Source organism: Nothobranchius furzeri, chromosome 12 (genome assembly GCF_043380555.1).
Source record: "Nothobranchius furzeri strain GRZ-AD chromosome 12, NfurGRZ-RIMD1, whole genome shotgun sequence".
In the NCBI taxonomy this organism is placed as follows: domain Eukaryota; kingdom Metazoa; phylum Chordata; class Actinopteri; order Cyprinodontiformes; family Nothobranchiidae; genus Nothobranchius; species Nothobranchius furzeri.
In genome coordinates, this window is record NC_091752.1 from 62,260,236 (window position 1) to 62,376,462 (window position 116,227).

The 116,227-nt window shown below is 44.3% G+C and overlaps 2 protein-coding genes across 7 annotated transcripts; both read right to left on the minus strand.

Annotated features, from left to right (window-relative positions):
- Positions 1-19,724: 19,724 nt before the first annotated feature.
- LOC107376417 (echinoderm microtubule-associated protein-like 4) lies at positions 19,725-92,240 on the minus strand. 5 transcript variants are annotated; one of them, XM_070542797.1, is made up of 24 exons: positions 91,986-92,240; positions 78,799-78,984; positions 78,583-78,703; positions 69,325-69,507; positions 68,307-68,447; positions 66,873-66,898; positions 62,822-62,857; positions 56,489-56,612; positions 52,750-52,899; positions 52,602-52,671; positions 50,170-50,280; positions 50,003-50,098; positions 49,795-49,929; positions 47,060-47,195; positions 42,217-42,365; positions 41,934-42,059; positions 36,957-37,088; positions 36,817-36,884; positions 30,050-30,138; positions 29,870-29,967; positions 24,431-24,518; positions 24,236-24,334; positions 23,999-24,129; positions 19,725-20,378 (listed from the first exon to the last, which is right to left on the minus strand). In XM_070542797.1, exons 1-24 carry the CDS (start codon positions 92,008-92,010, stop codon positions 19,929-19,931), a joined length of 2,970 nt encoding a protein of 989 aa, XP_070398898.1. In that variant the 5' UTR covers positions 92,011-92,240; the 3' UTR covers positions 19,725-19,928. The 5 variants fall into 5 exon arrangements, with proteins under 5 accessions (XP_070398898.1, XP_070398897.1, XP_070398901.1 ...); XM_070542796.1 differs by having other exon boundaries at positions 47,060-47,198; XM_070542800.1 differs by lacking the exon at positions 69,325-69,507 and having other exon boundaries at positions 47,060-47,198.
- A 1,046-nt stretch (positions 92,241-93,286) lies between these two features.
- tspan14 (tetraspanin 14) lies at positions 93,287-109,712 on the minus strand. 2 transcript variants are annotated; one of them, XM_015975836.3, is made up of 9 exons: positions 109,577-109,712; positions 102,698-102,778; positions 97,405-97,455; positions 97,163-97,309; positions 96,832-97,002; positions 96,633-96,758; positions 96,505-96,558; positions 96,275-96,385; positions 93,287-93,983 (listed from the first exon to the last, which is right to left on the minus strand). In XM_015975836.3, the coding sequence occupies exons 2-9, from the start codon at positions 102,776-102,778 to the stop codon at positions 93,918-93,920; spliced, it is 807 nt and encodes a 268-aa protein (XP_015831322.3). In that variant the 5' UTR covers positions 109,577-109,712; the 3' UTR covers positions 93,287-93,917. The 2 variants fall into 2 exon arrangements, with proteins under 2 accessions (XP_015831322.3, XP_015831321.3); XM_015975835.3 differs by having other exon boundaries at positions 96,275-96,388.
- Between the last annotated feature and the right edge of the window lie 6,515 nt (positions 109,713-116,227).

Below are 116,227 nucleotides of genomic sequence, written 5' to 3' on the forward strand. Positions count from 1 at the left end.
GTGTTTTGTGGATTTGGAGAAGGCTTATGACCGTGTCCTCAGGGGCACCCTGTGGGGGACGCTCCAGGAGTATGGGGTGGGTGGCTTTCTGTTAAGGGCCATTCAGTCCCTTTACCAGAGGAGCGTGAGTTTGGTCCGCATAGCCAGTAGTAAGTCGGACCTATTCCCGGTGAGGGTTGGACTCCGCCAGAGCTGCCCTTTGTCACCGGTTCTGCTCATTACCTTTATGGACAGAATTTCTAGGCGGAGCTGTGGCATGGAGTGTGAAGAGGGAGCTGAGCCAGAAAGCCAGGCTCTCGATTTACCAGTCAATCTACTTCCCAATCCTCACCTATGGTCATGAGCTTTGGGTAATGACCGAAGGAACGAGATCGCGGATACAAGTGGCCGAAATGAGTTTCCTCCGTAAGGTGGCCGGGCTCAGCCTTAGAGATAGGGTGAGGAGCTCGGGCATTCAGGAGAGACTCGGAGTAGAACCGCTGCTCCTCTGGATCGAAAGGAGTCAGTTGAGGTTGGTTTGGGCATCTAGTCAGGATGCCTCCTGGATGCCTCCCTGGGGAGGTGTTTCGGGCATGTCCTGCCAGCAGGAGGCCCCCGGGTCGACCCAGGACATGTTGGAGAGGTTACATCTCCAATCTGGTCTGGGAACGCCTTGGGGTCCTGCCAGAGGAGCTGGTGGAGGTAGCCGGGGAGAGGACGGTCTGGAGCTCCCTAGTTGGGATGCTGCCCCCGTGACCCGGACCCGGATAGGCGGAGGAAGACGACGACGAGTTTCAGGGTCATCTTCAGCCACATCACTCCCATCAATGCCATCATTAGCGTTACCTGAGAAGTAATCTTTTCTTGTATGGAACGGGTGCCATTTTGCAATGCATTTGTGGATGCTAGCCTGTTTTCTAGCTGTACAGTGACAGTGCCATGTATTTTTTACTGTGTCAAGCATAACCATCATTCTGCCAAAGTGATTACTGTATGACAGGTGCTGCTCATAGACTGAAACTAATTTTCTCCTTGCTGAACTTCGAACTTTAACTTCAATACTGAGAGGAATACCTTTTTCTGTTGCCGCTTGTTGTTTCTGCAAACATGCAATTTTTTTGTTCTCACCAAACCATTTGCTGCCTACCATTTCTGTAAGGACATCCTCCTCGAGCTGGACATTAGAAGGGAGGAATGGTGGACAATACCTCAAAGACTGTATATGAGCACAGTCATAAGAAGTAAACCCGCTCCTTTGCATTACTTCAGTGTTGCGGTTACAGGCCAGCTAAAGGTTAAAGGACAGCTAATTTGGTGGTTTGTGCCTGAGGTTTGTTTTTTAATGTGGATTGGTGCACTATTGCTGTTGAATGATTTTGCAACAGCATATATGCCCAAGTTAATGTCCAACGATTTGCATGGTAGGTGTCAATCTACTCGGATGTACTCCTTAACAATGGGATGCTGGTGACTCATGTGCTATCGTAAGTATTTAGTGTTCATGTCAACATTACAAATTGCGCACTTAACTCTATTCACATTAGAAGATGTGCTGGTCCTGGCCACTGGCTGCTGGCTCTGTGGCAGTTTAGGCAGGGGTGAATGGGTCTGTGCCACTGGCTGCTGGCTCTGGGGCAGTTTAGGCAGGGGTGGCGGGGTCTGTGCCACTGGCTGCTGGCTCTGGGGTAGATTAGAAAGGAGTGCCTGGGTCTGTGACACTGGCTGTGACTGGCTCTGGGGCAGATTAGACAGGAGTAGGTGCAGCTGGCTCTTGGTATGGCAGTTATTAAGATGAATTGTGGTTGCCTTCTTTCTTGAAAAAACATGTGGGCAGAAACTGCTGTGGTAGTGAGTACCACCTCTGCAACCCCAGTTACATGTGTAAATGAAAAAGTCAGAAAGAAAGAAAGAAATTTACACATTAATTATAATACTTGCAGTAAAGAATATTTCAAACATTTAATGTGTAAAAACAATCTCTATAGCAGGGGTATTCAATTCTGGGCCTGGAGGTCCGGTATCCAGCACATTTTAGTTTAAACTCTGTTTCAACACACCTGATTTTAATCAGTAGGTGATTAACAGGCTTTTGCAGAGCCTGATGAGCTGCTGCACAAGCGAATCAAGTGTGTTAGATCAGAGAAACCACTAAAACGTGCTGGATACTGGACCTCCAGGCCCAGAATTGAATAGTTTTAGTGAAGAAACGTGACACAGCACTACTGGAAAGCAGTATGTCAATATTTTTTTTTACTTACATTAAAACACTGATAAGTAATTCTTTAAAAAGAAAACGTAATTAAAAAGGCAAAATGGCAACAAAAAAAAAAAAGATCTAGGGAAATGTACACAGAGATGGGAACAGATCCTTACACACTACATACCGTATTTTCCGGACTATAATTCACACTTTTTTTCATAGTCTGGCTGGTCCTGCGACTTATATACCAAAGTGACATATACCAAATTATGTATATATCGCGCTGCCGCGGGCCGGCTCCAGACCAGGGATGAGCTCTCCTGTCCCGCTGGAAGGGTTTCAAACACACCTGCTGCAGCCTGTGGCGGGGTGCTGCGGGCCGGCTCTGGCTCAGGAATGAGCTCTCCCCACCCACTGGGAGGGTTTGAAACACTGCCATCCTCTGCTGGAGACCGTGGCGCGCTGCTGCGTACCCCTGATGCAACAGCTGGTTGTTTATTCTGTTATTGTTACCGGTACTTGTCTTACAATGTGAAATGCTTGGTCTCCGATTTTGTAAGAAAAACAATAAAATTTCACCCCAAAATGTGACTTATAGTCCAGTGCGACTTATATACCGTAAATCCTCTAATACAGGCCCGGGCCTGTATTTGACTCAAGCTCATCAAGCTCCAGGCCTTTATTGGAAGGAGGGCCAGTATTAGAGGCAGGCCTATATTTCTATTTGAGCAAAATGAACTAATGGTTCGCTGGAGTTTTTGACAATTAATATTGCACCCACATTTTCAAAGTTAAACACATTTTTTTTAACAACGGTAGTTTCTGCTTCAGCCATCTCCCCCCTCCCCCTGCGCAGCGGCCGCAAACTCACTGATGCGCCTGCAGCCTCTCGGAGTTCCTGCTGCTCTAAACATTAAAATAATTATTTCATTTTCTGTTCTTCACTTCTGATTACCTTCAATGGTGTCTGTTTGTTGCAACCAGCAGGTACAAAAACTAACTTGTTTTTATTTGACTATTTTTCTGTCCTGTCTGTTTATTATCTTCCTGTATCTCCTCTCAATCCTAAAGAGAAACTGCTACCTGGCTTCATATATATTCACCTTATGAGTTACCTTTGAACTGCAGTCCTAAAAGATCTACCGACCGCAAAAACAGCGGAGTGCTCGCTGCTTGCCGGCCGCATCAGTGATCGGTGCGTCACCGGATGACAAGTTGATGCGCCCCGCTCCACAGCGAAACGCATCAGGCGCAAATAAAAGACAGAAAACATCAAAGGAAATGAACCGACATGAACGATCGCGTGTCAGTACCGACGCTCTGACACAGCGCGTTGCCCCCTCGAGCGCAGGAGCTTGTCACCTGCTGATAGCAGGCTGCTGTCTTTTCCGAGGGCTGCATTTTGTCGGTCATTATCACGTGACAGCGACTAGTCGACGACGACAGGCATAAAAAGTCACTATAGTGAAGTCGACTAGTTCATACAACCCCTATTGCTCCCCAGTGTTCTGCAGCGCACGTTCTCTTTGAACTTGATATCAAATTTTCGCCTCCTCTTCGTCTCCACACGGTTAAAGTTACCCTCGCGGTCTTTCACTGGCAAATCAAAAGTGAGACGATGACACAACCGCCCCCGTACTTGCTTGTTACCACATTCCACCCAGCCACAATAAGAGACCGGCCATTATTTACCTCCGCCGACTCCAGCACCGGCCAAAATTGGAGACCCGGCCTTTAATTGAATACCGGCCTGTATTAGAGGATTTACGGTATGTTTTTTCTTCTTCATTATACATTTTATGGCTGATGAGACTTATACTCCGGAGCGACCTATACTCCAGAAAATACGGTACTGTACTTACTGAGAAAGACTCATTCAACTAAATCAATTTGTATATTATGTTAAAACTAATAAAGTACAAAAAAAATGTATTACTACATATATTATCAATTTAACGTATATATATTTTTTGCTTGGTTATGACCATACCTCCGTGATGTACCGCTGTGTTTTTGTGGCTCTGGATATGCACCTCCACCCTTATGTCATCTCCTTTACAATTTGGACAAAATGGACAGTGGAGTAGAGTACACTTGGGGTTGTTGCATTGTACTGCCTGTGGCTTTTGGCCACTGCACAATATCGACAAATGACGCTAAAAACAAAAGAGAACCATATATTATCATCATGCCACTTTATTTGTTTTGGCTAATCATGTTTGATAATCAAATAGACATAACGGAACTGTTTTAGCATACTTCTACTTCTTAAAACAAATGGGTGCTTTTTAATGAAGAAACAACAATGTTCCATTACATTACAAAGTTTAGTAGTACTTAACGCTAGTGATAGCATGGCTAAATGTAGCAGCTAACTGCCTGGCCTGTGACTTTCATCAACCTTTCAGTCTTTATTTTAACAAAATGATGACTAAGTAAATAACGCAAGCATTGCGTTTGTTCTATCGGGACTTACATATTAGCATATAGACATAATGTAGTTGTATAAAAACGACAAATACTGACGGACATATCGTGTAGACTATTTGGTTTTGACAGAACTGTAGCTGTGGAAATTACGTATTGTTACGTATTTTTGATGCCCATTCTGATTGGTTGGTAAAATGCTACAGTAACCCCCACTAAGGCGTTTCTGTCGCCCAAACAGAAACACCCCACAGCTGGCTGGACCCTGCTCAGATCTGTGGCCCCCACACTCTTCATTGGACGCTCCTATAGAGAAACCTTACATATACAAGCACGTGTACGCACACAGGTGCTCTCATAAGTATGGACTTGGGCATTTTCAACACATGTCTTAAGGCTGTGGTTGGCACTAAATGCACTGTGAGTTATTATCGTGTGATTGTTTAGTAAAACAATGTTGATTTTATATTTCCTCATCAGGTTGACGCAGCGATGCGATAGCTTGCTCTAGCTGTATTGTTGTGTGTCCCCAACCCCCCCCCCCCCCCCCTTTTTGGTCCATTTTCTCTTTCTGCAGCTCTAGAAGCAGACTCTTGTTCATTATTGATTGTTTATTTTTGTGCACCCCCCCCCCCCCCCCCCACCCCCACCCCCACCCCACCCCTCCTTTTGTCTCTTCCTTTCTCTTTCACCTCTGTCTCCGTGTCGGGTCGGAATTATAAAGCATTCAAAAAACAATAACAATAAAGTTTTTAGTATCAGGCGTGACATTAAAGCAGAAGCTTTGATGCTCCACCTGAGAGTAAATCTGTAATTTCCCTCTGGGATTAATAGAGTATCTTTGATTTGATTTGATAAGGCTTGTCACCAGCATTCAGACATCAATTCTGTTTGCTTCACAGCCAGATAGGACACGGGGGAAAAAAATAAAATAAAACAAAAAAAAAAAAAGGTGTGCTGTGATGTCAGTCAAAAAGGCCAACACATGTTGTGTTAGTCTTTCAGAAACATTGAAAACTGTGTGGCTCTGATTCTTCAGCTGTTGCAAAAAGACTTAATCCCATTCAGAATGGACCAGAATCTAGCGCAAGCGTTCCCTTTACTCAGCCATCTTACATTGTTGTACAGCAGGAGTTCGTTTGCATTTGCTTCCACTTCTCTCGGAAAATCTCTCAGCAGACGGTGCTGATGGGATGATGATGCTCTGAGGTAAATGATGAATTTTATTGTTGTACTCATGACTTCATGAAACACAAGGGTGGGTTTGTAGAACACACCCATCAGATGTTTACGCAATCAATGCTGCTAAAATTTGATGATCTTGTTACATCAATAGTCCAATAGAGCTCTGGACGTCACGTGACTCTCAGAGAGTAGACGCCATGTTGGCAGGCAACAAATATAAACAAAATGAACGAGATCGGCTTGGATTTTACTCCGTCAGAATTTACTTCACACTTGAAAACCGAAGAAATCGTTTTATATAGTCAGAAATTAAATTGACTGAACATCTCCTGCCCTAACCATGCCCCTGGGATACATTTTAAAAATGCCAGAAGCTGTCAGAGCGGACCTGGCCAGGGAACGCCTTGGGATTTCCCCAGAGGAGCTGGCCCAAGTGGCTGGGGAGAGGGAAGTCTGGGCCTCTCGACTTAAGCCTGATTCATGCTTCTGTGTCAGCTCCGCAAGTGACACACACGCATGGATTGATGGAAGCATTTTGCTCTCATACTTTTCCGTCTCCTGGGGAGTGTTGCAAAGCAATTCCCCGGCAGAACAACAGAGGGCGTAGCGCTGTTCTGTGGTATCCTGTCATGTATCCGGTCCAAGATAGTGTGATTATATTGTGTTTTTTTGCTATATAAGAGACTTTTCAACACAGAAAAATTTGTCTCTCATCCTCCTCCACCTCTTCATGCGCTCGCCATCTCTAAACCCACGTTTCTTGTCATTTCCGTCCACAAATAAAAAGCTTGCTGTGCATCTTTTCACTCCTCCAGTCACGGGGAATTAAACGTTCATGTTTTTGAGAGTTTTTCATGAGGTATTCTTCAAGCTGCTCCGTGTCTGCCGCTCGTTATCCTCGGCTAATTTTATATTTTTGAGGGTGCAATGGCGGCGGTGTAGACGTCGACAGCGGTGCCCTGACCAATCACAAGCTTGCGTTCTCCGTCTCGATGGACGGATGTTTAGAAAAGAGAGCTTGACTCCGTCTGTCCTTGCGGAGCTCTCCAGCAGGCCCGCAAGGATGGATAATGGCGTTGCGTGTCTCCGCACTGACGCAGACGGAGAAGCATGAATCCGGCATTAGGCTACTGCCCCTGCGACCCGACTCCGGATAAGCGGATGAAAATGGATGGATGGACAAATAACATAGATTTGCATGTAAGTAGTTTAAATAGAGTGCTGTGCTGTTTGAATGTATAAATTGAACTCCAAGAGAAATCACTAGTCTGATTTTTTTTCCATGAATAAAATAAATATGTCAGGCAGGAGCGTCTCAGGATCTGTCTGAGATCTGTCTCGGTGTGACAGATAATAGCAATCCAAAGTGCTTTTTATGTTTGATCTGACAATTGATCAACCATTGATTAAAAATTAAATACAGCTTAGCCGGTTAATTGCTGTGATCATAAGACACATAAACGGCAGCACGCAAAACTCACGAGGCAATGTTTTACATGATGTTTATTTGTTGCTATGGGTAATAAGACAGAAAAAGCCATGCCAAAATAAGATTAGGAAGCCCACTAAGAACCGTAATAAAAACATTTAAAATAAATACCATATACAGTTGAGGAAACATTGGTTTAAGTACCTGATATGAAGTGGTCGCTGCATACGCGAAAACCTTTACTCTCGGGATCCCACAGCTTCATTTTAGCCCGGTCACTAGCGCGTTTCATTGCGGTGATCCAACATTTGCGGCGTCTGTTCTGCATCCTGGGGCACAACAAGAATCTACCATATTTCCTGTTTGACTGAGTTTTCTGACAATAACAAATAGCCCAGCTGTGGCCTTCTGCCTGCCAAGATGGCGCAGCTTCGATTTGAACTGTTACATGCCAGGAGAAGTGACGTCAACTCCCCGAGCTCTATACAAAGCATTCAATAAATTATTACCATCTAACGTACGTTTCTTTTTAATTCCTGAACGTGTTCATAACTTCAGAGGTTTTGGATATTTTTCATTGCTAAGAGTTTAAACTACTCGTAAATATTTCTGTGTGTCGGTATGCAGCAGGGGTGGATTTAGGACTGAAGAAGATCCGGGGCTTAACACACGCGCGCGCACATACACACACACACGTAACACGCACTAGTCTTTTCATAAAACATTTGGGGCTTGAGCCCAAGTAGCCGGGCCTAACGCCGCCCCTGGTATGCAGAGTGAAGCTCTGGAACAAACTGGACTTACAACACAAGCAATGTCAAACTATTAATCGATTTAAACTGTTATGTAAACATAAGGTCTGGACAAAGTATAGAGATGAGAATCCCTAATTTAATTTATTCTGTCGTTTTACTCTGTCTTATAAATGTTCCTTGTTGATATTTTTCCTTTACCATTGTTGGTGTAATTTGTTGTTAAACTGTAAAAACTTTACAGTTGCCTGTGGTAACGCCATCACTCTTTTATATAGGAAAAGAATGATTGAATAATCAACAGTGAAGCTTGAGTTTACTCACTGAATAGGGATCTGGGGTGGGATTATATAAATTTTCTTTTTCCCACTCCTTTTCAGGCAGAATTGCATGGCCATTTATGTATATTCCTTTGCACTAAATTACTTATATTATTTAACTAATTGTTACCTTGTTTAATTTACTGTGCCATTGCCTGAAATAAATAAAATTGAATGAATGAATGAATGAATGAATGAATGAATGAATGAATGAATGAATGAATGAATGGAATAGAATATGATTTAATTTAAGACCATACGACATTAAAGATCCATACCTAGTATGGATCCCATCTTATGGACCCTGGGTTATTTAAATCAGAAGATTTGTTCTTTTTATTACAGGGAAATTAAACACTTTGCATGAACTGAGAGACAAGAGAAGAGAGACTTTCAAACGTTTAAGAAAATGTATTACTAAAATTATTTTAAACAATTTAACAAGACTAACTCTCTAATGATGGATGTTTGTTGGAATGAAGTGTGAGGTGGAGTGTGTGTGTGTGTGATGTCAGTTCAGAACCTCCGTTTCCGGAGAAGCGAGTCTGAGTGGGATATGATGTTTTGCTCCTAACTGATCAAGTTTGAACTGTGGTCATAAACACATGAGACGCCATTTGTGTCGCATCCACATACGCTTCAGTGAGACCTCCGTACAGATCCGGATGCCAGGTCCACGACCTTCCTCTGGTACTGGAGCCGATGAAACAGCGTCGACAGTACGACAAACCAGTCTTTAGATAGTCTCCAGGTAAAAGTGACAGGTGTTTCACAGCATCAAAAAGGGGACCCTCCTTGGGTCAGCGAGTTCAGATTTTATCGGTGGCACAGGAGTTAAGTGCTCGCACCGTAATCGGAAGGTTGCTGGTTCGAGTCCCGCTCAGTCTGTCGCTGTCGTTGTGTCCTTGGGCAAGACACTTAACCCACGTTGCCTGCTGGTGGTGGTCGGAGGGACTGGTGGCACCAGTGCTCGGCAGCCTCGCCTCTGTCAGTGCGCCCCAGGGCAGCTGTGGCTACATTGTAGCTCATCACCACCAGTGTGTGAATGTGTGTGTGAATGGGTGAATGACTGATTGTGTTGTAAAGCGCCTTGGGGGGTTCCAGGACTCTAGAAGGCGCTATATCAAATACAGGCCATTTACCATTTATTCTGAAGGCACCGTTGTTGGTTGATAACAACGGCAGGTTTCCCAGCTTGGTAGTTCTTAGCTTAAAAAGAAGAGTATGGATGGCCTTTCCATACTCCACTTAGCATGCGGTGAACTTCAGGGGATCTTGAGATCTTGTTGAATACTGAACTGGAAAATGGCGTTGGAAGTGTTTTATTAATCTGGATGTTTATGATTCTGGACGAATCAAAGCTGACAGATTAAATAAACACCACAGAGACTCTGCCACGCTTCAGACGGGGAAGATTCTGATTGGATCAGCAACAGCAATGTGTCATGTGATTATTTACCTTAGTGTATCAGTGTGTCTAGTGGCTAGAATAAGTCATTCACTTATTAAAACATATTAATCATAATAATGTGATTTCACAGATCGGTCACATGGTATTATTGACTAACAGTTGTTTTGATTAGCTTTATTGAAGATAGAGTTATTTGGTTTTTAATAAAAGAAAAGAAAGGAGTCTTCATCTTCTGTCTTCATTGCTGGAATGTAAACAGTTTAGAAGCGAATGCATGACCTTGAGGCTGTTTCATGCACTCTGGCACTGTGTCAAAAGGGAACAGTTGTTAGAGGATAATAACCCTGAGAAATGGCTCCTTCATCGTGATACAAATGAATGAATGAAACGAAACTCTTCCTTCAGAGTAGCACACAGAACAGTCTGATGGATGATGCAGTGATATGCAATAAGGTCTGAGTTGTCCTCTTTCATCCGTGTCACAGCCCCCTTCTCTCTTCCAACCATGGATAGGGCACCATCTGTAGTGACTGAGATCACCTTTTTGGGATCTACTCCCCTCTTTATCAGCATGTCCTTAACCCTCTAGAGGCAGGCGTTGCAGGTTTGCAACATTAAATCCGTCCTACCTGGTTACTCCGCATACGTATTTCATGAGCATTTTTAACTCAGAAGTACCCCTGAAGGACTTAGTTGTTCGTCCGTTTATCAAAATTTATTTTGAGCCTGAGAGGGTTAATAGCCTCATATATGTCCTCTTCTCTTGTTTGTGTCTCCAGTGACCCAGCAAGTCTTCACTCTCTTTTCTTTGAGAAAAAATCTCACATGTACCACTAGTTCTGCATCATCTGTGGACTCATCATTGGCTAATGATACGCATTCTGCACTCTGCACCAACACTTCAGATTTTCTGATTGTTGTTGTAGCTGACATTGGGATTAGTTTCATTTTTTCACATAGTTCATCATTTTGTTTACCTTCGAGCAGCGTCTTTGCAGCAGCAGTCAAACACTTCTTCACGGCCGTCACGTCACTGAATGTTTTTTTATGCTGTCCTAAAATCCAAGCGATGCGCAGAGAACCCTCGTAGGCACGCGGCTGTGCAGTGAAAGAGTGCATGATGAGTCGGGTGAATCTGTCATACTGACTTTTTAGCTAATCTATTTTCCGTGTTCTCACTTCAGACTTCGGTGGATACGTTGCTTCAAAAAACGTGTGTTTCGTTTCATAGTGATGTGTAATATTCTCGCTTTCGGACTAACTGTTTCACAGCATATTAGACACAAAGTTTTGCTGGTTGGAAGAAGGAACTCATACTGGTTCATCCACTCACTTTTAAAAGTTCTGTTTTCTGAATCCTCTTTTCTCACATTCAAGCATGCCATGTCCACTCTTCTGTATTTATCATTCACTGAAAGCTAAAGGCTTGGGTTGAATTGCTTTCTACCTAAAAATAGGCCATAAAGGGCAGGTGATTACCGTGATAACAGGTGGATCTGCGCCCACAGTTTTACTGCATACAGCGCTGATTTGTTTGTGGGATTTATTTTTTTTCCCTGGGACTTTGCCTACCGGTCTGGACAGAACCATCCTTTGGTCCGGATCCGGACCTATCCGCCATTTGGTGATATATGGTCTAAGAGATCCATCCTTCTTACCCACAAAGAAAAATCCTGCTCTAGCAGGGGATGATGAAGGGCGGATTATGCCAGCTTTTATTGTTCCATAGCCAGGTTCTCTGGACCAGACAGTGAATACAACCTTCCCCTAGGGGGAAAGGCACCAGGCAGCAGATCAATGGCACAATCATAGGGCCTATGAGGAGGGAGCTGAGCAGGCACGGTGCTTGTTGAACACCTCTTTGAGATCATGTTAGTCAGGGGGGACCCTAGAGAGGTTGGGGAATGTTTGCTCGATACCTGGAATAGACTGACCTGGAGTCTCTCTGCCACAAGCAGACAGGATGCATGACATTGGACGGACAGTTCAGAACTTCAGCTGTGTTCCAGTCTATGTGAGGGTTGTGTTTACGTAGCCATGAAGCCTCCTTACATTTCAACATTTAAAATCTAACTCCCAACCGGAAAAAACGGGGAAATTCCCCCACAGACTAAACTAACGGGGCTTGTCTTACAAAACTTAGAGCTGCTCTTGTCCTCGGAATGGATTAAATTATGATGTCTTCGTCTTCGTCTTCCTCCGCTTATCCGGGTCCGGGTCGCGGGGGCAGCATCCCAATTAGGGAGCTCCAGGCCGTCCTCTCCCCGGCCTTGTCCACCAGCTCCTCCGGCAGGACCCCAAGGCGTTCCCGGACCAGATTGGAGATGTAACCTCTCCAACGTGTCCTGGGTCGACCCGGGGGCCTTCTGCCAGTAGGACATGCCCGAAACACCTCCCCGGGGAGGCGTCCAGGAGGCATCCTGACCAGATGCCCAAACCACCTCAACTGGCTCCTTTCGATCCGGAGGAGCAGCGGTTCTACTCCGAGTCCCTCCCGAATGTCCGAGCTCCTCACCCTATCTCTAAGGCTGAGCCCGGCCACCCTACGGAGGAAACTCATTTCGGCCGCTGGTATCCGCGATCTCGTTCTTTCGGTCATTACCCAAAGCTCATGACCATAGGTGAGGATTGGGACGTAGATCGACCGGTAAATCGAGAGCCTGGCTTTCTGGCTCAGCTCCCTCTTCCCCACGACAGATCGGCTCGGCGTCTGCAGTGATGCGGACGCCGAACCAATCCGCCTGTCGATCTCCCGATCCCTCCTACCCTCACTCGTGAACAAGACCCCGAGATACTTAAACTCCTCCACTTGAGGTAGGACCTCTCCCCCGACCCGGAGGTGGCAAGCCACCCTTTTCCGGTCGAGAACCATGGTCTCAGATTTGGAGGTGCTGATCCTCATCCCAGCCGCTTCACATTCGGCCGCGAACCTACCCAGCAAGAGCTGAAGGTCAGAGCTGGATGAAGCTAGGAGGACCACATCATCCGCAAAAAGCAGAGACGAGATTCTCCTGCCACCAAACTCGACACACTCCACACCACGGCTGCGCCTAGAAATTCTGTCCATAAAAGTGATGAACAGAACCGGTGACAAAGGGCAGCCCTGGCGGAGTCCAACCCTCACTGGGAACAGGTCCGACTTACTACCGGCTATGCGGACCAAACTCACGCTCCTCTGGTAAAGGGACTGAATGGCCCTTAACAGAAAGCCACCCACCCCATACTCCTGGAGCGTCCCCCACAGGGTGCCCCTGGGGACACGGTCATAAGCCTTCTCCAAATCCACAAAGCACATGTGGATTGGTTGGGCAAACTCCCATGCCCCCTCCATCACCCTTGCAAGGGTATAGAGCTGGTCCACAGTTCCACGGCCAGGACGAAAACCACATTGCTCCTCCTCTATCTGAGATTCAACTATCGATCGGACCCTCCTCTCCAGTACCTTGGCGTAGACCTTTCCAGGGAGGCTGAGGAGTGTGATCCCCCTATAGTTGGAACACACCCTCAGGTCACCCTTCTTAAAGATGGGGACCACCACCCCGGTCTGCCACTCCCTAGGAACTGCCCCCGATGACCACGCAATGTTGTAGAGACGTGTCAACCATGACAGCCCTACAACATCCATAGCCTTGAGATACCCAGGACGAACCTCATCCGCCCCCGGGGCTCCGCCGCTGTGTAGTTGTTTGACTACCTCAGCAACTTCTGCCCCCGAGATCGGACAGTCCATCCCCAGGCCTCCCAGCTCTGGTTCCTCCTCGGAATGCGCATTGGTGGGATTGAGGAGCTCCTCAAAGTATTCCTTCCACCGTCCGACTATAGCCTCAGTTGACGTCAGCAGCTCCCCATCCCCACTGTAAACAGTGTGAGCGAGTTGCTGCCTTCCTCTCCTGAGGCGCCGGACAGTTTGCCAGAACCTCTTTGGAGCCGATCGATAGTCTTTCTCCATGGGCTCACCAAACTCCTCCCACGCCCGAGATTTTGCCTCGGCAACTGCCACTGCTGCACCCCGCTTGGCTATCCGGTACCTGTCTGCTGCCTCCGGAGACCCACAGACCAGCCACGCCCTGTAGGCCTCCTTCTTCAGCCTGACGGCTCCCCGAACCTCTGGTGTCCACCAGCGGGTACGGGGTTGCCACCACGACTGGCACCGGCCACTTTACGACCACAGCTAGCAACAGCCGCCTCGACAATCGCAGAGTGGAACAAGGCCCACTCGGACTCAATGTCCCCCACTGCTCTCGGGACGTGGTCAAAGCTCTGCCGGAGGTGGGAGTTGAAGACCGTCTTGACAGGTTCTTCTGCCAGGCGTTCCCAGCAGACCCTCACTATGCGTTTGGGTCTGCCAGGTCTACGCGGCATGTTCCCTTGCCATCTGATCCAACTCACCACCAGGTGGTGATCAGTTGACAGCTCCGCCCCTCTCTTCACTCGGGTGTCCAAAACATACGGCCGCAGGTCAGATGATACGACTACAAAATCTATCATCGACCTGTGACCTAGGCTGCCCTGGTACCAAGTGTACCGGTGGGCATCCTTATGTTCGAACATGGTGTTCGTTATGGCCAAACTGCGGCTTGCACAGAAGTCCAATAACAAAACACCGCTCGAGTTCAGATTAGGTGGGCCGTTCCTCCCAATCACACCCCTCCACTTCAAGCTGTCATTGCCCACGTGAGCATTGAAGTCCCCCAGCAGGACAATGGAGTCCCCTGATGGAGCACTATCTAGCACTCGTCCCAGGGACTCCAAAAAGGGTGGGTACTCTGAACTGATATTTGGCCCATAAGCACAAACAACAGTCAGGACCCGTTCCCCGACCCGAAGGCGCAAGGAAGCTACCCTCTTGTCCCCCGGGGTAAACTCCAACACACAGGCAGAGAGTCTCGGGGCTAACAAAAAGCCAACCCCAGCCCTCCGCCTCTCACCCAGAGCAACTCCAGCAAAGTAGAGTGTCCAACCCCTCTCAAGGTCTCGGGTTCCAGAGCCAATGCAATGTGTCGAGGTGAGTCCGACTATATCTAGCCGGTACCGCTCAACCTCTGCCACAAGCTCCGGCTCCTTCCCCGCCAGCGAGGTGACGTTCCATGTCCCAAAAACTAGTTTTCTTGTCCGGGGATTGGACCGCCAAGGCTCCCGCCTTGGTCTGCCACCCGATTCGCATTGCACCGGACCCTTCATGTTCCTCCTGCGGGTGGTGGGTCCACAGTTGGACGAGCCCATGTATCCGGTTCGGGCTGGGCCCGGCCGGGCCCCATGGGCGAAAGCCCGGCCAACAGGCGCTCGCTCACGGGCCCCAATCCCAGGCCTGGCTCCAGGGTGGGACCCCGGTAACCCTCCGGGCCGGGTACTCCGACTCTTCGTTTTAACCGCCATGAAAGATCCTTCGAACCGTTCTTTGTCTCATTATGATGTACTTCTATGAAATAAATGCTTTTAATATTATTAATGTTACTTTGGGTGCTTTTTGGGGCTGATCAGTGACATCACTCACTGCCAAAGCAGTTGTGATCTGCTGACGTCTGTGCAAGTTCTGAAAGGGCTGGATTTGAATGGAGACACAACAGCTGAGAGGACTGGCACGTCCTATCTCTTGGTCAAGTTCCCCATCCCAGGAACTCCCCTAACTAATGTAAACATGCCTATAGTTAATTTTTTTTTTCGGTCAGACATGTTGCTACAGTGTGTGCTGTCAGATCACATTGCAGGGACGAAATTTTGATTTCAGAAGTGGGGGGGACACAGCAGGCTTGTGCAGATTTTGGGTGGGGGGTGTTATGTAAAGACCCCTTGACACGTCACGTGCCCATCTCAATAATTTTTCCATCCTCAATATATATATATATATATATATATATATATATATATATATATATATATATATATATATATATATCAAAGTTAAAAAATGTACAACTCTATTATTATTTTTATCTATTATCATTATTGAAGTGCAGTTTTGGCTGTTGACAATGGATAGGCCATTGTATTTATTGTTTTGGGTCTTTTTTTATTGTTTTTGGTGCAACATTTTCTAACAGGGAGTGAGATTCCTTTTTTATTTAATTTTTGTTTGTTATTTTTATTCATTTAGAAGTTCTGGTTCTGGACATTTCAATGTTAAATGAAGGTTTATTTGTTGCATTTTAAAGGGTGTACTTGCATTATTATGATATATTAACATTATATTAGTGGTTATTTTGGTCTAGATAATGTTGACAATGATTGATATCGTTTATCATCAACAATTTGTTGGACAAAATATCGTCCAGCAAAATGTGTTACTTTCCCAGGCCTAGTCAAAAGTATAAAAATTATTTATACATAAACGGTCCCTCCTGAGATCTGGCCGTTTGTTCATTTGCTGTGTTAGAGGACATGCTGAACTAATGTTTTACACATGATCATCACCCTAACATTTGAGTGTATAAAAACATATTAAATATGTTTTTTTCCCTTAAAAGTGTTTAAACAGTTGTTGCATTTCAACACACAAAAAATAAATGGAAAAAATAAGATAAATCTAATGAAAAGTGTACATCTTTGACATTAAGCTTAAAAAAATCTGTTGATGATGATGATACTGTTCATTTTTCAGAGCTTTTTAATGTGAACATATACATTGCAATAGATAAGTTTACAATAAAGTTAAATGATAAAAGTTTTGAAGTTACACTTCTACTACTACTACTAGTAGTAATAATAATTATGATGATAATAGTAATAATAAAAAAAATAATTATAATAATACGAATAAATTGTGTCCGAGGAGTCAGTTATGTGGAGGAGATGCGTTTGTAAAAGTTAGTTTTGAGTATGTTTGTGAAGGAGGAGGTGAGTCTGAGCTTAATGCAGGGGTGTCACATGTTCCAACTTACGTTTTGACTTTGAAAGAAGTCTCTTATATCCACTTTTCGTTTTCTTGACATGCTGCCTCCTGGCTGTGCCTAACTACCAAAGACTCACAAATGAACACTTATTCAAATGTTATGTAATGGAAGCTGAGCTGAGCTCTGATATTACACAGCGTCTAGTTGACGATGTGACTCAGTACCGGTGTTCCCTAGCGGCTCCAAACTAGCAAAACAACGTGAGCATGTTCTGACTGTTTACAATTTGGAGTGACAGCAGCAACAGCCAATAATACGTTAGCAAGTATCAGCAGAGCCAATAGATTAGCTTTTGGGCGGGTCTAATAGGAAACCGGTTTCCGTTTCGGTCCTAGTGCTCAACTATATCCATTTAATGTAGCGTAATATTGTTTTTGGACGGAAAAAAGTGCAGGGGACCAAAACTGCCTTTTGAAAAAGTGGGGGTCCCACCCGTCCCCCCCCCCAAAATTACGTCCCAGGGTCATACAGTGTTAGCCTCACGTCTGGTGCCTTCGGATTAAAAAAAAAAACTTGTTTTATAGTGTGCCAGTGCTGTATGCTACATTGTACATATTCATCTTGAATTGGCTTTTTCAAAACAAACTGGAAAAAGTCGGTTGCTTCGTAATAATGTGAGCCTTGTGTCATCTCACACAGCTGTTTCTATCTAATGAATAAAATCTAACAAACATCAGAGCAGAAGTTTGCTTTTCATCCATCATGTTTCTGTAGCTCTTCAGCAGTGGTCCACCAGGGGGAGACAAATACTGAGCAGATGTTAGAAACGCACTCTCCAGCAGCCCCTTCATTAACCACCTTTTCAGTACCTAGACCTCTTTTGCCTCTACATCATCCTCAACTCTTCTCATCATGGATCCTACAAGGTGTTGTAAGCTCCTCAGAGGTTCTGAGGCCTCATTTATAAAACTTTGTTTTGTACAAAACAGGTTCTGAAAATTGCGTGAGTCGTTTTCTATGGAAACGTCATGGGAAATGGGGTAACTTTAAGCTAACTTTGACTCTGGAGTAAAGAGTATTTTGGAGAGGAAACTGGCAGCTCAGTGGTTGAGATGGTGAAATTAAGCACTTCCAGACTTGTAGACCATCACAAACGCACCCATCTCTCACAGCATCCTCCATGGATCTCTCTGCTTTGTAAGCAGATCGAAAGGTTCCAGGCCAGCGGGTTGATGAGACTCCTCACGCTTCTCAAATCTATTCATAATAGTGAGAGCTACTGGGCTGAAGTCATTCAAGCTGTTTCAGCAGAGGAACAAGGATGGGACTGAGCAGTCTGGGTTCAGGTTCCAGCCAGTTGATCTGCAGTCTTTCAGCACACGTCTAGCCAGAGTCTAGTTCAGCAGCCTTCCTCAGCTTCACCACGCCGATGACCCGCTTTCCTTCATCCTCTTCATCATGAGGGAATTACTGTTCTACAGAAGCCGAGTCTTCTAAAAATGTATCAGCAATAATAATTATAGCAGGATGCTGCAGCCACAGCTCAAAGAATAAGCAGATTTTCAAGTTATTACATTTATTTGCATTCTTTGTTTCAGTTTTCAGTACAGTCTGTCGTTGGGACAGGAATGCATGAATGAAAACAGGATTGGCTCAAAACAGTCACATAAAAATCATCATGAGTACCAGTGTCATTAACACCGATAAACACATTAGTTCAGAAACTCCAAAGCTCCACGTCCAGCCCTAACCCCGCCCACTACTCCTGTAGCGCCACCCAGACCGGACGAAGGGCCGGACGAGTCCCTGAACTCTGCACAAGCCCTTTGGAGAAACAAGCGTAGAAAAGATTAAGGAAGATTAAGTATTAAAAAGGCAACCTGAAAGCCCCACCCACACACAAACCCCACACCTGGAGTGACATTATCATAATCAAGACATTCAAAAAGCTTCTGAATTGAAATGGTCCAGAAGAGACAAATACATCGACAAGTCATTCATTCATTCACTGAGAGCAGCCAATCAGAGCAGGAGACCTGACGTTTCCTGACATCCGATTGGGCAAGAGATGTAATGCGACGGTAACAGTCTTTTTGAGCTGCTGCTCAATAATGTTGAACAGAAATATACAGACAGAATCAATCTGCAGAATATACATACAACTGCAGCACAGATCCTCAGTCAGACGCCTCCGCAGTATCAATAAGGTCAGTCACAGCTTTTATTCTGGAGGTCAACCTGCAGCTCATATGCTTTTTACTTCACAAGTGTTTGATGCTTTAATCTGACTGGCTTCAGAGAGAAACTCACCTGCTTCAGTTGAGAGCTTCCCCAGAAACAAACCAAACTGAACGACCAGACCTCTGACTGAATTAAGCAAATTCATGGAAGTCAGATTTGTTCTGATCAAAGATTAGAACAATTACCATGCTTTATTTAGTTCTGATTTTTATTAGTTTCTATTTACAATATTGTTTAACTGAAACATGGCCACTTCCTCCTCCGGCCATAAAGTTGATTAGTTTATCACTTCAAAATAAAAGCACCAGTAATTGACTTCCTTCACACAAGGGCAAAAAGAGTGGAAAAGTGTGAATTAAAAAAAGTTTTAGTTGACTATTTTTCTTTTACCCCAAAAATAAATTTTAAAGGTAAATAATTATTTTTTAAGGATTTGTGATTTTAGATGAAAAAGTCTTGGAGTTTCCTCTGATCCAGGCACTTCCTGTTGAACTCTTCTCTAATTGGTGGAGAAGCCCTGCCTCACCCGTCATCCCTTATTTCGGTAAAGAAAACCATTTCCTGCTTGGGGCGTGTCTGGTTCTCTCCTGGCAGGAACAAAGTGGGAGATATGCTGAGGGTGAGAGAGGTACTCGCCTCTCCTAAAGTTACTGCAAATCAAGTTGGCTTCAGATCTTTCAAACTCAGGCACAATTTTACCCTTCAAATCTGATTAGCTTGAAGAGATATTGGTCGTTATCTTGAGCTGATTACAATATTTTTAGTCAAACTTTCTCTTTACATGAAGCCATTTGAGGAGAGCTCACGTTCACAGGGGTCCAGTGGTGTACAGACAACCAGTAACATTTCTGCTCCACTGAAAAAACTAAGCAGGAGGATCCGGAGAGTAATTTTCTGGTTTCAGAGTCAACTGAATAAAAGCTGGACATCTGATAGAAACATTTGTTTCTGTTGTATAGTCATCACTTCATCACATTTCTGAACTGATTCAATCTAAAACCAAGTCTGACGCTGTGATCAGGTGTTTTTGTGTCCAACACAAAGCAGGACCCAACTGCTGTCCTCACTTTGTCTACTGTCCCATTACTGATGAAAACAGAACTAGGTCCCCACAAAGACAGCTGGCCAAGAATACACACACACACAGACATGTTCTAGGAGGGTGGGGTCAGGGGGGGCAATCCCTCATCACTGGGTGTGGCTGTGTCGTCACTTGGTTCTAGGCTGTCCTTCAGACTCACTGTGCTGTCTGAGGGGGGCGGAGTTGACTCAGAGCAGGGCGGGGTCAGCTCAGTGGTGGGCGTGACTAACTGTGTGGGGGGTGAAGTTTCAGTGAATGGTTCTTGGGTCCCATTGGCAGTCAGGGGGGGGCTTGGTTCCTGTAAAGGTGTAGCTGTTGCGGGAGGGGTGATGCTGTGATCGGCCCTGCGAGGAGCAGGATTAGAGATGATGCCATCAGCGAGGGACGGAGAAGATTTTCCTATCAAGCGCCACTGCATGATGCTGGTGTCTTTCCCCCCCGTGGAGATCAGGTGGCTGTCGTTGTACAGGAAACTGACGTTGGTCACATGACTGCTGTGGGCACTGTATTTATGGCTGGGGGCCTGTAGACACAGATTAATAAATGGTTAGGACAAAGACAAGGCTCACTCTCTAGATCCCTATCGAGAAGATATCGTCTACGGCCAGAGACGTCCGTCCTTTCAGCAGACAAAAAGGACAAATTAATATTTCTTTCAGTTGCATTTGAGAAAGACAATTTAGGATGCAGTTCATTAAAAATACAACATTTTAACTGCTTTGCTTCTTATAGTAAAGTTTTATATTAAACGTGACTGCGCCACCTTATCTACATCACTATCTACATCACTTTACTGCTCTGGTACTCAACATGAGTTCATGTGTAGTACTTTTTACGATGAATCACTTATTATTTTAATGTTTGTTGATTTTACACTGCTGTGTTCAGCGCTTTGGGCTGCTTTGATTGGTAGCAGGAAGGCACTCCATAAGCAAATAAATGAAACGAATAATTTCAGCTCCAGCGTACTTAATTGCCTGTGATGTATCGTGTGATGTGACCGACATCGAACAGGTAGCGCTGTTATGCAAGTATGTGAACTGTGATGGGCCACAAGAAGAAATGATCAAATCATACCACTGAAAGGCTAAACATGGGGGAATGACATCTGTGAGGCTGTGCTGAAGTGTTTGAATGACAAAGGATTGAACACCAACCACCTGATTTAGTAGCTAAAGATGGGGCACCAAATATGAGAGGGTTGCAAAAGGGGTTTGTGACTTTACTAGAGAAAGCGTTGGATTGAAATCTGCTTGCATTTTACTGCATCTTGCACCAAGAAGAAGCTTGTGCACGAACATTTCTAGGTGACGAACCTTGTCATCATGATCGTAAACAAGATAATTGCAAAAGCATTTAAAAAGAAAAGAAGAAAAAAAGATGGTCTTTCATATTTTAACCAGTCAGGTCCATGAATTGCTAGATGAAGTTGACAGCAAATATCTGATCTCCTGCTACATAAAGTCTGCTTGCTGTCCAGGGGTGAGGTTGTGTGATGATTTGTTGCTTGTTTGGAGCATTCCTGAAAAGTAAAAACCTGGGCTACCCACAACTGGAAGACACTGCGTGGCTGGAAAAACATTAGGCATCCTAATGTTTTAATTCATGTGTAACCAGTGTGTTTGGGAGACAAACCCCTCCTCTGTAACCAGGTTACGGATACGGAAGCCCAGAAAGGTCAAAATTCCTCAAACGTACTTTTTCCTACTGGCTGATAAAAATGTATTGAATAGAACAGAATAGATTATTAATCCCACAGTGGGGACATCCACTAATTACAGCAGCACACACACTTAGAGAAACAAATTACAGGTAAAACTGATTCCAGCCATGTTTGCTTTCATAACTTCAAAAACTTAATGCTGATGACCCGCATGAACATAATCCTGTTAATGGATGCAACTACATCATGAAGTTAGCTTAAAATGATAGATTTGTTTTCTTGGCAAAACACAATAAAAGGTAATCTTAATATTAATAACCGACAGAACCTAGATGGAATTTAAATAATTTTACATTAATTATAACTAAAAGTTCCTTGGAGACATTTGTGACATGTAGCTGTAACTCTTTACTGCTGATGGACAGATGATGTGAGTCCTTGTAACCCTGACCTGACGAAGTATTAATAAGTGAGCATGATGAGGGAGAGAGCAGCAGGGAAGCAGTCAGAGGGAAGAAAAAAGTAAAGAGAGAATCTGGCTGGGACCCAAAATGAACAGAAATCACTTCCGCCCATGGCTGTACCACAACAATCAAGGTGGGAATCAAGCATTACAATTTATTTCAAGTTAAATATATTTCTGTATTTTTTATTTAATTTTAATTAAATAATAAGCTGTTTAACACACTCCTGCAGGAATGTTCACCAGGCGAATATTTCTGTTAAAAATGCTATATTTACTAAATAGTTGATTTCTCTGTAATTCAATACATCAAAAGTGAAATTAGTGACTTTCTGAAAATAAAACTAAATAAACATTTATTTATTTATTTATTTTTACTAATTTGGAAACATTCATATAATGAAATAAAACGTACTTCGTGTGAATGATTGACATTTATTTAGAATGGATCAGAAACATAACTTTGCAGCTAACCTGCTCAGGCCCTGACCCTGTGCCCTGCCCTAAGCAGCAATGTCAGTTTTTCTGTGTTGAGCTGTTTAGTCATAAATAAACAAATACTTCCAAAGACTACAGAATTCCTTTTAATGAACATTTAATGTTCTTTAACTGGCAGTTAATACAAAGTAAATGCTGTGTTATGATTATTTTTTCCAAAAAATGCTAAACAAATTTTCACATCAAATGAAAAAAGCTGAGGGTATTTTCAAGAAAATACACACTAAATGTGATTAAAACAACATTTTGATTACTTTGAACTGAAGTAAAAAAATAATGTAAAAACAGGAATAACATTTCTTCCTGCTTTCCTGATTCATTTAATAATGTTTCTATTTTTTTTTTTTATTTATTTTTTTTTTTTTTTGCTCGTGAAAGTAAAGTTTTGCTTCACGGGCAAATTTACGTTTCATAATCATGGTTTATTACTAAATGGGACAATCAGCTGAAACTGTTGAGGGAACTAAATCACAGGAGATGTCCAGAATTTGGAAACCAGTGTTTATCATGTGTTCATAAACAAACTGCATTTAATCTGCATTAACAAGCTGTTACGAAAATGGCTATTTCGTTGCTAATTTGCAGGAAATATCTAGAAGAAAGTTCTACAGGAAGTAGCTAAGGGTCCTCAGAAATGTAGCTAGGTTCATCACTAGGCGTTAGGACAGGGTATCTGCAGGTTTAAGGGAGCCGAATTTAAGACTTTTTGACCTTTTTAAGGCCATTTTGACCAAATTTAAGCTATTTTCAAAAATAACTAAGCTATAATTTCCAGCTATTGCCTGGAACCGGTTCTAACCACGTCGCGAACGTGGGATTAGCTATCCAGGTACCATCACACTTGCACTTCCCCATGGCGCAAGCTCCCACTAGCTTAATCAGCTAATGTGCTCATCTAAAAATAGCCCCCTTTCACAACCAACTGAACGTGTATGGTTCCGCTTACGCCAATGTCATACACAGAAAAATGCTGAACACTAACTACAAATTCACAAAATTTTTATAGAAATAAAAGAATTTTGTTTATTGGGTCTTTGGTAATTTAAGACCTTTGGAAACTGGATTTAAGGATTGTCATTTTTAAGGATTTTTAAGGCCTTAAATTTGGAAAAGCAAATTTAAGACTTTTTAAGGACCCGCAGATACCCTGTAGGAACAGCGGCAAAGTCGCCGAGTTGGCACTACCTCACTCTCTGCTGCTAAAGCCACGGATAGCAAATGCTACGGGCTATGCCTGAGCGTGAACGCGCCTGAAGCAGCCTGCTCGACCCGAGCAACTCTCTTTTTCTGTGATTTTACAGAAAAACAGGCAATCACAGTAAAAATGCCAGGGCTCATTCTACAGCACCAGGGCATTGCAGGAGAATGTATGAAGAAGAAATTTATTATTTCTATACATGTTTTGGCTGTCAAACTTCCATAATGCCCCTTTAAGTCACGAGTGGAAATTAAATTTCTTCTCTCTGAGAAGATTCGGTCCCTGCTCAAATTTCTCGGACCAATCAGGGCTCTGAGTCACCTTGGGTTTGGAGCAGGGGTAGGCGAACAGGTGAACTTTACAGAAGTCATCTGCCAGCGCAATCACCCTCCTGTTGTGGGATCTCTCCAGAGCATTGATGTCGGTGCCGTCTGAACCCTCGGGCCAAACTCCTAAACAGAGTGTGAACTGGGTCAGAACTTTCACTCACCCTTACCGTCTCAGAGACTGAGTTTTAAAATGAACTTCTCAATGTAACTCATTTTCACATGCACTGACCAAAAACATGGTATCCCAGGACGCAGGTGTAAGTCACCCAGTCGATGTCCTTACACTCAGAGCGGTTTCGGATCAAATCACAATTACTTTCGATGTCCCCTAAAACATAAATGGTTACATTACAGCATTACAATGAAAACATAACAGGTGACCTTTGACTCTGTGTCTGAAGGACTGGAGGGTTAGAGTACTCACAGTACAGGATCTCATAATCTCCAGAGTTGGACATGATGTAGTGGTTGTCTGGTGACCAGTCCAGGTGAGTGATGTAGCTAGAATGACCCTGTGGACAACAGGACCAACATCATCATCATCATGATAATCATGAAGATAACTGGATCTGTAGGGTCTGGACCAGCTAGAGGTCTCTTTTTCTTCCCACTGTCAGGTAAAAATTTTGGATGCACCAAAATGAAAATTCTTGGCTGAAAATCGAAACACCGAAGGAAATTATGATGTTAATATAGGTGTAATATATAGGTTTGGGCGACGGTGGCACAGAAGTTAAGTGCTCGCCCCGTAATCGAAAGGTTGCAGGTTCGAGCCCCGCTCAGTCTGTCGTTGTGTCCTTGGGCAAGACACTTAACCCACGTTGCCTGCTGGTGGTGGTCGGAGGGCCCGGTGGCGCCAGTGCTCGGCAGTCTCGCCTCTGTCAGAGCACCCCAGGGCAGCTGTGGCTACATCGTAGCTCATCTCCACCAGCGTGTGAATGGGTGTGTGAATGGGTGAATGACTGATTGTGTTGTAAAGCACCTTGGGGGGTTCCAGGACTCTAGAAGGCGCTATATCAAATACAGGCCATTTACCATTTATAATTAAAACCATAGCATTAGCAGGACTGTAAAGTTAATTTTTAAGCGTCAAAGTTGCAATATACCGTTTAACGAGCCACAGCTGCAAAAATAACCCCCCATGAAGTTATTAGTTTACACCAGAAGATAGTGGAGATGTGTAACTTCAACCTCAGCAACACCTTTTGGTGTTTCTATTGAAATTTTCGAAGGAGAGCGGAGCTCACAGAGGGTGAATATACTAATATACATTAGAGGAGAAACTTACAATGCTTGCAGGTCTGTTCATTGTTGACAAAGCTGTGTCTGGTAATGTCTGACTGGTTCTGAAGAGGAATATTCACCCTCTGATGAAGGTATTCACTCGCCCAGTGAGGAAGAACGAGACGCTGCAGCAGCAAAAGAGTGTCTGTGCATCATCAGCGTAAACACTCTTCACACACATGATTCAGAGCTTATTTCGCTTATTTCACCGTGTTCAGGACATGGTGGGTGTAGAGAGGATGGTAAAAACACCGCTATAGTCACAGACAAAGTGGAAAAAGCCGAGCAGATGCGGTAGATGTGAAAGTAAGAAGCACGTTGCATAATTGATAGGAATATTCCAGCGATTGTAATAAAACAGAATTAGTAAAAGTGGAAAACGTCACTTTTGAAATCAGTAAGGAGAAGCAAAGAGCAAGATGAATGAAATGAACACAGGGTTCACCTGACGGCCTGTTTTGCTCGTGTCGTTTCAGTGATTTTGGCGTTTCGGCACTTTTGGTTCGTTTTCAGCCAAAGATTTTTGGTGCATCTCTTGTAAAAACCTCTGATTTATTTGAAGGTAACTGTTCATTATTAACTAATGTGAGTGAAATCACAGCTGGTTTCAATCTCGTCTAATTTTTTATGTTCTAAAAGCTTCCACTAAAGCTAGGCCTAACCCAAGGTTCTTCTCATTACCCCTGTATACTACCCGCCACAAAACTCGATGTGACATGAAACGTTCTCGTACAGGTGGAATGTAACTGCTGCTGCAAAGTCTTACGTTTACAGTAGGCCAGGGCTACTTCATTCAGAGACTCGAGGGCCGGCATGGAGCACATTTTGGTTTTAACCCTGCTTCAACACTTCTGATTTCAATTAGTAGGTAATTAACAGGCTTCTGCAGAGCCTGGCGAGCTGCTGCACACTTGATTCAACCAATGAATCAAGTGTGTTGGAGCAGAGAAACTACTAAAAGGTTATTATGCATGTTCCCTGAAGGAGAGGAACGAGGTACAATGAAAGTACTATTGGACATCTCACCCTCGTAATCATGCCTGTAAGGCAGGGGTGGGGAACCCTGGTCCATCGAGGGCCGCTATCCAACATATTTTAGTTTTAACCCTGCTTCAACACACCTGGGGGATAGTTAGGTTATGCATATAACCCCTGTTTCCTGAAGTCTCAGGGCGGACACTCTACCACTAGGCCACTGAGCTGGTTCTTCAAGAAGGAGAGAAGAGGACAGTGTGAGTTTGCGAGTGACGCAAACAGATCCACAACTGCCCTGCCAGACCTTGTCCAGATCTGGGACACCACAAGTGGGTGAAGGCTCCATTACCTTGCCAGGGGTTTGTCCCTGGAGAGCAGGTCTACCCCGTGGGTCGTGCAGAGAAAGGGAGAGTGTTCTAGCACATGCTGGCCTCTCAGATAATGAATGAAAAGTCTCAGGGCCAGAAACATGGCTGACAGCTCTAGGTAGTTTATACAGAACCCCAGTGGATTTGGGGACCATTTGTCCTTCAATGCCACAACCCTGCACAGAGCCTCCCAGCCTTTCAGGGAAGTGTCTGTGGTCACGGCCACACGTTTGGACACCCTCCCAATTGGAGAACCCCGGTGGAGCAACCCGGTTCTCTCCATGAGGGAAGAGCCACTATGCAGGCCCTGGGCATGGTCAACTTTCGGTGAAGATGACAAAAGGGACAGAGACGGTGAGAGCGTGCCCAATGCTGGAAGTGCTGCACCCCACCTGTAAGTGGTTGTACCAACCCTTGTTTGTTTCCTCGAGGGGGACCGCTAGAACAGCTCCTTTACTTAACAGTCTTCATTTTCTCCTCAACATGACCACTGCATCTGCATTCACAATAGTGTGCACAACTGCAGTGAACACAGGTGGTTTGATCTGGAATTGTAACCAGCGGTAACCCACGGTGACCATGTGCTCAACCCAAGGGGACACAGTGCATGCGTGCCAGAGAAAGATTCGCAATAAGCTGGCTGAACAACACTGTCGCAATGGTGCCGTTGCCCTCCAGCGGATCGGGAGGGCTCAATACCGTGCTTGACACACATTCTGAGCTGCATGTCCGCAAACAGCGGAAAGTCGCTATTTTCCTGACAATGAGTGAAAACAGCCTCCCCTGCTTTGTTTAAAGTTGTCTGCAGACAGGAATTGTGTTGAAGCCATTGGTCGCCAGCAAAGCGGGCTGACACAGCCTCACGGGACCAATTGGAAATGCAGCGTTCAGACACGTCAAATTGACATTCTTTTGAGTGCAAATAGCAGTTTTATTGAAACATTGTGCAAAACCGTAGAACCAGTGCAACTTTCACCCACCTGGGGCAGACGACAAAGTCCCTTAGGACTGATGGGGTTGAATGGCAAAGGAACATGGCCATTTCACCCGCTGAAGGGCGGGGCCACCGCTCGGTGCCACATGTACAGTATTTGCCTTTACAGGCGTGATTTTATGTGTCTTCAGCCAGGCCACACAAGGGTGTGATGTCCCATGGTACCTTTATTGTATTGAGTGAACCGACTGAAAGGGAACGTGCTGCATACTGGCCCTCAAGGCCCGAAGTTTAATAGCCCTGCAGTAGACTATGTGAATTAGAGGTAACAGAGTGTGGAACGGTTTCCATACGACTTCCACACAGACTGTAGTTTGTGTTCTGAACATCATTAGAAATTTAACACAATTCGTTAAAAGATATACCTGTAAAATTAAGGTGAACTATTATAAACCGCAAACCAATATCCCTGTCAAAGGCTGGCAAAAATAATGGAATACAGCTTTTGTTTTGAAATCACTGAAACTAATCTAATTTCTTGTCTGGTTCATGTGATTTCTTTAACTTGATGACAAGTCAGCATGCGATGTCTGGAAAACATATACGCCATGCAGAAACTTTCCAGAGCTCCACATCAGCATCCACACCGGTGCGAACGCTCTGATAGCCATACAGAAACCAGACTGCATCCGTTCCACATTCTGCTAGCATTAAAATTATTTGGTGATAATCATCTTTGCACGACCCTAGAGACTTGATAACCTTTTCTTTCCATTTACAGTGGGCATACTGAAGAATCAATCTGACTGGGGTGGTATAGAGACAGCTGAAACCCACACGTCAGTCCAAATAGATGAAAAAGATGAGTTTTACATCATCAGGGTTCTTACAGGTTTCATCAAGTTAAATTCCAAGACTTTTTAAGACCACTTAAATAAAAACCTAATACCTATTTCACAGTCTTACCGGCAAAACATAAATAAATCCTTGAACTTGTATTCATTAATCTATTTATCTTTCTGTTTTATTATATTTTGCTAAAACACTTGGTAGAGAACAGCAGCAGAGCGGCTAGAGCTTTCACAGAAAGGGTAGCTAGCTAACGTAAAACACACGTTTAACAGCGTCAGTAGGGCTGGGTACCAGGAGGTATTTCTTGATACTACTACTTTGAGGATGGTGGTACCTTAAAGAAACTTTTGTTGAAATCTATATTTTTAATTTTAAGAGAAATAACAAACTACTTAAAGGTTTTGTTCTTATATTATTTTATTATATTTATTTTTATTAAACTTTATTAAAACATTTTTCTAAGCAAACACAGAGCAACAGCACAGTGCAAACAGTAAAGGCACTAGGGCTGCAACAAACGATTATTTGGATAATCGATGAATCGGATGGGGGAAAGTTGTGCGACACAACGAATCGATGACGAAATTCGTTGCCAACACTTTTAATAATCGATTTTTTATCGATTCGTTGTTGCAGCCCTAAAAGGCACAAAATGTAAATAATGTATAAAATTGCTCCATTAAAGCTTGACTTCATGTCAGTAACAGCAGTAATAACCAGCTGAACAGCATTTATAAAGCTGCTAAACAGCAGCTAAGTGGGTTTTACGTCCTGTTTCTGCTTTTATCAGCATTCGTCCTTTTTTGCAGTCAAAAACGTTCCATGTTTCTAGACGATGCCCTGCACAACGATGTGCTTTGTTAAATTGCTGCTATTCCTGAGTTTTGCTGCACTATTCTTCTCACTGGTCTTGCATTTAGCTGCTGCTAACTTTTGCAAAATTCACCCAAACATTTCAGTTTCAGTTTTTTTAGCATTTTCATCATTCCCAATTTAAGGGTTCTGGCACCCAGCCCTAGGCGTCCGTCAAGCTTTCCCATCGTCTACTGAGATCTTCCATGTTTCTCCTCTGCTGAAGGGCTGTATGTTCTGTGTTATGTTTACCGTTTAGTATTACTGCTATAGCGCGGGAGAATCACGTCACGTGTTCGGAGTACTTTGACCGGAGGCTGCGCTGCGTTCTCCATTATTGATTCCGCCACTCTTTATTCCTACTATGTTATTTAATAAAAATGATTGTGGTTGACAAATAAAAGTTTAGAGGACAAATACAGTACAGAGAATTTACATACCACATATTTTAAGACCCAGCAGTGAAAAGTCAAGACTTTTTAAAGGTATTATTTCCAAATTCCTAAATTCAATGCTTTTAAGACCTTTTAAGGTCCCGCGGGAACCCTGATATTATGTTCCCTTAGCTAACGCATACCTCCTGTGGGGTGTAACTCACCGTGCACTTCCCCCTCCGGCTGTACTTCCGTCCTCGCTCGGAGACGTTGTAGAGGTAAATGAAGTTATCGTGAGACCCAACTGCCAGCATGCTGCCATCTGCACAGGCACACAGAGAGAGGAGAGCTTGGACTGTAGTCAGCCACTTTCAGCTTCTAAACATTAAGATGACTCCACCCACCAACTGAAAAGCGCATGACCGACAGCTGCTCGTTTCCATCGGTGTGGATTCCCACCAGGTCTGTGGTTTCAGCATCCAGAACAAACCACCTGCAGACCAGAGAGGCATTAGTCGGTGGGTGGGTTTATGGTCCACCTGGACTACCACAAGAACCCTGCTGATCTCTGCTGTAGGAACAGATCCTATTGGTTGAACCAACCCTAACGGGGTCTGAGCAGCTCATCCAGAGTTCACCCGAGATTCCATCTACAAAAAATCGACCGGTTTGTTCTAATAAATGTAACTCTAATGTATTCAGACTCAAGAAGGCAGCAAGGACTTAAGTCCTCATTCTCAGAGAGTAGTTCAGACGAGGAGGCGCTGAATTCTTTGTGTTCAAAAATCTAACCTGAACACAAGATTTTTCAAATGATTATAATTGGCAGAAAAAGCTCAGACTTAACCTCATCAGAACACAAGGATGGTCTTTTAAATTCATCCTGAGAATGCGATTTTCAGACATAATGACAGTAGCTTAGTTTTAATTTTAACATCAACAGTTATTGTTGCATAGACAACAACATCCTGATGACGGGGTATTCAGTTCCGGTCCTCCAGCATGTTTTAGTGCAGTCGTTCTTGACCAGTGGACTGCGAGCACCACCTTGTGGGCTGCCAAATTATTTATATTTTGCACAGAGATTTCAATACATAATTTGACCACATGGGTGCAGTAATGCGCTACTCAGTTGTTTAACAAGTTTAAACAACCAAAAGAAGACATTCATATCTTGTGTGTTGGACATCAGCCAGCCGCTCTCGACTGTTGGCATGTTAACAACGGAGAAGTTTTTTTTTTCCCCCCGTGTCCTGTCTGGCTGTGAAGCAAACAGCATTGATGTCTGAATGCTGGTGACAAGTAGGGTTGTCACGGTGTGAAAATTTAACCTCACGGTTATTGTGACCAACATTACCACGGTTTTCGGTTTTATCGCGGTATTTTTTTTAAACGTGCTACATTTTCACACAATTAAATAAACCCTGTATGTCAGGAAAATATTGTCCTCGGTTTGTGTCCTTCCAGTGAGCTTTGCAGATTTGGGAAAATGTCATAAATTTATAATTATTCTTGGAGAGAGACCAACTCTTATCTGCCCCTGGGAGCCCCGTAATACATAGCGTCATTTCAACATGGCGGTGTCCGCGACACGGTTTACATGCAGGTAGCGGCGCTGCGGCTGCTTTATATAGCGACTTGTTGCATTCTCCCTCAACCCAAATCCTCGGATCACGCATTTGAGCTAAAACGCTAACGTTAGCTTGCCTTGCGTTGACTGTAGAGTTGTGGGTGATGGTCAAGCAGATGTGTCATGAGATTTGACGCATTGCTGCCTTTCACAGACACTTTTTCTGCACGTGCTGCAAACAGGATAGCCGTCTTCTATCGACTGTCCCTCGGCATTCTTCAAATATCCAAAAGATGCCCGTACTTCCCACTTTGTCTTCTTTGAGGGATAAAAAAATGTCCTGAGCGCTGCCGTCTCCTCCTTTGGCCATTATTTCAGCTTTAGCTTCAAGAAAGTTGTGGTTGTAAACAACAAAGCGCGCATGTGCCACCAGCAACTTAAGCAGATGATACGGTGGCTGGTAAGGGTCACCGCGCCACGGTAATCCACCGAGATAATATAGTTTTTTAAAAAACAAGACGGTTATCATCATTGTCAACTTTTTTATCGGGGTTTACCGCTACACCGGTTACCGTGACAACCATAGGATTTACTCTCAGGTGGAGCATCAAAGCGTCTGCTTCTAATGTCACGCCTGATACTTCAAACTTTATTGTTATTATTTTTGAATGCTTTTTAATTCTGACCAGACACGGTGACAGAGGTGAAAGAGAAAGGAAGAGACAAAAGGTGGGGGGAGGGGGTGTTCCACAAAAATAAACAATAATGAACAAGAGTCTGCTTCTAGACCTGCAGAAAGAGAGAAGGGAAAAAAATAAAACAAAAAAACAAAAATAAAGGGACAAAACAATACAACAAGATCAAGCTATCACAGCGTCAACTTGATGAAGAAATATATAATCAACATTGTTTAACTGAACAGTCACACGATAATAAATCAGTGCATTAAGTGCCAACCACAACCTTGAGACATGTGTTGAATGTGCCCAAGCCCATATTTATGAGAGCACCATGTGAGCACCTGTGTGTGTACACACGCTTGTTTATGTAAGGTTTCTCTATAGGAGCGTCCAATAGAGAGTGTGAGGGGCCACAGATTTGCCCCCTAAAGATGTGCAGGAGACGGAGGGAGCTCCAAGTCCCAGAGATCCAGGAGCTGCCCCAGAGCACAGGAACCCCAGGGAGACTGCGACCAGAGAAGCCCCCGCCCCCCTTGAGAGGCGCAGAGGATCGCCCCGGGGGGCCACAACCCGTAGCCGGCAGAGTCCCGGGAGATATTGGCGGCAAGCCCACAGGCCCGCCCGCAGCCTCCCACCCCCTAGCCGGCCGAGCCCAGGACCCAGCGACCCGGGACCCAGGGGCGTCCACTCTCGCCGGGGACCCAGCAGAGCCCAGGGACCCAGACCCCACCAGGCAGCCACCGGGATTGGACAGGCAGATGCCAAAAATCTTAAACTCCCTGATACGGGAGCCACAACCCAGGCACCGCACTCCACACCAGGTGTGGCAGGGAGAGGGGAGACGAAGATCTATATCATCAAAAGAAGTCCCAGGAGAGGGGAGGAGTCCAAGGCCCCACCTGACATATACAGTCATACACAAACACAGTCACACACTCACTCCCTCATGCTCACACATGCACATACAACCAAAGACTTACAAAAATGCATGCCGGACACCCACTCATGCTCCCCATACACACCCTTTTGTAAGTCGCTTTGGATAAAAGCGTCTCCTAAATGAATAAACATAAACATAAACACCCTATTCACTCTGGTCCCGGTACTGTTGCACATTGGGTACAACCATTACCGGTTCCCAGACTTCGACCCTTTCTGCTTGGGTGCTGATGAGCAGGCTCCCCCGCCCAACTCTGAGCACAGTAACCCACCACCCCAGACCCCAACCGGATGGCCGGATCTCCCTCCTAGCCTCCAGCCCCAGGAAGCCAAGCGACAACAGAGGTGTGCTAAGACCCCTAGTCTCCCTCCGCCTGCTTCAATATGGTGTTAGTGAGTGATGATGAGGTGTATTCCATGGCTGTGGTGAGCGGGCAGTGCGGGCATCGTCTGGCCTATGCCAGCTGATGCCACCACACCACCCCACTTGCACCCACAGTGTCTCAGTGCAGTTTAAAATTGAAAGAGGGCACCGGCACTTGGGATGAGGCTGAGAAATCCCCCTGCCAAATGCCGTTGAATGTGCTCACTCCCAAGGCCCCAAGTGTGTGTTTGCATGGAATGTCGCTGGAGGAAGTGTTCAAGGTGTAAATAAAATTGGGGGGCAGGCTGCCACAGGAATGCGGAAATGGGGTCCATACCTGCACTCCCTGACTTGTCCACACCCCAAGGTCCTATGTGCATGATTGTGTGATGATGTGAGGGAGCAGGAGCAGAGAAATGTGTGGGGATGGGGAGGAATGGTGGGTTGGACTAAGCCCTCCAGGGAGCCAGCTCCCCCACTGGCCCCAATAGGCACCTCTGTTGTCAAAATGCCACCCAGAGCATGGAGACCCCAGCCTATCCTGCCAGGTCCCAAAGAAGCAGCATCACAGAGCCTCACAGGGTCCAAGGGCACCAACCCAGCCCCACCCCAGCAGAATATCTACACCCATCCCTGCATTTGCAATACTTCTAGATTATAAAAGACATAGGACATCCAGGTAAGGTTGGGTCCTCCCCCTCCTAGACTCCCCCCTCCCCTGTGATGAGACAGCAGAGGAGCCAAGGTCTACCTGAGGCCCCTGAACCTGAGTCAGGCACTGCTGCATGTTCCTGCTTTCTCCCCGGCAGCATACATGTCAGGACCTGACCCCCAAGGCCCTGCCCAGATCTCCCCACGGGGCCAGCCACCCCCACACCCCGAGCCCCCAGGCCCCCACCCAGACCCGCCCAGGGGCAATGCAGCTGCGGGCAGTGACCCATGGCCACCGCCAAGACCTCCAAGGGGCCCCACTCACAACCACCAGTAGCCCACCCCCTGAGGCAACCCAAGCACCTCCAGAGGGGGGCAACGGCCCCCCAGTCCCAGACACCCCCAGTGAACCCACCTCCAGGGAACGTCCGGATACTCTATACTCCGACCCTCCACCCCCTCACCCACATCATCCCACAGGACAATATCAATGGTCCCCCGCCATCGCTATGTGATGGAACCAATCAAAGGAGCCCAGAGAGATTGGTTTGAAGTGGAAGCAGAGGCTAAATCAAGTGTAATACGTTCTAACAAAAGATTTCTATATTGGTTGATGCAAAGAGTATCTCTATTTTTCCAATTCAAGAGGATAGTTTTCTTAGCAATGCATATGGCAGTCAGAACCACGTGAGCCAAAGATGTTTCAATCGGGACATCGTCCAGGTTTCCCAGTAAACAAAGAGAGGGGGTGGTTGGGATATGACATTTCAGACACTTTGACAGGTCTTCACACACTCTACCCCAAAATTCCTGGACAGGTGGACAGGACCACAGTGCGTGAATGTAATTGTCAGGAATATTGTTTGTTCAGTGTGTAACAAAAAAAAACAAAAAAAACTGAGAAGTTTTTGAAAAGAAAGAGGCGACAGTGGTGGCAGTTCTCCACAAAAGGCTAAATGTGTGCACAGGTACAACCCTGACTTCATTAAATACAAATTTATAAATGGAGGGAGCGAGGCAGAGCCAAGAGCCCAGAGTGTGGACTAAAACTGTTGAATGAAGCACTGAAGCCATCCATTCTAAAACGGCACCTTGGAACCAAATAACCGGCGTTGGTTGGTAAACCACTAAAATTTCATTAATGCATGAATGCACCTCACTCAATTCAACCACACACTGTTAAAAATATTCTAAATATGAGTGACAAAGCTACTTTATCATATATTTGTAATATTTATACATTTCCTATCAGTGTATTTTCGAACAACTGATGATTTTTGGCAGATAAACTGATAAGGTTTTTTACCGATATCCAATAGGGATGTCCTGGTACAATTTTTTCCCTTCCAATACGATACCGATATTGCAGCCTTCAGTACTGACTGATACCGATATCGATCTGATACAATATCAGCACAAATCTTACATACTTGTACCACCTATTTCATAGTAATGAAAGGCTTGATCGAGTGATATCCCTCAATTGGAGAAGAGCCAATAAAAGTAAGTATGAAAAAAATGACATTTCTTTCTTAATCATTGGTTGCAAACATGTGAACCTTAACAGACTGCTTATATCGGAGATTTTTGATGCCGTCCGATATAATCCAATACTGTGTTTTTGGGCCGATATCGAATTACTTCTGATATCGGAACGAGACATCTCTAATATCCAATATTGTCTAACTCTTCATTTCCAATACTAATATAAACTGATACCAAAATATGTGGGGTACACAAAGGAGAAAAATAAGCATTAAGGTTGCTAACATCACATATCTCCCAACATGAATGCTTAAGCTTATCAGAGCAAAATTACAACCTCTTCAATTTAAGTTAGTAGTAGAAATAAAATGTCTTGTTTTAATCTGTCTCCAACAGCAGCTGAATGACATTCTCCTTGAGATAGTCCTGACCAACTATGGGACTTCAGGTAAGTAGAACGTTCATGATGGGTAAAAGTTTGATGAATAAGTTAATAAACAGTACAGGAGAATTAATGATTAAAAAGTTTAAATATTTTAGGTTTTGAAAACGGATCCAAGTGAGACATCACTGTTACAATCTTTGTTATACTGTCTGTGTGAAACATGACAGAGTGAGCACTCTTTACTGAGACCTATCACTGACGTAGTTTCGCTTTCCTCGGCTCCCAGCGTGTTTGCATCGTATGTTTAGGCAAAAGAGGGAATAAAGGGATCACGAACACGCAGATTTAGCTTTACACATCCGTGCCTTGGCATTTGCCTTTTTAAGTATAGACTGTTTAGGAAATGTTTGGACGTGTGTTAAAATGACTGAGGTGATAAGATATAAGCAGCGTGAGCATACACATGCCAAGTAAGGCTTATGCATGCTAAGTAAGGCTAAGTGTGACGCTAAGACATGTGTAATAGTAATGTATTTTTCTGTATATTGCAGTTACGGTGCTAAAACATTTACAAAGATCTTCATTTAAGCTAAACATGGCTACATGCTTTTAGGACAGCAGATCCTCGCTACACAGGGCAAAGTCCGAATTATTCACAAGCTGCGCCAAATAAAACAAAAATACCCCAAAAACTAAATCTCAGATCTATCATATTCTGGCATTTAGACAAAGGAGATGAAGCTGAAGAGTTTGTGTAATACGTGCATGGTATGTAAAAGTTGGGTCACATAAGGAGTAAAAACCGACACCAACAACATGTTCCAGTATTAGCCGATAATATCGGACATCACTGTCATAAATGACAATAATAATAAAAAAGGACAGCTTGGATGTGTTTTCCTTTTTATATTTTAATGCTTAGCTGAAGTATCGGATGGGGACTCGATACTCAAAGTCAAACGACTCGGATTGGAGCAAATATATGTGATCAGAACATCCCTAGTTTAGACCTAACCTTAGACCAGGGTTTACTTTTGGCCTGAGTTAGGTCAGCAGCAGGCCTGACTCTGTCAGAGATACCAACAAATGTCACTGACCTTCCCGAGTGTGTTCCTATGACGACCACAGCACCACTCGGATGGAAGTCTGCACAATGCCCATGTTCCTGAGAGACAAACAGCTGATTTCAGTCAACCAGTCAGCCATCCGTCATAGACCAGAGAGCTCCTGAACTCACCTCCAGAGACCGACTCCACAGCAGGCTGTGATCCACAGAGTTCCACAGGTAGACCAGTCGGTCCTGAGCACATGTCAGGAACAGATCTTTGGACGGATGAGTGGCCAAGCCCCACAGCTCATCTGTGTGTCCCTGAATGCATAACAGATATAGCGACACCCTGAACATCTGATTGTGTCCTAATCACCTGGGGCCTCATCCATTAAACTTTGGTCCCAATTGTTACTAAAACTTAAAAAATGACTTGTGCAAACCAATTCTCTGAACTACAAAGCTCTAGAGGTGCCTGATTAAACCCATTGACATCCAAATCGTGATTCTTACTTATAAACACTCAATTCAAAGAATCGATCCTGTCTGAAAGTCTTTATGTAAACTGCCGTATTTCAGTGTCCCTGAATGCACCTTTTGCTAGAGCTGGCGGTAGCTGTGGCTGCTCGCTGTGTGCTCCTACGCTGCAACCTGCAGAAAAATGACCTTCATTATCATCCTGTGAGTGTTTTATGAGTCAACAAGTAAGTCCCATTATGTTTTATAATGTTTATGCAACTTTTTAAATAATTTTCTTGAGCCTGTGTAAAATGACTGTGCTGTTAATGTTGAGGCATCTGTATATTTAGCGCCCCCAAGAGGTGGGGCATGGAGTGACATCACAGGAAGTACGACGTTTGTGGATATTTACATGAGGTTTGATGTCTGTATGTATATTCTTTATTTGTACTTCTCTCAACTTCTATGATAATATTTTGTAACACCAAGGAAGTTTATTCTGGAACCTTTTTAACTGTTGAAGCTTTGAGTTAAGTCACCGTTATTCTTGCTTCTAAATGTGAAATACGGGCTACTGAGGTTATGTTTAGTTGCAGATACAGTGTAAGGAAGCTTATCAAAAATGTAATCGTATTAGTGTTATAGATGTCTTTCTAAATTATTAAACCTGTGGACAAAAACAATGGTCTTCAGAGTCTCAATGGAAGAAAAGTGTGAGTCAGTGCTGCCAGCTTCTCGCAAGCCAAAACTGCCCAGTGTGCCTTTAAACGGCGTTATCCGGTTGAGTTTGTGTGTTGTTTCATGCCATGCATAAGTGATGCTTGTTAAGACTATGTTAAAAGTTTACGTAGGGGTGTGCATAGTTCACGATTCACAGTGAAAAGGAACTCAAAAGGCTAAAGACAGACGAGACAGACAATATGAAACAAATACTAGAGCTGAGGAAAATCATCTAATAATGGATGCATCAAGATGTGGACATAAACGATTCTGCACCGCTAAAGGGTTCGCCATAATCCATTATAGTGGAACACTTTTGTGCTGCAGCGTAGTCAGTTGTCTTTTATTTAGAGACACGGAGAAGTTAAAAGGAGAGAAATAGAAGACAGAAGTTTTTGTTCCACTTTATGCTTTTGGGGCGATGGTGGCACAATGTTGGATAAAAATAATGTAATTCTGTCAAACAGAGTTCATTAACCTTATCCACATTTATAAAGGTAAATAATTGGATGCATAAATGATGATTTTGTCTGGGAAAACATCTGGTGTTGTTTTGCTCCTGCTAGAAGGAAAAGTCGACCTTGTAAGCCTGCAGTCGTGTTATCACAACAAAGCTTCTCTGAATCTGGGCTGTGAAGGAGGAGGTTGGGTCAACTTTCAATGTGTGTGTGCCTCGTCATCTGTGAGTAAAACCTTTTGATGAGCTTCTGCTTGTTGGGAGACTAAACCGCCCCCCTGTTGTGTGTGTGGTTCTTTAGTCTCTCCCGGTTTTGCAAATTCTGATTATTGATTATTTGTGTTTATTGGTAAATGGTTTTAATAACAACAATATTATCTCTAACCCCCCTTGTGTGTTTTGGACTTTCTTTGAGGTACGCCTGGATTAAATAAATAAAAATACCCAACACACAGGAGTTAAGTGCTCGCCCGGTAATCAGAAGGTTGCAGGTTTGAGCCCCACTCAGTCCGTCGCTGTCATTGTGTCCTTGGGCACGACACTTAACCCACCTTGCCTGCTGGTGGTGGTCGGAGGGACCGGTGGCGCCTGTGTTTGGCAGCCTAGCTTCTGTCAGTGCACCTCAGGGCAGCTGTAGCTACAACATAGCTCATCACCACCAGTGTGTCAATGGCTGATTGTGTTGTAGAGTGCCTTGGGGGGTTCCAGGTCTCTGGAAGTCGCTACATCAAATACAGGCCATTTTGTTTCACGATGATAAACTGATGTTAAATTCAACTTAATGAAAAATTGGGAGAAAGCTTTGGTTGATTTTAGGTTACAGGAGATCTTGTTTCCCCATCTGCTCCTCCAGAGACAGCATGGACATGAGGAGAAGATAAAAGTCCCACAGGACAGGTTAGTGGACAGGTGGGTATTTAGCTGGTCAGTGAAGGAGATCCATCATCCAGCCCACAGCATCCAGCTGGTGTTATCAGCAAGAATAGAACAAACATCTCAGATATTCTTGGAAGTTTAGGATTTATTTTTATTTTTATTATTTCCTGCATTAAACAGAACTTGGTTCAGTCTCAGGAAAATGGTGACATTCTGAAAATCTAACTCAACAGCACATTTTGTTTAGTGATCTGACACTTTCAGATAATGAAATACAAGTCGACTTCTACATGTTTAGACTAGATCAGTAACAGAACTGAGCACACAGGAGCAGCTAAGCTGTTCCTGTTCAGTCCCTGACCCTGTGACCTGCCCAGAGCCTAAGCAGCTGTGTCACTTTTTCATAGTGTTCAGATATTTTGTCATTAATGAACAAAAAATGTCACAAAAACTATTGAATGCCTTTTAAAATAGCTTTTAATACAAAACCTTTCAAATAATTAAGTTGTGTTGATTATTTCTCCAAACAGGCAAAAACAGAAAGTCTCATAAGATGGAGACAATTTAAATAAAATACAAGCTAAAAGTGATGAAAGCACTAAATTCTAAATATTCTTAGTAAAAAATGTAAAAACTAAAATAACATTTTTCCTGCTTTCCTGGTTTATTGAATAAATTTTATGGGGATTTTTGCTCATAAATTTATGTTTGGCTTCAATAACTGCAGGTAAAATTATGTTTTGCTGCATTTTTTATTAAAAATATTAAAACAAGGTTGGAGGTTTATCCTTTATTCTCTGCCTCTGGAGCAGCTGATCCATGGGTCTGACGGCTGAGCAACACAAAGCAGAGACAATAAATCGTGTTTTATTACTAAATGAGACGATCATCTGAAACTGTTGAGGGACATGTGTTGAAACTAAATCACAGGAGATGTCCAGAGTTTGAAGCCTGTGTTCGTCATGTGTTCAGAAACGAACGGTGTTTAAAGAGCTAATTGCAGGTGATTTTTTTTCCCAATTCATATAAAATTCTGTTCAAAAATTCTATTAGAAAAAATTCTTTTAGATGTTTGGTTTTAAAATACGTAACAGCAGTTTTCTAGTAAAAGTGGTCTTTCTCTTGTTTCTAAATCGGAACCTCTGACGTAACCAAAGGGAGCTAGAAGCTAGGCGCCGCCTCAGCTCAGTGTGGAGAGTGGCTAGTTTTAGGGTAGGGAGGTCATGCAGGGTATCTGCAGGTTTACGGGAGCCAAATTTAAGACTTTTTAAGACCTTTTTTAAGGCCAATTTGACCAAATTTAAGCTATTTTTAAAATTAAATTTAAGCTATAATTTCCAGCTATTGCCTGGAACCGGTGCTAACCTATGTCGCCAACGTAGGATTAGCCATCCAGTTACCATTAAACTTGCACTTCCCCATGGCGCAAGCTCCCACTAGCTTAACCAGCTAACGTGCTTATCTAAAAAGCCCCCTTTCACAACCAGCTGAATGTGTACGATTCCGCTTTTGCCAACATCGTACACAAAAAAGCTGAACGCTAACTAGAAATTCAGGAAAATTTTATAGAAATAAAATAATCTTGTTTATTAGGTCTTTGGTAATTTAAGACATTTGAAAGCTGTATTTAAGGATTATTAGTCATTTTTAAGGATTTTTAAGACCTTAAATTTGGAAAAGCTAATTTAAGACTTTTTAAGGACTCGCGGATACCCTGTCATGTTATCCAGTCAGTGTGTGTGTGTGTTTACTAGTGTTGGATTGTTTGGATTGTGTTCAAGTTGATAAACTATACAGGGTGCGCCATTTATATGGATACACGGTAATAAAATGGGAATGGTTGGTGATATTAATGTTCTGTTTGTGCTACATTAGTATATGTGAGGGGGCAAACTTTTGGTGTCTGGGTCGGATCCAGCTCACAGAAGCCCGCATGAGCTCCAGAACCGGATGACAGGCGTCTCTCTCCCTCACTCTAAGCGCTAAACTCTGTTAGGTGAACAGATTTTAACGAGTATGAGACCGCTGACAGACACTCATTATTATTAACATTATATTAACTGACCGATACTATTTTAATTGTCTGGTACATGATGGTAATCTGTACTTTATTGTGATGCCAGCACACGAGTTTAAGCTAGCATGGTTAACTCACAAGCTGCTCCCCCGCTGCTTCTCTCTGCATTGGCCGATGGTTTCTCCCTCTGGTTTGTTTTTGCTCTCTGGGGCGTGCAGCAGACTCGTAAGTTATTACTCATAACTATTAAAGTAAATTGGACGTTACTGTCACCCACATTATTTTACTGAGGATGTTTTTCTGAAACCAGGTCTGTATATCCGGCGTCACTCCATCATCTTTAGCAGCAAGTCTTCAACCATCTGCAGCTGCTGCTTTAAGTGCGTTGCGAGCTACCTGTAGCTTGGGAGCGGCATGTTGGAGACCCATGCACTAGATACACTTATGCTAAACTAAAGATTGTATTTTTAAATAAAATGGTTCAAAATTACATATCTGGAAGAAAAAGAATACGTGCACAGTTGATGTCGATTTTTAAGTAAACGTTTTTTAACTTTGCCCCAGCTTTTCATTTCGGCCCTGGTCTAAAGGGTCACCTGTTTGTTTCTTGTAGCATCATGAGGTCATGAAATCTCACCTGCACCTCCATCATAAAGCCATCGTTGAACGTCCCTCTCAGGATGAAATTACGAGAGGTACCGACCAGAAACTCTTCCCCCTTTCCCTCAGACAGCGCTCTGATGGTCCCGTACTGGCCGGGAACCTGTAGATGAACAAAGATCTGATGGATCAATACTTTGGAGTTCTGTTCAGATGGATGACAGACAACGTGTGTGTGTGTGTGTGTGTGTGTGTGTGTGTGTGTGTGTGTGTGTGTGTGTGTGTGTGTGTGTGTGTGTGTGTGTGCGCGTGGACATCACCTCAATGTCTCGGTCCATTCTCAGTTCATGGTCCCACAGAATGATCTTTCTATCCTTCCCTCCTCCAGTCAGCAAAGTGCCGCTTCTCATCTCACACATACAGAAGACACTTCCCTGATGACCTCTGACCTGACGACTGATGTGAAAGGCTGAGAACACAAACACAGGTGACCTTCAGGAGGCAAGCCAAAGTGCAGCTGACCAGGTGTCCACTTATAGTGGGTGACAGATTACAGATACAGCGGGTACAGAAAGCATTCGGAGCCTTGTCTGTGTTTTACTCCGTTACGTTGCAGCCATTCGTCTTTTCCACATTAACATACACACATCACCCATATTGACATATAAACGCTGAATGTTTGAAATTTGTGCAGATTTACTAAAAAAAAGGGAAAACAGAAATATCACATGGTCCTAAGTATTCAGACCCTCTGCCCAGTATTTAGTAGAAGCACCTCTGAGCTAACACAGCCATGAGTCTTCTCGGTAAAGATGCAACAAGTTTCTTACACCTGGACTTGAGGATCTTCTGCTATTCCTCTTTGTAGATCCTCTCCAGTTCTGTCAGGTAGGATGGTGAACACAGGTGGATGGCCATTTTAGGTCTCTTCAGAGATGCTCACTTGGGTTAAGGTTAGGGTCGTTGTCATGTTGGACGGTAAACCTTCGACCCAGTCTGAGGTCCTGAGCTCTCTTGTCCAGGATATGCCTGTAGTGTAATGAGCGTCTTGATGGCGGCTCTCGTGGTCTGCCTGTACCCGTTTTTGTTCTACATGTTTGTGTGTGTAACCTTGGACAGGCTGGACTGCGGAGACAAATTTCTATGCTTCAGGACACTGACAATAAAGTTGATTCTGAATCTTGGCCGCATTCATCGTTCCCTTAATTGCAGCCAGTCATCCTGACCCTGCAGCTGAAAAATACCCCCACAGCATGATGCTGCCACCACCATGCTTCACTGTGGGGACTGTATTGGACAAGTGATGAGCATTCTCTGGTTTTCTCCACACATACCGCATAGAATTAAGGCCAGAAAGTTCCATCTTGGTCTCCTCAGACCAGAGAATCTTATTTCTTACCATCTCAGGGACCTTCAGGTGTCATTTAGCAAACTCCATGAGAGCTTTCATGTGTCTTGCACTGAGGCTTCCCACGGGCCACACTGCCATAAAGCCCTGACTTGTAGAGGGCTGCAGTGATGGTTGACCTTCTTCAACTTACTTCCATCTCCTGACTGCATCTCCGGAGCTCAGCCTCAGTGATCTTTGGGTTCTTCTTTACCCCTCTCACCAAGGATCTTCTCCCCCCATATCTCAGTTTGGCCAGACAGCCTGCTCTAGGGAGAGTTCTGGTCATCACAAACATCTTCCATTTAAGGATTATGGAGGCCACTGGGCGCTTAGGAACCTTAAGTGCAGCAGAGATGTTTTTTTATAACCTTGGCCAGATCAGTGACTTGCCACAATTCTGCCTCTGAGCTCTTCAGGCTGTTCCTTTGACCTCATGGATCTCCTTTGCTCTGACATGCATTGTGAGCTGTAAGATCTTATATAGACAGGAGCGTGGCTTTCTTAATCAGGTCCAATCAGTAGAATCGAACACAGCTGGACTCCAATGAAGGTGTAGGACCATCTCAAGGATGATCAGAAGAAATGGAAAGCATCCATCCACTTTCAGCCGCTTATCCGGGGTTGGGTCGCGGGGGCAGCAGCCTACGTAGAGGCCCAGACTTCCCTCTCCCCAGCCACTTGGGCCAACTCAGGATCCACTGATTTCCCTCTTTCCTATTCACTCTCTCTTTCTTTCTTTACATTGTTTAATCATAATAGTTTATTTTTTTTTTGCTCATTTAAATATATTTTAATCATTTTCTAAATTCTTTTTTATATTTTTACATGTTTAGTTTTTGTGAAGCGCCTCTTGATTTTTATCTTGAGGCACTATGGAAAAGATCTTCTCTTCTTCTTCTCCTCCGGGGGAATCCCAAGGTGTTCCCTGGCCAGCCGAGGGACAAAATCCCTCCAGAGTGTCCTGGGTCTCCGTTGGGTCTGCTCTCAGTTGGACGTGCCCAGAAAACCTCACCAGGAGGAGGCGTCCTGACCAGATGCCCGAGCTACCTCAACTGGCTTCTCCCGACGTGGAGGAGCCAATGTTTGACTGAGACAATCAAACGGTCCCCATCACTGGCAGCAGGTTGAAGACTCATTTTTATAGGACGCCTTTCTCCTAATGCTTTTGGTTTCTGGTTTTTATTCTTGGGTTTGATTTCTTTTAACAACTTAATTTTAATATTTTTAATCGAAATTTTGTTTCATTTGCATTTTATTGTTCTCTGTAACGGCTATGTTCTTAATTTTGTTTTTATGACTTGCTACCACTTTTTATCTTTGTAACTTTTCCCGTTCGGCACCTTGGGCCCCCTTTGAGGGTGGAGGAACTACATATATAAATAAAGCATGGTGCTGATAATGATGAGCCCCTCCCAGATGGGCAGCACTAATCTGCCTATAGATCTCATGCACCATCTTCCCCTCACTCATGAAAAACACCCCGAGATACTTAATCTTCTCCACTTGGGGCAGGGCCTCATCCCTGACCCGGAGAAGGCATTCTACCCTTTTCTGACTCAAGACCATGGTCTCGGATTTAGAGGGGCTGATTCTCATCCCAGCTGCTTCACACTCGCCTGCAAACCGCTCCAGTGAGAGCTGGAAATCACGCTCGGATGAAGCCAACAGGACCACATCATCTGCAAAAAATAGAGACCTGATCCTCGGGTCACCAAAACGGATCTCCTCAGTACCCTGGCTGCTCCTAGAAATCCTGTCCATGAAAGTTATGATCAGAATCGGTGACGAAGGGCAGCCTTGGCGGAGTCCAACTCTCACCGGGAACGAGCCCGACTTACTGCCGGCAATGCGGACCAAGCTCTGACACCGGTCATACAGGGACCTAACAGCCCGTATCAGAGGGCCTGGTACCCCATACTCCCGGAGTACCCCCCACAGGGCCCCCCGAGGGACACGGTCAAACGCTTTCTCCAAATCCACAAAACACACGTAGACTGGTTGGACAAATTCCCACGCACCCTCCAGGACCCCCCCTAAGGGTATAGAGCTGGTCCAGTGTTCCACGACCAGGACGAAAACCACATAGCTCCTCCTGACTCCGAGGTTCGACAGTCCATCCGACCCTCCTCTCCAGAACCCTGAACGGACCTTACCAGGGAGGCTCAGGGGCATGATCCCCCCCGTAGTTGGAACACACCCTGCAGTCTCCCTTTTAAATAGAGGAAATGGAAAGCACCTGAATTAAATAGTGTCACAGCAAAGGGACTGAATACTTAGGACCATGTGATATGTGTTTTTCTGTCAATATGGGTGTGTGTGTGTGAGTGAATTAACTGATTTCAGCAAATACCTGCAATATAACCAAGAGTTGAAAAATTGACGGGGGTCTGAATAGTTTCCAAACCAACTGTAAATTTGCCAATTTTACTTGTTAGAAACCTGAGAAATGGTGGCATCAAATGTCCTTCAGGTGGAGCGACCAGCTGATGTTCCGTTGATAACTTGTCACTTTAACTCTTCAGGTGGCACCTGCTACTACTGTTCAGTTATCTGTGGGGAGTTCTTTCTGCTGTCATCTTCTTGGCCTCGAGCAAAGACCCAGAGGTGAGGAACGGGTTCATGAGACGGAGCAGCAGCTGAAGGGGGAGGCAGGAGCGTATCCACCTTCAGGAGCTCTGTACCATCAGCTGTTCACTCATCAGGTCCCTTTGGATCACCGTTGTGGTGGACAGCTTCTCTTGTATGGCACCGGACTGCCAGTTTCCCCTCATCCCAGTCACAAGTCACTCAGGAGAGTTATAAGTCAGCAGCATAAAGACCCCGATAAACCTGCTGGGTACCGGCACTAGTCCTGACTTTAGAGCTCTTTACCATCCAGAACCAGAACCTACGGAACGCCACGTCTTTCCGGATCAGCTGATTAAAGGCTCCTCTGGCCAGTAAATCATTTATGCTTAAAAGAGGCTTTTTACCCGATCTGGGCCCTTTTATGGTCGTTTTTAATTTTATTGTGAAACACTTTGTGCATATCTTCTGACCGTGTTTGACAAATAAAATGAAATTACAAGGTTTTTTTTTGGTTTTTTTAACCTTTTTAGACCAAACGAAGATGGGTGCAGTTCCTGCAGTAACCAGCAGGGGGCAGCGTTCCATAAAGGAAAAGCCTCAGGTTCTTCTGAAGACTTGCTGCAGTTTGAATCAACATTTAGAGCTTGTTGTAGCTGTGCCATCCTGCAGGTGTAGCATGTTTCCTGCTCCAGAACACCTGGATTACATGGTTTAATCACCTCTCCACCACCCTTAGGTCAATCACTCATTAATCTAACGGATGACACCAACAGGACTGGAGATGAAGACCTCTGGTCTAGTTTAAACTGCGGTCTGAGCTTTGCATAACTGAACAGGTCCTTTTGTTCTGACACACGAGCGCTTTCAGCCAGTTTCTGCTATCCGACTCCGTGGAAAAAGCAAATATCGTTTTATTTTGGCCCAAATCCAGAAGAACCTGTTGAACAAGATGAGACTAAAACCATCAGTGAAACTGGGCCAAATCCCTCCCAGCTGTGGTTTCAGCTCACTCAGGAGAACTGGTCTCGGATCAGTGGGACAAGTTCTGACAGAACAGGGAATGATCAGAATTACAGACACATGAAAACGGATTCAGGATCCACCCGACCCCCAAGACCTAAACCCAGAACGTTTCTGCAGTGTGATCCAACCGGACCCAGTCAGAACCAGTCCAGTTCCAACAAACAGCAGTCTGTGGCTCCCACCTTTCAGACCCTTTCCAGAGTTGGTGTCTGAGGAGCTCCTGGTCCAGACCAGCAGGTCTCCAGCAGAATCTCCAGCCAGGATGTCTCCGGTACTCAGGAAGGCCAGACACTGGACAAACTTGGGCTTCTCATATTTCTGCTGACAGAAAAGGACCAGATTAGACCAGAACCAGATCCAGTTGGGAATGAGAGTCATGAACCAGGACCAGATGCAGGTCTGACATCAGAACTGATCCAGGACATGTTGGACTTGAACCAGTATACCAGTGTGGACCTGGTGGGTCTAAAGAACTGGTCCATGTCCAGTCCTTTGTTCTCAGAAAGGTGGAGCTTCCTGTCACTTTCCGGTTTAAATTCCTCATGTTGTTTAAATCTGGACTCGGGAAATCTGGCTCCAGATCTTTTTCCTCAAATCCCGTTTTTACTACTTTAGTTTTAAGTAGTAGTGAAAACTAGCAGGTGACATACCCCAGAATAGCGTAACAATCAAGGCCTTCTCCCCCCACGGCACTGATGAAACAGAGTGCCAACGACCTAAAAGCTGCTTTCACTATGGTGTCTGGTTTCCTCACGCCTCCTCTCGACTGTCATAGGTGTCCATTCTCCTGTTCTCATGAATGTCTTGGCTCATTACAAATCTTAACCCATTGTTGTATGGACACAGTGATCAACACCAGCTTTGGCAACCCGTTTAAACATTTAATCTGCAGTCAGACATCTCTGTAACTCTTATTTTATAGAGCAACAATTACACTTTTCCAACACTAACTGTATCCTTATCAGTCAAACTTGCAAATGAAGACACGAACAGCTACGTTGCTACTAGTAGAAATTATTTTTAAGGATGTCCACAACAACACCTGCAAAGGAAGTTTGAGACATTTCAGAATCCCACGGCAGACTGGATGTTTGTTCCTGACGTCTACATTCACATCTCCTATCCTAGCAGCCCGATCCTGTACCACTGTGTGTGTGTGTGTGTGTGTGTGTGTGTGTGTGTGTGTGTGTGTGTGTGTGTGTGTGTGTGTGTGTGTGTGTGTGTGTGTGTGTGTGTGTGTGTGTGTGTGATCAGATCAGCCGTGCGTGTGTGTGTGTGTGTGTGTGAGATCAGATCAGCCGTGTGTGTGTGTGTGTGTGTGTGTGTGTGAGATCAGATTAGCTGTGTGTGTGTGTGTTTGTGTGTGTGAGATCAGGGGTGTGTGTGTGTGTGTGTGTGTGTGTGTGTGTGTGTGAGATCAGATCAGCTGTGTGTGTGTGTGTGTGTGTGTGTGTGTGTGTGTGTGCAGATCAGCCACGCGTGCGCGTGTGTGTGTGTGTGAGATCAGATCAGCCGCGCGCGCGCGCGTGTGTGTGTGTGTGAGATCAGATCAACCGCACGCGTGTGTGTGTGTGTGTTTGTGTGTGTGAGATCAGGTGTGTGTGTGTGTGTGTGTGTGTGTGTGTGTGAGATCAGATCAGCTGTGTGTGTGTGTGTGTGTGTGTGTGAGAGAGAGAGAGATCAGATCAGCCGTGTGTGTGTGTGTGTGTGTGTGTGTGTGTGTGTGTGTGTGTGTGTGTGTGTGTGTGTGTGTGTGTGTGAGAGAGAGAGAGATCAGATCAGCCGTGTGTGTGTGTGTGTGTGTGTGTGTGTGTGTGTGTGTGTGTGTGTGTGTGTGTGTGTGTGTGTGTGAGAGAGAGAGAGATCAGATCAGCCGTGTGTGTGTGTGTGTGTGTGTGTGTGTGTGTGTGTGTGTGTGTGTGTGTGTGTGTGTGTGTGTGTGTGTGTGTGTGTGTGTGTGTGTGTGTGTGTGTGTGTGATCAGATCAGGCATGTGTGATATTTAGAACTGACACAACAACAACACACAATATAAATTAGATCTCCATATTAAACGTTTCCCTTGAGCCCACTTGTGTACATTAAATAATAATAAATTATAATAAATAAGTCATAAATAATAAATGCACATGTTTAGAAGTGAAAGGCCTGCTGAGAAAGACCGTATTAACCCTTGAAGCTCCAAAGTTCATTTTACAAAAAGCCTTTCTAGGTTCAACAGCTACAATCCACGGAGAGCTGTGAAAACAAGTTTTAAAGGACAAAAACTAACTTTGAACTATTAGAGCCTGTTGGTCATATTTACCCCGTTTCATATTCCACACTCTGCCTTTTAATCCTCGCTGGAGTTAGGATGTGTCCAGATCTAGCTGCCTGTCCCGTCCTCACCCCTCTGTGGCGCTCCTCTCTTCAGATGTTTACACCACCCCTCTCCCCGCTGTCACTGTGATCGGCGGTGCACTGCACCCCCCCACCTCAGTCTCACAGCAATCAGAGGTCTGCTACGTGTGTATGTGTGTGTGTGTGCCCGCCATAAGCACACACTTAGCTGTTTTTAGCAACTCGGGGACCTGCGGGCACAGTCTGCAAGTCGCTCCGTGTCACTCTGGCTCCTCCAAGAGAACCGTTTTGTTTGTGACCGACGCATCACTACTTGGTTGAAAGCTAACGGAGCTGAGAGGAGAAGTTTCTAGAATGTCTTCCCAGTCAGCAGTAGCTTTTTCCTTAAACCTCGTCAGACCTAGCTGGAGGATCTCGTCCCGATGGTCCGACTGCTCGGGCTCTGGAGAAGTGGGGAGCCTCTGAGGCTTCAGCCGCTTGATTCAGACGCTTCTGCTCTAGAACGTTCCGCTGCTTTTCAGTTTCATTTCAAACAAACACGAACGAGTCACTATGGAAACAGATGGACGTCATCTCACCCCAAAGATTCCCTGTTTTCGACACAGTGTGTTCCCGTTCCAAGTCCAGAAGAATATGTGGGACTTCCCACAGGTGATGATGATGTCCGGGTCGGTGGGGTGGAACTCCACAGCCAGGACCACCTCGTTAGTGGTCTGTCATGACACCACAGACCAGTTAGAGCCAGCTCCAGCATCAGATGGTCAACGTGTTCAAGCATAAAATCACCTTGATTTCAGCAATCTTAGACTTCTTCTGCCAATTCCAGATGGTCAGCATGTGATCGTTGCAGTCGTCGATCACACTCAGGTGCTGGCCCGAGTCCTGAGATGCAGGGAGGGGGTGAGAAATACCTGGACTATAACAACCATGATGCATTGGGAGTTTTTACTCACAGCTTTGGAGAAAGCCAGAGATCCCACGCCGCGTTCGAACGTTCCCAAACCGATGACCTGCAGAGTGGACAGACTGACGCTGTCCCAGACCCGGACGTGAGGCTGTAGCGCCTGAACACATGGAAACAAGCAGTCTTATTAGTTTCCATGGCTACAAGCTTCACTGTGGCTCTAAACCCTGGAACCACTAGTTCGTAGCCTTGATTGGGTTCACGTGGCATGAACTCGTGTAACGTTTTTTAAGTGGTCACAACTAAATAGTCTAAAATGGTGCCTACGACTCCTTCCTGTTACCAGTTCTTTTCACTTGCAGTCTGATTCTTTAGGTCACCACACACAGAACAGGGATTTCTATGGAGGGACTTTAAAGACGCCTTTACTCACAGAGCTATTTGGATCCAGTCACTTACTGCGTTTTATGCTAAGTTAAAGCTAAGGCTAATCTAACGGTGAAAATATGGAAATAAGACTCGTCTTCACCTGAGCCAGCAGGTCCTATTAAAAAACTCCAGACTAGCCTGGATGAGGTCACGCTGTGGCTAGCAGCAAACTTTCTTCATGTTAATGAGAGCGAGACCGAGCTAATAGACCCTTTTGCTACCTACGTCATCAAAAGTTGCGCGCGCAGCCTGGCAACGAGAGAGAAGGCTTCCTCATTCACACTCGACACTAAAACAGCGTTTTAAACCCTTTGTTTTGAAGTTCTGAGCACATAAAAATGTCGGGTTGTTGCGTGTATGGATGCCAGAATCGCTTCTCTTCAAGCAGTGGACTGAAACTTTACAGAATTCCGAAGGGAGCACATCCATTTCAACAAAATCGGAGGCGTCTGTGGCTGCAGGCCATCAAAAGGGTTGATGAAAACTGGACTGAAAACACGATCCGAAATGCTCGAGTTTGTAGCGCCCAGTTTATATCAGGTAAGATAATTATGTACCAAGATTACATATAAATTTATACGCTTTATTTCATGCTTCAAATTAACATTTCATTCTAATTCATCTGTATTTTCCCACTGCATATTAGTATAAACTGTATTCCTCTAAAATTAACACGATTGTACTCTGAGCACGCTAAAAAAAGAAACCTATGCTATACTCACCCTGCCATGCAGGTACAGTTGGCTGTGAAGACGTAGTTCTCTGGTTTGTTTACTATGACCCAAGCCTCGAACATAGCAGTCTTGTGTCCTTGTCTTTGGCTAGGAAGGACTTCTGCCTTCAAGACGCAAAACTCAGAGTCTATGTCGTGATATTTTACTTTCTGTACGTGGCCACAGACAACATAGTTGTATGCATCTAATGATTTGTATGCCCGTAGCGTCTCACGTGTGTACTTACTGGGCCTCTCCACTAAAACAGGGTATCTGCAGGTTTACGGGAGCCAAATTTAAGACTTTTTAAGACCTTTTTTAAGGCCACTTAGACCAAATTTAAGCTACTTTTAAAATTAAATTTAAGCTATAATTTCCAGCTATTGCCTGGAACCGGTGCTAACTTGCCCTTCCCCATGGCGCAAGCTCCCACTAGCTTAACCAGCTAATGTGCTCATCTAAAAATAGCCCCCTTTCACAACCAACTGAACGTGTACGGTTCCGCTTACGCCAATATCATACACAAAAAATGCTGAAGACTAACTAGAAATTCAGGAAAACAAAAGGATCTTGTTCATTGGGTCTTTGGTAATTTAAGACCTTTGGAAACTGTTTTTAAGGATTATTTGTCATTTTTAAGGATTTTTAAGGCCTTAAATTTGGAAAAGCTAATTTAAGACTTTTTAAGGACCCGCGGATACCCTGTAAAAACGTATATATATCGGGCCACTGGATATCCGGCCACGCACCTACATCTTCCACCCATTCCGTAATGCCACAGGGATCCGGGAGTCTGTTGCCATTCGTTAACGTGAGTTTAATAATATAACATTCAAGATTTGCCGGTGATAACCCCGCAGCGTAGCTTGATAAAGCCTGAAACGACGCCATTCTCTGTTGCCAAGCTGCGCGCGCATTCTCGCTGACGTCATATTGTTTACAAACAGTAAAAGGGTCTATTACATTCCTCCCTTCTAGCAAGAGGTGTGTGAGCTCTGCTCCTGATCAGGGTGCCCTGACACCCTACTGGTCGTCCTCTGTCAGAAGCCTCGGGGTTGTAATTGACAGAAAGAAAAAATCTAAAACTCTCAATGCTGTAAAACCTGGCAGAGCCCCCCTCAGGTGAGGCGTCTACCTGATTAATGAGTTTTAGGTGTCTACCACCAGATTAAAACATGTTTACAGAGGGAAATGATGCTGGAGGGGTACCTGGAGCTGTAGAAAAGTGTGGATGTTTTCAGTGAAAGCTATTTTTCTCAGCTCTTTTCACACATTTCAATTTTTTAGTGGGACAGATTCAAACCTGTGAAAGCTAAAACAAGCTGATGTCTGTACTCACGCGTCCATCTTTGTCCACTCCTGCTATCTGACCTGTAGCAATGCGGATCTTATCAGGATGGATGGCCAGACTGATGCACAGAGACAATGTTACCGTCACCAAACAGCAGAAGACTTCAATCGCAGGAGACGTTTATAGAGTTTCTAACCATTTGATGCAGTCGGTGTGTCCAAAATAGTGTCTCTGAGTCCGTTCCTCGTAGTTAAACAGAACTACAACCGATGCAATGAAGTAAACGATCTCTCCGGTTGGGAGGAGGTAGACGTTGGCTCTGCAGTCCCTGCCTCGGTAACCGTACCTGAACCTGGTCAAGGAAACACCTGGAAAACAGCTGGACATCTCTTCGGTGTCGGGCCGTAACGGAATACACGGACCGCCGTTACAATACTAATTATGAGCAACCATATTTAGTTACAGGTACTACTTTTAAACATTGTATTTAGAATACAGTTACTTGTGTGTTTTCCACTTTCCACCCAAAAGATGAATAAATACGTTTTGGACATTGTGTGTCTCCACGTTGAGGACATGGTCTGGCCGCTGTCCACATGGGGCGGGATCTACGTCTCTGCATGCTATTGGACAACAAACAACTTGACGTGCTCACCGCTACCGATGTCCGTCAACGACGTAGTCAAACACATCCTTTTTCTAAAAAGACTTGGGCACCTCCATCTGCTTTTGAGCCAAAGAAAAAAAACCCGAGTCTAAATAGTCCAAAGCTGATGAGCCCTTCAGGTATGGATGAGCACCAGAAGGGCAGTTGTGGCAGTCACCATGACTACCATCTGAACAACAGCTGGAGAGCTACTAAGAAGCAACTTTAGCTCTGTTGAGGATCAGGGGAACTCAGTTCCAGGCCTGGAGGGCCGGTCTCCAGCATGTTTTAGCTTCAACTCTTGTTTCAACGCACCTGAGGAAAATCCCCAGTCGGTTCTTGACAGACACGTGACCTGCATGTCAACCACCCCCCCTTAGCACCATTTTAGGTGTATGACTGGTGTTGCTAAGGGAAGCTGCAGCTGGAGTTGAAGCAGAACAAGTCAAAAGGATGGATAAAAGAACAACGAACACATCCTAACAGGGACAAACTTCTGAAGGAGACCAGAGATCAGTGATTTCAGGAAGTGTCTACAGTCGACACCGTAGATCTCCATGACCTCAAAGGAAACTAACGGAGCTCAGACGTTTTATCACTAATGAAAATAAATCACCTGAGTAAGTGTAGTACTGCTTCAACATAGTCATAACCTAGTAAAAGTGAAAAGTAACCGCCCAGAAACATGCCTCCACTAACAGGAGCTGCTCCAGGGTTTATCTTCTGGGTGAGCCTTAATTAAACACGCTATTACCAGTATGAGTTACAGGCAGGTAGAGAAACACCTACATCAGAGGTTAGCTACACGTGTTGGTTTTCATTTGGACCGACAGTTAAAAACAGTCATGATGGTTTCCTTCGGTCAGTTTATTTCACATATAATAACAAATATTCACTATTTAATTGTCATTAATATTTAGTTTAACCAGCCGACCAGCAGCATATTAATGTTACAGCTAAACGCTTTAACTTAAACTACAGTCGTGGCCAAAAGTTTGGAGAATGGCACAAATATGGGAAATTGGAAAAGTTGCCGCTTCACCTTTTATAGCAGCAGTTTGCATAAACTCCAGAATGTTATGAAGAGTGATCAGATTAACTGCATTGTCCTCATTTGCCATGGAAATTAACTTAATCCCCAAAATACTTTCCACTGCATTTTACTGCTGCCATTAAAGGACCTGCTGAGATCGACTCAGTAATCGTCTTGTTAACTCAGGTGAGAATGTTGATGCGCACAAGGATGGAGATCATTATGTCAGGCTGATTGGGTTGGACTGGCAGACTCGACATGTTAAAAGGAGGGTGATGCTTGCAGTCATTGTTCTTCCATTGGTAAACATGGTGACCTGCAGGGAGACGCATGCAGCCATCATTGCGCTGCATAAAAATGGCTTCACAGGCAAGGATATTGTGGCTACTAAGATTGCACCTAAATCAACAATTTATAACCTTTCTCAGTGACCTAGTGGTAGAGTGTCCGCCCTGAGACTGGGAGATCAGGGGTTCGATTCCTGGTCGGGTCATACCAAAGACTTTGAAAAAATGGGACCCAATGCCTCCCTGCTTGACACTCAGCATTAAGGGGTTAGATTGGGGGGTTAAACCACCAAATAGTTCCCGAGCGCGGCTGTGTCTGCAGCTCACCGCTCCCCCAGGGGATGGGTCAAATGCGGAGAACAAATTTCGCACACACACCTGTATGTGTGACAACTAATGGGACTTTAACTTTATAGGATCATCAAGAACTTGAAAGAAAGAGGTTCAATTCTTGTTAAGAAGGCTTCAGGACGTACAAGAAAGTCCAGCAAGCGCCAGGATCGTCTCCCAAGGAGGATTCGGCTGCGGGATCAGAGTGCCACCAGTGCAGAGCTTAATCAGGAATGGCAGCAGGCACGTGTGAGTGGATCTGCACGCACAGTGAGGTGAATACTTTTGGAAGATGACCTGGTGTCAAGAAGGGCATCAAATAAACCACTTCTCTCCAAAAAAAAAAACCCATCAGGGACAGATTGATCTTCTGCTAAAATTATGGCGAATGGACTGCTGAGGACTGGGGCAAAGCCATATTCTCCGATGAAGCCCTTTTCCGATCGTTTGGGGCATCTGGAAAAAGGCTCGTCTGGAGAAGAAACGGTGAGCGCTACCATCAGTCCTGTGTCGTGCCAACAGTAAAGCATTCTGAGACTGTTCATGTGTGGGGTTAGGGTTAGGGTTCTCATCCAAGGGAGTGGGTTCACTCACAATTTAGCCCCAAAACACAGCCATGAATAAAAAATGGTACCAAAACACCCTCCGACAGCAACTTCTACCAACAAACCAACAACAGTTCGGTGAAGAACAATGCCTTTTCCAACACGATGGAGCACCGTGCCATAAGGCAAAAGTGATAACTCAGTGGCTCAGGGACCAAAACGTTTAAATCTTGGGTCCATGGCCTGGAAACTCCCCAGATCTTAATCCCATTGAGAACTTGTGTTCAATCCTCAAGAAGCGGGTGGGCAAACAAAAACCCACTAATTCTGACAAAGTCCAAGAAGTGATCGTGAAAGAATGGGTTGCTATCAGTCAGGATTTGGCCCAGAAGCTGATTGACAGCATGCCCAGTGGAATTGTAGAGGCCCTGAAAAAGAAGGGCCAACACTACAAATACTGACTCTTTGCATAAATGTCATGTAATTGTTGATAAAAGCCTTTGAAACATATTTCAGTACATCACAGAAGCAATTGAAACAAAAACCTAAAAGCAGTTTTGGAGCAAACTAATATTTGTCCCATTCTCAAAACTTTTGGCCGTAGATAATAAGTGGTGCACTTGTTACCTCTAAATAAACATCATAGATGTCCCCACAACCTTTCGTCTTGTGAATCACTTACAGTGAGGAAGGATGGGTGATCAGCAGGTGTGTGGGAGTAATGGAAATAATTTAGAACTACTTGATTAAAAGGACTGAGTGCATTTTTTTACTACAACACGTAATATTGTGACCAAAAACCAAAAAAGGACAGACTGAATGCCCCTTCGACTGACACCAGCAGCAGCGAGTACGTCACGTTGTTCATCGTCCAATAGCACGCAGAGACAGTTTGAAATTCAACTGTAGATCCCACCCCACGACTGAGGGCCCTGGTTGTCGTGGCCAGACTATATATTCACATTTATAGGATGGGTAATCAGGCTATCAGGCAACCAGAGGGGACCTGCTTTTATGTGTCAACTTGTAAAGTTCCAGAATGACTTGATTTTGATGATGCTTGAGTATGAGCAGCTCATCATTCTGAAGGATACACCCATTCCAGCTTAAGTCTTTCAGGAGGAAGTTCGGTCCGAACATCATCATAGTTTTCCACATTGGAGGGGATGAACATGGTGATAGGCCGGCCACGCATGAACATCTTGATGGAATTTCCATCTGAAACATCAGGCAAAAACACAAACTCCTCAGTGGAGCTCCTTGGTAAAGAAAGGTACACAAGCCATGCATGAATGTTTCTGTAAAAGTAGGTAAAGACAATCTCTAGCTGCCTCTAATCATTAGTGAGAGCCAAATAGTACTGGGTAGGCAGGTAAACAAGTTAGTAGTAGGTGGGGAAACTTGTCGGTAACAGGTGGTGGAAACGTGTCCATGGCGTAACAGGAGGGTAACGTGTCTGTAACAGGAGGGTAACGTGCCAGTAACAGGAGGGTAACGTGTCAGTGACAGGAGGGTAACGTGTCAGTGACAGGTGGGGGAAATGTGCCAGTAACAGGAGGGTAACGTGCCAGTAACAGGAGGGTAACGTGTCAGTGACAGGAGGGTAACGTGTCAGTAACAGGTGGGGGAAATGTGCCAGTAACAGGAGGGTAACGTGCCAGTAACAGGAGGGTAACGTGTAGGGTTGTCACGGTAACCGGTATAGCGGTAAACCCCGGTAAAAAAGTTGACAATAAAAATAACCGTCCAGTTTTTAAAAAACTATATTATCTCGGTGGGTTTACCGTGGCCGCGGTTTTGGCGCGGTGACCCTTACCAGCCACCGTCGCTTCAGCTGAAGTTCCCGCGGCGCGCACACGCACTTTTTAGTTTGCAACGGCACCAAAACTTTGAAGCTGAAATAATGGCGGAAGGAGGAGACGGCAGCGCCCAGGACATCCATCAGCCCTCAAAGAAGACTCAATCGGAAGTATGGGCATATTTGGGATTTCTGAAAAATGCTGAGGGACAGTTAATAGAAGACTGCTATCCCGTTTGCAGAACGTGCAGGAAACAAGTGTCTGCAAAAGGTAACACTTCGAATCTAATGGCACATCTGCGTGACGATCACCCACGTCTCCACAGCCAGTGCAAGGTAAGTTAACATTATCATTTTAGCTGAAATGCATGACGTGAGGACTTTTGGTTGAGGGAGAATGCAACGAGTCACTATATACTGCAGCCGCAGCGCCCTCTGCCAGCATTTAAACTGTGTCACGGACACCCTGCATCTTATTTGTTGATGATGAAGAGAAATATACAATTAGTTCCTTGTCATTGATTTGTTTACTTATTCATTGCCATTTATACTTGAACATTTGGATTTGATTACATAGTGTAGTAGTTATTTTAGTAATTTGTTTAAAGTGGCTATTTATTTTAAATACATATTTTTTAAGGTTGACTTGTACAGTGCTCAAGTCAAGTGTGGACTGGAGTCAGTGGCGGAGCTTGATATGTGCAATATGTGCGGCCGAACAGGGCGGCAGTCTGCAGGGGGCGGCATTTAATTTCCTTTTTTTTTTTTTTTCTTCTAAAAAAATTTTTTTAAGCATCAACCAATACATAAACAAAACATAGAAATCGCATGTTCTTAATAATAGTGATGATAATAATACTATTTCTGTAATAAAAGCACAACAAAGTGTAACCCATATCAACTACTCCCTGTCACATGACCCACGTCAGCTGATGTGAGGTCCCTCTCCTGATTGGCTCCTTCCACGTCGCGGCAACAATGAAAGCTGGCTGTGGGGGAATACTTCCGGGCTAAAAACAAAGCGTTTTTCTCCCCTCAATTCATTTATACTTTCATTTTACCTCAGCGGTAAGTGTTCTTAACATCTACCAATAACACCCTTTTACTTGTCAGTGACCAGTCGATCATTTTCGCTATAAAAAATGACCTTGTTCGGCGGAGTTCCCACCGCGAGCAGAACTCCGGTTCAAAAACGCTGTTTTTGAAACACTTTTATTTACTTAAGCACTTTAATGGGCTTAACTTAAAACCAAGAGCAATCGAATGATTATTGTTATGTGTTGCCTTGAATTCGGCTATGTTGTCTGTCAGACAGTTGCTTTCCTTTATTGTTGTTTTTGTATTTGTTTGTAGCAAACGCTACTGGAATGTATAGATTAAGCTACGTAGCCAAGATGATTAATAATTGACCTGTTGTACATTCGTGATATGTTTACCGGTAAACTGAATCGAACTTGATGTGCTAATGAACGTTTCTCTGGCCTACAGGTCAGGTTTTTTTTCCCCATGTTGAACTGATCTTCTTCATATTGAAGTGGCGAGCTGGTAGGACCATTCTTTCTTTTTGGAATCGGGAAATGAGCTATTATTTACCCCATGAAAAACGAAGCGGCAGCGGGCTGCTGGAGGTGCCCTGCTAGTAAGATCCCGTTTAAACTGAAAACTGCCATAAAATAAAAACTATAATAGCTAGAGCGTTCTTTTTTTAGCTGAAAGTTGAGACTCTCGCCTTTCAGCACATCTGTACTGTACAAGTCGATGATGCCATCATGTTGCGTTAAGTGTGTCTGTTTCAGTAGAACTTTGACAAGTGGTGAGAAGGTGGCCAGGAGCTGGATGTTGTATTCAGTCAGCAAACGTTGTTATATATAATACACTCCACGCAATTTGAAACAACGTTGTAGGTGTAATGTTTTTTCTTGTGTGTGTGTGTGTGTGTGGGGGGGGGGGGGTCACAGGGGGATCTCGCACAGGGCGCCATTTAGGCCAGCTCCGCCTCTGACTGGAGTTTTAGATTTTCATTTTGATAATGAAGAAAACAAGTAAAAGAGAAAACAAGTGGTGTTTCTTTGATTTGTTTACATATTGTTTATGTTTTGAATGTTTGGATTTGTATAATTTAAACCTGCACTGACTACTGTAACATGTTCCAGAAAAAGAAGCTATTTGTTCCTTTACTTGTGAAAAGTTGCACTTTTGCTAAGGCTTTGTGTTATTTTAGGTTTAATAAACATTGTTAAACCTTTTCAAAACTATTTCAGTTTGTGTAGAACAGGACTATCAATGCTTTCTGAACATACCGTAAATCCTCTAATACAGGCCCGGGCCTGTATTTGACTCAAGCTCATCAAGCTCCAGGCCTTTATTGGAAGGAGGGCCAGTATTAGAGGCAGGCCTCTATTTCTATTTGAGCAAAATGAACTAATGGTTTGCTGGAGTTTTTGACAATTAAAATTGTGCCCACATTTTCAAAGTTAAACACATTTCTTTTAACAACGGTAGTTTCTGCTTCAGCCCTCTCCCCCCTCCCCCCGTGCAGCAGCCGCAAACTCACTGATGCGCCTGCAGCCTCTCGGAGTTCCTGCTGCTCTAAACATTAAAATAATTATTTCATTTTCTGTTCCTCACTTCTGATTACCTTCAATGGTGTCTGTATGTTGCAACAGCAGGTACAAAAACTAACTTGTTTTTATTTGACTATTTTTCTGTCCTGTCTGTTTATTATCTTCCTGCATCTCCTCTCAATCCTAAAGAAAAACTGCTGCCTGGGTTCATATATATTCACCTCATGAGTTACCTTTGAACTGCAGTTCTAAAAGATCTACCGACCGCAAAAACAGCGGAGCGCTTGCTGTTTGGCGGCCGTATCAGTGATCAGTGCGTTGGAGGACAAGTTGATGCCCGCACCGCCCCGCTCCACAGCATGCAGCGAAACACATTAGGCGCAAATAAAAGACAGAAAACATTAAAGGAAATGAACCGACATGAACGATCACGTGTCAGTACCTACGGTCTGGCACAGCGCATTGCTGATCACAGAGAATGTGATCATACGATAATTCAATAGGGAGCGTGGTTTCACAGACGCGGAAGTGATAGCGTCGGTGAAACGCCGGCTGCTCTAGGAAACCCCCGAGCGTTCGAGCGTGAACGAAGTGACACGGAAATGCCGGGCTTTCCAGAAGTAAGTAAGATAACTTACTATGAGCTGATAGTTCGTTGGATTGATCGGTAGGTTGGAAACTCTGATCATGAATCTGAAGAAACGATGACTGAACTGTAAAGGCGACTTCCGTTTATAGCCGCGGTTTGTGACGTAGGTGCGACGTGGAGGGAATCCCCGCGAGGGGCATGCTGGGAGTCCCTACTTCGCGGATTTTCACCTATCGCGGCCAGGTCTGGAACGCATCTACCGCGATAAACGAGGGATTACTGTAGTTCATACACCCCCTACTGCTGCTCCCCAGAGTGTTCTGCAGCATAATCAGCACGTTCTCTTTGAACTTGATAGTGTAATGACCTGGCTGGGGTTGTAAGCCAGGTGCATTCTGGGTATTGTGTTATATGTGTTTCCTATCGTTCTGCTAGTTCCTATGTGCTGATTTGCGTGTTGTGTGAGTGTTATGTAAGCCACAGGGAAGGTGATGTGTGTTCTGTGGAGCGGGTTGAATTAGCATGGTTAACTGACACCGTGACTCTGTGTGGTAGGAGCGTGATAGAGGATCGTGTCTGAAGCGTTATAAAGCTTGAAGAAAAAGCCTAATAAATGTCTGCGTGAATCCCTACTGCCCCCTGCTGGTTGTTTTAGGGACTATAACCCTGCCGCTGGGACTCTTGTACTTGCTTGTTACCACATTCCATCCGGCCACAATAAGAGACCGGCCATTATTTACCTCCGCTGACTCTGACACCGGCCAAAATTGGAGACCCGGCCTTTAATTGAATACCGGCCTGTATTAGAGGATTTACGGTATGCAACACCGTTTAAAAATACCGCGATAATACCGAAAACCGTGATAATTTTGGTCACAATAACCGTGAGGTTAAATTTTCATACCGTGACAACCCTAGTAACGTGCCAGTAACAGGAGGGTAACGTGTCCGTAACAGGAGGGTAACGTGTCTGTAACAGGAGGGTAACGTGTCTGTAACAGGAGGGTAACGTGTCTGTAACAGGAGGGGAAACGTGTCTGTAACAGGAGGGGAAACGTGTCTGTAACAGGAGGGGAAATGTGTCTGTAACAGGAGGGGAAATGTGTCTGTAACAGGAGGGGAAACGTGTCTGTAACAGGAGGGGAAACGTGTCAGTAACAGGTGAGAAATGTGTCTGTAACAGGAGGGGAAATGTGTCTGTAACAGGAGGGGAAACGTGTCTGTAACAGGAGGGGAAACGTGTCTGTAACAGGAGGGGAAACGTGTCTGTAACAGGAGGGGAAATGTGTCTGTAACAGGAGGGGAAACGTGTCTGTAACAGGAGGGGAAACGTGTCTGTAACAGGAGGGGAAACGTGTCAGTAACAGGTGAGAAATGTGTCTGTAACAGGAGGGGAAACGTGTCTGTAACAAGAGGGGAAACGTGTCAGTAACAGGTGAGAAATGTGTCAGTAACAGGTGAGAAACGTGTCAGTAACAGGAGGGGAAATGTGTCTGTAACAGGAGGGGAAACGTGTCAGTAACAGGTGAGAAATGTGTCTGTAACAGGAGGGGAAACGTGTCAGTAACAGGAGGGGAAATGTGTCTGTAACAGGAGGGGAAACGTGTCAGTAACAGGTGAGAAATGTGTCTGTAACAGGAGGGGAAACGTGTCAGTAACAGGTGAGAAATGTGTCTGTAACAGGAGGGGAAACGTGTCTGTAACAAGAGGGGAAACGTGTCAGTAACAGGTGAGAAATGTGTATTAACAGGTGAGAAACGTGTCAGTAACAGGAGGGGAAACGTGTCTGTAACAGGTGGGGGAAATTTTTTAGTGACAGGTGGGGGAAACATGTCAGTAACAGGTGAGAAACGTGTCAGTAACAGGTGAGAAACGTGTCAGTAACAGGTGGGGGAAACGTGTCAGTAACAGGCGGAAAACAACATTGTGGACCAATCACAGAGCTCTATTGGTTTTGAAACACCTATAGAAAGCTGTGATTGGCCAGCAAGAATGCTGCTAGGGGCTGCAGAGGTTTCAATGGAGTGTTCCTAGACCAAACTTTGCAAAGCAAGAATTTGGTCTAGTTCACTAGGATGCATCCAGAAAATACTAAATCAAATTTTTAAATATTTAAAAGTGATTTTTATTTCTGATAATTGATAATGCAAAGGAAAATCAAAGGCTGAACTCTATGGCGGGGGAGGATAAAAGAACCCTGAATTTGGTGTATATGGATAAAGTCCAGTGAATAACTTCCTCTTTTATAACGATTTGATAACGCTGATTACACTTGGACTCTCACTGTTTGACCCTTTATGAAGATAACGACGATGGGGCAGGGCCAAATGCAGATCTTACACCCGAGTAGTTAGAAGGGGAAAGGGCAGATGAGTGAGGCTGGTAGTAGAAGGCAAGGAGAGAAGAGATCCAGAAACAGGAAGTGCTCTAAAGCATCCATTAGCATCAGCCTGCGAGCTCGCCCGATACAACTTACCGGCTTGGCTGTTTTTCTCTCGGGTTGACATTTTGGCTGGTTTGAGACAAACATCACCCACAACACAAACAAACAAGGAGAACACAAATATGAACTGAGACAAAACCTAAAACTTTAGAAACAATGAAAATGTTTAGAATGTGTCAGAAAGAGCAGGTAGAGACTCTGGCTTCCTAATGGCCATTCAAACTATGATGCTGCTGATGATGACTGAGGTACAGTGGGATGCAAAAGTTTGGGCAGCCATGTTAATCTTCATGATTTTCCTGTATATGTCATTGGTTGTTAAGATAAAAAAAATTCTAGTTATATTAATTGTATAAGAGACACGCACAAGCCTCTTTTATAAGACAGACCATCGCGTCATTACAGAGTGATAAATCCAAATTTGTGGGTCTCGTAAATGCGGCAAGGAGCAAAGGAGAAAGGTGATAAAACTCGATTCTGATATGCTTAGCCTCGTAGTAATATTGCAGCATGAGCCCCTCGCCTCTGACGGCTAAACGCGTGTCAGCTCCGCTAATCCCTTTGGAACGACTGTGGGAGGCCCCCCCGCAAAAGAGGGTGGCCGCCTTTAATGACGTATACTGCGAGTGCCGGCCGAAGGGATATAAACACAGATAATGGACGTGGAGACCATGGAGCTTATGGCTGTGCGAGCAGACAAACAAATTAGTCGCCTTTTTACGGGGACGGTGAGAGCCAGCTGTTCGACAGAGTGGTGAAAACACTGGCTGAGCGGGGCGTCAAGAGGGACAAAAAGCAGGTCACATCAAAGCTAAAGGTCCTGAAAAAGACATTTCATCAGTCTGAAGAAGAAGAAGAAAATATCATTTCTATAGCGCCTCTCAAGATAAAAATCACGAGGCGCTTCACAAAAACAACAAATGAAAAAATATAAAAAAAGAATTTAGAAAATGGTTAAAAATATATATTTAAAATGAGCAAAAATAGACAATTGTGATTAAAAAATGTTAAGAGAGAGAGTGACAAGGAAAGAGGGAAATGAGTGGATCCTGAGGAAGGTTGAATAGGGAGAGCAGAATAAAGAGAGAGTGGTGAAGAAGATCATTCAAAAGCCGGCTTGAACAAGTGTCTTCAGCTGCTTTTTAAAGGAGACCACTGAGTCCACTGATCTCAGGCTCAGGGGGAGAGAGTTCCAGAGTCTGGGGGCCACAGCAGCAAATGATCTGTCACCTTTGGTCTTAAGCCTGGTGCGCTGCTCAACCAGTAGGCTTTGGTCACTGGACCTCAGGGACCTGCTGGGGGTGTAGGGACTAAGAATATCACCAATGTAAGATGGTGCTTGTCCATGTAAGGCCCTATAGACCAGAACCAGGATCTTGAAATGAACCCTGAAGTTGACTGGCAGCCAGTGAAGCTGGAGGAGAAGCGGGGTGATGTGGGTGTGTTTGGAGGACTTGGTCAGAAGCCGAGCACAGGCATTCTGAACCACCTGTAGACGGTTCAGGGAGGTTCTGCTTAGACACGTGAAAAGAGAGTTACAGTAGTCAGCATGAGGAGATGAAGGTGTGGATAACTGTCTCAAGTTCAGAGCGGGACAGAATGGGACTCAGCTTAGCAACGTTCCTGAGATGGAAGAAGGAAGAGCGAACAAGAGAACTGACATGAGAATCCAGGGTGAGAGCTGGGTCAAAGGTCATGCCAAGATTCCTGACGGAAGGTTTTGTGTGAGAAGCAAGCTGACCAAGAGAGTCTATGACTTTGGGAACAAGCTCATCTGGGGCACAGATGAGGATCTCAGTCTGATCTTCAATCAGCTGTAGAAAGCTCCCACCATCCAGGTTTTGATAGAGTCTAAGCAGGTGTGTAACAGCTGCAGCTTAGACATCTCATGGGGCGAGATGTACAGCTGGATATCATCTGCATAAAAATGGGACACCATGGGTAAGGGAGGTGGTGGAGGGCCTATACTTGGAGACGGCCACAGAAAAGGAACACTCAGAAAGATAAGAGGAGAACCACTCCAGAGCAGATCCTGATAGGCCTACCCAGTCTCTCCAGTAGCAGGTGATGGTCAACAGTGTCAAAGGCAGCAATCAGGTCCAGCAGGACCAGAACAGAACAGTCCCCAGTCTGACGTGTCTTCCGTCTGACGCTGAATGCGTGACCCTGTACGTCACATGCGGGGGGGCCGCCCAGCGACCTCCCTTTATCCCGTCTTGGTTTGAGAGGTGCCTGATGGCAGTTTATTCTAGCTTCAGCTTTGCTACTATAAATGCAAAAATCCTCCCCAGGGAGCCGTGGCAAATCCCGTTTTGCAAACGCTATGGTCCTGCAAAAACAGCTACAGTGATATATGAGCGGTTTATAAGAGCTACAGAAAGCGTGCAATAACTGTCTAAACAAAATTAGGCAGGTGCATATACTACCGGTCAAATGTCTAAGAACGCCCCGATTTTCCCAGTTTTTTATTGGAAATGATGCAGTTTAATGTCACGTTGCACTCTGAAATGAAAGCATAGTACAAATAAGCAATTGGAGTTAAAAAAGAAATCATGGAATCAATTTATAGACCAAAGTATTCTAAACTTTTGACTCATCCAAGTAGCCACCTTTGGCAGATTTAACAGCTGAACACACTCGTGGCATTCTTTCTACAATAGAAATGAAATATTCTTCAGAAAGTTCTTCCTTATCTGTGCAGAAGTTCCCATAACTGTGTGGCACTTGTAGGTTGCTTTGCTCTCACTCTTCTGTCCAGTTCATCCCAATCCAGCTTGATGGGGTTTAAGTCTGGCGACTGTGCTGGCCACTGCATGTTTACAAGCTCACCATCTTGTTCTTTTTCCCGAGGTAGTTCTGGCATGGCTTGGACTTATGTTTTGGGGTACCAGAGGGTACTGCATGTTGCTCGAGAATGCTGTTGTAGCCGTTTTGGTTCAGGGTGCCTCTCACTCTGTACAAGTCACCGACCCTGGATCCAGCAAAACAGCCCCAGACCATCACACTTCCTCCTCCATGTTTGACAGTTGATGCCACACACTGTGGAACCACCCTTTCACCAACTCAAAGGCATACAAAGGTCCTGCATGATGAACCGAAGATTTCAAATTTGGATTCATCAGTCCATAATACCTTCTTCCAGTCTTCAGTAGTCCAATGGCGATGTTTCATGGCCCAGGCAAGCCTCGTTCTCCAATTCTGACACCTTAGCAGTGGCTTTCTTGCTGCAACTCGTCCTGTCAAACCTGCAGCTGGAAGTCTTCTCTTCATAGCTGAAATTGTGACTTGCTTACTACGACCACCATTAAGCTGTGCTTGAAGCTGTTGTCCTTTGAGCCGCCTATCTTGTAAGCTGTTAACTCTCAGAAACTTGTCCTCTGATGCATTTGTGGCTTTGGGTCTGCCAGACCTCTCCCTGTCAAGAGTTTGCCCCAAGTTCTGAGTGCCTTTTGATGGTGAAGGAAACTGTACTTACTGACGCCTTGACTTTCTTTGCTATTTCTCTGTAGGAAAGACCTACAGGTGTCATGATGGTCTGTCTCTCTTCCATTGTTAATTGCCTTTTTCTGGCTATTTTTGTAGCAACACGCTATTATCTGCAGTACAATGCTGTTCAACTGATGCTCACGAGGGTATGGTACCATAGTATGTTCCAACACTGCTTTTATGCAGACAGAGGGGGTTGTAGGGTTATTTTTGTGAGTGGGTCGTCTCCACTCGCAGCTAGGTGCAAAAGAAACAAATCTCAAGGGGGAACACATATCAACATAACACCGGCACTTCAGCTGTTAACTCTCACCTCCGTGTTCTCCTGTGTGTGTGTGTTTGTGAACTTCCTCTGCTGGGTCAAAACGGCAGCCTGTTGATTAGTCTGAGTGCTGCTGCCACCTAGTGACCGGGGTGGTTTTGCGCTCCAGGATGAAAAAATATGCAAAAATAATGGACTGTCCTGCACCTCGCCCACCCCGACCCTCAATAAAATGACAACAGTGCCCAAATGTATGCACCTGCCTAATTTTGTGTCAACAATTATTATAAACTTTTACATCCCACTGTAGATTCATGATGACGAAGGTGTGGTTACCTTGGCTGACCCCTGCGTCTTTGTGCCTGAGACAGACAAAAAAAAAAGTTTGGTTAATATCTGGAATTATTTTCCACTCAGTTCATTTAATCAAAATATCAGACTCCCAACCTGAACCAGGTCAGATTTCTCTTGATTATGTTTGAGTAACATAGCTTTGATGTGTTCAAGGCAAAACCAAAGTGACTTTGGTATCTGAGTCTAGAGGAGGGTGTTTAATATGTCAATGGGAAATTCACCCTTCATTACTTAGCCTATGATATTTTCACACAAGTTGAGTGAGCTAGCATTAGCATCAGAATGTCGCAGAGAAAAATAACAATAATAACAAAACAGCCAGACTGACGCCAGTCAGCAGCACGTTGGAAGCTTCCAGACGTGTTGTGAGGAAGACCTGAGACACTACTAAACCCTCACCCACTGGTCACGAGTTCGCCCTGGTTATGACAATGATACTTCTATTTATCCGTATCAATTTCAGGCAACAAGACTACATGCATGACCTACAGGCATAGGGCCATTTCACATCTGGGCCAGCACGGACCGGACTGGGTAGCTTTTAAAGTGTTCACTAGGTAGCCTTGTATTTTTCATGCTTAACCGGTCGTTTTAGGCCTCATACCAAGGCAGTCTGCTTCGGGCTGAACAGGTCCAACACACCCACCGCCAACTGATTGGCCGGCTCAAGTACACATCCACCATTAGGGGAAGTTCTGATTGGCAGACAGAATCAACCAGCAGGAGGTCCCGTGTGCACGATTCATTGACACTATGGATGCTGAGAAGTTAACGTTGCCTCTGACTGAAGCTGCGTCAGCTTTCCGTCTGTCTTCTCACTGCTGTGAGGAGTGTGTGCGCGCACACACACACACACACACACAGAGACAGCACTGCCTTGCCTTGAGCTACACCAGTGGTCCTCAATAGGCAGCCCGCGGGCCATGTGTGGCCCTCTTTGTGGCCCCCGAACCCTGCGAGCACAATCCCCCCGACACAACAACCGAGCCGGAGGGGAAGGGACAGGTGTTGTGCTTCTTTCTATTGTTAGCTTGTGATTCATGTGCATTGCAGCCAGCGATCCTTCTTCTTGGTTTAATGGAGGATAGAATAAACAAACCGTAACCTCTGAAGTCTCAATAGACTTTGTGATCTCGCAAATTCAGCAAGGAGGACAGCGTGGAAGCCACTCTGCGTCTGATGCTCCCCCTGTGTGGACGTTTCGTGCCACTGATGCCTCCGGTGTGGATTAAGGGTTAGACGAAGAGACCTTGAAAAGGCTGCTAGGCGAGAAACTCGCCAACCTGTGTCTCCACCCCCTGGCCAATCAGTGACGGACAGTCTCTCACATCACATTGTGAGCTGCCATGCTTTACCTCTAAGTTCTAACTAATGTGTGTGTGTGTGTGTGTGTGCGTGTGAGTTTATTTTTCGTACTTTTCAGCATTCTTCCCCAGTTTACCCAGCAGTTTGGAGGTAGAAGCAACTTTCACCAGTTTGTTCCTGGTGTCCTCTGAAGAGTCCCAGGTGCTGCTCTGAGACCGCTCGATGCCTGAAGACCGCTTCACACTGGGACCCCTGGATGAACAAACAGAACCAGCATCAGAACAGGATGGGGAGGAGCTACAGGAAGATGAGTCTAAAGCTGGGAGGAGTTACAGGGAGAAGGCCAGCAAGAGCAGCTCAGCTAAAGGAGGAGAGCATGTTAGTAACAGGAGGTCGGAGGAGAACACAAGACCAAAGCCGTTTCCACGCATGAACAACGGGAAAAGGAATCGAGAAAAGGAACCTTATTGAAGATCAAACAAACTGCGTGAATCCAATTCAGTTCAAGAATAGAACGTTCATCTGACTAGATCATCATCATGTGTCTCCAGCTCACACACAGGAGCTCAGAACCGACCCACGTCAGAGGATTGGTTCTGATGTAGCCAATCAGGTGTGATGGATACAAGATTGCAACATCGGTGTTCAAAAGGGAGCAGAGTCCCTCTGCAGAACATTGCTCTATTTTAAACTAAACAGCTCTCAGGTGGAAGTGGACTGATTTGATCTCCAACAACACATCATCAGGACCAACACGGACCTGTGTGGGAGCTGGCCCGTCCAGGTGACCCGACATGAGCGGAATCCACGGGAGTAGTTGTTAATTAGTTCAAAACTACAAAAGGCAACTGATAACACCTACCAGGTGACCTGGTCAAGTGTCATCAGGTGGCTGAAGGGTTTGTAGGCGGAGTCAGAATGTTAGTCAACACCTCCTGAAAGCTGTGCACTTTGAAAACAGTCTAAAGAAACAGTCGCCTCTGCTCTTCTCACACCTGATCCTGAGATGATCAGCTGACTCAGGTATGGGAAGGGCAAAGGTTGTTAGAGGCGGGGTTATTAAAGTGATGTCAGAGCAGCATCAGCAGGAAGTGAAGTCAGATGCAGCTGACAAATCAGAAACTGGAACCTTTTAATAGGGGTGTGGCCTCTGCTGCTGTCAGAGGGTGGGGTGGCTTTCTGTGGGGGCTGTGATGGGAGAGGTGAGGAGGGAGGAGGGGACTGGTCCTTTGGGGGAGGGGCTTCTTCATTCTCCTGAATCTCCTCCATGTGAGACCGCTGACTGTGGAGTTCCTTCTTCCTGTCTGCTCCGCTGTGGACAAAACCAGGACATAAGAGACCAGAGCCACCACTTCTACTCAGATTCTAGTAGTCACACTGGTTCTACTGCGGTTCTGTTGGGTAATGGTTCTCTGGTCTGATGCACCTTCAAGGAAATTATTATAGTTCTAGAGAGCAGCCTCTCTCTATGGTGTGTTTTTGTAACTCATACTTTCATGGTTGTCATGGTGACTCCAAGTATGAAGATACCCAGTTCATTGCTGAAATCAGCTGTTCTGGTACTGAAAACTCAGATTCAACATAGATGGGTTGTCTCTGATTCCATCCTCCAACCAGAACTTGACAGGATCCGTTTGATCTCTTACACCTGCTGCTTGTTTGGGTCGGGACAGAACAACCTTCTGCCCAATAAATCACATCAGTAATGTGTTACATAACTACCCCGGAGGAGCTGGCCCAAGTGGCTGGGGAGAGGGAAGTAGGGATGGGTACCGAATTCGGTACTTTTTAAGGTACCGACCGAGCACCGATTCACGTCATTTCAAACGGTGCCTCGTTTCGGTACCCGTCCTTCATAACGAGAACTTGTCAAGACAGCTGCGCATGCGCAAGAGCGTTTTGTCGTCGCTTGCTGTGAACCAGTTGTAAACAGAGCAGCATGGTAGAAAGAACGCACGCTACAGCTTGGGTCCACTTCACTATATGTGATGTAGGGCTGCAACAAACGATTATTTGGATAATCGATTAATCGGATGGGGTCTCGACACGATTAATCGATTAATCGGATTACATAGGGACATTTTTAAAAACTGCTAGGGAAACGTTATTTTTCTCCTTCCTTCACTTTATTAAACACAACATTATTAGAAAACAGTTCAATAGCAGAAAAACAACATTAGGGCTGCAGCTATCGAATATTTTTGTAATCGAGTACTCTATCGAATCTTTTTTTCGATTAATCGAGTACTCTATCGAATCTTTTTTTCGATTAATCGAGTACTCTAATAAATTACCTTTTTGTGTTTGTAAACCTTTATATCATATATTGATGAGCCAAGATGGCGCCGAGTATGGCTGCCTCGTCGCGAGCTCCACCAAGTTCCAACATTACACGCTCCATACTGTACATTTATGCCACTGTTTTGCACATACCAACCTCTGTACATTTTATATCTCTTATCTTATTGTTTACTTTATTCATTTGTATACTTAGATTAGCCATTTTTATATTTTACTTGTTTTTACATTACTGTATTTGTGCACAACTCTGTTGCTGTGAAGCTCGCACACAAGAATTTCACTCGCATGTACTGTACCAGTGTACCTGCACGTGACGTGACAATAAAAGTGATTTGATTTGATATCAAATAGCATGTTATAATTATGAAAGACCTCTTAAAATGAGCAAGCAATTGCCAGTTATTCAAGTTTTATTCAAAATTAGTTTGCATAACTTCAGCACTTCAACTTTACTTCACAGTAAACAAATGCCTGTGCAAAAAATAAGTAAACCTGAGCCGATTTTCCCCTCGTGCGAGAATCTGCTAGCCTGCAAGCCAGACAAAAACTAGGAGGATAACGCTGCGAGCGGCTGCGGCCCAAACAGAACCAGAACCGCTCACGGCGCAAACAGCTCGCCGGCTGTTTCCCTATTAACACACGTCCGTTTTAATTTCCACACTTTTTTTCTCACACTAACAAGGATTGCCAAAAGCATGTTTGCTGTGGTTTTGTCAAATTATACTGATCACAAAACATTTATTTACTTTCTTTCGTTTTCCTCCGCCACTCTCATAAATACCCGTGTCCTCCTGCAGAAACCCCGAGGGACAACAGACATCAATAACACAATAAAAAGTCCGACGTGTTGTGTAAAAACTGCTATTTTTAGCACATTTTAAGTCCGACGTGTTGCTACCAGATGTAAGGTGTGAGCTGAAACTGAGCGCTACAAACGAAAAAGTCGCAGAGTCCGCAGAATATATAGAAAAACAGGCTAAAAAGCATTATCTTGTAGAGGCTCCGAGTCCGCTTGCAGAAGTGACATTTACAGGTGCTGCAGCACGGAGGATGTGGTGTTGTGCTAGGCTAAATCCATTTTACTGTATTTATACTGGACTACGTTTTCCACCTTACGACGTGAAAATGGTTCCACAACTTTGACATTTTCTGTCTTTTTCGCACTCCATCGGGGTTCAAGTTGTCCGCCATGGCTTAAGAGAAAGTTAAGTTATATTCGCTACTCGCGTGTGCATTCAGTCCAGTGGGCATGTGCGTCACTTATTTCGGTCCGGGTGAAACATGACCCCGGGCGATTGCAAAGCCATGAATTAATTAAATATGAATTAAACGAATCCTCGAGGCAGATAATTTGACTCGAGGATTTTTTGTACTCGAATTATTCGAGGTACTCGAGGAATCGTTTCAGCACTAAACAACATGCCATCACCTAAATTGTCTTATAAGGCGTATAGACAGAGACCCTAAGCTACAACTATCTGTGACCTAAAATGCTTGGTCCAAATTAAACAGCTTAAAGAGCAAGTCAACCCCTACCAGAGTCTAACTCCACTCCCGCTTCATGTTTGAAAAATGCAACACATGCTGTTGCCTGGCAGACCGAGAGGGCGGAGCCGCTAACAAATACACACACACTCAGGCTCACGACAGCATTGTGACATCATAATGTACCAGTTTACATCATAGCATACTTCTTAGCCAATAGCGGTGGCAGATTTAAATTAAAATACAGTGCAGAGTTTTTACCTGACAACGGCACAACACTGCCAGTTTTAGGCAGAATATTTAAATTTTAACTAAGATGCACTGAAGTGCCAAATTATTGACGACACGTGTCTGCAGCACGATTAGACACTCGTTTATTTAGTTTATCAGCAAAAAAAAGTTTATTTGGGGGTGACTTGCTCTTTAAGGGCAATTCTCATCTGTTTTGTTTGATCTCATCTGTAGACATTTATTATAATTGGGGGTGTCAAACAACTAATTTTTAAATGTAATTAAACATAGGCTGTGAATTAATCAAAATTAATCACTATTTCCAAAAATGACTGAAAAATACCAAATAAAACAAAAGTAAATGAATGCCATCCTCCTTGTGATGATGCCCTGGGCAACTGCCATAAAGTCACATCAAGAAATGCTGCTGATCATTCCAATGATCCCAAATAGACTCACATTAGGCCACATGAAAGCAACTGAACCCAAAAATATATTAACCAGTATATAACTGCACTCACACAACACGCCTGCAGCAACAGTTAGGACTCCTCCCTCCCTTTTAAAAGCGTTTTCGCTTCTGAGGACATTGTGGTTGTAAAACAACATACTAGTAATCTGGCCCCGGTGTGATCAACCAGTTTCTGCGGGAATGTGACGGCGGAACCGGTTTGCAGCGGCGCGAGTCCCCCCCCACCCACCCACCCACCACCACCACCACCACCCCCGACTATCAAATAGCGTCGCGCTTACAATTTTATAGACTTTTTTACGAGCTTAGGGCATGTCTAGCCTGTGTAATAATCTGGGGCTTGGGTGAATCACTTTTGAAAAGTTTTTAACTTACCCGGACACCGAGCTCTCTCCTTCCTCGCTGATGATTCTGACATGCTTGCGTTTAAGATGCTGCATCATCACCGTAGTATCCCCGTGCCATGCTAAGTCTGACCTACAAACGTTGCATGTCTTCGCCTGATTTAACTGAAAATGCTCCCAAACTTTAGAAGTTTTTACTTTTTTGGGGTCTCGCTGCTTCTGCCATGTTCCTAATACAAACACCTGCCGGCTCTCCACCGGTCTGCGCGCAACGGCGGGCGGGAGGGGAGGGGGCTTTTGGAAGAGTTGCGCAACACAACGAATCGATGACGCAATTCGTTGCCAACGCTTTTAGTAATCGATTTTCATCGAATTCATCGATTCGTTGTTGCAGCCCTAATGTGATGGGTAACTGGGTGATGATGAAACCAGCGACAACTATCTAAGTGAGACATCCTCATCTTAATCTGCTCCGGTAGGTAAATATAATTAGCTTGATATGTTAGCTTCCGTTTCGCTAATGGTGCGTTCGCTTTCTCCTCGGAACTCCGAATTTCCGACTAGAACAACATGAACGCGCTCTAAAGTTTGGCTTCACTTTACTAAATGTGACGGGTGAAGACGAAACCAGGGACGATCTAAGTGTGAGGCATCATCGTTTTAATCTGCTCCAGCAGCTAAATAAACTGTTTAAGATATCGTTAGCTTGATATGTTAGCTTCCATTGCTACCGTTGTTATCAGCTAATGGTGCGTTCGCTTTCTCCTCGGAAATTCTAACTTCCCAGTAGGAAAAATCAAATGAAAAAAGATGGCAAAAGGAATGAAGATACACAGTAAATTTAGTTCACAGTAAAGATGTTTGCTTCAGCTTAATTATCAGCTTATAAAACTACAAGGACGATGTTAAAATACAAACAGTTGTATGTTATTTATCGTGATATGTATCAAATATTGTTATATATTGAGAAAAATATATATTTAATTATAAAAGAGAATTAAAATAATAAACACTCAAAAGTATCGAAAATTGGTACCGTTAAGTACCGGTATCGATTCGTAGGTACCGGTAATTAGTACCGGATCGATTCAAATGTCAAAGGTACCCAACCCTAGAGGGAAGTCTTCGCCTCCCTGCTTAGGCTACTGCCCTCGTGACTCGACCCCGGATAAGTGGCTGAAAATGAATGAATGAATGAATGAATGAATTGATGGATGGATGGATGGATGGATGGATGGAGCTACTTATGAAATTCAAGACAAACAAACACAACTATGAACAAAAATCATAAATACTAAAGAAAATAACTAACTGCTAAACTAACTAGCTTAAATGGCGTTAAACACAGTAAACCACCAGCAGATCTGCAGAACAAGTCCTTGATATGCTCGAGTTGTTTGACCTTAAACAAAATGTCCACGCTCAAACACACGAGCAGGGCCACACTCTCGACCTAATCTCAACTAGAGACGTTGATGTGTCAAACGTTGTTGTTAAAGATGTGGGTCTATCTGATCATTTCTGTGTTTTCTCAGAGATATCGGTCTCACCTGCTACACTTCAGTCTACAGTTGTTCACAAAAAAAAGGTACATAGGTGACCACACTGCCTCAGCTTTTACCGAACAGATGAACTTATCAACGCGTCCAACATCCAGCTGTGTTGGCTCACTCTTAGCCAGCTTCAACTCAAACACTGGAAGTCCTTGACGCCATCGCACCTAAAAAGGTCAAACTCCTTTCAGGCAAACAGAAAGCTCCATGGAGGTTCTCTAGATCTGTTACTGATCAAAAACGAGAATGTAGAAAAGCAGAGCGCCGATTCAGGAAAAGTAATCTACAAGATCACTATCAGACCTTCAAAATGCAGCAGCGTACTTATAACGCAGAGATGAAAAAGGCAAGATCACCTTTTTCTCACAAGTCATCCATAATAACATTAACAACTCCCATGTTCTGTTTGCTACTGTCGAGAGGCTAACATCTCCCAGCACAGTTAGCCCCGGACTTCATATCTCAGACCACATGTGACGAGTTAGCATCTTTCTTCAATGAAAGAAAATCACAAACATTTGATAAGACATCAGGGATTCCCAAAGTGTGGTGCGCGCACCCCTCTGGGGGTGCGCGAGGTGAAAAGTGTAATGGCTGCGGAGCTCAGAGAAGTCTGTCATATGTCACCGTTAGCGTAGAAACTCATTTGTGGGTGGGCCAAAGAAAAAGTAAGTGGGCCCAATAAATGTAATTGAAAACAAGTACATTTTTGCGCGTGTCCTCCGCATGTGCCCTAGCTTCATAATAACAATGCGCCGAGCTTCAGCACTCTGGCCTGCGCACGCCGATATGTTCCGTATTTGATCATTTTTAACGGTGTTGGAGAAATCTGAAGGTGGCGAGTCATTCTGGCAGATTGTAATCAACACCTGTCTCATGCAGGTGTTCTGACGTTGTAAACCTCACACACAGAACATTGTGGATGTAACAAAATAACAAGAAATGATTCCCATTCAGGCTATTAACAACGCGCTGAAGATCTGAAGTTCAGAGTGCGTCTGTCAGAGGTCAGACGCGTTCCGGCTGAACCACGGCTCACGGGTGCACAAGTGAGCACATCTGGGCAGAAGTAATTTTACAACATTGGTTTAAATAGCGTCAATAACGAGACGCGGTGACTTGAGCGGCTGTGCCACGTGCGCGCGCACACACACACACACACACAGATTCAATAAGCGAACACGCTGCTTTAACTCCGGCGAGCCGTCAGACTGAAGGCAGAAATGAACGCTGCCTCCATCGTGATAAAAACTTTTAAGAGGTTTTTTTTCATTCAAGGTCAAATTAAGATATTAGCTTCTGGGATGAGTCTGGTCCGCTCCAGCCAGTGACTCCTCATGAACCTGACCACAACTCATGTTACTGCAGCATTTGTTATTCCGGTCCGCATGGCAGCGGATCGCAGATTCAGCCACATCATAAAACAGCAATAAGTCGGTCTGAGGTAAAAGTGAACATCATGGCTATATCTTGTCCCCTATAGACAATTGATTACGCACAAGTAGGTGATCAGCTCAGGTTTATGCAGAGCAGAAGGAAGGAGAGCGCTCTGGCCGCACAGGTTAAACGTTCCAACTTTAAGAAAACCATTAAATTGCATTGTTTATGTGCTACCTGGGCACTCTAAATATTTATTTAAAATGAAATCAAAGGAAATTGTAATGGTATCGAATGTTTATTAATTACTAATTAAAAAATGAAAGTGATGGGGAATTTTTTTTAACCCTGTCTGTTTAGCTTGACAGACAGAGAGAGAGAGAGAGAGAGAGAGAGAGAGAGAGAGAGAGAGAGAGACAGAGACAGAGACAGAGACAGAGACAGAGAGAGAGAGAGAGAGAGAGAGAGAGAGAGAGAGAGAGAGAGAGAGAGAGAGAGAGAGAGAGAGAGCCATGCCCTGATGTGTGTGTGTGTGTGTGGGGGGGGGGGGGGGGGGGTCGACATGGTCGGGACATAGAAGGGGGTGCGTGGCTAAATAAGTTTGGGAACCGCTGTTCTAAATCAACGAACACAACCAGACCACCGACACAGCCACTCAGCAGCAACCTGGCCAGAATGCCAACTTTCACCCTGATTAGTACTAAAACACTGAATGACATAGTAAAGACCCTAAATTCCTCTACCTGCTGTCTGGACAGCCAGCCTACAAACTTCTTTAAAATTGTTTTTAGTTGCCTAAAAGCTGAGGTACTGTAAATTGTTAACTGCCCTTTAACATCAGGTCTTTTTCCTAAACCACTGAAAGCTGCTGCTGTGAAACCCTTCTACAGAAGAGGAAACTAGATCCCTCGGTGTTGAACAACTACCGACCGATCTCTAATCTCCCTCTGGTGGAAAAATCATTAAAGAGGCGGTAATGATCCAAGTAAACAATTACTTAGAGTCAAATAACATTATGGACGGTCTTAAGTCAGGCTTTAGACAGCACCACAGCACAGAGACTGCACTGATTAAGGTATTAAACGACATTTGTCTCAACACTGATTCAGGTAAAGCATCTGTCCTGATGATGCTCGACCTCAGTGCAGCTTTTGATTCTGTGGACCGTAACATAATTCTGGACAGACTCACAAACTGAGTGGGACTATCAGGCTTGGCTGGTTCCAGACCTATCTCAAAGACAGGGGCTATGTTGTCTCTATTAGGGACTACCAATCAAAGCGAATCACCATGACATGTGGGGTCCCCCACAGCTCAATTCTAAGACCACTACTCTTTAATCTCTACATGCTCTCCCTGGGTCAGGTCACACGTAACAACAACATTGCCTATCATGGCTATGCTGATGACACCCAGATCTATTCAGCCCTATCACCTAGTGACTTTGGGCCACTGGACTCACTCTGTCAGTGTCTAGAACAAGTAAACGACTGGATGCAGTCGAACGTCCTTCAGCTAAACAAAGACAAGACTGAAGTTATTGTCTTTGGCAAACAAGAAGGATAGAATGGATGTTATTGCTCAGCTAGACTCCAGGGGAATAAAGATAAAGACTCAGGTTAGAAATCTAGGTGTTATTATTTACTCAGACCTGAACTTCTCTGGACATATTAAGGCTATAACTAAATCAGCGTTTTATCACCTTCATCAAATATCAAGAGTCAGAGGTCTCAAGTCCAGACCCGACTTAGAGAAAATCATTCATGGTTTTATTTCTAGTCGGCTGGACTACTGCAATGGTCTCCTAACTGGTCTTCCCAAAAAAGCTGTGAAGCAACTGCAGCTTGTTCAGAATGCTGCTGCTAGAGTCTTAACAAGAACTAAGAGAACGGAGCACGTCACTCCTGTTCTTAGATCCCTACACTGGTTACCAGTAAACTACAGAATATATTTCAAAGTGCTACTACAAGTTTATAAATCACTCAATGGCATGGGACCAACACACATGTCCGACCTCGATCCTGTATATACACCCAGCAGGGCTCTGAGATCCCTTGGAAACAATCAGCTGGTAGAACCTCGGGTCAGAACCAAACATGGTGGAGATGCATTTAGTTACTATGCTGCTCACATATGGAATCAGCTTCCCCATGACCTCAGATCTGCCCCAACTCTAGTGTTGTTTAAAACAAAACTAAAAACTCTAATGTACTCATCAGCCTTTAAATGAATTGTTTCTTATGCTGCATCGTCTCCACTGTAATCTGTGATGTAACTTGGTCTTCTCCTTTAGCTCTGAACTGTAATTCCATCTGTGTGTGTTTTAATTTGTGTTTTTATGTGTTTTCATATCATGTCCTGATAATTGTAAAGCACAATGAATGGCCTCTGTGTTTGAAATGTGCTCTAGAAATAAAGTGCCTTGGCCTAAATATCTATTAAACTGACATTTTACTAATTATTTTGATTTTAAGTTATAAAGTTTCCAAAATAAGCCCATGAAATAAAACTAACTCATCTAAATAAAGGCTTTAAACATTAAAGCTCACAGTCAAACCACAAGTAATCATTTATGAATTGTTGTGGTCCCGCCCATCATTTCCATGCTTTTACCAGGTTTTTACCTCTTGGCAGCAGATGACACCGTCTCCTTCCTGGTGACAGAGGTGGAGTCTCTCTTTCGTCCAGATGTGCCTCCATTGGAGATGCAGGACATAGAGTAAGCCTCTCGCAGTCCAGCTCCTCCTGTAGGGGGCAGCACTCAACTGTTAACACCAGGATGTAACTATGACAACAGCTCGCTCTTTCCTTATGCTTCCTGATAAACATTACTGACTCACCTTTTCCCCCATGCTGCTTCTTGCTTGCAGCGGCAGCAGAATCCTCTGAGACGGCGAGACGACGAAGGACGTCAGCAAAAGCAGCCTTCATCACAGTCAGTTCATCTTCCTGCTGTTGGACACGGAGCTCCAGAGCGGAGAGGCGATCATTGACATCAGAGACGCTTGCCGCAGACATGCTGTCATCTGCAGAAACCATGATACATAATTGTCACCACCACACACCATCTGTCATTGACATCTATAGACCTGTTGCTTTTCATAGTACATGAAGGGTAGGGGTGTAACGGTTACGTGGGGGGGGGGCTTTGAAAAGTTTCGCTTTGGCCTGCTCGGCTTGGGCCACCTGCGTACCAGTTCGGTTAATTTTGTACATTAAATAATGAAATTTTATTTGCGTGATTTAAGTGCAGCGGAAATAAGTTCCTAGGCGAGTTTCTGCACAGACGCTGTGTTGAGTGACGCATGATGGCTGCACAGGAGTGGCATTATAGCATCTGCTATAATGCCACTCCTGTTACAAAAACTTTATTACACTCAACAAAAATATAAATGCAACACCTTTGTTTCTGCTCCGATTTTTTATGAGATGGACTTAAAGATCTAAAATTCATTCCAGATACACAATATTACCATTTCTCTCAAACATTGTTCACAAATCAGTCTAAATGTGTGATAGTGAGCACCTGTGCTTTGCTGAGATAATCCATCCCACCTCACAGGTGTGCCACATCAAGATGCTGATCTGACATCATGAGTAGTGCACAGGTGTACCTTATACTGCCCACAATAAAAGGCCACCCTGGAAGGTGCAGTTTTTTTGCTTTATTGGGGGTCTGAGGACTCAGAAACGGTCAGTATCTGGTGTGACCACCATTTGCCTCATGCAGTGCAACACATCTTCTTCACATAGAGTTTATCAGATTGTCAATTGTGGCCTGTCGAATGTTGGTCCACTCCTCTTCAATGGCTGTGCGAAGTTGTTGGATATTAGTGGGAACTGGTACATGCTGTCGTATACGCCGGTCAAGCACATCTCAAACATGCTCAACGGGTGACATGTCTGGTGAGTATTCTGGCCATGCAAGAACCGGGACATTTTCAGCTTCCAAGAATTGTGTACAGATCCTTGCAACATGGGGCCGTGCATTATCTTGCTGAAATATGAGGTGATGTTCATGGATGTATGGCACAACAATGGGCCTCAGGATCTCATCACGGTATCTCTGTGCATTCAAAATACCATCAATAAAATGCACCTGTGTAACAGATGCCTGCCCATACCATAACCCCACCACCACCATGGGCCACTCGATCCACAACATTGACATCAGCAAAGCGCTCACCCACACACCACACACGCTGTCTGCCATCTGGCCTGAACAATGTAAATTGAGATTCATCCGTGAAGAGAACACCTCTCCAAAGTGCCAGACGCCATCGAATGTGAGCATTTGTCCACTCGAGTCTGTTACGATGACGAGCTGGAGTCCGGTCAAGACCCCGATGAGGACGACGAGCATGCAGTTGAGCTTCCCTGAGACGGTTTCTGACAGTTTGTGCAGAAATTGTTTGGTTATGCAAACCAATTGTTTCAGCAGCTGTCTGAGTGGCTGGTCTCAGACGATCTTGGAGGTGAACCTGCTGGATGTGGAGGTCCTGGGCTGGTGTGGTTACATGTTGTCTGCGGTTGTGAGGCCGGCTGGATGTACTGCCATATTCTCTGAAACACCTTTGGAGACGGCTTATGGAGGAGAAATGAACATTCAAAGCACAAGCAACAGATCTGGTTGACATTGCTGCTGTCAGCATCTGTGACATTTTGCTGTGAGACAAAACTGCACATTCCAGGGTGGCCTTTTATTGTGGGCAGTATAAGGTACACCTGTGCACTACTCATGATGTCAGATCAGCATCTTGATGTGGCACACAAAAATACAAGACCAAAATATCACTGCACCAACAACATGAACAGAAACAATTTTTGCTGAGAAACACACAGTAATAATTCATTGTGCATTTAGTGGCAACCACAGCCACCACACGTGATGTGTTGAAAATGCCCAAGTCTATCCTTGTGAGAGCACTTGTGTGTGTACACACGCTTGTATATGTCAGGTTTCTCTATAGGAGCGCCCAATAGTGAGTAAGAGTGGCGCTTTAGGACTGTAGAAACATTTTGTAGTTCCTACAGACTCTTCAGGAACCAGCCTGTTTTTGCGCACATTTGGACAGATAGGAACTAGGAACTTTTCCTCATTTTAACACCTACTCAAAGGCAGGGACTTTCCATGGTTCCTAAGGAGCTAACGTGACGTAGGCGCTTTGTGAGCTACGCCCCTTGCATGATTTCCACATCTATTTTGTTCCGATTCTTATTTGTTTATTTAGAAACAGACTGGACTGCATCCCGGATACTCCTGCGGCCACCAGCACACCTCGCCAAAATCCAACAGGTAAAGAAAGCATTCTTAATGCATTTACAAATGTTTGCGAAAGGAAATTTTCCATTTTGGGATTAAATCTCGGAGCGATAGCGAGGCTGAGAGACTGGGTAGGCCTATGAGGATTTGCTCTGGAGTGGTTCTCCTCTTATCTCTCTGAGCGCTACTTTTCTGTGGCCGTCTCCAAGTTTAGGTCCTCCACCACCTCCCTTACCCATGGTGTCCCACAAGGTTCTGTGCTGGGGCCTCTGCTCTTCCTCCTCTATCTGCTTCCACTTCAGCACATCCTGAGCTCCTTCAAATGAATCTCCTATCATTTTTATGCAGATTACATCCAACTGTACATCTCCTTTAAGCCCCATTAGATGTCTAAGCTGCAGCTGTTACACACCTGCTTAGACTCTATCAAAACCTGGATGGCTGGGAGCTTTCTTCAGCTGAATGAAGATAAGACTGAGATCCTCATCTGTGCCCCAGACAAGCTGGTTCCCAAAGTCAGAGACTCTCTTGGTCAACTTGCTTCTCACACCAAACCTTCTGTCAGGAATCTTGGCGTGACCTTTGACCCAGCTCTCACCCTGGATTCTCATGTCAGTTCTCTTGTTCGCTCTTCCTTCTTCCATCTCAGGAGTCCCATTCTGTCCCGCTCTGAACTTGAGACAGTTATCCACACCTTCATCTCCTCATGCTTAGACTACTGTAACTCTCTTTTCACGTGTCTGAGCAGAACCTCCCTGAACCGTCTACAGGTGGTTCAGAATGCCTGTGCTCTGCTTCTGACCAAGTCCTCCAAACACACCCACATAACCCCGCTTCTCCTCCAGCTTCACTGGCTGCCAGTCAACTTCAGGGTTCATTTCAAGATCCTGGTTCTGGTCTTCAGGGCCTTACATGGACAAGCACCATCTTACATTGGTGATATTCTTAGTCCCTACACCCCCAGCAGGTCCCTGAGGTCCAGTGATCAAAGCCTACTGGTTGTGCAGCGCACCAGGCTCAAGACCAAAGGTGGCAGATCATTTGCTGCTGTGGCCCCAGACTCTGGAACTCTCTCCCCCTGAGCCTGAGATCAGTGGACTCAGTGAACTCCTTTAAAAAGCAGCTGAAGACTCACTTGTTCAAGCTGGCTTTTGTATGACCTTCTTCACCTCTCTCTCTTTATTCTGCTCTCCCCACCTATTCCACCTTCCTCAGGATCCACTGATTTCCCTCTTTCCTGTTCACTTTCTTTCTTTCTTAACATTTTTTTAATCACAATTGCCTGTTTTTGCTAATTTCAAATATATCTTTAAACATTTTTCTAAATGCTTTTTTATATTTTTTACATTTTTTGTTTTTGTGAAGCGCCTCATGATTTTTATCTTGAGAGGCGCTATAGAAATGATATTTTCTTCTTCTTCTTCTTCTTCATGTATTTGTACCAAATTAATATTTTAGCTTTCTTTTATGGTGGGCTGGTTTTATTAATATGTGTGGTTTGTAACTTATCACTGAGTAAATAAGTTAGTTTAGGACACTGTATGTTACTGATAAAGGTATTTTTATAAAGTGTTTCAGGGGTGGACATTAACTTCAAAACCAACCGGCCAGCCGGGCCGGTAACTCTGAATATTTACCGGTCCCGCCAAGAATCTACCGGCCCCGCTGGTCAGCTGCCAAAACGAGTCAAAATAACAACTGAACCGTTTTAAATGTAATAAACCTTTATTTTGTACACATTCACAAACATAATAACGTATTCAAGTTTGAATTTGTTTGTTCCCTCAACAAAACACAATTTTGTCGTCGCATACTTCCGGCATACAACGCAGTACATCACCAACTCCGCTTTGCTGTACTCGAGCCATTGGCTGTGTTCGAGATGAGCCAGTTCTGCGCAGATTAGACCAGCGGTGATCGGCGAGCGGTGCATGCGGTTAGATTTGTGTCCAAATTGACGCCGACTTGCTCTGACGTCATGCATACGTAGGCAACGATAACCTCGTGAGATCAAGGCGGCCGCAGATTTTGGAGCAAGGCGCTGCAGTTGCTCTCCCTCAGCTGCAAAACATAGAGGATGATGGGAAACGCCTGGCTCTCACCTGATCTAAGATCTGATTGGTTCACATTTTGATCCAAACATCCGGTGGTAGAACATGAAATGTTAGTTGGTCACATGAATTCTGTAAATCATGTTACGTTGATGATGACAACTATATAGGCCATAAGGAGAAATGTGTTTTGTGTTCTTTTGTCACGTTTCCTATGAGCACACTGAAGCTACAGCTGCTAACCTTTACTTATTATTACAGTCATGTTATCATATACAATATATGATATCCACAAGCACGTGAGGATGTGTTTCAGCTGCTAACGGGCACCAGAATTAAAATTGAAAATTGAACAAGTGTGAATGCTAACGCGATATCTTCATCCATCATGCAGGGAAAAACTAGTTCTCTCTCTCTCTCTCTCTCTCTCTCTCTCTCTCTCTCTCTCTCTCTCTCTCTCTCTCTCTCTCTCTCTCTCTCTCTCTCTCTCTCTCTCTCTCTCTCTCTCTCTCTCTCTCTCTCTCTCTCTCTCTCTCTCTCTCTCTCTCTCTCTCTCTCTCTCTCTCTCTCTCTCTCTCTCTCTCTCTCTCTCTCTCTCTCTCTCTCTCTCTCTCTCTCTCTCTCTCTCTCTCTCTCTCTCTCTCTCTCTCTCTCTCTCTCTCTCTCTCTCTCTCTCGTAGAGGAAGAGAGCTGAGGAAATGGAGGACACCAAGTAATTAAAAGAAAAAGCTGAGCCGAGGCGCGCCTCGAATGGGGAGCGTCTGATCTGAACTGAGGAGCGGCGAGCAGCGGCCGGACTTCGTGAGCCATTCGCTTCTCGGTGCTTCCGCGGCCGGTGTGTCCCCGGCGTTAAACGCCGGCTTTCAGCCACTCCCCCTGCTGCTTCCGTCTGTTTTCCAGGCGAGCCGCTACTCAACTCAAATACGGCCATTCTCCGCACCTCCCGTCTTCTTTAAACCTCCAAGAATCATTTCACCTATGCACATGCTTCTCTGCTTCATACCGTTTCGAACTGTCTCGCTTCTCCTCACCAGTTTTAAAGCGTTTTGCCGGAGATTTCATCAAGAAATCCAATCCCTGTGGTGGCGCGATCTTCCTGCGTGCTTGTGTGTTTCTAGCGTGGTTCCACTTCGTCTTTAATAGTGAACTTATAGTTCACGTGACAATAACTAGAATCGTGCAGTACGTGGCTAGAGGCGCGCAGGTTCACGCGCGCGAAACGAAAACTGCGGCTTCCTACAGGGCGGGGCCATGATGCAGGTGAAAGCCGGTGTGTAAATGACAAATAATGCTTGGGCGCCACCCGGGCGGTAAGTCGTCAAGTATTTACCGCCCGGCGAGAAAATTTAGCGCCATTGGCGCTCGGGCGCTTTAAAGGTCCACCCCTGTGTTTAATTCTGAAATGTTTATCCATCCTGCTGCTACACCAGAGCCAGCGTCTGCTGAGGCATCAGCTTCTGTCAGCCAGCTGCTGGCACCCTCTGCCACCCTACACCAGGTAAAGAATGGTCTTATTCCATCCATATGTACCAAATGTCATTAAAATGGTTTAATTCTAAAAAGTTTCTTCATTCATCATCTACACTGCACCTAAAACCTACTGACTGCCAGCACTCACTGCCACCCCAGACCTGGTACACACATCTAATTCTACGTGGTTAGATTTTAGTGTATTAAATGGCACCTGTGTGTTATTTTTTTCTCCACCCTCCCATGTTTTTTCCTCCAGGAAAGAGAAAAATGGTGACACATGTCTGGCTACTGTGCAGAAGATGCTCTGGTCAGAGGCTGAACAGGACTGGTAGAGGGATGAATGGTTTAATACCACGATGCAGTTCTGTGAGCTGACAGAGAGGTAGTCTAAAAACACTGTTTCAATACTTTTTTTTTTTTACTGCTATTCAGCAAGTGTTTTGGTGATGTAGGTTTGTTTTGTATTTGTGTGCGATAGTGGGCCTCTTTTGTTTCCTCTTTTCTTCCTCTGGGGGGATGGCGACAGGGAGGGCGTTTAGGTTGTTTTTGTCATTTCATCTTTGTTTGCCGTCAAGGCTAGTGCTTTGTGTCTATCCTCAGGAGACGGTGGTTTCAGGTTTTTGACTTGGAATGTGAGGGGTATGAATAACCCAGTTAACAGATCTGAAGTATTCTCTGACTTAAAATGCTTAGGAGCTGATGTGGTGTTTTTACAAGAGACCCATCTATGGAGAGAGGATCGAGCTAAGCTCAGATGTCCATGGGTGTGACAGACATTGTATTCAATGTTTGGTTCCAGGGCCAGAGGGGTGGCCATCCTGATTAACAAAAGTTAAGTTTGTGGCCGCTAAGATTGAAGCTGATCAAAACGTGAAATACGTGACTGTCGTAGACAACATACGTTCCTGTTCTTTTGGTCAATGTGTTTGTATCAAATGTTGAAAATCCAAGTTTTGTGACACTCATTCTTTAATAGATAGTGATTGGAATTGTGTTATTGATCCCATTCTGGATTACAAAGGACCATCATTATAAGGTTATTGTTACGTGTTTTGTTTATAGGTGTGTAACTTGTTTACATTTTTGTCTACCTCTAGAGTTCAAAACACTGTTCAGGCTGAAATGTTGTACTTTAAATATATTTTGTGCTATGTTTACTTATGGAGTTCCCACCCAAAGATTCATCCACTCTTTGTTGGTACATTTTTTTCTTTTGCCATGGCCACTATGTTTTGGTATAGTTGGTCTTTTCCATATTTGAAAAGAGAATAATCAAACTGGCATCTTTATTTTATAAGAAAGCTACAAAAAATATCTGTAGAATCAAATAGTTTTGTTCTTACAGTGTATTCGAATCAAGTTGCTTTGAATATAATCGGTCATTAATAAAAGGACATAACAATTGTAACCAGTAAATCTAGAAGCATACCGAATTTTTTACCACAGAAAGATGTGCAGCCCTAATGAGCAGTCAGTGGTCGCAGTTATGAGTATGGGAACAAGGGTTCGGTGTAACGTTTTTGGCTTCTGGAGCTGGTTTTACACCATCCTTTCCGGTGCTCTCAGCACTCGTGTTTGCATGAACCCCTTCCTAGCCATTTTTGGGTCCAGTCACTCATTCTAGAATACTGGCCTTTACTTTTGGCCAGGCACTGTTTATTGCTTCAGTGGAAATCTCCTGAGCCTCCTTCCAGTGCCTTCTGGTTTCAATCATTCTTGTTGTTCTTGACAGCGTGTTTACGCGTGGGACCCCTTCATAGATGCAGGTCACTGAATGCTGTGCCAATTGAATTTGCACCCCCCATTAGGTTAGCGCTTTTGTTTTGTTGTTGTGGGGAAAAAAGAAAAAGCATAGGTGAGAAAAACTAATTGTTTGAGCAGGTGTCTTTCCATTTATGGCATTTATTTTACTATAAACGTATAGGCAAATTAAATAAATTTATTTTATAAACTTTTTTTTTTATCTCTCCTGCTGTGGCACATTCAGCGGTTGCTTCCTGCCAATCTGCTCAACGCACATGCAGTAGTCGCTATCCGGATCGGTTGCCACGTAGTGGCCATCCAGCTCAACCTTGGTGTCCAGAGAAAGAAGACATGGCGAGTAGACTAAAGAGCTCAAAAGTATGGATGCACCGATGGATCGGCATTTGATCCCAATCGGCCGATAGCGCCCCTATCGGTTTTGATCGGAGTTTTCAAAATAGATCAAAGCAGACCGATCAGGTAGGGTTGTCACGGTAACCGGTGTAGCTGTAAACCCCGGTAAAAAAAGTTGACAATAACAATAACCGTCTTGTTTTTAAAAATAAATATTATCCCAGTGGGTTTACCTTGGCTGCGGTGTAGGCGCGGTGACCCTTACCAGCCACAGTATCATCTGCTGAAGTTGCCGACGGCACATGCGCCCTTTGTTGTTTACAACCAAAACTTTCTTGAAGCTAAAGCTGAAATAATGGCCAAAGGAAGAGACGGCAGCGCTCAGGACATTTTTTATCCCTCAAAGAAGACAAAGTGGGAAGTACGGGCATTTTTTGGATATTTGAAGAATTCCGAGGACAGTTGATAGAAGACGGCTATCCTGTTTGCAGCACGTGCAGAAAAAGTGTCTGTGAAAGGCAGCAACGCTTCAAATCTCATGACACATCTGTGTGGCCATCACCCACAACTCTACAGTCAACGCAAGGCAAGCTAACGTTAGCGTTTTAGATAAAATGCGTGATCCGAGGATTTGGGTTGAGGGAGAATGCAACGAGTCGCTATATAAAGCAGCCGCAGCGCCGCTACCTGCATATAAACCGTGTCGCGGACACCCCCATGTTGAAATGACGCTATGCATTACGGGGCTCCCAGGGGCAGATAAGAGTTGGTCTCTCTCCGAGAATAATTATGAATTTAACAATGATTACTGCCTGATGACATTTTCCCAAATCTGCAAAGCTCACTGGAAGGACACAAACCGAGGACAATATTTTCCTGACATAGGGTTTATTACTCAAGTAAGGGTAAAAAAGTATCTGATTAGAAGGCTACTTGAGTACTGAGTATCATCTGATCTAATATTTTTAAAATGATGACATCAAACAGACATAAAAGAAGTTATGGGCAAATATTGGTATTTTAAAGACTAAAGGGAAATAATGTAAACAAATAAACAACATAATTAATTACAAAATAACATATTTTAGGCAAAATTTAGACACAAACTGGGGACAATATTTCCTGACATATACATATAGGGTTTATTTAATCGTGTGAAAATGTAGCACGTTTAAAAAAATACCTCGATAATACCGAAAACCGTGGTAATTTTGGTCACAATAACCGTGAGGTTAAATTTTCACACCGTGACAACCTTAATACAGACCATTTTAGATTAGGTTACATTTCCTTTATTCCCAGATTATGTAGTTTGTAGCACTCATTATAATGTTGTAGAAAATTTCTGGCCAATCCACGTGATCGGTATCGGTGATCAGCATTCTTTGATATCGGTATCGGTGATAGGCAGAAAAAAATCTGATCGGTGCATCCCTACTCAAAAGTGTAGGAGCATAATACAAAGACAAAAGAAAGGTATCACAGATTTCAAAGCAATGATCAAGCAGCTCAACCACAGATACCACTAAAACTACCAACCAGGCCAATCTCATTTCACCACCATGATGGAAAAGAAATATGTAACACCCTTTAAAGGCCCCATGTGTGAAATCCACTGAAATCATGATGAAAAAATGACTCTTTAGCACCATGCAGTTCAGAGAAAGTATTGCAGCTACAGTGGCTCACTCATGAGTTTGATGTGATAAACTTTTACTGTAAAATGATGTAATGCAATGTAATAATGTTATGCTTGTGATTTTTTTATCTATATTTCCTCCTAAAAACAAAAAAAGACACAGTAAAAATATTTTTGTTCACTCTTTTGCAGGAAGCTTATTTATCATTTTTGAAAGTTATGTAAAAAGATGTGATCTCACTCAGTTTAACGATCTTTAATTTGAGGTGGTTTAGTCCTCATAATGGACAATAAGTTCTGTGAATGTGGAAATATTTGCCTAAGGGAAACAGAACATTTAAGGCGAACATAATTTCCCACAACACCCATTTCACGTGGATCACGGTGCCTCGATGTAAACAAACCGGCTGCCGCTACCAGCTTGTATGGATATGGAGCGACCACTGGCTGCTCGTTAACTACGGCTGGTGAAGGAGTGTTGTTGGTGAGCCGGGGACACGCTGTGCAGATCAAGTAAACAATGCTGACTTAGTCACCAGCTAATCGTGGCTCACGGCTGGCGTGGTGGAGTTGGGCGTCATGAGCTGCTAGTTAGCCATGGCTAGAGCCGGGGAGACGCTGTGTGTAAACTCCCACGAATTACCAGCAAAAGGAGACCAAAGTCTAAAGGAAACGTTTGAGAAGAAGCCCTCTAAGTCGGAGCGTCTCAGTAACGCGTGGAAAACTGGAGCGTGTTGGGAGAGACGGCAGGCAGCAGGAAGTGAGGAGACTTGAGTAGAAGGACTTTGGAACAGACACGTTGGGACCGTGTCAGGAGTTCTGGTACGAGGAAAAGACGAATGAACAACTCGAGGTGCGTTTGGGAGTCAGGGACACTAATCGGAGGCTGGCGTCCAGCTAATAGCGGGCGGGGATCTGAACATTAATTAAAGTTCCTTGTGTTGGACATGCTGACGAACTGACAAATTTTACATGTCTTTTGACTTAATTGTATATTATTCAAACAAGTACAGCAACGGTGTAGCAGACTCCATGCTTCCAGGGCGCACTACTGCCCTTTGCTGGTTCTTTCAGGTTACAGTCATAGTCCAAACAGGTAAGTGGAGCTCGTATGTCCCTAAACAGATACTGTATTTCAAGATGGTATTTAAAAATGTATGATTTAAAGTTGAGAGGAATATTTAGAATTGATGTTGGTGAGAAATATTAGTGAAAAAGGACAAGTTTGTGAACTGGAAACACAGGACTTGATGGTAAACAGGTAACAATTTCACACACTGGGGCTTTAAAGTGCGTGCGTGCGCACGACATGTCTGTGTGTTTCTCTCTGGACAAAAATAAAATAAACATTAGAATAAAATGCATTTTATGATCAAATAAAAAGGTTGCTGACTGAACAATCAAGAAACTAATATTTTTTAAGCATAAAACATTTTCTTTGTGTTAAATCGTAACCTACTTTACTTGATATAGCAAAATTAGAGGCCAGCCGATACATTCAATTTTTTCCTATATCGACCATAGGCCCAAATTATTTTCAAAAGCAGATAAATAATAAATCAGGTACCTGCGTGGTCAACTGCCACCACTGCTAGACTGAGGAAAGGACCCGAAGGACCCCAACACACGTTTTAAAAATGTTTTGAGTTTGTTTTATATTTGAAGTGCAAAAAATACTTAATCATTTCATTTATATTAGAGGCCGACCGATATATCGAGTCGAATTGTTCAATTATTTTCTACATAGGCCAAAATTATTTTAAAAGGCTGATTAAAAACATTGGGCACCTGCGTGGTCAACTGCCACCAGTGCTAGACTTAAGAAAGCTTCAGATATCGGCCATCGGGAACAAAATGCATGAAAAATCGGTATCAGCCTTTAAAAAACCCATATCGGTCGGCCTCTAAACAGAATTATTAATGTGGTAAATTAACTAACTTTAATATATTTTATCTTTACGGTAAAGCAGACCCTCTGAGCTGTCGATGGTCCCTGACTGCTGACGTGTGGACCAGCCGTGCTACAGAGGCGTACCTTGGTGTGTCCTGCTATTTCCTGAGTTAAGATTGGAAGATGAAGCACTACAACCTTGCCACCATGCCTCTTGTGAACACAAGTCATGTTTGGTTTTAGGTGCCTACCTCCATCTGACTAACATTTGTATTAACAGGTTACAAAGTTAATTAAAGTTGTTGATAAGCAACCATCTTGTCTTTATGATTAGATGGCAAGCTAATGATGGTATATTAGAGCGTCCTGGTGCAATAAGCTAAACTTTTATGAATGACTCGATTAGTCGACCACTAACAGTCATTTGTGGCAGCCCTAGTTGTATAGCACCTTTCAGAGCCAGAGGACTCCAACGCCTGCAACTCACAGCAGTGTACAACTGGTTTTTGTGTCAAATCGAGGTCAGGTCACATTCACACCAAGAAGCGGGGGTGGGGAGTCCTGGTCGTTGGGAACTAGCATATTTTAGTTGTTTCCCTGCTCTAACACACCTGATTTAGAGGTTGAATCACATTTGCAGACTCTGCAGAAGCCTGTAAATCACTTGCTTATTAAACCAGGTGTGTTGAAGCAGGGAAACAACTAAAATATGCTGGATAGCAGCTCTTGTGGGACCAGGATTCCCCAGGCCTGCTATAAAGGAACCCCTCCGGACCACCTCCTCCAGCAGGTTTCAGTGCGGTTCCTTTGTTCCATTAAACACTGAAGAACCCAGACCAGGATTTGATTCACAGATGTGAAAACACTTGCAGTATTCAGAAAGTGTTCCCATGGTGATGCAGAAATTCACTAAACTGTTTTCTCTCTGAACCTTCTGGCCTCCAGTCAGAAAAAGGTGAGACGTGGGCGGGACCCCAATAAAAAAACATAGGACCTCAGGTTAGGCTTAGAGAATCCAAGGTGAGACGTTCACTGACAAACAGTACAGGTAAACCGGATAAAATAGGCCGTTAGTCAGAAGTTTTGGGGAACTTAGTGATGCTCTCATAGCACTTGTGACTGGATCCGTTCGGATTAGGTTCCTGGGTGGTCGTTCCTTTTAGAAGGCGAAGCTCCTCCTGCGATCGGGTTCAGATTTCTGATCAAACATCAAACTGCACGTGATCAATCAACATTGACGTTTAGGTGAGTTTATTTCACAAGAGCTGAACGTGCACGTTAGTCAGTAACAGGTGTGCACGTGACGTTTATGCACTTATAGGTACCAGCCCTGGTCAATAAAAGAGCAGATACAGATCTCAGGTCAAAAGTCACACGTGCGACTACACCCGGGTCCAGAGAAAGTGAGGGTCCACAACTCCGCATCACTTCTAGTGAGCATAGCGGCTGGTTTTGTTGCCCCACGACCGCCGGAGGGGCGGTGCAGGGGCTTTTTGATAAAAACAGCAGTGACACGTGTAAAGCCGCCCGAGGCGCGTGTGACCCTCGGGTTCGCGCCACTGCGCGGATAAGTTAGCAGGTGATGTTCGGCCGTGGGGGCGGTCGGGACTCACCTAAACTACCGGTAAATCCGTCCATTTTTCTGGATAAAGGCGGGAGTCCGGGCCGGAGGCCTGCAGGAGGCTGCGCGCACACCGCGGGCCTCTGTCCGTCTTTTCCACCTCAGCTGGGCTCAGGAACTACAGAGTCCACGCGGGTCGGTCTCTGGAACGCTTTCCGCGGGATCGGTCCGTGCACGAGGCCGAAGATCAGCCGCCTGTCTGCGGGCTGAACGAGGAAGACTCCGGATCGTCCAGCCGCTCGAGAAATGCAAAGAGCCGCGACTCTACTGCGCGTTTCCGACTCCGTGTGCTCCGCCTCCGGGGGAGGGACCGAGAGACCCTGGGGGGAGGAACCAATCAAGGCCCCGCCCACATTAAACGTTTATTTAAAAAAAAAAACGTAAAAATGTGAACTTATATGGAACAGACTACAGGAAGTAGTCATTTAAAAGCTAAAAGCAGACTGAGACCTTCAGACGGATCCCCTGTGTTGTAACTGCCTTCTGTCATTTTGTACGTAAATCTGTGTAACTGAAAAGTTTGTTACTAACTTTTGCTGCCTCTTGTCCAGGACTCCCTTGAAAATGAGGTGTTTAATCTCAATGGAGCCTTTCTGGTTACATAAATATAATAAATCTTATTACATTTATAATACAGTTATATCTGTCGGCTCATTGAGATTATCTTATTAAAGCCGAGTACATAGGATCAACACAGGTGTGCCTTACCTGGTATGAACTATAATAAAACTGTTATATTCTAATAGAACAGCCCAGCTGTGTGCAGCTGCTCAGTTTCTCTCCTAGAACGCAGAAAACTGGTCTAAATCATAACCAGCTTTGAATGAAATTTAGATTAAATGAAACTTATTTTAAAGTGAAGACATAAGATAGTGTCATAATTAAGTAATAGCCCCAGTAGGGCCAACAGATAGTCAGTGTGATAAATGCAGCAAGCTCACATTTGATGTTTTTCACGTTCTTTGATAAAAGAAGCGAACTGGTCTGTTGCAAAAGAGGGCGGATTGGTTATTATAGCGATGAGTTCACATTTTCTTTAAAAAACTCCCCAAGATCTGACTATAAATATAAAAACCCTGCAGCAAGGCAGACGGTTTCACCTGACTTGAAATAACCAATCACAGCCAATCAGAGGCGAGAAAGGCGGGACCTTACTTGGACATTCTATGACAGGAGGCGGGCGGCAGCGCCCCCTGGCGGCGTACAAGACTAAACGCTTTGAAGATCAAAGACGAAGAATAATGGACTAATCAGGCTGTTTGAGCGGTGATAATAAAACACAAGACAAGAACGCAAAGTTCAATTTTATTACACTGAATATAAAAAGATAAAAATTCACATATAAAAATGAGTCCCTTCATAATAAAGTTCAATCACTCATCAGCTGACTCAACATCCAGAAGCAGTTTTCATTCACCCTCCAAACAAAACTTTATTTTTACTTCTTCAACCCCCTTTCCAGTGTCAATAAAGTTTTCAATATTCACATTTACACGCTTTCCTCTTTAAACCTGCAGTTTGAGCCTCGGTCATCAGAATCAGTCTGCAGCCCAGCATGGAACCAAACTGGGACCAGTGCCCGTCTGGGAACAGGACTGGTCAGAGGGGATACTTTTACATTTTGTTAACTAAAGATTAATAACAGATGGGACCAATAACTGCAGTCAGAGGACTGAGCAAGCAGAAAGGCCTCTGAGGTGAAAACAGCCGTTAAACGGTAGCAGAAGTAAAGGCAGTCACATGACACCAAACAAACTAAAGAACAACAGAAAACCAACCAACATTCTCAGTTTGACACTCCTCCGGTAACCATAGCAACCACAGGAAGTCTGCTGATGACATCAAGAAGATGAAGGCACATCCAACAACCGAAGCCTGTTCCTGTAACACCTGGTTTGAGCTCCGCCCTCTTCAGGTAGAGGCCTCAGCGTCTGCATTTGACCTTCTCGATGTCAGAGATCAAAGTTTTGGCCAAGTAGATCCCAACCATCTGGTTCCAGAGAGAGAAACAGAGACAGCAGGTGGGTAGACAGACTTTGGTGCTATATTATATATGTATTATTTATAAGTCCTGAACCATGGGTCCCTAGAACTTCATTTAATCGGCGAGGCCATTAAGAGTTATTTTCTGACCCCGTTTGAGATGTGCCGTGGACTTCACGTGTGACGTTCCTCGACTTTAAAGCCACATTTTGATGCCAGGAAGGTGCTTTTCCAATGGCAGCAAAGTTGATTTAATGTTTTGTGTTAAAAGACGCGTAGGACCACAAATGTTCATCTCAACAAACTGTTGTCATCAAACCAGACACTGAGAAGTGGAGACGTTTAGAGCTTCGAATCCTTCTTCCGGGAGGATTTCATGAAAAGGAACGATGTGAGTTTTGACCATGTCTGTCACGTACTTTGAGATGTGTCCGCTTGTAAAAAGTCGGTAATAAAATGAATACAAATCAGAATTTCTCGTCTCGCAGCATAGCTGCTACTTACCACACAGGCAGATTTATACTGAAGTACTAAACGTCTGAAGGCTAATGAATAGTTTCTATTGGCCCGTTCAGGGACCCATGAGCTGACCGAAGGGGAGGAGCCTTTGGCTCCCTATCGATGACATCACAATGCAATTTTTCATACCAGCCAATATCAATATTTATCATGACTATTTATGGAAGCCCCGCCTCCCAAGGGAACCCCGCCATTTCACGTGATGTCACACGCTCAAGATCCCACCCCCAGCTTCTGGCTGGGAGGCAAGAAGACAATGCACCCCCACCCGGCACCACTGTTGTTTTCCGTCAGCTGTCTATAAATAGGCTGCACACACAGATGAAAGGAGGACGGTGAAACTCAGCAGCTGATAAAATACGCCAAAGACGACGGCTAACAGCCATAAATAGTTTGTTGGAGCCAAGGTCTCATGACAGAATCAAAAAATTAAATATCTGCCCCACATGTCCAGGCACGAACACGTCACAGCCATCTAATGACTCGTATGCGTTTATTAATAATAATAATAATAATAATACATCAAACTTATGTAAAAACTTTTTAGGTCACTCAAAGGCAATAAACACTTAATGAAACAGAACGTAAAATAACCAACAGAACTGGGGGCGTGCTGGGGCAGGATCAGAGGAGGAGAAGTGGGTTTTGAGCAGTGATTTGAAGGAAGTGAGAGAGATGGCGTTCCTGATGTTTAGTGCGGGGGCCGCGGCTGTAAAGGCTCGATCCCCCATTTGTAACCGGGTTACATAATAACACTAAATGTGTTCTGTAATTAAGCCTTTTGTGTTGTTCGTTTGGCGTTTACTGAGCTCATCAGGTATGTCAAATACATAAAGGTTATTTATTTACGTACTTATAAACTGTCCCTCCTGACAGCCGCTACGAGTTTCTGTTGCTTGTCAGAATAAGCGGCGCATCTGTTGGGTTTACCACGTAGCGAGCTCAGAACATCCTGATCCTGATAAATCACTGCTTCACAAATCACCCGTTCACTAAGGGGTTTGACGATAGCACCAACGAAGCTCGGGTGGATTCAATTCTCTCTAAGTAAAGAGAGGCAGCGAGCGAGGCTCACGCAGGCAGACTCTATTAATCGATGCTAGATAAATGAGAGTGGAAGGAAAGGACAGAGCCTCGTTCTTCTCCCAGATGAAACATGCCTACGAGGACTACAAAGATATCAGATATCTACCCCCAAACATCTCCAAAGATGAACGGTGTCACGCCGGTTCTTCCACATTAGCCTGGTTACACCTTCGTTGGTTCAGCTGTGTAGAGTCCAGACATGGTAATCACATAATTGTGAACATCCCACCCGCACTAGTGGCCGGTTCTAAAGACTGTCACCCACACAGCCTGTTAGCTATGTCAAACAAATCTGGTTTGAAGTAGCTTTTTGATCATCTGCACAAATACGTGCTAGAAGATGTAAAGTTGTAATATCATCTTGTTAGCTTAAACTGTGGAGCTACAGCTCTGGATGATGGCTGCAGAGGGTCATGTTGCCCTCCCGTGTTGTGTGGGAGTGTGCCATTACCTGGATGGAAACAACACCATTCATGGGGTACACCGAAGCCCCGCCTCCATGTGTATTTTTAAAGGTTTTCAGGTTAACATGAAACAACTTGGACCCGAGAGGTTTGTGGGTCTCCTGCTGCTGAACTGAACCAACAGATCCACTGATCTTGTGTTATGTTGTTGGCAGAACCACTCCACACGTCTTTGATGGAATCATCTGGATTTAGTTCTACAGTGCAGGTTCAGTAAAAGTTCTGATACCTGTAGCAGTGAGATGACAATGAAGACGATGGCGACAGTGTAGAGGTTTCTGGGTAACCAGTCCTCGAGCGCTGCCATGCACCCTTTAACGTAGATGACGCTATTCCACTCCTTCTGTCCACAAACATAGAACACCAGAACGTTAATGTTCTCACAGGAACAGCCGATTCTACAAAACCATCAGAACATCAGGTACATCTGCTGATGTCACCTGGAGAAAATGAGCTCACCTTATTATCTCTCGCTCGTACATCGTAGCCACACTGCGTGTTCACCACAGACTCCTGACAGAGCAGGCAGAGGCAGTTTTACTCATGAGAGTTCTGATCAGCACCAGTCCTTACAGACCCGTACTTACAGCAGGATCAGCGAGGCAGCAGGAGAAGGGAACGCCACACCTCTCTCTGCTGCGGTTGGTGTCGTTACAGCTGAAATAAACATTTGTGTTCCAGTCGTCTGGTTCCTGAGCGCCACAGCAGTGGTTCTGTTCAGAGAGAATGTGTGATCACGTTCAGGTCTGATGTCTATCGCAATCTGTAAGAACTAAGGAGTGGTACCATCTTCTGCAGAGAATCAATGAGATTTTGCAGGTCGATGTCATCTCTGTACGCCTTGATGTTCTGTAGAAAGAAGTCATTGATCCAATCTTTAACTTGAGTCCGGAAAACCACGGCCAGAATGGCTGCAGTCAGCTCCAGGAAGAAGATCAGGCCAATTACGCCTGAAAACTGAGCAAGAACACAGAATCAAGGGTTAGACTGCAGGAGGACACACCGGGTTGCCCTGGCTCATCCCTTTAGTTATGCTGCTACAGGCTTAACTGACTCTCCATTCAAACAACGGTGGGCTGAGAAGAAGATCTAAACAAACTCAGGACCAGAAACTTACAAACTTGAGAAGACAAATGTTTTCTCTTAGAGCTCCAACGCAGCCTGCAAAACCCAGGGTGAAGGTGACGCCACCAACAACCAGAACCAACCAGACTGGGTCAAAACCGTGCATCCGGGTCACCTGGGTCAGGTCGGATAGGACTCCCTTCAGAACAGAACCAGAGGAGCTAAATCGTTTACAGTCTGCCCGTCAGAATGAGTCCAGAATGGAAGATGATGTTGTGGATCGGGTTCACTCACCTTCTCACTCCAGGCCCAGAAACCCACAGCGATGAAGGCCGCTCCTGCCAGCTGAAAACACACACACACACACACACACACACACACACGTAAATATAACTAAATATTGTTAATAATGTGATACAGTTGAACCTTGGTTTGAATTGAAATCTTAATTTCTTCTAGAAAAACAAACACAATTCAATCTTTTCCTGAAATTGTTCGTTCCTAGTTCATTCCACGGGGGCAGCAGCCTGATGGAGGCCCATACTTCCCTCTCTCCAGCCACTTGGGCCAGATCCTCTGGGGGAATCCCAAGGTGTTCCATGACCAGATGAGAGACTAAAGCCCCCTTCAGACAGGCCATGAAAAATGGAAATGTCCGGAAGACCGTTGTGTCTGAATGCAAACATCCGGATAACGTGTTCCGGAATTTAACCGGACGAAGCCCCTAGTAACAGGTCCGGACTTGTTACGGACAGGGTGGCTGCTTCAGACTGGTGAGGTCGAGTTCCGGACAAGAGGGAGGGGACCGGGGGATGCTGTGCGCACCTTATAGCTCGCTCCTGTGGCATGCAGCGAACCACGACAGCTCGCCTCCTACGGTACCGCCTAGACGCGCGACGGAGCGCTTCACACCACTTCGGTGTTTCCTTTAACCATTGAGCTTCATCATCCAGGTCTCTTATGCGTCTTCGTGTGCGCAGAATTATGCTTAAGCGCCTCGTGATTTTTATTTTGAGAGGCGCTATAGAAATGATATTTTCTTCTTCTTCTTCTTAACATAAGTCCGATTCCCCGCCCCTCGTCGCCATCAGACATCTGGAACTTTTCCCTGCTGTGTGAATGCAGCCGAAAGGACAAGTTCCAGTACAAAAGTGGTGTGTCTGAAAACACAGTTCCGGTTAAAAACCGGATTGAATTGTCCGCAAATGTTCCAGAATGTCTATCTGAAAAGGGCTTTAGTCACTCTAACGTGTCCTGAGTCTTCCTTTAGGCCTTCTCCCGGATGGACGGGCCCGGAAAACTTCACCAGGGAGGCGTCTAGAAGGCATTCTAATCAGCCACCTGAGCCACCTCAATTGACTCCTCTTGATGTGAAGGAGCAGCGGGTCTACTTTGAGCCCCTCCCGGATGACCAAGCTTCCCACCCCATCTCTTAGGGACAGCCCAGCCACCCTGCAGAGAAAACTAATTTCGGCCGCTTGAATCTGTAATCTTGTTCTTTCGGTCACTACCCAAAGCTCATGACCATAGGTGAGGGTAGGAACGTAGATCGACCATTAAATCGAGAGCTTCACCTTCCGGCTCAGCTCTCTCTTCACCATGACAGACTAGAACAACGCCCGCATCACTGCAGACGCAGCACCAATTCGCCTATCGATCTCACTCTCCAGCTTTCCCTCACTCGTGAACAAGACCCCGAGATACTTAAGCTCCTCCACTTGGGGCAGGACCTCATCCCTGACCTGGAGAAGACATTCCGATTCAAAATAAAGATGTTTAAATAAAGTAATGAATGTAATAGTCAGTTTTTGTCTGTTCTTTATTGAACTGGGCCGCACTTAAGATATATTTTCTACAGCTTCGTTTTAAAAACATATTTCAATAATTATCTAAATTAATCGATATGAACTTTTTTATTGATATGCTTATTTTCAATATTGTCCAGCCCTATTGTAGAGTAATAAACTCAAAACACTAAAGTCTTGGTCAACAGTTATAAGTTAATGTGAAGAAAGATGAGAGAGAGAGGGATGGATTTATGCTGGAATGGACTGATGGACAAGTAGTTGGATGGGTGTGTGTGTGTGTGTGTGTGTGTGTGTGTGTGTGTGTGTGTGTGTGTGTGTGTGTGTGTGTGTTTGATGGATGGATGGATGGATGGATGGGTGGACGGAATGATGGACAAGTAGTTGGATGGATGGATGGATGGATGGGTGTTTAGATTTGTGGATGGACAGATGGACAAAGAGTTGGATGGATGGATGTGTATTTAGATGTGTGGATGGACTGATGGATGGATAGATGGATGGATGGACGGATTAATGGACAAGTGGTTGATGGATGGATGTGTGTTTAGATGTGTGGCTGGACTGATGGACATGTAGTTGGATGGACGGATGGATGGATGGGTGTTTAGATTTGTGGATGGACAGATGGACAAAGAGTTGGATGGATGGATGTGTATTTAGATGTGTGGATGGACTGATGGATGGATAGATGGATGGATGGACGGATTAATGGACAAGTGGTTGATGGATGGATGTGTGTTTAGATGTGTGGATGGACTGATGGACAAGTAGTTGGATGGACGGATGGATGGATAGATGGATGGATGGATTAATGGACAAGTGGTTGATGGATGGATGTGTGTTTAGATGTGTGGCTGGACTGATGGACATGTAGTTGGATGGACGGATGGATGGATGGATGGACAAGTGGTTGATGGATGGATGTGTGTTTAGATGTGTGGATGGACTGATGGACAAGTAGTTGGATGGACGGATGGATGGATAGATGGATGGATGGATTAATGGACAAGTGGTTGATGGATGGATGTGTGTTTAGATGTGTGGCTGGACTGATGGACATGTAGTTGGATGGACGGATGGATGGATGGATGGACAAGTGGTTGATGGATGGATGTGTGTTTAGATGTGTGGATGGACTGATGGACAAGTAGTTGGATGGACGGATGGATGGATAGATGGATGGATGGATTAATGGACAAGTGGTTGATGGATGGATGTGTGTTTAGATGTGTGGATGGACTGATGGACATGTAGTTGGATGGACGGATGGATGGATAGATGGAAGGATGGACGGACGGACTAATGGACAAGTAGTTGGATGGATGGTGGGTATTGGTCGGAAGGATGGACAGACTAACAAACCCATCGTTGGAAACATGGGCAGATCGACAGACTTATGGACGCGTGTTTGACGGATTGACGGACTGGTAGAAGTGTAGTTGGACAAAGTGATGGGTGTGCGTGGGGACCGATGAACGAATGAGTTAAAAATGTGAGTATAAAACAGTTTTGATAAAATAAAATGGAGTTTGTTTATAATGTGTTCCTATGAGATGACAGTGAGCAAAAAGGCATAAAATTTTAACCAATCAGAGAGCTCTCCAAGTAGGTGACTGAAGTCTCGCCATTAGGGCTGCAACTAATGACTATTTTAATAGTCTACTAGTCACAGACTATTGAAACGATTAGTCGACTAATCGGATAATTATTAAATTTTTCTTAAATTTAGCATGAGATTGCTTTGATTATGTGAAAAATGATAATAAACACAAGAAAGATGGGTAATTGAATGGAAAATGCATATATTAATGAACTTTGCTGCTGAAAGGCCAATTCATACTAAAAGTAAATAAAAATGTCCTGTCTAACACCAATTAGGCACAGTGTGCATTCAGTATAGACATAAATGCATAAATAAAATTAAAACACTTTTTTCAGGCATAACATTAAATCTCTCTTTTATAAAAGCGAAAATATGTTAAAAAAAATGTACAATGTACATCCAAAACAAAACTTTTGAAGCTTTCATGTTATTTAAATCTTACCGAAGTGAGTCAGACTCCGTTTCATTCAACTGTCCGACATGCTTTCTCTTTAAGTGTTCATGCATCACCGAGGTACTGCCGTGATCCGCAAGGACTGCTTTGCAAATAATGCAAATAATCTTTCTATTCGCCGAATCCAAGAAAGAATGCTCCCAAACTTTAGATAGTTTGGTACGCGTAGCTGCTGTGTTGGATGCCACTATTTCTGTTAGTTGGCGCTCAGCAGTGAAGCTATTGTGCACGTGCGACACTCGGCAGAGATTATAATGAAGTGAGATGCCTCACTCGGTCGGAAAAAACACGTCTGGCGACAACGTCGACAATGAAATTCATTGTCGACTATTTCTATTGTCGATATTCGTCGACAACGTCGACAAATCGTTGCAGCCTACTCGCCATCAGGCCCTGCTCCTCCCCTAGGAGCTAGTCTCTGGTCTGAAACCTGTCTCCCCTGGCCAGCACAGGACACGTGGCTGTTATGGATGTCCAAGTCGTGGTAGGGCAGTAGGGGCTGTTGTGCGCAGGTTCAAATCCCAGTCTGAGCAGTAACTTTTTTAGCTACACTTGCCAGTATTATGTTTTCAACCATTCATTGGTAAGCTGTTTAAAAGGACTAATTTGTTTTTTCTTACTTTCATTGTTTATTTCGGTGTTTCCCAACCCTGGTCCTCAGGGCCCACTGTCCTGCAGGTTTCCCACGTTGCCCTTAAAACACCACTGTTTCCCTGCTGCCACACAACTGACTTAAATGACTGAGTGACTAACAGGCATCTGCAGCACTTGATGTTCTGCTGAAGTAGACATGGAGAACACACTGGTATATTTAGCCAGTGTGAATCCATGTGAGGTGAGCAGAGGAAATCCACTAAAATGCTGCATGGAAATGATCAAATTCAAAGATCTTTAGAGACACTAAATATTTTGCAGAAAATAATCAATAAAACTAAAACATAAAAACATGAAATCTGCTTCAGCTGGCTGGATAAATTACTGCTGACACCGGGATTCAAACCCACGTCAGTACATGGCAAAATGGAGATAACAGGCAAACACCTTAACCATTGGACAACCACAGCCAATACAGCAAGTGTCTCGCCTAAGACGCGGTTGTAGGCACATTTAGTTGGAGTGGGCGGAGTTTCACTGTATTAAAACATTTTACTTCTGGGAATAAAATCAAGTTGACGAAAATAACAAATTTTTTTGATAGGTGACATCTGAATAGTGCCAACAACGGTAAAATTGCATCATATATTGTGCCTACCTTTGTTCTCAAACGGTTAAAATAACAAACGGTTAAAATAACATCATACGGAACCATTAAACTTTGAATGAAGTCTCCAGGTTAAAGTAAAACCTACAGGGTTAAAGGTCAAACAGCTGGAAAAAAATGAAAATGGAGCAATTTCAAGCACGTTCCATTAATTTCAATAGGAGGAAATGGCAAAAAAGCTGAATATCTAATGTAAAGTATTAACTCATTTAATACCAAAAGTCATACCCGTAAAGAGCAGAACCAGCTGAACGTATTCATATAAAATTTGTTGAAATAGCTGAAAATTTGAAGAAGCCTAAAACATGCATGGAATCTGAAACAGGGTCACTAGTTTGAATGCTGTAAGCAGCATTCAAACTAGTGACTTATCATTTTAAACACATTTGAAAGAATTTCCTGTTGATTTGTAAAATGATCGTGTTCTAAACCTAAAACCTCACAGCTGCATCAGCACTCACCCAGAAGATAATGTTGTAGCTGAACATCAGATACTTGTAGCAGCAGCTGACCTCAGGGTTGTCATAGCGATAGTAGTACATCTGTAACACACACAGACACAATCAGAACAACATGTTTCTGTTAGAACTGGACGCGCAGAGATTCTGGCAATTAACACCAGAAGTTCTACCATGAAGCCGGTTCTCCATCTGCTTAACTGGGGTCGTGTAACGGGGGCAGCAGCCTAAACAGGGAGGCCCAGACTTCCCTCTCCCCAGCCACTTGGGCCAGCTCCTCAGGGGGAATCCCAAGGCGTTCCCTGACCAGCCGTGGGACATGGTCTCTCCAGCTTGTCCTGGGTCTTCTCCCAGTTGGACGTGCCCAAAAAACCTCACCAGGGAGGCGTCCAGGAGGCATCCTAACCAGATACCCGAGCCACCTCAACTGGCTCCTCTCGATGTGGAGGAGCAGCGGGTCTACACCGCGCCCCTCCCGGATGACCAAGCTTCTTACCCTATCTCTAAGGGAGAGCCCAGCCACCCTGAGGAGAAAACTCATTTCTGCCACTTGTATTCGCGATTTCGTTCTTTCGGTCACTACCCAAAGCTCATGACCATAGGTGAGGGTATGAACGTAGATCGACCTGTAAATCGATAGCTTCGCCTTCTGACTCAGCTCTTTCTTCACCACAACAGACCGGTACAACGCCCGCATCACTGCAGACGCAGCACCAATCCGCCTATTGATCTCACGCTCTAGTTTTCCCTCACTCGTGAACAAGACCCCGAGATACTTAAACTCCTCCACTTGGGGCAGGACCTCATCCCTGACCTGGAGAAGGCATTCTATCCTTTTCTGACACAAGACCATGGTCTCAGATTTAGAGGAGCTGATTCTCATCCCAGCTGCTTCACACTCGGCTGCGAACCGCTCCAGCGAAAGCTGGAGATCACGTTCTGATGAAGCCAACAGGACCACATCATCTGCAAAAAGCAGAGACCTGACCCGTAAGCCACCAAAACGGATGCCCTCAACACCTTTGTTTTCCTTCTAAACTGCTTTGATTGTAGTTTTAATCGTGTTTGGAGAATATAAACAATTATTGATATTTGAGACATGATTTTTGCAGATAAACTTCTAAGTTGCCAAATTGGGATGCATTAGGACCCAAAAGGTTGGGGGGCTGGGCAGAAAGGTCTGGCGGGCCAGTTGATGTTCGCTGACCTAGAAGAATTGATGCTCTTTTGATGAGGTTGATGATGTCCAACACACACAGGTCTGGAAGTGCTGCAGTAGCTTTTACAGCTGTGCAGCGTTACCCAAAGGCGGTTTCATGCCTCTGCTGAACAGATGTTTGGGCTTTTGCACGTTGAAAACAAGTTAGAAATACAAAGCACACCTGCAGTAAACATGTGAAATGTACATGTTTACTGTGATGTACTCAATAACCTGAATAAATACAACAACGTGTAACTTAGCTGCACATTTCTAATACCATACCACTTTATTTATCAAGTGCATTTCCAAAACAACATGATAGCTGACCAAAGCACCTTACATATAGAACAGGAAGTACTAAAAACATTCATCATATCATAAAAATAAGCTAAAGATAAAAATAAGCAAAGCCAAAATGGCTGTTACTCAATGAATAAAACCTCGTAAAAATACAGATAAGAACAACAAAAAAATTATTTAACAAGAACTAATTCTTGATTTAAAGCCGAGTCATAAAAGTAGGTTTTCAATCAGGACTTGAAGGCTGCAATGGATGTTGACTGACGGGTCGCAACAGGCAAAGCATTTCAGAGAACAGTTGCAGCATGCACGAAAGCACGCCCCCCCCCCCATCTTATAGTTCAGAGGGTGTGCAAAGCAACATGTAGTCCGCCATCCTCAGTGAGCGTGTCAGTACGTAAGGCTGTAATGTCGGCCAGCTTCACACCGAGACTGATGACTAGGGATGCATATTGGTGAAATGTTGGCGGTACGATATGTATCACGATACAGGGAGACGATACGATATATTGTGATACATTCAGCCAGACGATATTAAGAGTTTTTAGACTGAATTTATTGTAAAATTCAATAAACAGTCCAAAATGATACATAACATGTTTAACATGAGGTATCTGAACTATAACAGAGGGACTTACATTTCAGTTGTGGAAACAAAAACCATTGCACACTGCTGCCAACTAGCGGTCAGCGTTTAATTGCACCAAAAGAAAAGAAAATACACTAATATTTGCATTTTAATTCTTCCAAAAATGAGATACACGGGTTTTGAATATCGATATAAGGAAAAAATATCATGATATATTGCCATATCGATATTTTTCACACACAGCTTTACTAGACCAAGAACGTGAAAAAGCTCCATTCATGGCGACAGATAGTCATTAATAAGGATGCACCTATCAGGTTTTTTGCTGCCGATCACCGATACCGATCACGTGGATTGGCCAGAAATTTTCTACAACATTATAATGAGTGCTACAAACTACATAATCTGGGAATAAAGGAAATGTAACCTAATCTAAAATGGTCTGTATTAGGGTTGTCACGGTGTGAAAATTTAACCTCACGGTTATTGTGACCAAAATTACCACGGTTTTCGGTATTATCGCGGTATTTTTTTTAAACGTGCTACATTTTCACACAATTAAATAAACCCTGTATGTCAGGAAATAATGTCCTCCGTTTGTGTCTAAATTTTGCCTAAAATGTGTTATTTTGTAATTATGTTGTTTATGTGTTTACATTTTTCCCCTTTAGTCTTTAAAATACCAATATTTGCCCATAACTTCTTATTTTATGTCTGTTTGATGTCATCATTTTAAAAATATTAGATCAGATGATACTCAGTACTCAAGTAGCCTTCAAATCAGATACTTTTTTTTTTACCCTTACTTGAGTAATCCGATCAGGAGAATATCGTCCTCGGTTTGTGTTCCAGTGAGCTTTGCAGATGTGGGAAAATGTCATCAGGCAGTAATCATTGTTAAATTCATAATTATTCTCGGAGAGAGACCAACTCTTATCTGCCCCTGGGAGCCCCGTAATGCATAGCGTCATTTCAACATGGCGGTGTCCGCGACACGGTTTATATGCAGGTAGCGGCGCTGCGGCTGCTTTATATAGCGACTCGTTGCATTCTCCCTCAACCCAAATCCTCGGATCACGCATTTTAGCTAAAACGCTGACGTTAGCTTGCCTTGCGTTGACTGTAGAGTTGTGGGTGATGGTCACGCAGATGTGTCATGACATTTGAAGCGTTGCTGCCTTTCACAGACACTTTTTCTGCACGTGCTGCAAACAGGATAGCCGTTTTCTATCAACTGTCCCTCGGCATTCTTCAAATATCCAAAAGATGCCCGTACTTCCCACTTTGTCTTCTTTGAGGGATAAAAAATGTCCTCCTGAGCGCTGCCGTCTCCTCCTTTGGCCATTATTTCAGCTTTAGCTTCAAGAAAGTTTTGGCTGTAAACAACAAAGCGTGCATGTGCCGCCGGCAACTTCAGCCGATGATACGGTGGCTGGTAAGGGTCACCGCGCCTACACCGCAGCCACGGTAAACCCACCGAGATAATATAGTTTTTTTTTTTAAACAAGACGGTTATTATTGTCAACTTTTTTTACCGGGGTTTACCGCTACACCGGCTATCGTGACAACCCTACCTGATCGGTCTGCTTTGATCTATTTTGAAAACTCCGATCAAAACCGATAGGGGCGCTATCGGCCGATTGGGATCAAATGCTGATACATTGGTGCATCCCTAGTCATTAATAGAGCTGACTGGTTTCACAGAGTTCACGAGCTTTTCCAGGTCATGGTAAATGGCCTGTATTTGATATAGCGCCTTCTAGAGTCCTGGAACCCCCCAAGGCGCTTTACAACACAATCAGTCATTCACCCATTCACACACTGGCGGGGATGAGCTACGATGTAGCCACAGCTGCCCTGGGGCGCACTGACAGAGGCGAGGCTGCCGAGCACTGGTGCCTCCGACCACCACCAGTAGGCAACGTGGGTTAAGTGTCTTGCCCAAGGACACAACAACAGCGAACCTGCAACCTTCCGATTATGGGGCAAGCACTTAACTCCTGTGCCACCGTCGCCCCCAGTCATGGAGAAACACAGGGGCAAGGTGTGCAGTAATGGAGGGGCGGGGGGGGGGGGGGGGGGGAAGCCACATGCATTTTCCCTGAAGGCACCAGACTCTGCCTAACACCATTAATCTTACTGATCAAGTAGCTCTATAGCTCATTAGATGTTGCTGGTACCATACAGTTGTGCCTGGTCTCCTCTACGCTGGACAATGACATCAGAAAAATCTATTTCTTGTCAACCTAATAGTTCTTGGATACAACAAAAGACTCCTTGAAAATTTGCCATGACAGTTAGCTTGTCCTTCCATCTCCGTTCCAGTTTTCTGCACCCAAACGTCATCATTTATCCATGGGTCAGAAATCACTTTTTCAGTTTTTGCCTGAGAGGCATCACAGAGTCCAGAGCAGCTAAACGGGTAGCATTTAGCTGACAGAGGGGGCTATCCACACTCTGTAGAGAACCGGAGGTAGATGAGAGTCAACATCAAAAACAGACAGCGGCTGAGAGGCTGTGCCAGAGGAGTGGTCAGAGAAGCCCACAGCATCAACAGTCAGGTCACACACATTCACTCCATAGGAGAGCACCAGGTCCAGGGTATGAGAGCCTGCATGGGTCAAACCATCCACCATCAGCTGAAGGCCGAAAGAGTCCAGGACCGCCATAAAGACATTCACCAATGGCTTTGATGGACAGCAGACATGGATGTTAAAATCCCCCAGAACAACAACCTGGACATACTTTGCTGTGTAATCTGACAGAAGATCTATAAATCCACTTAAACGCACTGCCATATCTCAGTGGTCTATAGCACAGAACAAATAATTTAGCTGGTGAACAGCCAAGTTCAAACAGGGGAGGGGTTTCAGTGGGAGAGAGGATCGACATATCGCCAACAGACCCCTACCGCGACCCGACAGCCATGGTCTATTTACAGTCAGGCAGGTACAGTTCAACAAAAGAGGCGGACCCACCCAGCGCAACTCACATTTCAGTCGAGCAGAGAAGACCTATTGCTGAAACCATGAAAAAAATCCTTCGGAAGAGCATTCTAACTCCCAATCGAGCGAGTATTGAGCAGCCAAACCAGCAAAGAAGACACAGCCAGTGGTGTGGACAGATGGACAGGTTGTCTCTCACCAGACCTCACTGGTAAGTGAGGCTCCAACAGTCGACTCCACCCAGCCAGCACATCTGATGTAAGCTCCTGCTGGTAGGAACCAAACCTCGCCGACTACAACACTAGAGGGGGCTGTGGGGTCAGATCATACAAGGGCGAGTCCTCCAATCGCCACCCAGAAACCCTCTTGAACAGGCACATCCTGTATGCCCGACGCCTCCAGCAGCACCCAGCGAGGCCCTGAGTAGTGAGGAGGAATGCCGGGACCTCATCAAACAGGCGGCTAAAGTAGAGTCTGAAGGACGGAGTGTGGAACTGAAGAGATCCAAGTCTCGAATGAAGGTCAAGAAGGGTAAGTCGATCATACACAATTCTAGGATACGAGTAGACAAAAAAGTTATGCAAAAAATGAAACTAATAGACAAAACAGGAGCAGTCGACAGCAAGGTGCAGCAGGAGCCATCTTGAATGGATAATAGCCATGTAAACAGTGTGTAGTGCTGCTTGGGGCATTTTCATTTAAGATGCGTGAAAGGAGGATGCTGGTGAAGCTGACTTTCATCTTGGAAAGCCCCTCCCACCCACTGCATTACACTGTGGAGACCATGGAAAGCTCCTTCAGAGGCAGACTGAGACATCCCAGATGTAAAACAGAACGCTACCATAGATCTTTCATCCCCTCTGCAGTAAGGGTGTACAACTCCTCAGTGTAACTGGTACTGGCATTATCCTGGTACACAATAACACCAAAACAATACTCAGTATGTGTTCAATACTCGTGTAATACCGGATTTACATGTATGTCTGTGTCCCTCATGCTGAATAGTTCTGGAAACCCAAGTTTTCTTTTATTCATTGTTTTTATTGGTTGAAGGTTACAATGCTAGCTTACTGCCTTTGAGTGTTTACCTGCAATCTTGTTATTGCTTTTCTTCTTCCTTTTCTCTAAGTCTTGGTGCTGCTGTATGTACATTTTTCGCACTGTGGGATCAATAAAGTCTAATCCATTCATAGCACTAGGATCTGACTGTTTGCCTTGGTAAACCCTCCCAGACAGAACTATGTGACTATGCAATGATGTCAGGACTTCTTCTAATGACTCTTTCGCTTCGATGACTCCTTTCTTAGGAACGACCTACCCATCTGGAGAAACACACAGCGTTTTACAACGGTGCTGATGGTTTTGAAAAGTGCTCTGAGATGTTCTAACATGTTTTACAATCAATGTTCCAGGTTGGCTGAACTGTGACATCATCTAAAAGTAGAGCTCGGTCTATGTAATAGTTGTGAATATTGGCGTTACCTCCACACGGCTGAAGCGAACGAACAGCCCCCTCGGTGTGATAACTAACTTTCGGTGTGAGCTGTAAACACCCTGATAACATAAACACTCTCAGAAAAAAGTCTGATGAGTTTCAGCTGAACTCTCTAAACATTCAGGCGTTACTTCTCCTGATTCAAGTTATTTACTCCATCGGGCTCTGTTGTTGACTGGCTATTCTCTGCTATTTATCCGAATCACGATTAATATTAATAAACATTTGACGAGTTTGGGAGCTAACCGGAAGTGTCTAATGCTAAAGCGTAAAACTAACTAGTAAAGGAAAGCTAAACGCAGAGAGAAAACTGTAAATAAACGGAGCGGATAAATAACGTATGTTCACTCACCTCAGATTGATGTTATCAGTAATTTATAGATCTCGAATCAATAAAACGGCTTGTTGTAAACCAAACTACTACACCCTCTCCTTTTTTTCCCCCTTCCAATGGTTCTTCTTCTTCTTCTTCTTCGTTTCCTGAGTTGTACTGGTGGCACATTGGCGCCACCAGCTGATTAGAGTAAAAATCGCTCATTTTTCAATGTAAGAAAATTACTTCTCTTTTGATTATTTATTATTAATAACTACGTAACCATAAAGCCACGTAATTACCATTAATAATAAAATAAAACAAACAGATTTGAATCTATTATTTTAAAGGGGATTGCTGTAAGGACAATTTGCAATGTTCAGTCATGTTGTCTAAATCCTTGCCCAAACTGTTTGAGCTGCTGTTACTGAAAATTAATCTCTCAAAAAAACACGCCTTGGTTGTTGCCGGCTGTTATGTATGAAGTTCATTCTGTTTCAAAAAGCACAAACTTGTAGATCTGTTGTGTGTATTTGTACTACATGATGGGTGCTTGAAAACAGTGTGTGTGTGCGTGCAGTACAGTGTGAGGAGCTGTACACCAACACCCGTAAACCTGTAAAGCTAAATATGCACCTGTAAGAAACACTCACATGCATTTGAAATAAAATACAGTTGTGTGTGACATTTTCAACTACAAGTCTGTAAACACAAGTGTACACATCTGTTTCTGCACACGCTCAACTTTTTTATTACAATTGCACAGCTTTCCTCTCACACATCTGATTTTTGAAACTATTTTCACGATTAATTATGTGTCAAAATGCACAAGTTTGTAAATTTGTTGTCTGAGTCCATACAACACAGTGTGGGCTTGAAGATTGGATGTGAGTGTGTGTACCATAAAATGTGAGCTTGAAGTTTTGAGGTGAGTGTCTGTGCATTAAAATGTGAGAAGCTGCACATCAACATGTGTGAAATTGTGAAGATAAATGGTACTTGTAAGAAAAAGTAAATTGTATGTGAAACAAAATAAACTTACATGTAATTTTTTCTTCTGCGACCCAGTAAATACAACTTCTCAAATACGTTTCTGCGCATGCTCAGTTGTTGTTTTACAAGCGCACAACTCTCCTCTCGCGAGTCTGACTTTTGAAACACTCTTGGCAGGTTGTGTGTTGCAAATTGCAGCTGTGTGTATCTCACCATTTATCTGAAGAAGCCGGCAGCCGTCGGCAAAACTGTAGCTACAAACAGGTAAACAAAACTGTTTCTGTGTTTAAAAAAGAACGAAAGAATGGAAGCTGTGCAATTGTAATAAAAAAGTTGAGCGTGTGCAGAAACAGATGTGTACACTTGTGTTTACAGACTTGTAGTTGAAAATGTCACACACAACTGTATTTTATTTCACATGCATGTGAGTGTTTCTTACAGGTACACATTTAGCTTTACAGGTTTACGGGTGTTGGTGTACAGCTCCTCACACTGTACTGCACACACGCACACACACTGTTTTCAAGCACCCATCATGTAGTACAAATACACACAACAGATCTACAAGTTTGTGCTTTTTGAAACAGAATGAGCTTCATAACCTGAAGGAGCCTCTGGGGCTAAATGTCTCCAACATAACCAGGAAGTCCAGCTGTTTCAAATCAACAGATTTAAAATGTTAAAACTCTCAACAGACTAAAGACCTCACAGCTTTGTGTGCTGTGAGACGATGTGTTTCTGATCCCCATCAGCTCCTGGTGGCAGAACTGGTGTGGTCCACCCCAGAGAAAGCTGCTCTAGCATGATGACTTTAGTTATTCTACAGATCATTGTTCAGCCTTCTGAGACACACACACACACACACACACACACACACACACACACACACACACACACACATACTCACACACACGAGTGTTGGTGCGTGGCTGCGACTGACTGCTGATGCTCGTGTGTGTTTTATTTCTGCACTGAGACAAACTCACCTCACACCGCCCAGAGTTTGTTCTTTAAAACTTGTACTAACTCCACCGTGCTGTAGTTTTCACTGCAGGATGCAAAGTTTCCATCACAGAGTAGGGCTTGTATGAACTAGTCGACTAGTCGACTTCACGGCTCTATAGTGACTTTTTATGCCTGTCATCGACTAGTCGCTGTCACATGATAATGACCGGCAAGATGCAGTCCTCAGAAAAGACAGCAGGTGATGAGCCCCTGCATGTCTGGATCGAGGCCCAGGCGACGCGCTGTGCCAGAGCGTTGGTACTGACACCGGCGGTAAAACGGACATTTAACCAAACTGTGACCTTTTCCCTCTTGCAATTTTACCTTCCCCTCACCCCCATCCTAATCTTAACCAGTTTGCGCATGCAAAGCTCTGATTGTTGACGCGCTCCAGACATCTGCATCCTGAGCACGGCCACAGTAACATTATCAAATCAGGTGTCACCACCTCAAAAACAAATTAAACACGTGATCGTTCATGTCGGCTCATTTCCTTTAATGTTTTCTGTCTGTTATTTGTGCCTGATGCGTTTCGCTGCTGAGCGAGGCTCTTCACCTGTTCTGTTCTCCGGTGACGCACACCCAAGATTCCACTATCTCCGCTCCGCTCCGGCACGAACTCCGCAGCAAAAATGGCCCCGTTGTAGTCGGCCGGCGAGCAGCGCGCACTCCGCTGTTTTTGCGGTCAGTAGACCTTTTAGAACTGCAGTTCAAAGGTAACTCATGAGGTGAATATATATGAAGCCAGGTAGCAGTTTTTCTTTAGGATTGAGAGGAGATGCAGGAAGATAATAAACAGACAGGACAGAAAAATAGTCAAATAAAAACAAGTTAGTTTTTGTACCTGGTGGTTGCAACAAACAGACACCATTGAAGGTAATCAGAAGTGAGGAACAGAAAATGAAATAATTATTTTAATGTTTAGAGCAGCAGGAACTCTGAGAGGCTGCAGGTGCATCAGTGAGTTTGCGGCCGCTGCGCAGGGGGAGGGGGGAGAGGGCTGAAGCAGAAACTACCGTTGTTAAAAAGAAATGTGTTTAACTTTGAAAATGTGGGCGCAATTTTAATTGTCAAAAACTCCAGCGAACCCCCCCCCCGCCACTTCAGGTGTATGACGTCATCAACGACTAGTCGAAGTCGACTCGATTTTCATTACTTGACTGTCGGCTTCAAAAAAATTTAAGTCATGCAACCCCTATCACAGAGTAAACATTAGACAGACGTGTTTGCTTACATGTTTCCGCTGCACGCCTGAGTAGTGTGAGGCAATGGAGGGGTGTGTGATGCTGCTCTGAGGCTCTCTGTGGGCTGCTGGGTAGCAGCAACAGACAGCTGTTGTGATCAGCTCTGAAAGGCATTGATCAGAATTTGCAGACCACGTCTTTCTCAAGGAGGTCGGCCGCAGATTCTTCTTCCAGTCGACAGCCTGGAAATCAAAGCTAGGAGTTGAAATAAAAACTTTGAACGATTCAGGAAAAAAACAGACTTAGTCCTGTTTCCAATCAATGCCCAATCCTAACCACAACCAAATTGTTTTGTGACGTATTTCCTGTTCCTTTGGATGCTGCTTTCTCTACCATAGATCCACTCTAACTGGCGTGTGCGTGCTGGATCACTCCCCCCTCCAATACAAAGAATAGGAGAGCCTTTAGTCGCAGAGATATTGTGACCGCGGAAATGTGCAGAAGAGTAGCAGAGCAGAATCTCAGCTCAGGTCAGGACAGAACTGGAAATTTTCCACAGTTCACCGCTCTTTGTTGTAGTAGAGCAGCTGAGTACACCTCGTGGAGTTTTTACGAAGAACTAGAAAATGATGGAATGTGGCATCAGAGACTGATAAACACTCTCCAGCAGGTAAAAAAGCTCAGTACTCAGTTCTGTGTGTGTGTGTGTGTGTGTGTGTGTGTGTGTGTGTGTGTGTGTGTGTGTGTGTGTGTGTGTGTGTGTGTGTGTGTGTGTGTGTGTGTGTGTGCTCTTGTGTGTGTGTGTGTGTGTGTGTGTGTGTGTGTGTGTGTGCTCTTGTGTGTGTGTGTGTGTGTGTGTGTGTGAACTGAAGGTAATCGGGTCAATGAACAATACACCTGTCAATTTGATTTATGCTAGGGCAGGGGGGCCAAGATCATGAGGTCAAAGAAAAATAGACCTGTCAAAAAGTTTGACGAAAGGTGGTCCCTTATATCTCCCACAGTTACCAAATCAAACCGCACAAGGGTTCCACTAATTTGGTCAATGCCACCAACAACAACTTACCAAATTCCAAAGGGGGGTGATATCGCGCCTCGTCGGTTCCATAGCTCTCTATCTCGAGTTACACAAGTTTGTCTTTGTTTGTGTGTGCATGGTTGTCATTCCTGTTTATACATGACATGCAGACTTGGGTGATTTGAGATGAACATGCTGTGGGCTCCTGAAGTCAGGTAATCAGTTAGTTAACAGTAGATGGGTTTAGTCCACATATTACTGTTATCCAATTTTTATTTTTTTTAATTTTCACTAATCGTAATTCCTTATGGGTACATTCACATGTAGGTTGATTACTAACTTCACTGATTTACATTTTTAGTGCTCTTTGACACTCATATCTATCTTTTTATAGAATTTTACTATAGTGATGAAGTTTTGAAAATTTTATGATTAACTTTGTTAATTTACCATTATGGGCTACAACCATTTTTGCACTTCATTTTGATTATATTTTTACTTAGTGCAGTGATTTCTCCCATACACAGTATAGGGTTTTATTAATTTTATTCTTTTTGCACCACTTTTTCCAGTACACGTAGTGTGTTGCATCCATTTCTTCACTTAAATGGTAATTCACATAATTGCTACACATAGTACATGCAGGTACTCACGGTGCTAGGTTTCTTTTTTTTGATTAATTTGCATTAGATGCCATTTTGTTGTGTCTACATTGAAGTGCCCTGTACTGTGCTCTCTCTCCTCTTCTGAGTTTCGCTGATGATCCTCGCTTCCTGGGGGTGGACCTATGATTCGTCATCAGATTCTACTCCTCCTGGTGGGTGTTCCAGCTCGTAGGACCTGGAAGTCTGTGGATTCCGGCATGATTGCTGGGACACTTCGCTCACTGGGACCTGACCTACCTGCTGCTCTTTCCTGCACTGGATCACGATAAGTGCCATTACAAAGATCAATATACTATTTTGGAAGTATTTCCTACCAGTGGATATATAAAGTTTTGATCCTGCTTCAAATTATTACCTCCACGTGGATATCTTAATAATCTGCTGACTTATGTGCTTCTAAAGGGATTATGTGAGACTGTTGAAACCATGTACTGTTCTTCAGAGTGGGGATCGTATCTCACCACTTTTGGCCTCTTCCTGGGGAACTGCACCTTCCCCTATCGTCGGAGTCCCTTTAGGACTCTGGTTTGTTCAACGCCAGGGGGTCTCTGTACGGACCACCGTACCATTGAAAAGGGTGGATATGTAATGGAATGAAATGTCTGTTTTCCATCTAAAAGTCATTTCCCCCCTCTCCTCAGCAAGAACTAATCTGCATGAGTTATTGCCTCAAGGTCTCATGCATCTGCTCCTAAACTGTTTTCCTTTCCAGCCCAAGAGAAGAATGAAGACAAAGGACTCTCTTTTTAATAAATCAAAGAACTCAATTTTTAATAAGCTAATCAAACAAAGTATAAAATATCAGTGACCAATAATAAAATATGAACCAATTTGGGAAATGAAAATATTAATTACTTAATTATAATCCTATAGAATATAAGTAATATAACTTTAAATGTTTCCACTAGAGACTGATTACACGTAGCGTTAAGACGACACATTGATTTTACTGATCCAATCAGAATCTGCCAGACCTGACAGAGGCGTGGCTTTGCTGGTGTTTGGTAAATCTGTCATCTTTTCATTCGACCATTAACCAAAACATCCGAAGTATAAAACTATGCCCACGTCATCTTTAACGCCAGTTCAAAGCGTTCTAGAGAAGTTGACGGAGTGGCCAATCCGTAATTTTCCTCTTCAGCCGAAAGAACCAACGGCAAGTTGGATGAAATATGTTACATTTTACCAACCAAGCAATGGTTCCTTTCAGAATAAAAGCTGAACCATCATGACCCCGTTTTGGGTCTCGCTAGATGCCAACAAATCTGTCGTGACCCGGAAGTATCTCAAAGACTGGTCTGGTCGGCAACCGCTGCTTTTCCTACCGGCTTCGGTTCCAGAGAGGGTCAAGCTGGACCTCGACATTCCTGATCTAACGGGGACTTCCGGAAGCGTATGTAGGCCGACAGGATGGCATCTTATGTGTTTATGAATCTCCAAATCAAAGCTTGGCGTGAAGACATCACCTTCAATCCCATCAAAACTAAGCGTTTCTTCGGATTTGCTGGTTCTGAACAACATTCCACACTACACCATTCTACGTCTCACTTCACCTAAGTTACACCAAACATTTAGTGTTTAAAGTTAGTCTAGTTTTAATTTGTTTAGTAATAAATCTTTAAACTTTTAAAACTTGACTCTCTCTTCTGTTGTCTCTCAGTTAATACGAAGTGTTACATAATCCCTGCAACAAAATGTTCCAATCTTCTGGTTAAAAGTACCCAAATATCCATAAGATTGATTCCATATTTCCTATGGAATCTCAGGTCTCATGGTTCATTAAATAACATGTAAATTAACCCTTTACACATGGTATTGTAAACAA

What these genes read in the sequence shown, in the direction of transcription:
- LOC107376417 (XM_070542796.1), bottom strand. Translation starts at nt 92,010, where the DNA reads ATGGACGGATTTACCGGTAGTTTAG. An exon ending in CACACCGACTGCATCAAATG is followed by an intron (nt 52,672 to 52,749) that starts GTTAGAAACTCT and finishes TCTGTGCATCAG; the next exon opens with TCTGGCCATCCATCCTGATA. An exon ending in GCTTTATGATGGAGGTGCAG is followed by an intron (nt 37,089 to 41,933) that starts GTGAGATTTCAT and finishes TTATGCATTCAG; the next exon opens with GGACACACAGATGAGCTGTG.
- tspan14 (XM_015975835.3), bottom strand. Translation starts at nt 102,778, where the DNA reads ATGTACTACTATCGCTATGACAACCCTGAGGTCAGCTGCTGCTACAAG. An exon ending in ACATTTGTCTTCTCAAGTTT is followed by an intron (nt 97,003 to 97,162) that starts GTAAGTTTCTGG and finishes GTTCTTGCTCAG; the next exon opens with TTTTCAGGCGTAATTGGCCT. An exon ending in TTGTCATCTCACTGCTACAG is followed by an intron (nt 93,984 to 96,274) that starts GTATCAGAACTT and finishes CTCTGGAACCAG; the next exon opens with ATGGTTGGGATCTACTTGGC.